This window comes from Sphaeramia orbicularis, chromosome 1, assembly GCF_902148855.1.
Source record: "Sphaeramia orbicularis chromosome 1, fSphaOr1.1, whole genome shotgun sequence".
Lineage (NCBI taxonomy): Eukaryota > Metazoa > Chordata > Actinopteri > Kurtiformes > Apogonidae > Sphaeramia > Sphaeramia orbicularis.
The window spans coordinates 48,090,242-48,198,503 of record NC_043957.1 but is presented as its reverse complement, the minus strand read 5'-3'; the positions used below and the strand labels follow the sequence as shown (position 1 = coordinate 48,198,503).

At 35.3% G+C, this 108,262-nt stretch overlaps 1 protein-coding gene across 5 annotated transcripts; it reads right to left on the bottom strand.

Moving 5' to 3' along the window:
• Positions 1-42,358: 42,358 nt before the first annotated feature.
• sh3gl2a (SH3 domain containing GRB2 like 2a, endophilin A1) lies at positions 42,359-107,228 on the bottom strand. 5 transcript variants are annotated; one of them, XM_030140163.1, is made up of 13 exons: positions 107,003-107,228; positions 62,325-62,393; positions 59,876-59,948; positions 58,619-58,762; positions 55,056-55,189; positions 54,780-54,938; positions 53,008-53,111; positions 52,776-52,891; positions 51,336-51,350; positions 51,173-51,184; positions 50,735-50,746; positions 50,460-50,471; positions 42,359-44,931 (listed from the first exon to the last, which is right to left on the bottom strand). In XM_030140163.1, the coding sequence occupies exons 1-13, from the start codon at positions 107,045-107,047 to the stop codon at positions 44,735-44,737; spliced, it is 1,092 nt and encodes a 363-aa protein (XP_029996023.1). In that variant the 5' UTR covers positions 107,048-107,228; the 3' UTR covers positions 42,359-44,734. The 5 variants fall into 5 exon arrangements, with proteins under 5 accessions (XP_029996023.1, XP_029996030.1, XP_029996039.1 ...); XM_030140170.1 differs by lacking the exon at positions 51,173-51,184 and having other exon boundaries at positions 107,003-107,227; XM_030140179.1 differs by lacking the exons at positions 51,173-51,184; positions 51,336-51,350.
• Positions 107,229-108,262: the final 1,034 nt, after the last annotated feature.

Genomic DNA, 108,262 nt, shown 5'->3' with positions numbered 1-108,262 from the left:
GTTTTGAATTTTTTTTAAATTATTTTTTATTTTATTTTTATTATTTTACTTTATTTTCAGAAGAAATTTTTCAATCGCATTGTTTTTTTCATGCGTAAAGAGGAATAAAAACACTCAGGAAAAAAATTTGATTAAGGTTCTCATAATTCGTGCATGAAAGGGTTAACCACTAATCTCTTTCACTGTAGCTATTAATCCACTTTAGACGGATATTTTTTGGCTCTAGTCCTATGTATCTTTACTAACGCATATAAAGCAAAGGATAACTTACTGCCGGGCAATATTCAAGAAATGTTTTGTGAAAGAGGGGTAGACTATGATTTACGGGAAAAATTTAATTTAACCCTTTCATGCACGAATTATGAGAACCTTAACCAAATTTTTTTCCTGAGTGTTTTTATTCCTCTTTACGCATGAAAAAACAATGCGATTGAAAAATTTCTTCTGAAAAATAAAATAAAATTTTTTTTAAAATTAAATTAAAAATAATTCAAAAAAATTCAAAAATACATAAAAAAAAATAATAATGAAAAACAAAAATTCTTATGAACCTATTTTTCATAAAGTTGCAAAAATGTCCACTCAGCTGGACACCACATGTTTAATTTTTGATGCACAGAAAAATGAATTTAGCGATAAATTGTGTGAAAACTATGGGGAGGGCTTGTGATTCTGGAGGTTTATGCTCAGGAGAGATCTACAAATTGTTACCAATTCATATCAGAAAAAATATGTAGTGTCTTAAAACTTTAATAAAGATATGTGTAAAAAAACAACAACAAAAAGAACAACAAAATCCATGAATATACAAGAGAACAGCTAAAGAATAGCTGTCCACTGTAGTGACCAGTATGTATGAAAGGGTTAAAGATTCATAAAGTATGCACTACATTAAAAAGTTTCTGTATCACCATCTGCGGAGTAAAATTGTGGAACAAATTGTGTGTGGAGATAAAACAAAAATCAACCATAATTTAATTTTAAAAAGATATGAAGAAATGATTCTTGAGAGGTATAGTATTTAATAATGACAACGAGGTCTGTTTGTTTATGGATGATGTTGTATTGGTAAATATGCTGTAATTATTGAAGAAAATGGTTGAATTGTTGAGTCTGTTTGTATGACTGGACTGCCATGAAATTATTGTTGTGTATAATTCAGTTACTGTATTATGTATTTGTTGTGGTTCAATGCTAAAATTAGGAAAATAGTATCGTTTGATTCTTGTATTAAGTTAATGATAAAGGTGTAAAAGCACTGAGGGGTAGGATTAAATAAGTTTATACTTCTTCTTACTCCTTTTCAACCATGCAAAATTCAGACTTGTATGTGTTTGAAGATAGATTCTGTCCATTTGTATGTTTTATTTTGTTTCTTTGCATGTTCAAAATAAATAAATGAATAAATCAAATCAAACGGTAGCTAGTGTTGCACACTGTTGCTGCTGTAGATGAGCTGAAGAGGCACAACGAAGCACTAGTGGACATGAAGAGTGATTCACGCCAAAAACATCATCAGCGTTTTCTACTTAGAATCAGTGAACACGCTGTTATCATAAGATACTGTCAACCAACACAGCTGTTAGCTTGTAAATGTAGGTAGCTAACATCAACAAACGTGTGGCTCAAAGTAGAACAGATGTTTCTTAACACGTAAGTGTGCGTGAATCCTTTAAAACTGCACATTTTATCCATAGATAGACTAAAAAGATACATTGCAACACCTCACTACATCAACATCAGATCATACCAGTATCATTAAAACACCACTATGGATTTATTTCATGTTCTGTGTTGTTTTTCTTGTCTGTGTGAACAAGGCACGCTGCCAAAGCCATAATCCTACATTGATAGTAATAAAGGCCAATCTGTTTTTAATCTTAAGCCCTGATCTTATCATAATTTCTGCTTTAGTTGCAGGTATTGCAATTGTTCAGCGGTACACAACAAGGCTTTTGTGTGTCATTTGTGACAAGCTTTCACCGCTACCTAAATCCTCTGATTCCTAAGCAGGAAGATACAGGTATTCACCCAGCTTCCACCAGTATCCCTGAGCACAGTGTTGTGTTTTCTCAGCTGTCAAACCCCTGACATGTCTTTTTGAGCCTGGCAGATAAAGCACTTGTGGAAAGGGCCTTGGCTCTGCAAATGCATGTTTGTCATTATTTGATGTGGAGACTGTTCACTTTTCTAAAAAATATGAGCAGATGATTGATTTTTATATAGATGTAATGTAAACAGTGACACACATTTGTAAAGGAATACAGAGTAATTGATGTTCTGGCCATTGAGCCAATTTATTAAGTCATGACTATTCAGAGTGATTGATGTTAATAGCATTTTCTAGTGAAGTGATGTTTGACAAAGGTATAATCACAGACAAGGTTAATAAGTGGTTAAATGCTTTATCTGTCAAATAAAACGATGAACATTGCCCCTTTTTAGAACGTTGTAAGGTGAATGACTGCGGCTTTTGGTTTGGGCAAAAAAAATTCAACATATCAGTTTGCAATCCGGTTGTTAAGCCGTCACGACATTTCTTATTTTTCCGCCCACTTTTGTTCACTCCTCTGTTTCTTTGAGTGAATAAAACACATCCAGTTCTCATTCTACCATCAGACATGTGATAAAGAAGAGCAGAGGAATTAACCCTTTCATGCATACTGGTCACTACAGTGGACAGCTATTCTTTAGCTGTTCTCATGTATATTCATGGATTTTGTTATTCTTTTTGTTGTTGTTTTTTTTTGTTGTTTTTTTTACACATATCTTTATTAAAGTTTTAAGACACTACATATCTTTTCTGACATGAATTGGTAACAATTTGTAGATCTCTCCTGAGCATAAACCCCCAGAATCACAAGCCCTCCCCATAGTTTTCACACAATTTATCACTAAATTCATGTTTCTGTGCATCAAAAATTAAACGTGTGGTGTCCAGCTGGGTGGACATTTTTGCAACTTAATGAAAAATAGGTTCATAAGAATTTTTGTTTTTCATTATTTTTTTTTTTTTAATGTATTTTTGAATTTTTTTAAAATTATTTTTAATTTTATTTTTATTATTTTACTTAATTTTCAGAAGAAATTTTTCAATCGCATTGTTTTTTTCATACGTAAAGAGGAATAAAAACACTCAGGAAAATTTTTTTATTAAGGTTCTCATAATTCGTGCATGAAAGGGTTAACTAAGTTGATAAGTTGTTGATAAGTTAAACAATTCTTCAGAACATTAACCTTTAAAGACCCAGAACTAATTTTGTAGCAGTTCCTAAATACACTTTCCTATTATTTGTAACGTTTCTTAAGTGATGTATCACAATTTTTTCTAAAATTATCCTCTGTATTCTCCATTTTTTTTTGTAAAAATTTGCTATTTTCTTGTATTTGAGGGTTGTTGAGGGTTATTACATCAGAAACAGAGAAAACTGTGAGAAGAAAAAGTAACTTTTCAGCAAAATCTATCATTAACTGAACATAAAACAAGTGTCTCCATTCACTGTCATTTATTAAACTCCATGGGTTTTACTGGTGAATCAATGTTGTAGAGGATGACGGTGTTTCCACGGTAACTACAGAGCCTCTGAACATCCAAATGGGTCATATGTGATGACGGTAAAAAGATGACAAACTACATTTTACACAAATTATTTAAATATATTGATAGGATTAATGGATCTACTGTAAGGTTATTAAACATTTTAAATCAGTAGATGCTTTTGGTCACTGGTGTATATTTGGGTCTTTATGGGTTAAATAGATAATGTTCATAGTGGGAGAAATCTTTGCAAATTGCTGAAAAAATGTTGAATTTGCCCATAAAGTTGGAATAAAAGATGACAAACTGCATTTTACACCAATTATTTACATGTATTGATAGGATTAATGGATCAACAGGTATTTAACTTTTTATACTTTTTATATCAGTAAGTGATATTGGTCGCCAGTGGAAGTTTGGGTTTTTATAGGTTAAAATAGAAAACAAAAAAGAAACGGAATGGCATGATAAAACTTTGCAAACATTTTGTTCTGACAACATCTGCCAAACCAGATCTTCATAGATTCCTCTGATATGGAATAAGATATTTATTAGGTGTTTCATGTTTCATTTGTCAGCCATTTATTTGTGCTGTCCAGTTCAGTGGAAGGTGGATATAGTTATAATTTATGTCAGCACACCCGCCCTCACCCCCTCTGAAACCAAACAGGTGTCTCAGTAAATGAGCAGACAGACTCTTCCATTGGTGACACTTTGGACACTGAGTTTTACAGCATCATAATGTTAAACTTACCAACACATATTACACACACTCTGCAACTGTACAATTAATACAGGGTGTCCCAAAAAAATGTATATATACTTTAAATAATTGTAAAGTAGGTGTTTATTAAAATTCATTTTATTTTCAAAATGTAATAAAATTTAAAAATGTCATTTTATTGTTTTGTCACCGCCTGTTTTCAAACTAACATCCATTCTTGTCCAGATGGAATCACACACATCACCAAACAATTCCCTTGGTATTTGCGTGCGTTCACATTTAATGGCTGCTCTCAATTCAGTGACTGTTGCAGGTCTCATAGCGTAGACTTTGTCGTTTAGGTATCCCCATAAAAATGTCCAGAAGTCCAAAGTTCCAGAAAGCCTCAGATCAGCTTATTTTAAGTTTATTTAAATCCAGGTTAAAGACCCACCTGTTCTCAGCTGCATTTGAATAGAGTTTTTATTCAAAAGTTCAGATCTGCACTGTTTCTTTTAAGCTTAAAGTCTTTTATCTGTTTTATCTATTTTTTGATTGATTGATTGATTGATGTATTTATTTCGAACATGAATGTCAAACAGAAGAAAATAAATAAACAAAACACTTAAACATAAGACATATAATACATATTCGAAAAGGAATGAGAAGAAGTATAACTTATAAACTCCCACCCCTTCTCCTTATATAATTAATAATAATAACCTTCCTAGTCTAATCATATCTATACACTATGACATAATTTGACTGATACTTACTAGTAAAAAATTAGGTTTCTGGCTTTATATTATTATGAACAAATATAATATGATTTACATAAACACATAATACAATAACACATATATGTAAATACATATTCATACACAGATCTATACACACATATACACCTACATATATATACACACACACACACCTATACATACATATACATACACATACCAAATACTTGTACATCTTTATATCACTCTTATCTTTATCTGTTTTATCTATTTTATCTGTTGTTTTTTTCTTCTTTTGTTTTTTTCTCTCATGTCTATACTTTTTATTGCTTCCCTGCTGTAATGCTTTTAATGTTTTGTGTAAAGCACTTTGAACATGAAATGTGCTATATAAATTAACCTGCCTTGTCTTGCCTTTTTCCCCATATTTAATTTACTGATCATGTGGATGTTCATTAAAGTTTAGATTAAAGTTGATTTATATTATATCAGAAACAGAGAGAACTGAAGAAAAAGTGACTTTTTCAGCAAAGATATCAATAAGAGAACTTAAAAACAAGTGTCTCCATCCACTGTCATTGATCCAACTCCATGGGTTTTACTGGTGAATCAATGTTGTAGAAGATGACAGTGTTTCCACGGTAACTACGGAGCCTCTGAACGTCCAAACGGATCATAACTGATGACCATGAAAAGATGACAAACTGAATTTTACACCAATTATGTACATGTTTTAAGAGGTTAAGTGGTTTAGAAGTTATTAAACATTTTCTGTAGATGATTTTGGTCGACGGTGGATGTTTAGGTTTTTTTAAATATCTGCTACAACACACACACACACACACACCTCAGTTTGTGTTATATACACTACAAACAAAAAATTAAGGATATTTTTAATTTTTGGGCTATTTTTATTTTAGTTGGGATTCTTGTACATCGCTTTTTGCTTTTTTTGTGTGTGAATTGAATTGAAACACATTTTTTTTTGAATGACCAGACATTTATTCAAATTTATATGACTGTTTTACGTGTATGTGTATGTTTTGCTGCTGACAACACTGTGAATTTCCCCATTGTGGGATCAATAAAGGAATATCTTATCTTATCTTTTATTTACAAATGGCAAAAATGACAAAAAAAAAAAAAAAAAATCCTTAACTTTTTTTTTTTGTAGTGTATCTTTGAGTGGGCATATGTAGGCGCTGGCTGCATGTGGTTATTTGTTGGAAAACATCATATGACTTGGTTTGAGAGAGACTTTAACAGTGACACAACACGTTCAATAACATCTAAACAAAACCACTGTCTTTCCTAACCGTAACCACGTACAGGATGCACACATCAGCCTCCATGTTTGTCACAATTTTTTTCCCCCCAATTTGGTTCTATAAATATAATTTCTAACAGAAGGACTTGGAGCTCATTTTTCTCTTTATATCAGAGTCTTGAATTGCAAAAATACTCAACAGATCATTTGCATACCAATCATAGAAAAACAAATCGGCCCTTATTTGTTTTGGTTTCATTTATTAGAGCTGCTTCACTTGCAAAAATGTGAAACAGCTTCACCTGTATCTTGGTACTTAACCTGACTGGGATCTCAGTATGGCCATGCAAACAGGATGTGGTGCAAATGAGGTCACCTGTGTGAGTGTGTACGTAGAAAAAAAAAAAAAAAAAGAGACAGATGTCGAGTTATCATACTGGGTGTTGCAGATCTATCACATACCAGTATATGGATTGTGCAGAGGGAGGTTGCCTTTCTGACTCAGCCTTACAAGCTAATTGGCTGGTTAAGACACACATACACACACACACACAGAAGGAGAGAAATCTAGACTGGTATGCTGTTTCTTTCCAGTGCCACCTGTGTGTCTGTTACTGTGGGATTTGTACCTCCTCAATCACTGACACATGTGGATTATCTGTACTTAAGGCAAAAAGCCAGTACAAGCCACATCTTGTGTGCCAGCAATCAGGCACTCAAACACAACATATCTTTCTCATTGTGGATTGAATCTTCTAAGGATCTGCTACCAGTATAATTGTGGTAATTATACCCAAAAAAGAGTGTTATTTCAGTGTAGGCTTTTCCAAATGTAAATTTATAACATTTGGGAAAACACACTGAAATGCCCTGAAGTTGTGTGTATTGTCTGAAAACATTTTTAATTGGTTGTTGTATCAGGCATAAATCTGATTTACTCTTCTTGTTCTCAGGGGGGGTGATAACGATACTTTGCGGTTGCTGCATGAGCTGCCCTGGGCTAGTGTTTGGCAGCGATAGCCAATTTCAGGTGCAAGTGCAGGTTAAAGGCGCGTCAACTGCTGAAGAAACATTACAAGAAGCGAATGAGCGAGCCAAGAGAGAGAAAGAAAATACTGTTGAACAATGTTGATAATCTCCCTGATCAGAAAAAAAAAGAAAGAAAAACTGGATTTCTCTATGTGCAGGTGCAGGTGGAAGTGAAGGCACTTTCTTTTTCTTTGTTTAGCTGTTATGGGTGTAGCCGTGAGTTCAAGTCAAGGGGTTTTTATTACAGTTGTGGAAAAAAATATTAGATCACCCCTTGTTTTCTTGTTCATTTTAATGCCTGGTACAATTTAAGGTACATTTGTTTGGACAAATATAATGATAACACTAAAAATAGCTCATAAGAGTTTAATTTCAGAGCTGATATCTATCCATTTTCCATGTTTTCTTGATAATAACCAAAATCACTTCAGTTCTTACATCAATATCTATGGTATTGTACTGACAAAAACAGTGCTTTTAGTCATTCCATGTTTTCTTTTCTGTCTGTTTTAGTCACATGATACACACATGAGTTAGTACTTGATTGCATAACTATTGTTTTTGATGACTTTTGATGGTCTAATAATTTTTTCCACAACTGTATGTCTAATATCTATAACACAGTATGTTAAGAGTCACAAAATAAAATAAATAGCTGAGTCTCAAAAATTCAAGGTGTAGAATATGTATATGAGAAAAAGCAGTGTTTTTATGTCGTCATGGTTTCTGTTGGGTTAGATTTTCTAAGACATGTTTCACACCATGTAGGTACAAAAACATTCTATTCATTTCTATCCACAGGAGGCAGCAAAACAGCATTTAAATATGTCAATAAAATGTAAGACTTCTAATACGTACAGTCGTGGAAAAAAATATTAGACCATCCCTTGTTTTCTTCAATTTCTTGTTCATTTTAATGCCTGGTACAATTAAAAGTACATTTGTTTGGACAAATATAATAATAACAACAAAAATAACTCAGAATAGTTTAATTTCAGAGCTGATATCTACCCATTTTCCATGTTTTTTTGATAATAACCAAAATCACTTCAGTTCTTACATCAATATCTATTGCATTGTACTGCCAAAAACAGTGCTTTTAGGCATTCCATGTTTTCTTTTGTCTGTTTTAGTCACATGATACACACATGAGTTAGTACTTGATTGCATTACCGTTGTTTTTGATTACTTTTGATGGTGTAATCATTTTTTGTTATGTTATCAGTCATGTTATCAGTCACACAGTATCACAGGGGTCAAAAGTATTCCCATTCATTACTCAGGTAGAAGTATAGCTACTAGGGTTAAAAAAGACGTCTGTAGAAGTTGAAGTATCAACTCAAGCTTTTTACTCAAGTAAAAGTATAAAAGTACTGGTTTCAAAACTTCTTAAAGTATAAACGTAAATGTAAGGGGGGAAAAAATGCCATTAGGACAAAAGCTTAGGCTGTGCCACAGGGGCCTATAGTGCACTACCCCACCTCCCCAAAAAACATTTTGCTAAAGGATTCAAGGATTTTTACTGTCATTTTCACTGTGCGTCTACATCAGTGGTTCCCATCCTTTTCTGGCTTGTGACCCCAGACATTCAAAACAAATTTTTTTTTTTTTTGCTAAAATTAAGTTGTTTTTGATCATGTAATAGTTTGCTATACTATGTTGCACATAAATGTTAATTTTAGATGACATTTAGTCTATATAATGTATATTATTATGGACGGAGGCAGAAAAGCCAGGTGTAGATTACTGCACAAAGAGAGAATTTTATTTTCCTTGGTCAGGATATGTACAGTCAGTCCAGCTTGGATTTACAAGGCTGACAATTAATACTGAACAAACAAGAACTCAAATTATGAATTATGAAAGAGCTGCAGCATCTGAAACTGACCACAATGAACATTTGAAAGATAAACAGTACCACAGTGCTTCAGTTTCAGCTTCACAGTTTGTCATGTCTTTTATGGATTGGGATTGTTTCTCTCAACTCACCATATATGTTTTATTAGTAAGTCTTTTTTTTGTTTGTTTCTTCTCAATTACTAGAAATTTCAAGCGACCCCATTTGAATTCCAGGCGACCCCATGTGGGGTCCTGACCCCAAGGTTGAAAAACACTGGTTTACATACACAAGAGAAAGAGATTTTCGTTCCCCAATCTGTGACTACAGTGCAGTAGCAACATCAAATAAATAATAAACATCATAATAAATCAAATGGAACTAGAAAAGCACTTGGGGAGCGCAGCCCTCCACCAAGGCAGATCAGCCGCCCCCCTGATCACCACCAAAATTTTATCATTTGTTCCTGGTTCCTGTATCAACATTTCCTGAAAATTTCATGAAAATCCGTCCATAACTTTTTGAGTTATCTTGCTAACAGACAAACAGACAGACAGACAGACAGACCTCGATGAAAACATAACCTCTGCTGTTTCACTTGGCGGAGGTAATAAAAGCATCGTAAGAAAAAATAAAAAACAGATAAAGGCCATCATGACTATAATATTATATTAAAATGTTAATGTTAAAAATATGGGATGCACTAGTCTACCTGTTTCAGCCGCATATATGCCCATTGAAAATGAATGCATTTTAGTCCAATGCAAATGTATTAAAGAACCATATATGTGTCCTACTGAGCTTTAACATGTGTTTCATGGAGCAGAAGATATGATGACTAGTTGAATAGAAGTATTGGAATGATGCAGAAAGTCAGGTGTGATGGATCACATACAAACCAATAGGGTGTCAGAATGGTATATGTTTATACTTCTCATCAAACCACAATCAAATTCTCTCTATCTGTATGGTGTAATTTACCTGGATATTTTTGTTTTATTTGACAAGCCAGAATGTAAACAAGCCGAAATGAAATAGAAGTAACAAGGCTATTTTTAAAATGTAAGGAGCAGAAAGTACAGATAATTGTGTGAAAATGTAAGGAGTAGAAGTAAAAAGTCAGCTGAAAAATAATTACTCCAGTAAACTATAGATAACAAAAATTTCTACTCAAGTAAGGTAACAAAGTATTTGTACTTCGTTACTCGACACCTCTGCACCGTATAGGGTGAAAGGTCATCAAATGATCACATGTATTGACACAGTAAAAAATTCAGTGTCAGTATTTCAGAGTCAAGCTATTTGGACTTAGAGTATTTATAGCACTATGGAGAGTAAACCAGCTCTAACAGTAGAGTTAAAAGTCCGTGTAAAGTTCTACACAGATGCAGTGTAAAATTCAACTCTACAGAGTGATGAATAGTGCCAGTCTGCCGCAATGCATTGTGGGCACTGGACATTTTACTCATTGTGTTCTATTTTATGTGCAGGGGTTCAAGGGAGGTTTTGTGCTAATGTTTATTTACGTTAATGTGTCTGTTTTCCAATGTTTATTAGCCTTTTTATATTTATTTTTTTAATTAATGTGACACCATTAGTCAAACCTGTAGGCAGAACAATCCCTCACCTGACTGTCAACAGGCAGAAGTGACAGCTTTATAATTACTAGTGTCATTACTCTGTCAAAGTTACATTACTTCCTAGAACATTTTAATTACATAGAACTAATTACCTCACCTGTGAATGTGACATTAAAGCTCTTAATCAATTACAACCGAAGAACCACTTATAGTAAATTCTGAAAGTCGTCTCACAACCCCCCCCCCCCCATTGGGAATCCCTGCATTTCTACATTGTTTCAGTATTAATCAATTAATATTAATATCTACATTTGGAGTAAAAATAACTCTATAAAGTGTAATCATAGTACTTTCAACAGTGTGAAAACACCACAGTGTTCAATTTTTTTTTTTTTACACATTTCATTGTTAATTTTGACACTGAAATGAGTAGAATTAAGTCTGAAAATCTGACACTGGCCATAGAGTAAATTTTACTCTAATTTTGAGTGGGACTACATGTTACCTGAAACAGAGTTAAATTCAACTCTCTAAGAGTTAAATTGACATTCTGTTTTTTTTTTTTTTTTTTTTTTTTTACTGTGGGGGGTTGTATTCAGAGAGGTTAGATTAGAAATCCCAAAATAAACAAATTCAGTAATGTAAAGAAAAGAGTGCACAGATAGAAATAAACAGTTTATGGAGAGAATAACAGACCTAACAGATGTAACAGATACCTTCACCCAAAGGACCAGGAAACCCCAAGATAATCATTTTAACAGTCTTTCTTCTCTTCCAAACATTATATTTATTTATCATCTCAGCAGCTGATAGGGTAAGGGTTATGTGAACCAGAGATCTTCGTGTAAATTGAATAACATGCGAAAGGTTGAAAATATGTCCGTATATCACACCAAAATGCCATAAGAGCTGGTGTGACATACGCCATTTCATGAGATCAGTCTCACATGTGGCTTTGATTTTTTTTTTTCTCCTTGCGGCTCCTCCAGAACTCTTAAAAAAAAAAAAACGTAAGAATGGGGAAACGAATTAGTTCTCATCAGGCTAAATGACAGATGGAGACAGTGACAGAGAAGATCAGCACTGACACAGAAGAACAAACGGGTGAAAACATATTTCATTATCAATCATGCAGAGGTCAGGCTTTAGTCTTAATCTATGCACCAAATCTGTTTTAAACACAGTGATCGTACGACTAGAATAACTTGTTGGGTTGCCCTATTCAGAATTCTATGGGAAATAAAACATTTATGTCTATTTGTGGGTCTTAGTTACACTATAAAAAGGCCAGATCTGACTAAACCACAGCAGAGATATTCAGTTCTGATATGCACCTCTTGCTAAAAACTGCAGAAATACAGTAATAAAATCCAAATGGATGAATCCTCCAGGACTCCGACTGTGTGTTAGTGTCACTGAGTTTACCTGTGTTCATGCATATGTGTGTGTGTGTGTGGGATAAGGGCTGTGCAGGTTAATAAACTCACACTCTGTCATGCATAGAGAAGTTTTGGCTGCACAATAGCAGTGTAATGGGTGTGACTGTCTCTGGGATTAAAGACAGAGAATAGACCCAGAAGCTGACAGGTTCCACTGCTCCGTTCATTCTTGAGGAAATCCTACAACATTCAGACTCACTTATGCCACTTTTTTTTGTTTGTGAATTGATGATAAATTGACTTTGAAGCGTCGTGAGTCTGTTCCTTCCACTGCGAGCTGCTGAGACACCTTTTTCATTTTTATTCGGGTTTCTTTCCTCCTCAGGTTAATTGATTTGTTTGTGTATCAACTTTTTGTTTGGAACACCATTTGAATGGACTGACAGATTTGCACACCAAATGTTGTCCCATTGTACTGTTTTGCATGCTGTGCGGCTGGCCCTTAACCTGGCACTATTTGTCATGAAAGCCCTTGGCCCTGGTCCACTGTTGGCTCACATTTATAAACCTTTTACATTCAACCATTCAAAGATTCTTTATTGTCAGTTCAATAGATGCACAGAACATACAGAGAACTGAGATACTGTTTCTCTCTCGCTTTGTTAAATATCATGCATTAAATTTAAAAAAAAAGAGGTAAAAGTAGAATAAGAATAAATAAGCGCTATAAAGAATAAACTATAGCAGAATATAAAGTGTACATGTCAGTCTATTTACAGTAGCAGCAGTAATGCAATACAGTAATGCTTATGAGGTGAGGAGGTGCGTAATGGAACCAGACAGCAGTAGGTAGAACAATAGTGCAATGTTTGTTTATTTATTTATTTATTTTTATTTAATCTTTTTTCTGATATACTACTCGATTTTACAAGTGTGTGTTTGTATTTGTGCAATAACTGTTTTTACCTGTTTTGTACCTATGTGTTTTATATATGTATATATGTAATTTTAATGTGTTTTATTTATTTTTAACAACTTTGTACGGTGACCTTGAGTGTCCTGAAAGGCGCCTATAAATAAAATGTATTATTATTATTATTATTAGTATTATTATATGTTTTAGCTGTGTTTATGTTTTGTTTCCATTTTTGTTCTTGTCTTTTTTTCCTTTCGATTCCATGACTCAGGGAAACGCACAAGAATTCCAACGTACCTACTGCAATGTATCTGTGCAAATGACAAATAAATTCTATTCTATTCTATTCTATTCTATTCTATTCTATTCTATTCTATTCTATTCTATTCTATTCTATTCAAATGTGTTTATCAATTTTTTTCAAGCTTTACAATTCTTAAGTACATTCACAAAGTCTTTCTTACGGTGGCCCAGAGGTGCAACAGGCCAAAAAATTATCCACTAGACGAAAAAAATTATCTACTACAAGAAAAAAAAGAGAACAGCCTAAAAAAATTATCCACTAGATGAAAAAAATTATCTACTACAAGAAAAAAAAGAGAACAGCCCAAAAAAATTATCCACTATAAGAAAAAAAAGAGAACAGCCTAAAAAAATTATCCACTAGATGAAAAAAATTATCTACTACAAGAAAAAAAAGAGAACAGCCCAAAAAAATTATCCACTATAAGAAAAAAAAGAGAACAGCCTAAAAAAATTATCCACTAGATGAAAAAAATTATCTACTACAAGAAAAAAAAAGAGAACAGCCTAAAAAAAATTATCCACTAGATGAAAAAAATTATCTACTACAAGAAAAAAAAAAGAGAACAGCCCAAAAATATTATCCACTATAAGAAAAAAAAGAGAACAGCCTAAAAAAATGATCCACTACATGAAAAAAATTATCTAATAAAAGAAAAAAAAGCGAACAGCCTAAAAAAAATTATCCACTAGATGAAAAAAATTATCTACTACAAGAAAAAAAAGAGAACAGCCCAAAAAAATTTATCCACTGTAAGAAAAAAAAGAGAACAGCCTAAAAAAATGATCCACTACATGAAAAAAATTATCTAATAAAAGAAAAAAAAGCGAACAGCCTAAAAAAAATTATCCACTAGATGAAAAAAATTATCTACTACAAGAAAAAAAAGAGAACAGCCCCAAAAAATTTATCCACTGTAAGAAAAAAAAGAGAACAGCCTAAAAAAAATGATCCACTAGATGAAAAAAAAATCCCCTATAAGAAAAAAAAGAGACCAGCCAAAAAAATTATCCACTAAAAGAAAAAAAAAAAAGAGACCAGCCAAAAAAATTATCCACTAAAAGAAAAAAAAAAGAGAACAGGCAAAAAAAAATATCTACTAGCCCAAAAAATTATTCACTATAAGAAAAAAAAAAGAACAGGTGAAAAAAATTATGTACTATGAGAAAAAAAAAAGAGAGCAGCCCAAAAAAATATCCACTATAAGAAAAAAAAAACATCATCCACCTTTTCAATTACGGGGGCGCTGTTTACCCGAAAGGTGCCTTGCTTTAAAATTAAGACCACCACAAAAAATAAAAGGATAGGCTGAAAAATTTTAAGGCTTTCGGCTAATGTGGCTAATGCTAAGGAAGTACCCCACCGGAAGTGGAGGTCGTGCGCTAAAAAATAAAGTTATTTTAAAATATAGATATTTCCATTAATATAGATTGCAAAGCAGTTAAATGATTAAATACGGTTCCAGTGTCTGCTCCAGGTTAGGCATGGGCGTTAAATGGTTAAGGTTAGGGTTAGGGTATGGTTGGGGTTAGTTTTCAGTGGTAAATGGCCCTTGTGTGCACTGTGTGAAGGTTCGTTGCTAAGCTAATGCTAACGCGAAAAGTTGACGGCAACTTTGTGTTATTTTATTTTGAGAGGAGGAGAAGAGGAGCTTCCTGTGGAGCTCCACTATCATGGCATCGCCCATTTGTTTGCAGGTAGACCTCTCCTCCTCAACTCAAACGGAGTGTCTTCACTAACACTAGATCAAGAAGGACATTTTGTGGAGATAAAGATGTGTGCCGTGGTACCGCAGTGCCTCGGCACCTGGCAACGAGCTGAGCTGTGGTACCGAGCCATGGTATGCGGTGCCGTGCTGGGGTACCTGGCACCGAGCTGCGGCACCACGGTGCCACAGCAAGTGGTTGGCACCGAGCCGTGGTACCGCGGTATGTCGCGGCACCAGCCGAGGTGCCAGAGCACCTCGCGGCATCAACCGTGGTGCTACGGCAGCGCAATATGCACTCGCTGTCTCTCAACAAATGGGCGATGCCATGACAGTGGAGCTCCACAGGAAGCTCCTCTTCTCCTCCTCTCAAAATAAAATAATTTTAGAACTTCTTGTAGCGAATATTCATCAAAAATGATATTGAATGTTGGGCAGTTGAACAATTCAACACCGTAATCACACAATTGTTTACTCGCACTGGTAGTTCACAAAGTTGCCGTCAACTTTTCGCGTTAGCATTATCTTAGCAACGAACCTTCACACAGTGCACACAAGGGCCATTTACCACTGAAAACTAACCCCAACCATACCCTAACCCTAACCTTAACCATTTAACGCCCATGCCTAACCTGGAGCAGACACTGGAACCGTATTTAATAATTTAACTGCTTTGCAAACTATATTAATGGAAATATCTATATTTTAAAATAACTTTATTTTTTAGCGCACGACCTCCACTTCCGGTGGGGTACTTCCTTAGCATTAGCCACATTAGCCGAAAGCCTTAAAATTTTTCAGCCTATCCTTTTATTTTTTGTGGTGGCCTTAATTTTAAAGCAAGACACCTTTCGGGTAAACAGCGCCCCCGTAATTGAAAAGGTGGATGATGTTTTTTTTTTCTTATAGTGGATATTTTTTTGGGCTGCTCTCTTTTTTTTCTCTCATAGTAGATCATTTTTTTTCACCTGTTCTTTTTTTTTTCTTATAGTGAATAATTTTTTGGGCTAGTAGATAATTTTTTTTTGCCTGTTCTCTTTTTTTTTCTTTTAGTGGATAATTTTTTTGGCTGGTCTCTTTTCTTTCTTATAGGGGATTTTTTTTTTCATCTAGTGGATAATTGTTTTAGGCTGTTCTCTTTTTTTTCTTATAGTGGATAATTTTTTTGGGCTGTTCTCTCTTTTTTTTTATTTCTTGTAGTAGATAATTTTTTTCATCTCGTGGATAATTTTTTTAGGCTGTTCTCTTTTTTTTTTCTTGTAGTAGATAATTTTTTTCATCTTGTGGATAATTTTTTTAGGCTGTTCTCTTTTCTTTCTTGTAGTAGGTAATTTTTTTCATCTAGAGGATAATTTTTTTAGGCTGTTCTCTTTTTTTTTTCTTGTAGTAGATAATTTTTTTCGTCTAGTGGATAATTTTTTGGCCTGTTGCACCTCTGGGCCACCGTACTTTCTTGTTAAAAGTTTTAGATTCTTTTGTTACATGGCAAAACAAGCAACAAAAAAATAAAAATGAACAGACAACCTCTCGGCAAAGTGGTGACAGTGTCAGGGATCAGAAAATAAAGTAAAATAAAAAATAAACAAGTAAAGTGGTGACATGGTGGTGCAGTGGTTAGCACTCGTGCCTCACAGCAAGAAGGTCCTGGGTTCGATTCCAACACCAGTTGACGGGGGGTGGGACCTTTCTGTGTGGAGTTTGCATGTTCTCCCCGTGTCTGCGTGGATTCTCTCCGGGTACTCTGGCTTCCTCCCACCATCCAAAGACATGCACTAATAGGTTAATTGGTTAATCTAAATTGCCCATAGGTGTGAATGTGAGAGTGATTGTTTGTCTCTATATGTCAGCCCTGCGATGAACTGGCGACTTGTCCAGGGTGTACCCCACCTTCGCCCCTATGTAGATGGGATAGGCTCCAAGTGACCCCCGTGACCCTAGTGAGGATAAAGCGGGTTCAGAAAATGAATGAATGAAAGTAAAGTGGTGCCAGGCACAACAAACCCTGCCCCTTGAACACCAGCTGATGTCATCATGTCCACGCGTGTGCTGATGTCAGCATATCAATAGCCTCTATATGTGTGCAAAGTTTGAAGTAAATTGAAACAAAATGGATGTGTTTATAGACATTTGAAATTTTGCCCATCTGCCAGTAAATGGGAGAAAAAAAAAAGATTTGAACTTTGATCTACTTTTCCCAAAATGTAACCACATCTATTCTGGGTCACTGGCAATCTATAAACCTAATTTGGTATGAATTCAGAAAATAGTTTTTCTTTTACAGGCATGTGACATTTCACTCATTATAAGTAAATAATAATAAAAAAAAAAAAAAGATTTTACAAATTCTTAGAAAATTTGAACTTTGACCTGTTATTCCCAAAATGTTATCAGGTCTATTCTGGGTCACTGGCAACCTATAAACCCAATCTGGTATAAATTCAGCAAATAGTTTTTCTTTAACAGACATGTGACACACCTATTATAAGTAAATAAAAAATAAAAAAATAAAAAGATTTTACAAATTCTTAAAAAATTTGAACTTCCCAAAATGTTACCTGGTCTTTTCGGGGTCACTGGCAATCTATAAACCCAATCTGGTATGAATTTCGCAAATAGTTTTTTCTTTTACAGACATGTGACATTTCACCCATTATAAGTAAATAAAAAAAAAAGATTTTACAAATTCTTAAAAAATTTGAACTTTGACTTGTTATTCCCAAAATGTTATCAGATCTATTCTGGGTCACTGGCAACCTATAAACCCAATCTGGTATGAATTGAAGCAATAGTTTTGCTGCTAGAGTGTTAACAAAGAAAGAAAGAAACAAACAAACAAACAAACTGAACCAAAAACAATACCCCTTGCCTCCCCTTTGGGAGTGGGGTAATAAAATTCCAACAGTTTGATTATTGTGCAGAAACACACCCTTTTACCTTCATGAATCCAAACATATAAATGTCTATATGATGCAAAACCATCGTAATGCTCTATAAAGTCAGTCCAAAGTCAGTAACTAGAAAAGCAGCCCCCCCCCCCATCACCACCAAAATGTAATCCTTTGTTCCTTCCATAAGTTTTTGAGTAATTTTGCTCACAGACAGACAAAAAAACCAAAACATCACCACCAAACTGTTATCATTTGTTACTTGTGCCAGTATCAACATTTCCTGAAAGTTTCGCCCAAATCCATCCATAACTTTTTGACTTCTCTTGCTAACAGACAGACAGACAAACCCCTATGAAAACATAACCTCCACCGTTCTTTGGCAGAGGTAATTAATAGGTTCCACCTCTTCTTAAATAAAACCACAGTAAGGTTGAGTTTTACTGTTGTTGTTTCCATTGTATATACTCTGATCAATCGCTCTTTCCACTGACCAACAGTAAGGGGTAACGGCTTCCACCAAGATATAATTATCTTTTTTGTCACCAATATAAGAATTTTGGATACATATTTTTTTCCTTTATGCAAAATGTCTCAAGGAAGCTCTCCAAAAATTAAGATCAGTAGATCCCATCCTATTTTCATTTGTAAAATGTAGTGCAATGTTTATAATCAAGTGACTGAAGTGAATGAATGCAGGAATAAACTGCCAAAAAATCCTGTTTTCCACAAACTGCCTGGTATGGAGGGAAAACACGGGTAATAAAAGGTCGAACACAAACCTTTTATTGAACAAATAACCTGAATTGTTTTCTGTCTCTAGCCTTTGTAACTGAAAATACTCATCATCTGTGAATTTGTGAAACTCATCCTATTTTTTCCGTTTTAACCAAGAACGTTTTTTTGTTTCATAGAGTAGGCTTTCACTGTCGTTGTTACTAAACATTTTTCTTTTCGCATTTTGAAATGTAAGAAAAAATACACACGATAATATTGTCATAAATGATGATAAATCACTTAATAAAGGTTAAATAGAGAGAAAAATTCTGCCAATTCATGTGTAAGCCATACATTTTCTTTTCCTACACTGCTAATTCTTACATCATCTTTGACCTTTCACCAACACAATTTTGGAGATAATCTTTTTTTTTTTTTTTTTTTTTTTAATTTTAACCCATAAAGACCCAAACAGCCACTGTTGACAAAAACCATCTACTGATCTAAGATGTTTAATACCTGTTGTTCCACTAATCCTATCAATCCATGTAAATAATTGGTGTAAAATACAGTTTGTCATCTTTTCATGGTCATCAGATATGACCCATTTGGACGTTCAGAGGCCATGTAGTTACCATGGAAACACCGTCATCTTCTACAACATTGATTCACCAGTAAAACCCATGGAGTTGGATCAATGGCAGTGGATGGACACACTTATTTTGATTTTGATTTAAATATTTAAATCCCTATTAAAAACTCATTTATTTAAGATTGCTTTTAATGTTTAATTTTAATGTTTTTTTTTTAATGTTCTGTATTCGTATACCTGCCTTTTGCACCTGCTTTTATCTGTTTTCAATGTGTTTGGTTCATGTTTTTATCTGCAGTCTGTAAAGTGTCTTTGAGTTCTATGAAAAGCGCTATACAAATACAATGTATTATTATTATTATTATTATTATTATTATTATTATTATTATTATTATTATATTCAGTTAATGATATATTTTGTTGAAAAAGTAACTGTTTCTTCGGTTTTCTCTGTTTTGATACAATAACCTTTGACTTTAATCTGAGCTTTAATGAACATCTATATGATCAGTGAATTAAATATCAGAAAATATATGGTTTATACTGAAAAAAACTCAAAATAAAGAGGATAATATTATAATAAATGGTGATAAATCACTTAAGAAAGTTCACATATAGAGAAAAATTCATTTGGGAACTGACACAAAAGTAGCACCGGGTCTTTATGGGTTAAAGTTGAGGATTATCGTATCAAAAACAGAGAAGACTGCAGAAAATGTGACTTTTTTAGTGAAATATATCATTAACTGAACGTAAACCAAGCATTTCCATCCACTGCCATTGATCCAACTCTCTGGGTTTTACTGGTGAATCAGTGTTGTAGAAGATGATGGTGTTTGCACGGTAACTACAGAACCTCTGAACATCCAAATGGGTCATATCTGATGACCATGAAAAGATGAAGAACTGTATTTTACACCAATTATTTACATGCATTTATAGAATTAGTGGATCAACAGGTATTAGACACTTTAGATCAGTAGATTCTTTTGGTCGGTGATGGATGTTTGGGTCTTTTAGCCCACGGGCCTAAAAAATTATATTAATATTCATCTACTATAAAAATATAATAAATCAGGACAATGGATGTTTTTTTCAACTTTTGCCCAAAGTTTAGACCCTAATGTTAATAAAAGTACATCAAAAGTGTATTTTAGTGCAAACTTTAATGTTCAAACATGATTTTTAATCTTTGTGGGGTGAAATATACGCTATTAAAAATCTCCGACACGAACAATTAATTTATGCATATCATCGTCAATCCAGCTGAAAAAAAAACAAAAAACAGGCGAGGATAAAAAATTCTAATTCCTCTTTTAGTTTGTTACAGTTTACTCAGGCATAGTAATAGATACAATATTTTAGACAATGAGAATAGATTGTTTGAGGTCCAATGTCCATAGACACCAAGAACATCCATATGAACCTTATTATTGTGAAGTAATTCTTCATTTACTTTGGGTATGTCTTTTTAGGCGTTTTTCCCCTGAAAATATGGTCAGGGTTTAACACACAGGTGTCAAACATAAGGCCCAGGGGCCAAAACCGGCCCCTCAGATGAATTTGTGAAATGCAAATATTATAAGGAAGATATTAATAATCAAGGATGTGAAAATCATTTTAGGTCAATTCGATCTAAAGTGGGTCAGACCAGTAAAATACTTTCATGACAACCTGTAAATAATGAAAAATGCTAATTTTTTATCTTTGTTTTAGTGTAAAAAAAAAAAAAGTAAAATTACACAAAAATGTTCATATTTACAGACTATCCGTTTACAAAAAATGTGAATAACCTGAGCAAATATGAACAATATGAAATGTCTTAAGAGACGTTTGCAGAATTTTACCAACATTCTGCCTGTTACCAAATATTTTGTGTATTTGTAGATCCACTGTGATCTGTAAGTTAGGATGCACATGTATAAATGATAAACTGAGGTGTAATGTTGTTAAAATTGCACTTATTTTTCTTAAGAATTTTCAGGTTGTTCATATTTGATCATGTTACGTTCGAGTACAGTTTGTAGATGTAAACATTTTCATTACGGAATTTTTTTTTTTTTTTCACTCAAAAACATAGAGAAAACTTTGGAGTTGGCATTATTTATAAGTTCTTATCCTATTATTTACACTACCAGGCAAAAGTTTGGACTCACCTTCTTATTTAAATGACATGAGATGGACCATAGATGGCCAACAAGTGCTCAGCATCATTTGGAACTCCTTCCAGACTTTTGGAAAACATTTCAGGTGACTACCTCATGAAGCTCATCGAGAGAATGCCAAGAATGCACAAAGCAGTAATAAAAGCAAAATGTGGTTATTTTGAAGAATCTAAAATATAAAACATGCTTTGAGTTTTGTCACATCTTTTTAAACTACATAATTCCATATGTGTTCATTCATAGTTTTGATGCCTTCAGTGAGAATCTACAATGGAAATAGTCATGAAAATAAAGAAAAACCAGGTGAGTCCAAACTTTTGCCTGGTAGTGTATATCATTTTACTGGTCCAGCCCACTTTAGGTCATATTAGGCTGTATGTGGCCCCTGAACTAAAATGAGTTTGACACCCCTGGTTTAACAGGTCAACAGAGCAGCTCATGTCCTCATCATGACCTGAAGACCCCCAACATCCATGAATCATATTGAAGACCCTATTAGGTGAGGTGATTGTCACATTTTTCAGGATTATGTGGGGATAAAAATGAGGGATTTTGTAGCTTTATTTCCACGCTCAGAACCCTCACAGAGGTGGACACAAACTTCGCTCCCCTCTAGACCTGACAGACCAGATCCCCAGAGACCCTCGCAGTATGATTAGCAAATCCTCAAGAACAGGCGCAGTAAAACCCCTCCTCCTCCACCTCCTCCTCCTCCTCCTCCAGACCCCGCCCCGCTGTGTGTGCTGTCGTGGAGCTACCTGACCTGTCTTACTGCTTCGTTTGTCATCTCCAATCACTTGGTCTTTGAGCGGCTCTGACAGACAGGGGTATTAGCTGCCTCTGTCTGGTGTTGAGAGCTGGGCTTTCCTGTTGAATAGAGAAACTATGTGTGAATGCCACAGGAAAACATGTAATGACACACACTGGCACACTCCCACCAACAGCTGCTCCTCACACACTGTAGGTATCTGTGTGTGTGTGTGTGTGTGTCTGCTTTAACCCTTTCATGCACAAATTATGAGAACCTTAATCAAAATTTTTTCCTGAGAGTTTTTATTTCTCTTTAGGCATGAAAAAAACAATGCGATTGAAAATTTTCTTCTGGAAAATAAATTTAAAAAATAAATAAATAAATAAAAATTATTTTTAAAAAATGTATAAATACATAAAAAATAATAATAATAATGAAAAAAAAAAAAAATTCTCATGAACCTATTTTTCATGAAGTTGCAAAAATGTCCACTCAGCTGGACACCACATGTTTAATTTTTGACACACAGAAACATGTATTTACTGATAAATTGTGTGAAAACTATGGGAAGGGCTTGTGATTCTGGGGGTTTATGCTCAGGAGAGATCTACATAATGTTACCAATTCATGTCAGAAAAGATATGCAGTGTCTTAAAACTTTAATAAAGATATGTGTAAAATAAAAAAAACAACAACGAAAAGAACAACAAAATCCATGAATATACAAGGGAACAGCTGTAGAATAGCTGTCCACTGTAGTGACCAGTGTGCATGAAAGGGTTAAGTTCACATCAGCTTTAAGGTCTGTGTTCAGGACAATAAGAGCAGAAAATATTACAGTTTTAACTCAGCTGTCATATGCACCAGGAATAGGATATGTTCCAAAAACAGCATCAGTTTATTTACTGTCCTAAAAAATAGATAAATAAAAAAAAACACATAAAATAGCCTTAATTCATAAATAATGATAAACTGTCTTATTGTGACACAGGTTTATGTTACGCTTCCTGTAATAAATAAGTAATAAATGATTATGTGTCAATGAACCAAACTCCCTAACTTCTGAAAAAATATTAATCAATGACAAATAGTGTTTTAATCCTGTTTGAAGGATGTTTCTGCTAAAAAATAATCTACTTTTGTGTAAAATGAATTAAGAGACTGCATTTCTCATCGTCACCAACACCAAAACAACAGTTACTTCGCCACATGGGTGCTTCTATGACATTTGGTTTATTTTGGTATCTGGCACTTTTCCAGCTTTTTACACCCAATAATAAAAGAGAAATTTCGACATATTTTCCCCCAGGATGTACCTAATGATGACCTTAGATAAATGTAAAAAAAAATTATACTCTTGCTCTGAGCCATCCCAAAATTAATGAATTTTTAATAAAATATTGGAGCCAAAAATAGGACCAAAATTGGGACAGGAAAAGCTACCTAGGTGTCAGTGCATTTGATCTGGAAAACATGTCCTGAAATGGTCTTATATCCCGCTATAAATAAAGACAGTGTGTTAAATTTGATAATCCTAGTGGTTTTTCTAATCCAGACATGCAGGTTTTTCATGAATCTCAGTCTCATTCCACGTTTCGCATGAGACCCATTGTGTCCACTGGTGTTACATGCGGAACCTGCCCATTTGAACGCATAAATTGTGAGTGATTTTACAACAGCGGTCAACAGCGGTCAAAATGTACCTGTGAGAGAATAAAAAGATATTCAAAAAAATAATAGCACGTAGTTTTCGTGTCCTTTTTACCGTGTTACACACAGATTTTTGTATTTAAAAAAGATATAAAAATGTGTTTTATCTGAAAAATAGTTTCACTTTTATCTCAGTAAATATTAATTTTTGAAATAGACCCAAAGTGCTTCCAAACTTGCTTCATAACATTAGTCTACATGTGGTTTGAATTTTTAGCCCCTCTCACCTGTTTTTAGGGACCAGTTTCATAGAAGCACTCACATTTCACTTCAGTAAAGCAACTGAAATTCACAAAGTCGTCACGTTGAAGCTGCAGACACATTTTCAGTGACTCCACAGAAACCATGGAGAGAGAATTTCAGTAGATTTACAACAACTTGCAACTTTCTTGACTTGTACAATTATCTATTAAACTGACAAATATCATATGTGTAAATGACAGGATCAAAAATGGACTTAATGGATCTTTTTTTTTTTTAGGCTTAAAGTATTGCAGACATATTTATCATTAGATTATGAGACATTTTTAACCACGTCAAACTTAGCAAAACTAACAGACTCCAAGATTTTTATTTATTAGTTTATTTGATTGGGATAGTGCACATTAATGATCATATGTGCTGAGACAACAGCGGATGCAAATGTGCTGGATTGTAGCTATAATGCTAATTTGCATCTCTAGTCCTTAGGCAGCTAACAAAAAACAATTAATACAATTAAAACAAAGACAAAAGGACAACACAATAAAAGGTTAAAAGTTAAGAATGATCACATCGCTTTGTTCTCAGCCACTGTTTTTGTTTTGAAGGTGGGAAATATTGAGCATTCCCAAAAGAAAAAATACTTTATTAAATATACACTTAAATATACTTTATTATGTATCAGAATCAGAATAAACTTTATTGTCATTGTACTCATGTTACAATGAAATTATGCCCCCCCCCCCCCAAGTGCAATCCAGCATAAACAAGATAAAAACACAATAGTATATAAATAAGACTTAAAAATATAGTGATAATAAAAATATTAAAATAAATAAATATTAGGCATAACAGTTAAAAACTTAAAAGCTTTAAAAGTTTACCCCAAGTACCACAAGTTTACAACTATGAATGTATTAAAATAGTTTTATATAGTGATTTATTTGACAGTATCCAGATCCATTATCTATCGCTAAATACTATGACTGTTACTGTTATGCAAATTAGAACCTTTTATTAGCCTCCACCAGGGAAGGTTTTCTTTCTGTTACTGTTTACATATTTCTCAGTAGGATTGTAAAAAAGTACTCCAAGGATTTCATGGAAATGCAGCGGTAGAAGATGGGCCTCGATGATGGGCTGGATTTGTCTCTCTCATATTCTAGGGTGTGGGGATTGAAGTAATCTGATATCCAATGAATAATAAATAAATACATGTTAATGTGTTGACATTGTGGTATTTCTACTTCTGCCTCTTAGATGTAACCCAAAGATTGCATATTTCTTAAAACTAAAACATTTAATGCAAAACTGGAAGAACAAAAATCCTCATTATGCAAATCTGACATTATGCAACACTTACATTTGGAGAGGATCTAATTTTCACTAAAAGATAATGTGAAGTTATTTATCCAATTTGGCAGCACTTCACTTACTTTACTTTATTGAGTAAGTAGACAGACCCCCTCACCCTTTTGTGTGTGTGTGTGTGTGTGTGTGTGTGTGTACATGTGAGTGCAGGTGTAGTGTTCTTGTTCTGACACACATATATATTGGATCCTATATATGACTTTTTTGTGTCGTCATTGTTCTAATTTCAATAAAAAGAGTTTAAAAAAAAAACAAAAAACATTTAATGCACATAAATGAAATACACAAATACACAGTGCACATTTAAAGGGTTAACATGACTCAATAACAACCCTCAAACATAAGACTAATGCAATACTCTGGATCAGTTCTGTGGATAAATTCTATTTGAGTAAATGTTGTAATATTCAGGTACGTACATATGAATACAAATGTATACACACATACGTATAAATACAAATGTTTACACACATACGTATAAATACAAATGTTTACACACATACACATGAATACAAATGTTTACGCACATACATATGAATACAAATGTATACACACATACGTATAAATACAAATGTTTACACACATACACATGAATACAAATGTTTACACACATACGTATAAATACAAATGTTTACACACATACGTATAAATACAAATGTTTACACACATACACATGAATACAAATGTTTACACACATACGTATAAATACAAATGTTTACACACATACACATGAATACAAATGTATACACGCATACATATAAATACAAATGTGTACACGCATACATATAAATACAAATGTTTACACTCATACATATAAATACAAATGTATACACGCATACATATAAATACAAATGTGTACACGCATACATATAAAGACAAATGTTTACACTCATACATATAAATACAAATGTATACACACATACATATAAATACAAATGTTTACACACACATAAATATAAATGTTTACACACATACATATGAATACAAATGTTTACACACATACATATAAATATAAATGTTTACACACATACATATGAATACAAATATATACACACATACATGTAAATACAAATGTATACACACACATATAAATACAAATGTATACACACATACGTACAAATACAATTGTTTACACACACATATACATATAAATACAAATGTTTACGCACATACATATAAATACAAATGTTTACACACATACGTATAAATACGAATGTTTACACACATACGTATAAATACAAATGTTTACACACATACATATAAATACAAATGTTTACGCACATACATATAAATACAAATGTATACACACATACATATAAATACAATTGTTCACACACATATACATATAAATACAAATGTTTACACACATACATATAAATACAAATGTTTACACACATACGTATAAATACAAATGTTTACACACATACGTATAAATACAGATGTTTACACACATACATATAAATACAAATGTATACACACATACATATAAATACAATTGTTCACACACATATACATATAAATACAAATGTTTACACACATACATATAAATACAAATGTTTACACACATACATATAAATACAATTGTTCACACACATATACATATAAATACAAATGTTTACACACATACATATAAATACAAATGTTTACACACATACATATAAATACAAATGTTTACACACATACGTATAAATACAAATGTTTACACACATACGTATAAATACAGATGTTTACGCACATACATATAAATACAAATGTATACACACATACATATAAATACAATTGTTCACACACATATACATATAAATACAAATGTTTACACACATACATATAAATACAAATGTTTACACACATACATATAAATACAAATGTTTACACACATACATATAAATACAATTGTTCACACACATACATATAAATACAATTGTTCACACACATATACATATAAATACAAATGTTTACACACATACATATAAATACAAATGTTTACACACATACATATAAATACAAATGTTTACACACATACGTATAAATACAGATGTTTACGCACATACGTATAAATACAGATGTTTACGCACATACGTATAAATACAAATGTTTACACACATACGTATAAATACAGATGTTTACACACATACATATAAATACAAATGTTTACGCACATACATATAAATACAAATGTTTACGCACATACATATAAATACAAATGTTTACACACATACGTATAAATACAGATGTTTACACACATACATATGAATACAAATGTTTACACACATTCCTCACTGGAACTGTTACTGTCACTGTCTTGTAATATGTGCAGAAATGACCAAAAGTAGTCACTTGCCCGATAAAGGGTTACAGTAATGTTTTTTTCGAAGTATCTGAGAATTGCTACAGTAGTGTATTCAACATATGCAGTACTTTTACCATAATATAGTAGGTGATGCGACCAGTTTTCGTGGGAGGTGACTTCCACAGATAGATGCCGCTCAGTGAAATGCCTGCAGCTGCTGTGGGTGTCTTGTGGTCTGCTGTGGTTTGGGGTTTGCCAGAAACACATGCAGACTTCCATTCATGCATTGAGTGCTGCAGCTGATTCAAGTGTCAAATATGATGGAGTGCATTCACTGTGTTGCCAGTTTAAGCTTGCCATGACTGAGCCGCTGGCTGAGTGTGCCACATCATTCCTCCTCACACGCAAATGAAACGAATGGTTGAATCCGAGCCCTGCAGACGGGCCAGTTTGTCCAGGTTTCACTCAGATCAAAATGAGAAATGCAGAATAACTTTTGGATGAAGCAAAACATGTCAGTGTGTCGTTTTACAAGACAGTGAGGGCACACGCAGAAGGCTTAGAGGGATGGGGGTTTTTTTTTTGTTTGTTTTTTTTTTTTGGAAAACAGGACTCTTTCTGGCTGGTGTAGCGTCCAAACAGGCCACCCACCAGGAGAGACAGGGTCTGAGGAATGCTTTTTACTGGATTGCTTGTCTTCTTTCACCTCCTTTTACCTCACCATCCTCCTCAAACCTACGATGTGTGTGTGTGTGTGTGTGTGTGGGGGGGGGGGGGTGGCATATGTCAGAAGGGCCATTACATACTTTTTTTTTTTTTTTCCAACTTTTGTTTATTTGGAGTTTTGTAGAAATTAGGCGATACAAACACTGTATCTTATGCCCTGTAAGCCCAGACTTTGTATTTACTAAAATGCTTTAATCACAATGTACTTAAATGATTTAAGTTTTATCACATTACTATAAAATGTTAAGTACAGGGTGGGGAAGCAGAATTTACAATATTTTGAGGCAGGGATTGAAAGACAGTGTATGACCAATTAGTTTATTGAAAGTCATGAGAATTTATTTGCCACAAGAAAATTGACATAATAGAAAATGTTTTTATTCTATGTGTCCTCCTTCTTTCTCAATAACTGCCTTCACATGCTTCCTGAAACTTGCGCAAGTGTTCCTCAAATATTCGGGTGACAACTTCTCCCATTCTTCTTTAATAGTATCTTTAAGAAAGTTGACATTGCTGTGTGATGTTCTATTGGTAGCATGTTCTAAAACGCCCCAAACAGCAGAATCCAGAGGGTTTAGATCTGGGCTAGAAGGCGGCCATAAACATGATTCCCAAAAATTTCTAAAGTTTCATTTGTTGCTGTTGTCAACAAGTGTTTTGGTGTTCTTGTGTAAGATTTTAACTTCAAATCATATTTTACTGCATTTCTAACGGTTTTGTTGTCTACCTCACGTTCAATTGCCATTTTTCTCATGGATTTGGTTGGATCCTTTAGGATTTTGGATTTGAGAGCTTTAATAAAAGCTTTGGTACATTTTTTGTTGCTTCCTCCACTTCTAGACTTTCTCGTAATAGTTTTGCTCATAGTCATTCTCTTCTTTCCATTATAAACAGTCTTTATGGACACTCCAACTATTTTTGAAATCTCCTTTGGTGTGACGAGTGCATTCAGCAAATCACACACTCTTTGACATTTGCTTTCCTGATTACTCATATGGGCAAAAGTTTCTGAAAAGGTATGGATAATAGTGTTAGGTATGATTATGACATCAATATATGTTTGGTTTCAAAACAATTGACGTAGTGCCTGCTGAGAAAAAACAACTAAATGTTCATTGTAAATTTTGCTTCCCCACCCTGTATATAATTGGTATAAAATGCAGTCGGCCATCCTTCAGGAGTCTGGGTCTGCTCCAGGTTTCTGCTGTTAAAGGGAAGTTTTTCCTCGCCACTGTCACCAATCACAAGTGTTTGCTCCTGGAGGATTCTGTTGGGTCTCTGTAAACTTGATTTGATTCTGATTTGAATTGATAAAGCGCTTTGTGACTCTGTCTGTGAAAAGTGCTCCATAAATAAAATTTACTTACTTACTTACTTACAGTTTGTCATCTTTTCATAGTCATCAGATATGACCCATTTAGACATTCAGAGGCTTCATAGTGAACGTAGAAACACTGTCAGCTTCTACAACAATGGTTCTCTAATGGGGGTACGTGAGATTTTAAAATATATTTAAAAAGTATCATCCATGCAAAAATCTGTTAAAAATAATTATTAAATTAATTAAATATTTCAGGAAAATATAGAAGTTCTTAAAATGAATTTTATATTCAGTAGGCTATTCAGTTTCATCCTCCTAAAAACCCAGAATCTCCCCCATATCAGAATGGTTCAACCCAACCTGTCACATGCCACCTAGCATCACCTGTCAATCACTTTTCTTTCAGATCTTTACTATGATCCCAAAGGAGGACACTTTATGTTGAGAATTATTTTTATGTGCACAAATCTTTATTTATAATTAAGTTAATTCTTTCTTTCTTTTTTTAGTCATATATATTATTATATATTATATGACTGGGTCTAAAGTCAGGAAAAAGACTGTTGGTGAGTGAGCCTTTTCTTTCCGTGCGCCAACACTTTGGAACAGTCTTCCTCTGGACATAAGGCAGGCATGCTCTGTGGATGTTTTTAAAGCAAAGCTCAAGACCCACTTGTTTACTCTGTGTTATATGTCTTGATTTGTTTTACTGTGTTAATGTTTTTAGTTTTTATGTTTTATTGTGATTGATTTTATATCTGTACAGCATTTTTATTGAAAGCGCTTTACAAATAAATTATTATTATTATTATTATTATTATTATTATTATTATTATTATTATTATTATTATTATTATATCTTTTTTATTTCCAAATAGTTCAAGAGAGACCACTACAAATGGAGTTCTAAAGTTTAATAAATCAGACAATGATGGCACAGCACTCTGTTTTAAGTAATTTTTTTCAACCAAAAATGCTTTGCGCTGGTTAGGGGGTACTTGGCTGAAAAAATATTTCACGGGGGGTACATAACTGAAAAAAGGTTGAGAACCACTGATCTACAACATTGATTCACCAGTAAAACCCATGGAGTTGGATAAATAACAGTGGATTGATACACTTGGTAAATGAAATATTTTGCTTAAAAAATCAGTTTTTCATTAGTTTTCTCTGTTTCTGATATTATAGCAATCAACTGTAATCTGAGGTTTTATGAACATGTACACAATCAGTAAATTAAATATAGGAAAATACCTGATTTTCATGGAGAAAAACACAAAATAAAGAGGATAATATTACAATAGATGGTGATAAATAATTTAAGGAAGGTTAAATATAGAGAAAAATTCATTTGGGAACTGCCACAGAAGCAGCGCTGGGTCTGTGTGGGCTATAACCAGCACAAGAGTAGAGGAACACCAGTACCATGGAAGATAAACAGGGGTTGGACAAAATAATGGAAACACCTTCACCTCAAGATGATAATGCCCCAATCCATACAGCTAGAATTGTTAAAGAATGGCATGAGGAACATTCTAATGAAGTTGAGCATCTCGTATGGCCGGCACAGTCCCCAGACCTCAACATTATTGAGCATTTATGGTCAGTTTTAGAGATTCAAGTAAGACGTCGATTTCCACCGCCATCGTCTCTAAAAGAGTTGGAGGGTATTCTAACTGAAGAATGGTTTAAAATTCCTTTGGAAACAATTCACAAGTTGTATGAATCAATACCTCGGAGAATTGAGGCTGTAATTGCCACAAAAGGCGGACCTACACCATATTAAATTATATTTTGTTGATTTTTTAAGGTGTTTCCATTATTTTGTCCAACCCCTGAACATACTGTCTGACTCATATGAGCACTGTGAGTTTGTCACCACTAGAGGATGCTTTCCTTCCAGGTTGAGTTGAACTGGGCATAAAAACAAAGTGAGTGTGTCTCTGGCAAATGACTGGCAGCGTTTCATGAGCAACATTTGACAGGAGACGCCCTTTATCCACAATATCCACCTGTACACATAAGAAAATGCCCGTTAATGTATCTTGTGGTCGGCAAAAGTGTTTGGAGACTCAAGTCATCTGCACCATGTCAAATAAGAAGCAGGCTGTGTCTATATTTGCAGTGATCAGCAGGGTGACAGGACACAGGGTGTGTGACTGTGAGGATGACACGCTCTGATGCTGCTCTAAAGACCTGGGTGACTTAGTGTGATGCAGGATGTTACAGCAGACACCCCTGCGCTGGATCACTACAGCAGGGCAATGTGTTTATGTGTGCGTCTGTGTGTATGTGTGTGTGTGTGTGTGTGTGTGTGTGTGTGTGTGGGTTACACTGTATGCATGAAGGGAGGGTGTAGCCAGATTGACTGGTGGTGACAGATAATGGGTGGAGACCAAATGGTGTCACCTCAGGCGAGATTGTAACTGTCAGGAAAAACATGACCTGCCTATCATGCCATGAACATTAAATTTCCTCATAACTGATACACAGACAGTACAGTATTGATACAGGACTATGGGATTTTACGGCTCACAGCAGAAATTCGTCCATTTTTTAACTCCATAAATCATGTTTGTTGTTGCATTTAACCCAGTGCTATTTTTGTGTCAGTTCCCAAATGATTTTTTGGTAACACTTTACTTGAAGGTCTAGTTTATAATGCATTAAGCGCACATTCATAAGACATTATAATGCGTTTATAATGCATTATAAAAGTCATTACAACAGTTTATGATCATGTAAAACAACTTATACCAAGGTTAAAAAAGTCATTGCAGACAAGACTAAACTCATGTTGTTTTCCAATTCAAGGACACCTCCGCAAACATTACCCTCAGTGACCACTCTGGAAGGAAATGTAATTGAGGCGGTCCACACATATGAATACCTGGGGGTTTTAATTGACAACTCCCTCACTTTCAAGCCACATGTGGAAAACCTTGTAGTGAAACTGAGGCTAAAGTTGGGATTTTATTTTCGTAACAAATTGTGTTTTTCTTTTAAAGTAAAAAAGCGTCTTGTTGCTGCGACTTTTTTTATCAGTATTGGACTATGGAGATGTTTTATACATGAATGCTTCTGCTCAGTGCCTACAGAAGGTTGACAGTGTCTACAATGCTTCCTTGAGGTTTATCACCAACTGTAAAGCATCGACTCACCACTGGGAGCTGTATTCGCGGGTAGGATGGCCTGCTCTGACCACCAGAAGGACCAACCACTGGTACTTGTTTACATACAAGGCCATACTTGGCCTCTTGCCTGGCTACATCTGTTCCTTAATTGACAAGAGAAATTCTGAAAATTATTCTCTTCGAACAAATGAGTGCATTCTGCTGTCTGTTCCATTTGCCCGCACAGAAATGGGTCAAAAGGCTTTTAGTTGTTCTGCACCTCATGTATGGAATCAGTTACAGAAAGACTGGAAACTAACGGAGTTGATTTCTTTGAGCACTTTTAAGTCAAAATTGAGAATTCTTGAGGCCAATTCCATATCTTGCACTTGCTTCTCTTAATCTGCCTGTACATGCAATTTTTGTCATCTGTTTTTGTCGAGTGTGTGTGTATGTTGTATGTATTCTTGTAACTATGTGTTGCGTTGCTGCTGCCTATCTTGGCCAGGACACCCTTGTAAAAGAGGTTCTTAATCTCAATGGGAAATTTCCTGGTTAAATAAAGGTTAAATAAATAAAATAAAATAAAATAAAAATTATAAGTGTAGGCATAAAGTATTATAAATTCAGATTTCATAATGTTTTATACCTCCATACCAAAGTGACAACAGTGTTTGTAGGAAGAATCTCAAGTCCTGGGTTACAGAACACATTATCATTGTATGATATAACACAAGTATGATGACGTATGAGCAGTATCTGCTGGCTCTAAGTAAAGTGTAAGTCAAAAACTATATATCCAAGTGTTCTTAATAACTCCTTATTTTGCAAAAACAAAACATTAAAAGAACAGAGACAGTAAATAGAAGTGTTACATGTTGCTTTATACATGAATAAAAAATAATGTGGCAGCTCTAAATCTTTGTTAATTCAAACACATACTTTTTTTTTTTTTAATAAATATGAAATCCCTAAAATAGATGGGTATAGTACGGTGGCCCAGAGTTGCAACAACCCAAAAAATTATCCACTAGCCCAAAAAATTATCCGCTATAAGGGAAAAAAAAGAGAACAGCCCGAAAAAGTATAAACTATAAGGAAAAACAAAAAGAAAACAGCCCAAAAAATTATCCACTAAAAAAAAAAAAAGAGAACAGCCCAAAAAATTATAAACTATAAGGAAAAACAAAAAGAAAACAGCCCAAAAAATTATCCACTAAAAAAAAGAGAGAACAGCCCAAAAAATTATCCACTATAAGAAAAACAAAAAGAGAACAGCCCAAAAAATGATCCACTATAAAAAGAAAAAAAAGAGAAAGGCCCAAAGAATTATCCACAAGGAAAAAAAAGAGAACAGCCCAAAAAATTATCCACTATATAAAAAAAGAGAGAACGGCCCAAAAAATTATCCACTATAAGAAAAAGAAGAAAATGGCCCAAAAAAATTATCCACAATAAGAAAAAAAAAAGAGAACAGCCCAAAAAATTATCCACTATAAGGAAAAAAAAAAGAGAACGGCCCAAAAAATTATCCACTATATATATTTAAAATAACTTTGTTTTTATTGTTCACCAACTTCCACTTCCGGTGGGCTACTTCCTTAGCATTAGCCACATTAGCTGAAGGCCTTAAAAATTTTCAGCCTTTGCTTTTATTTTTTCTGATGACCTTAATTTTAAAGCAAGAGACCTTTTCAGTAAACAGCGCCCCCTTAATTGAAAAGGTGGATGATGTTTTTTTTCTTGGATAATTTTTTGGGTTGTTCTCTTTTTTTTCCTTATAGTGGATACTTTTTTGGGCTGCTCTTTTTTTTCTTATAGTGGATAAGTTTTTGGGCTGTTGCACCTCTGGGCCACCGCAGTGTAGGGACCAGTGACAAAACCTAACAAAAGTTCCCCACCTAAAAAAATAAATTCCTTCACACTGCTTTGGTATGGATGTATAAAACATTATGGAAGCTGAATTTATAATACATTATGCCTACACTTATAATACTTTATTAACCTTGGTATAAGTTGTTGTACATGATCATAAACTGTTGTAATGACTTTTAAAATGCATTATAAATGCATTATAATGTCTTATGAATGTGCGCTTAATGCATTATAAACTAGACCTTCAAGTAAAGTGTTACCGATTTTTTTTTTTTATTATCACCATTTATTGTAATATTATCTTCTTTATTTTGAGTTTTTTTTCTGTATAATCCACAGGTGTCAAACATGCGGCCCGGGGGCCAAATCCAGCCCGCCAAAGGGTCCAGTCCGACCCTAAGGATGAATTTGTGAAATGCAAAAATTACACTAACAATCCTTTTAGTTCAGGTTCCACATTCAGACCAGTTCAATCTCAAGTGGGTCAAATCGGTAAAATACTATCATAATAACACATAAATAATGATAACTCCAAATGTTTCTTACTTTGAGAGATTAGATTGGGATTCAAACCGCCAACCATTTGGTTACACTGGTCTACAATTTTTTAGAAATGATTTGCTTGAGAGATTAAATGTGCTAAATGTTACATATTTTAATAAGATTAATTGGAAAATAAATGACAAAAGTGCCGGTTTGCTGATGTTTTCAAGGTATATGATTAAGTGTTATTACACATATATATTGGTTTATGTACAGCAGGGGTCTCAAACATGTGGCCCGGGGGCCAAATGCGGCCCGCCAAAGGTTCCAATGCGACCCCTGGGATGGATTTGCAAAGCGTAAAAATTCCACAGTCAAGGCTGTGGAAATCATTTTAGTTCAGGTTCCACATACAGACCAATATGATCTACAGTAAAATAATAACATAATAACCTACAAAAAATAATCACTCCATATTTTCTTCTTGGTTTGATGTGAAAAAAGTATTACACTACACCTATAAATAATGACAACTTCAAATTTTTGTCTTTGTTTTAGTGCAAAAAATAACATTAAATTATGAAAATATTAACATTTACAAACTATCCTGTAACAATAAAATGTGAATAACCTGAACAAATATGAACAACCTGAAATGTCTAAAGAAAATTAAGCACAATTTTAACAATTTTCTGCCTGTTACTAAGTGTTTAGTGTCTTTGTAGATCCAATCCATACTGCACATGTAGAAATGATAAATTGAGGCATAATATTGTTAAAACTGCACTTATTTTTCTCAAGAAATTTCAGCTTTTTCAGGTTATTCATATTTTTTTGGTTTGGACAGTTCATAAAAGTAAGTATTTTCATAATTCAATGGGGGTTTTTTGCACTAAAACAAAGACAAAAATTTGGAGTTGCCATTATTTATAGGTTATTATGTTGTTATTTTACTGATGCGGCCCACTGGAGAACAAATCAGGCTGAATGTGGCCCCTGAAAGAAAATGAGTTTGAGACCCCTGATGTACAGGGTGTCCCATAAGTCTCCATACATAGGAGACATAATACATTCCATACATATATGGTTCTAACATGTATTTCTTTATATTTCTTCTTTATAGTTCTTCAGCAGTGGAGGACACGCATTGAAATGTGTTCCCGACAAAATGGCAGTCATATAGAGCATATTATATAAATAAAAATGGTTTATGTCAAGAAATGTTTATTTTTCCTATGTATGGAGACTTATTGGACACCCTGTATATATATATATATATATATATATATATATATATATATATATATATATATATATATATAATAGTTTTATAAATCTTCCACTAAATAGAACCTGTAAAGTGAATGTATTCTAATGTGCAGACAGTGTTTTGAAGTAGATCTTGTAGCTCTGAGACAAATATTCCTTTTGAGTCAAACCCATTCTCTGGTTAATTCTTGAATTTCACATTTTGACCCAAGGCTGTATCTTGGAAAGTTCAGCCAACCAGCATTTTTGACTTGATTTTTCTTTATCAGTGACTCTCATGTGTTCATTACTTATATTCTGGAAGCATTTTCCTTATAGACCAGTGTTATTAGAAGTCCCACTCTACCTCCCACCGCTGCCCACTGACCGACTACTGGACAGCAACTGATGCTTCTATTCATTTTCAAGTCCATTCACTTCATTTGAGTTTTATTTACATCAACCAGTCATAACACACACCCTCTTTTAAAAAGCAACTCAAGATGTTCTATTTAGGAAAACTTTTGGTTGATGGATTTATTCTTTTTATTTATTTTATGAAATTATTCTCATGTTGTTTTATTGCGCCCATTTTATGTACAGCTCTTTGTGATCTTTGTGAACATGTTTACAAAGATTTCTCCCACTTGAACATTATCTGTTTTTAACCCATAAAGACCCAAATATACTCCAGTGACCAAAAGCATCTACTGATTTAAAATGTTTAACCCTTTCATGCATAGCGGTCACTCCAGTGGACAGTTCTTCTCCAGCCGTTCTTCATTCATATTCATAGGTTTTGTTGTTTTAGTTCCATATGAGCCAACACAGTGGACACTTATGCAACATCCCATAATACACTGCAATTCATACCATTACTATAACTTTGCTGTTCTTGATAAACCTGATCTGCACTAACATGTTTAAGTGTAAATCAGTTATTTGTAAGACAAAAAGAGTTGTTTTTTGCATATTTTATGAGGTAATAACTAGCATTAGAGTATGTTAAAATGTGAGAAAACATCAAATTAGAAGCCTTGAAAATGTCTTTATTTCATTGTTTTCATTTTACTTTCTGATATTGGGTTTTAAACACATATTTCTTTACTTAAAAAATTAAATGCATGGACATTTTTGTAACTCCATGAAAAAAAAAAAAATTGATTGCAATTTTTTTTTTATGCCTAAGGAGGTATAAAAACACTCCAGAAAAAAAAAAAATCTTGACTAAGGTTCTCATAATTCATGCATGAAAGGGTTAATAACCTTAGATCCACTAATCCTATCAACACATGTAAATAATTGGTGTAAAATGTAGTTTGTCGTCTTTTTACCATCATCAGATATGACCCATTTGGACATTCCGAATGTGGAAACAACATTGATTCATCAGTAAAACCCATGGAGTTGGATCCATGACAGTGGGTGGAGACACTTGGTTTATGTTCAGTTAATAATAGATTTGACTGAAAAAGCCACTTATTCTCAAGTTTTCCCTGTTTTTGGTGTAATAACGTTCAAATGTAGTCTCAGCATGATGATTAAAGTACATTATTAGTAAAATAAATATAGGAAAATGTAAAAAATACAAAATGGAGAGGATAATATTATGATAAATGGTGATGTAAATAAGTAGGTAAAGTTACACAATCATCTCAGTTTTTGGCAATTTAGGTCAAAGCCTTAAAAATATGATATGAGACAAAAACATACAAGAAAAAGCCCAAGGCAACAGCAAGGAGAAAAATAATTTTGAAAGATGTGACAAAAACCTCCGACACAACTGTTTCAGCTGCTAAATATAAAAAAAAAAAAGAAAAAATGTCAGAAAATGTCAACAAATAAATAAACTGTCGTGATGTCCCTTTGTCATGTTGATGTCTTTGTTTTACATTATATGTGGTTTATTACAGTAATGGTAACTGCTGATTACAATTACAATGCAGTTTTGATTAACCCATAAAGACCCAGTGCTACTTTTGTGGCACTTCCCAAATTAATTTTCCTCTCTATTTAATCTTAAGGGATTCATCACCATTTATCATAATATTATCCTCTCCATTTTGTATTTTTTACATTTTCCTATATTTATTTTACTAATAATGTACTTTAATCATCATGCTGAGACTACATTTGAACGTTATTACACCAAAAACAGGGAAAACTTGAGAATAAGTGGCTTTTTCAGTCAAATCTATTATTAACTGAACATAAACCAAGTGTCTCCACCCACTGTCATGGATCCAACTCCATGAGTTTTACTGATGAATCAATGTTGTTTCCACATTCGGAATGTCCAAATGGGTCATATCTGATGATGGTAAAAAGACGACAAACTACATTTTACACCAATTATTTACATGTGTTGATAGGATTAGTGGATCTAAGGTTATTAACCCTTTCATGCATGAATTATGAGAACCTTAGTCAAGATTTTTTTTTTTCTGGAGTGTTTTTATACCTCCTTAGGCATAAAAAAAAAAAATTGCAATCAATTTTTTTTTTTTTCATGGAGTTACAAAAATGTCCATGCATTTAATTTTTTAAGTAAAGAAATATGTGTTTAAAACCCAATATCAGAAAGTAAAATGAAAACAATGAAATAAAGACATTTTCAAGGCTTCTAATTTGATGTTTTCTCACATTTTAACATACTCTAATGCTAGTTATTACCTCATATAATATGCAAAAAACAACTCTTTTTGTCTTACAAATAACTGATTTACACTTAAACATGTTAGTGCAGATCAGGTTTATCAAGAACAGCAAAGTTATAGTAATGGTATGAATTGCAGTGTATTATGGGATGTTGCATAAGTGTCCACTGTGTTGGCTCATATGGAACTAAAACAACAAAACCTATGAATATGAATGAAGAACGGCTGGAGAAGAACTGTCCACTGGAGTGACCGCTATGCATGAAAGGGTTAAACATTTTAAATCAGTAGATGCTTTTGGTCACTGGAGTATATTTGGGTCTTTATGGGTTAAAAACAGATAATGTTCAAGTGGGAGAAATCTTTGCAAACATGTTGAATTTGCCCATAAAGTTGGAATATAATATTTTTACTTCTTCTCATGAAATCAGGTACACTGTTCTGCTGAAGTCAGAACAGGTTCTTTCAAGCAGATAAAATCCCTTGAAACACCTCCAGGGTACGACATATCAAAACTGTCAAGAATTTAGTTTTGCTATTTTTTCTTTTTAAAAATGAGCCAAAAATGAATACATTTGTATTTGTTAGTATCTGATGCAGCCACACCATACTTTTTGCAATGTAGTAGGAAAATTTCAGGTATTCCAAATAAATAAAAGGAAAGCTACTGCTTTTAAATGGTTCTTAACCCTATAATGCTGAACGTTTCATATTTGATACATGAGTTTTGAAGCCTTCGACATGATCAGTGTGATATTTTTTGTCTTGAAAATCCTGATCTATACAATTAGATACATGCAATACACGGATAATCCACCAGGGGGGAGGAATTTGTTCACCAGAAGCCTTTCCAGTGACACTACAAGATTGTCATTACACTGGTCTACAAGGAAAATGCTTCCAGAATAAAAATAATGAAATTTTACCACATGAGAGTCACTGATAAAGAAAAATCAAGTCAAAAATGCTGGTTGGCTGAACTTTCCAAGATACAGCCTTGGGTCAAAATGTGAAATTCAAGAATTAACCAGAGAATGGGTTTGACTCAAAAGGAATATTTGTCTCAGAGCTACAAGATCTACTTCAAAACACTGTCTGGACATTAGAATACATTCACTTTACAGGTTCTATTTAGTGGAAGATTTATAAAACTATTATATAAATGTACATAAACCAGTATATATGTGTAATAACACTTAATCATATACCTTGAAAACATCAGCAAACCGGCACTTTTGTCATTTATTTTCCAATTAATCTTATTAAAATACGTAACATTTAGCACATTTAATGTCTGAAGCAAATCATTTCTAAAAAACTGTAGACCAGTGGAATTGAAGAAGGAGACAGAACTTTGCCAATTTTGAAAAGGAATTACCAATTTGTCAGACATGTTTGTGTTATATTATGTTTTTGTTTGTTTAAAATAGTAATATTTGAGCACTGAAACCCAATGTATCAAATACGATACAAAATTGAAAATCATACAAGGAAATTGATATTTGAAAAAACTTTTTTTTTGGTTGTTCAGAAGGACCAATAATGTTAATAATAATTAACATTATAATAAACCAATAATAATGTTTCCCCCTACCTCCCCCCTCTCCCCCAGTCTCTCTATATCTCTATCGCTCTCTCTCTCTTCTCCTCCTTTACTCTCTCTCTTTAACCCCAACTGGTCAAGGCAGATGGCCATCCTTCAGGAGTCTGGGTCTGCTCCAGGTTTCTGCAGTTAAAGGGAAGTTTTTCCTCACCACTGTCACCAGTCACAAGTGTTTGCTCCTGGAGGATTCTGCTGGGTTTCTGTAAGTTTGATTTGATTTGATTTGTTAAAGCACTTTGTGACTCTCTGTGAAAAGTGCTCTATAAATACAGGGTGGGGAAGCAAAATTTACAATATTTTGAGGCAGGGATTGAAAGACAGTGTATGACCAATTAGTTTATTGAAATTCATGAGAATTTATTTGCCACAAGAAAATTGACATAATAGAAAATGTTTTTATTCTATGTGTCCTCCTTCTTTCTCAATAACTGCCTTCACACGCTTCCTGAAACTTGCGCAAGTGTTCCTCAAATATTCGGGTGACAACTTCTCCCATTCTTCTTTAATAGTATCTTCCAGACTTTCTCCTAATAGTTTTGCTCATAGTCATTCTCTTCTTTCCATTATAAACAGTCTTTATGGACACTCCAACTATTTTTGAAATCTCCTTTGGTGTGACGAGTGCATTCAGCAAATCACACACTCTTTGACGTTTGCTTTCCTGATTACTCATATGGGCAAAAGTTTCTGAAAAGGTATGGATAATAGTGTTAGGTATGATTATGACATCAATATATGTTTGGTTTCAAAACAATTGACGTAGTGCCTGCAGAGAAAAAACAACTAAATGTTCATTGTAAATTTTGCTTCCCCACCCTGTAAAATTTACTTACTTACTACTTACTTACTCAATAAAAGCTCCCGTTTCAAAGAACTGGAATTTTCTGTCAATGCTTTAATGATTCAGGCTTTACAGGGTTAAGTTGGGTGTGTAATCAGAACAGAAAATACTAAAACAGATTAGATCAGAAAAATGACTCCTGTCCTCCACTGTTTACATTTATTATCTTTTTTCAGGTACGATTACCAGTATATGTTTTAGTTCATTACATTAACACAGTCATTTTATTTTATCCCACAGTTGTGTGTTTTGTAATATCTTTACCACTCAAATGTACTGGAGTAAAACTATACGTCGTATAATGAATGACATGTAAGTACTGTCGGTCACTGCTGTAAATAATTGATTTTACCATAATTCTTTTGTTTGGGTTCTACATTGTGTACATTATATATCCCTGCTTACACATGTATAAGATGCAGATCTTGTAAAACCTTTATGTTGTGTGAATCTTCAGTGATAATTTTATAATACTGCACTAACAGGATTATTAAGACGTCTCAGTCATCTCGGAGCTGCAAGAGATTTTCCTACCTGACCTATTTTTTCTGTTTAGATTCCTGCAACAGTACATGGAAGAATCCACCAGGAATATGAATAATGCATCCATCCCCTTTTATTTGCTGATCCCAGTTCGTGCTGTGTGTTCTGTATGTTCTATTCTGATACAACAGTCAGAGCAGTTTAATACAACTACACATACATTTTAAGGATGAACTACATGTGTTGAATATATATATATATATATATATATATATATATATGTATGTAGTTTTATTGTGGTTGCTTGTGTTTATGAACAGAAAGTCGTGGCTATAACCATTTCTTGGTATTTATTTGAATAAATTACATTGACTTATCACATTTGTTTCTTTACATCAAGCACACAGTCTTAGAATCCAGTGCAAGAAGAAAATGAAACAGAAAATAAAGAAACAAAACAACCCAAAGACAATCATGTGCAGCACAGAGAATCCCTCCTTTCACATTGCTTCTGGATAATATACTGTATATATACATCTATATGTGTATACTTTTGTCACAGTTACAAAAATAAGATACGTTACTGTAGATGCGCGACTATACACACAAGGTGAAAACAAAACACAGAAAAGCTGTACAGTCCTCATTGAGGGCAAAGATACACACGATTGTTAAAAAAAGTGAAAGAGAAAAAGAAGGAAGGTTATCGCTTTAAAAAAAAACATGACCTCTTCAAACTGTATTATTATTATTATTATTATTATTATTATTATTACTATTATTATTATTATTATTACCAACAAAGAACAATGTCTGTTAAAGTTGTGCTTCCCTTTAAAAGAACAAAACAAAAGACTTGGTATGGGAGACCAGATCAGTGGATTCTGCATCTGTATTTTATTGTAATTAGAGACGACCACGTTTGTTTTAAATGTTGAACACTGTCAGAGACAGTAGATCATATTTACCTCAGCAGTAGAGGTTTTCTGCACCCCCACCCCTGTGCATAAAATGAACATGTATGCAACCCCATACACTACGCACCCCGCCCCAAATACACTCAACATTGTTACAAGATGGGTGGTTATTTTGCAGAAGAAGTTAACACACTGCTCAGCTGACTTTAACACTGTAATACTGTAATAACTGAGGTTGGTTTTGGTTTGATTTCTAGATTATCAGAACATAACGTTAGAGGAGGGACAAAATCCCACACAATACTGCGCACAAGCATATAGCGGGATAGGAAAATGCAACAGAATGTGTAAGTTTTAGTTTGAGGTCTGACATAAAAAGGGGAAAACAGCAGCTTTTAGTCTGTGTTGTTACAGAAAAAAGAGTGTTTAGTTTAAGTTGCATCATTTCAATTAGTAAAACATCTGCACTCTCATTCCAATCAGCCACTCATTTGTCCTCCTGAGAAAGTATTTCAAAGAGAGGACTGTTGGCTACGTCTAATTTCATCTTAATGGCTTATAGACAGCTAAACTACAGACTACTAATCAGACTAGTAGGGAATCTGATGCAGCGTAAAGAGCTACACCCTCCGCTGCAGAAAAAAAAGAGGCGCTCCAACGAGCAGTAAAGTCCTAAAGTTATTTAAATATCACAATACATCAACCATTTTCACACAAGTTGCTGATAAAATACACATCGGAGGATTGAAACTTACTTCATACTGAGCAAATGCACCATAATTTTCTTACACTTCAAACAGTTTAAACTTCACAACTTGTGTTTTTTTGCAAATCATGTTACCACTTCACTAATCACTGGCTCAGATATGTAATGTCACATATTTAAGAATACAAGTTTGCCCCCACCCTGATAAAAATACCAAAGAACTACAGATTGTAAGCTTCACCCTGGTGATAAGCGCAGGTTTGCTGACATCGCTGACGTAGACTTCAGGTTTTTGCAGGTAACTTTGGTATCTAAATCGCATAAGACTGGTCACACGCACACATAAAAAAGAAAAAAAACAAAACAAAAAAAAAACCCAACAAAAAAAACAAAACAAAACAGAAAAACAAAACAAAGAAAAGTCTGTTTATTACTGTGGTTGTAAGTTGTCACGGAGATGGATTTGTCTACTACGACGGACGGAATATTTAAAATGTCCGGGAAACTGCCCGATCTCGCTAAAAGATGTCTTCAGATAAGAAGAGGAATATTTAAACAAAACAGCTCAACATATTTCATAAGATAAACACTTGAAACCATGCTTGACCTACAGAAGAAACTAACAAACATGAAGCACGTGGACCCATTAATTTTTTTTGTATGTGAGAGAAAGTTTCTATCTAGAGGTTTCCACAAAGTACAGTGAATAAGTGTGATTTTGAGAAGCTGTTCTTATAAACTCATGACAGACTGACTTAAACTGAGACAAAAGCTGGGACAGACATGGATAAAATGTCTATGGAGGTTCCTCCTGTGGGAGTGGGGGGACGCAGCAACAACAATACTGATTTTCCTCATTAACTTTGAAATGTTCAATTGGTGCATACGTGTTTTGTCAGTCTTAGTCATATCTTTGTAATTGTGTTGCTGCACTTTTGACTCCTTTAAAGTGGAGTAAAGGAAACTGGTAGGAATGTTTAGGAAAAGGTTACTGGGAGCACTGGGGAGGGGGACTCAGAGGCCAGGAACTGCTTAGCCGCGATTGGCCGACGTAGCTGGTTGCCGTGCAGGATGAACCGCTGCCCTAGTGCGGCAGAGGCACCAGGATGTCCACGTAGTTGATGGGGAAGAAGCCGGAGTTGCCGTGCAACATGCCCTCGTACCAGTTTTCATCAATCTTATTGGTCAGGGTGATGATGTCGCCCTCTTTGAAGCCTAGCTCGCCCTCATTCTCCGGGTCGAAATCGTAAAGGGCGCGACAGCACGGCTGGTCCATCGGAGCTGCAGAAAACAGCGGAGATGAACGGAGAGTTAGAAGAAAAGCAAGAGGAGGCCATATATATATATATATTTATATATAAGGGTTTCCACTAGAGGTTTTCTGTTCTTTTTTTCTTTTATCAGTATCCAGAAAGAGTAGAGTGAAGCAAACATGAGTCTTAACCCACTTTTACACAGAGATCCTGGAAAAAAGGTGAGATGGTGATCCCACCTTTTTGCCATCATTGACCGATTTCCACAGCCAAGCCAAAGGAGTAAACAGAGCTGAGACAGGCTGGACTTTTACTCAGAAGAATTAAAGGGGCAGCGTATAGTGTGACGTATAAGTTGCGCATTGGAAATACCCCGAGTATAGCGGTGTTGGCTCTCAAAACAACAATGGAGGATGAACAGAGTCCAGTGATGTTTATTTTAGCAGTGCAAATTTTAAGTTTAACCCTTTCATGCATAGTGGTCACTACAGTGGACGTCCATTCAAAGCTGTTATCTTATATATTCATGGATTTTTTTGTTTTAGTTCCATATCAGCCAATTCAGTGGATGCACCATTGCTGTAACTTTGCTGTTCTTGATAAACCTGATCTGCACTAACATGTCTGAGTGTAAGTCAGTTCCTTGTTATTGTTATTAAACTGTAATTAACTTTTTTTTTTAAACAAAAAGTTTTTTGTTTGTTTTTTTGCATATTATCTCCATAAAGTGAGTAATAACTAATATTAGAGTATGTTAAAATGTGACAAAACATCAGATTAGCAGCATTTAAAAAATGTATTCATAAATACATGTTTCTTTGGTTCAAAAATTAAACTCATGGCGTCCAGCTGAATGGATATTTTTACAATTCCATGAAAAATAGATTCATAAAAAAAAATTCAATCAGTGTTTTTTTCATGCCTGAAAAAAATAAAAACACTCAGGAAAAAATCTTGATTAAGGTTTCCATAATTCATGCATGAACGGGTTAATTCAAACTCAAATGGCGTCTCCCCACTTTGGCATCTTTCTGGTTGCGTTGATATGTTTGTTTACTGTACATGGCCCACGCAGGGGTCGCGCACACACAGTACATCATCAAAACGTCACACCTTGGTTGCGGAAGGAGAGGTGTTCCTTTTACATAGCGTTTTTGGAATCATGATTCCACCTTTATCACGGCTCTGTTACTACCTCCAGAGCCGTGACAGAGGTGGGACCAAATGATCCACCATTTCCTTTACACAGACGTCATACCGAAATAAAGGTCAAATATTCCCGTAACCGTAGTGCTGTGTAAAAGAGCCTTTAGGCTATGTTCAGACAGCAGGTCTTAATGCACAATTCAAATTTTTTGGTGAAATCCAATTTTTTTGTGTGCTCATTCATATTACACCAGTGGTTCCCAACCTTTTTTAACTCGTGACCCCATTTAAACATCAGAAATTTCTGGCGACCCCAAACATTCAAAACGGAGATATTCTTTTAAAATAAAATTAATTGGTTTATGATCATGTAATAGTTTGCTATACTATGCTTCAGATAAATGTTAATTTTAGATGATATTTAGTCTATATAATGTATATTATTCTGGACGGAGGCAGAAAAGCCAGGTGTAGATTACTGCACAAAGTGAGAACTTGATTTTTCTTGGTCAGGATATGTACAGTCAGTCCAGCTTGGATCTACAAGGCTGACAATAAATACTGAACAAACAAGAAATCAAACTGCGAATTATGAAAGAGCTACAGCATCTGAAACTGACCACAATGAACATTTGAAAGATAAACAGTACCACAGTGCTTCAGGTTCAGCTTCAGACTTTATCATGTCTTTTATAGATTGGGATTGTCTCTCTCAACTCAAGATATTTTTTTGCAATTTTTAAAAATTTTTTTTTATCAATTGCTAGAAATTTCACTTGACCCTGTTTGAATTCTAAGTGACCCCACGTGGGGTCCCGACCCCAAGGTTGAAAAACACTGTATTACGCATTAAATGCGACTTCTATCAGTTTAAGTATGAACTGAATGCGACCCTGAAGTGACCCACATGTGTAAAAGAGATCCTGACGTAATACATGACCACGCAGGCACGCACTGTGTTTGCGGAAGTAATAGTTTTTCTTGCCACTCCTTCTCCTGGGACGCAGAATTGTGACGTTTGTCACATTTCAATGATGTAAAGGTTGGATAAATGCGACCTGGCCGTTTAGACTGAAATCGCATTGCAAAATATCAGATATGTATCGGATTTAGGACCACATATGAAAGTGGCCTGAGTCGGATTTGAAAAAATCGGATTAGTGCTGTTTAAACTGTCTTTAACAGATCGGATACAGGTCACATAAGGGCAAAAACATCGGATTTGGGCCACATTTGCCTGCAGTCTGAACATTGCCTTAGTATCTGGAGGTGAGTTGGCATCTTCACCTCACTGGTTCCCTCGTATTGAAGTCAGTGGGTTTTGGTCAAATAAGATAAGGTCTGTGTAAACACAAGCTCAAGAGATGTCTACTTTTTCTTCCTTAACATAAAATACAAGTAAATATTCCATTTGTAAATTTTGAAGCTTTTATGTGTCTCGGGCCCTATTCCTGGGAACCTCCAGTAATTTGGAAAGTAACCCCCACATGTCTGTGTTTCAGGCAGTGCATTTACACAGAATAAACAAAATCTATTTTTTCTTACTCTAAGCTACTGACATTATTCCATGGCTCTGATGCCACGGGCAGGTTCACCATTTGCACGTAATTACTGAAAGATGGAAAATGTTTCTCAGTGTAGCTGTCATGCATGTCATCCATCTCATTATGTTTTGAGATTTTGCTCTTCTGAATAATTTAAGGATTCTCTTTCAGTGCGTATCCGTGTCAAAATGGAACATGAGCCTCCTGTATGTCCACAAAAACACTTTAATTTATCATCACCAGTGCAGCTTCCATAGCTGTCGACCAGTAAACAGGCAGGATAAAAAAAGGTTGTAAATCACAGAGATGTAGATTTTCACTGGACTAGTATTAGCACAGGACGTTCACTGACATAGGGGAGGTAATTGGCAGTGGAATTTTTACTTTGTGAATTACAGATTTAGCAGATTTATGCAGGTTTAACATCACAGACAGAAGTTAAGGAGACCACAGGTAGTATTATATATAATCTGGCCCATGGGATGAATTTGTGAAATGCAAAAATTACACTTAAGATTTTAACAATCAGTGGTGTCAAAATCATTTTAATTCAGGTTCCACATACAGACACATACAGACCAATTACATTTCAAGTGGGTCAGACCTGTAAAATATTATCATAATAACCTATAAATAATGACAACCCCAAATTTTCTCGTTTTTTTGGCATAAAAAAGTACAATTACATGAAAATGTTTACATTATCAAAATATACTTGTACAAAAAATGTGAATAACCTGAACAAATATGAACAAACGAGGCCGAATATTGTTAAAATTGCACTTGTTTTTCGTAAGACAATTCAAGTTGTTCATATAATTCAGATTTTTAAGGAAACTTTGTAGATGTAAACCTGATCATAATATAATTTTACTTTTTTCACTGTTATTATTTAACTGGTCCGGCCCACTGGAGATCAAATTGGGCTGAATGTGGCCCCTGACACCCCTGCACTAGTCTGTCTTTACACTACGTTGGACTCTTGCAAACCACTGTATTCACTCACTAGATCAGGACATACTATACAGGGTGTATAAAAAAAAAAAAAAAAAAACTATTTATTTTGAAAAATTACCCCCAGCTCCCCTAGTTCTGCATTTGATAATTTTTGGAATTTTCTTTTATGGACGTCGGTAGGTAGGGGATTGGTGGATATTTGTCCAAATTTACAGACCCAGGTTTTCATGCATGAGTAAGCAGGGGCAAATTAAGCAATCCAAGTTAAAACTGGGTTGCACGAAGTAGAGGTGGGATTTAAATCCAATCAAAGGTCATGGGAGGGTTAACCCTAACCCTAACTTGGTCTGTCCTCAGTGACATTTTCAGGCCTAAACAAGTTGACTTAACCCTTTCATGCACAGAGGTCACTCCAGTGGACAGCTATTCTACAACTGTTCTCTTGTATATTCATGGGTTTTATTGTTTTAGTTCCATATCAGCCAACACAGTGGACACTTATGCATCATCCCATACAGTGCATTTCATACCGTTACTGTAACTATGCTGTTCTTGATAAACCTGATCTGCAGTGACATGTTTTAGTGTAAATCAACAAACAAAACAGGTTTTTTTTTTTTGCAAATTATCTCCATGAAATGAATAATAACTGGTATTAGAGTATGTTAAAATGTGGGAAAACATCAGATTAGCAGCATTAAAAATGTTTTTATTGCATACTTTTCCATATCATTCTCTGATATTAGATTTTAAATACATGTTTCTTTGCTTGAAAAATTAAATGCATTGGGTCCAGCTGAGTGGACAGTTTTGTAACTCCTTATAAAAAAACAAAACAAAACTAAATCGTATGTTTTTTTCATGCCGAAAGAACAATAAAAGCACACAAATATTGTGACCAAGGTTCTCATAATTGCATGAAAGGGATAACTATGAAAGGCAGGAACAGCTGCTATGGGTAAAGAAATGGAATTGACACGGTGGCCAAAGTGTTAATGCTGTAACCTGGCAGTTTTGTGGAAAACAAGATGGATGCCCATTGTCCCCTCCCACGACCTTCGATTGGATTTAAATCCCACCGCTACTTCACGCAAACCAGTTTTAACTTGGATTGCTTAATTTACCCCTGCTCACTCATGCATGAAAACCTGGGTCTGTAAATTTGGACAAATATCCACCAATCCCCTACCTACCGACATCCATAAAAGAAAATTCCAAAAATTATCAAATGCGGAACTGGGGGTAATTTTTCTAAATTTATGTATTTTTTTGATACACCCTGCAGAGAAAGGTTTCTGTAGGAGTGGAAAGTGCATGAATCAAAGTTTGAGGTGACGCTGAAGTCATCAACACTGATGTACGTAGTTACTTCACAGCTTTACTTTAGTGGTTTACTTAAGGAATTTATGCTTTAAAACTCACAATTTGTAAATGTGTAAATGTCCTAACTTTTATCTACCACAGAGCTTCATTCCTGCAGTATTGCAAGATAATGCTGATTGAGGGAACCAAGGTGATGCTAAATTGCGGCCGTGGTTATGTTACAAATGCAAATGTACTGGATACCTCAGCTGATGAAAAAAATCTGAATCTGTTTATTTGCTGAATGATCAAGTAAAACCTAAACATTAACCATTAAAATGTTAACTATTAGAAAATATCTGTAATATCCAGGTTGGAATGGCATAAAAACAGGCTATAAGTATCATTTATTTTCTCTCTACACACTAAAGTACACTGTGTTATTTCTGAATTTGTATTAGTATTACTGCCAGACATTGTGACAGGGAGGTTTTTAATTGATCTTACTTTCTTAAATGCATTTTCCAGCTACTAACTAATGGAAACCCTGATATAAAACTCTATTTACAGTTGAATAGAGGTACAATAAAGTTTGTGAAAGGCTCACCTGGAGACCTGGCTGAAAGTGGGAAAGAGAAGAAAACCATGCAAAAAGAGAAAGAGAAAACACGACTGTGAGTGGAAAACGATCACGGTTTAGTAAAAGCAGGATTTTGACAAAAAAAAGAGAGGGACGAAAGAGAAACCGGCGGTTAGACAAAGAAAAAAAAAAACTTCACTGTAAATAACAAAGAATGCTTTCACAACAGTCCATTTAAAGAAGAATAAAAATAAGAGTGATACAGAGATTTGGCATCTCTTCCCATATTCACTCTTGCTCACCTGGAGATCTTGCTGCAAAGGGAAAAGGAGAAAACAAAGGTGAAATAAGAGCATCAAGAGCAATTTTTGGCAGATAAGTTGGGAAATGGATCAATGATAAACTGTACAAACTGATGAATAAATACATGAGGCGCAGAAATGAAAAGGTCAAACAACAAAAGCGGGAAGTTGAACAAGTTAAAAAGAGAAACGGATCAGAAGACTGACAGGAGAATAAAACAGAAACAGCAAATGCTTATCCGCCGCGTGTCTGTCTCTGCGTTGTTGTTATTCTTTGCACAGTGAGCGGGCAGCACTTGCTTTTTCTGCTGTTTGTTTGTTAACCCAGGTGCAACAGCTTTCACAGTACAGAAAGAGAGATGGCCAAAACAAACCAAAATGAGAAGTGATGGAGGAGATATTGTATTTGTATCTCTCCAGGATTCAGTTTTGTCTCACCTGGAGACCTTGCTGCAAAGAGGGAAACAACATGAGGGAAGAAGGAGGAGGAAGAGGAGGGGGAGGGAAGTTTTTAGTGGAAATGAAAATATGTTTATTGAAAAAATGAATTCATGGGTGCACAAATGGCAAAACATGGCAGACATTTGTGACCTAGGCTCACCTGGAGACCTCGCTCCTAAAATACAAAATCATAAGGGGAAAGAAAAGAGTGAAGAGGTGTGTTTATTTACTCTGGATTGATGGATATTCTGTTCAGTAATAAGTGAAATGACGTGAAAAAGAGCTGGGGAAAAGACAGGTAATATTAGAAAACAGTTAACGAACCGTAAATTCTCAAAAAGATGCCCAAATTTGTCTCAAATGCAGAGAAAATAGAAGAGAATATCTATTTCCGATGCTAATTTGCTTAACCCTTTCATGCATAGCGGTCACTCCAGTGGACAGTTATTCTACAGCTGTTCTCTTGTATATTCATGGATTTTGTTGTTTTAGTTTCATATCAGCCAACACATTGGACGCTTATGCACCATCCCATTCACTGACATTGAAAACATTACTGTAACTTTACTGTTCTTGATAAACCCGATCTAACATATTCGAGTGTAAATCAATTCCTTGTTATTGTTATTAGACTGTAATGAACAACAAAAGTTTTTTTTTTTGGGGGGGCCATATTATGTCCATGAAGTGAGTAATGACTAGTATTAGAGTACACTACAAACAAAAAGTTAAGAATATTTTTGTTTTTTGTCTTTTTTTGTGTGTCATTTTTGCCATTTGTAAATAAAACTGTCTGGTCATTAAAAAAAAAAAGTGTTTCAATTCACACACAAAAAAGTAAAAAGCGTTGTGGAAGAATCCCAAATGAAAAAAAATAGCCCAAAAATTTCAAATATCCATAACTTTTTGTTTGTAGTGTATGTTAAAATGTGAGAAAACATCAAATTAGCAGCATTTAATGTTTTTATTTCATAGTTTTCTCACTGTATATCAGTAAATACATGTTTCTTTCCTTCAAAAATTAAACACATGGTGTCCAGCTTGGTGGACATTTTTGCAACTCCATGAAAAATAGCTTCATAAAAAAAAAAAAAAAAATTAATCGCATTGTTTTTTTAATGGCCAAAGAGGAATGAAGGAAAAAAATCTTGATTAATGTTCTCATAATTCATGCATGAAAGGGTTTCCTTCTTAATTCAGTCTCACGGCTGTTTTTTTTTTGTTAGAAGAGCGATCACATTTCGTGTTTTAGTAGGTTGTGATATTAATGATGACAAAAATGATCCAAAATGACTCAAATTTGGCTGTGTGAAATCAATTTTCCTGTGTTTGTTTTTTTCATATGTTAAAATCTGTTATAATTTCAGTACTGGCATTTATTTGACAATTTACGACGCAAATCAAACCAAAGAGGGTTAAAGGAAACAAAATCATGGATTAAGTGAAACTCAAAGTCCAAAAACTAGACTGTACGTGTCAACAGTGCTGTAAATTTTGACTTTTGTAAATGTTGGTAAATGAAGTGTTTGAGTTTCTCCAATGAGACACAGACTAGTTTTTGGACAGACGTCAACAAGAAGGTTTGCATGTGGAGGCTCACCTGGAGAACGAGCACCGTGGATGCCTCCATTGTGGTTCTCGCTGATGGAGAAGTCCAGAGATGTACGTGGTTTAGGAAGGTACTCTTTCCTTGGTTTGGTGGATGTATCTCTTATCCTGTAAAAAAAAAAAAAAAAAAAAGGAAACAGGGAATCAGAGAAGTCAAAACAATAAAAACAAACAGGCTCTTATTTTTGATTCCTGAGGATCATCAGTGAGGTGAGAACACTGACCGTTCGTCGATCTTACTGGACAGCTGTGTGAGGATCTCAGCGGCCCGGCTGTGATACTCCACCTGAGCGTGGACCAGCGCTGCCAGCTGGCTCACCTGTTCAATCTGTGTGCACAAACAAGAAATACACGAGTTTCTTACTTTACATTACTGACTGTGACTGAAGGATTCATTCAAACTTCAGGTCAGTTTTGTAGTATTTTCCCCTCATCTGTGACACGGAAAAAAAAAAAACATTGGAAACTCATCTCAGTGGTAATTCTACAGATGGATACAAAATATGAAGTTAGTGTGGCTAAATAAGCATCATGTGAATAGAATAGAATAGAATAGAATGCAACAGAGTAGAATAGAATAGAATAGAATGCAACAGAGTAGAATAGAATAGAGAACTCTACACTGTTGCATTCTATTCTACTCTGTTCTATTCTATTCTATTCGGTCTACCTATTCTACTCTATTCTATTCTGTTCTATCTATTCTATTCTATTTTCTTCTACATGTTGCATTCTATTCTATTCTATTCTATTCTATTCTATTCTATTCTATTCTATTCTATTCTATCTATTCTACTCTATTCTATTCTCTATTCTATTCTACTCTGTTGCATTCTATTCTATTCTATTCTATTCTATTCACATGATGCTTATTTAGCCACACTAACTTCATATTTTGTAGAATAGAATAGAATAGAATAGAATAGAGTAGACTAGAATGCAACATGTAGAAGAAAATAGAATAGAATAGATAGATAGAACAGAATAGAATAGAGTAGAATAGGTAGACCGAATAGAATAGAATAGAACAGAGTAGAATAGAATGCAACAGAGTAGATAAAATAGAATAAAACAGAACAGAATAGAATACAGTAGATAGAATAGAGTAGAATAGAACAGAATAGATAGAATGCAACAGAGTAGAATAGAATAGATTAAATAGAATAGAATGCAACAGAGCAGATAGAATAGAATTAATAGAATAGAATAGAATCCAACAGAGTAGAATCAAATAGAATAATAGAACAGAATAGAATAGAACAGAGTAGAATAGAATAGAATAGAATAGGCTTTATTGTCATTACACCAGTTGTGCAACAAAACTACAGCGACTGCACTTACATCTAAATAACAACACAAAACATACAGACATGTATCAAAAAATATAAAGTATAAAATAGTGTGCAATCAAAAATATGTGCAAATAAGAGATATACTGTATGAAAAGGGTACAATTAAAAAAATAGAAAAGTAGTATAAAAATGTGCAAATGTATGTGAACAATGGGACAATATGTGTGAATCTGCTACTTCAATCTCCTCTTCAGCCTACTGGAGAAAATTTTGTTGGAAAAATTTAGTAGATTCGTAGATTTTTTTTGCTTAATTCAAGATTTTTTTTTTGCTTAATTCAAGTAAAAAAAAAATCTGCCTATGGAAACAAGTGAAAATGATCTTGATAAGATTTCTTGAAATAAGATTTTTCAAGATCTATTGTCTAAAAATAAGTTCTTATATCTCACTGAAAAGTTACTTTGTAGGTGATTATGTCTTATTTTAAGTGTGATGAGATATTTTGACTAGAAATGAGAGAAATACACTTGGCAAGATTTCGATTTTTTCCAGTGTGCATGGTACTTTCTCTGCATCCAATGGAAGGGGCCAGTGGAAAGAACGGGTCAAGTACTGTGTGACAGACATAAATCCTTCATGAGAAAACAGATCCGGGTATTAAAAACCAAACACGAGGACTAACGTGTAATTAAAATAACACTTACATCGCTTTCCAACAGGTTGAACATGCTCTGCTCTGCGATCTCCTTGGAGTCGTCAAATTTCTCTAACGCTTGTTTGATCTCGTCGTCCGTCACCTTTCCCTGACGTTTCTTCTTATAATCAAAGTCCAGGCGACGGCCCTCCATTTTCTTCAGGTGGTGCTGCAAAAGAGGAGCAGATAGTAAACTAGTGCTGAGAGGTTGAGTCATCTGTTTTTCCCTAAACTCGATGATTGTTTAGGTTGGGAGTCTATTTGGCGGCACTTAAAATCTTCATACCTGAATTTCCTTGAGGTCTTTTTCATGAAGGTTCTGCAGTGGATCAATGAAATTCTGCTTCACCTCCATGTCCAAAGCATCCTTAACCTCCCCGAGCTCACGCATGGCCTCTCCAGCATCGATCAGTGCAAGGCCTAAAAACAAAAAAAAGAACACAGATCATTGATGCTCGCTTTGATCCAAGTATGCAGTGTATACAGCATTGATCCCATTTGTGAAATATTATTTTAATTTAGATTGATTGATTTAGATTGATTTAGATTAGTTGAATTCTTAAGTTTAACCCATAAAGACCCAGCACTACTGTTGTGGCAGTTCCCAAATGAAATTTTCTCTACATCTAACCTTTCTTAAGTGATTTATCACCATTTTATTAGTTATTATCCTCTGTATTTTGTATTTAATCAGTATAAATCATGTATTTTTCTGTATATAATTTACGGATCATGAAGATGTTCATTAAAGCTCAGATTAAAGTTGAGGGTTATTATATCAAAAACAGAGAAAACTACAGAAAAAATGACTTTTTCAGTAAAATATATCATTAACTGAACATAAACCTAGTGTGTCCATCCACTGTCATTGATCCAACTCCATGGGTTTTACTGGTAAATCGATGTTGTAGAAGATGACGGTGTTTCCACGTTCACTACGGAGCCTTCAAACATCCAAATGGGTCATATCTGATGACCATGAAAAGATGAAAAACTCTACTTTACACCAATTATTTACATGTATTGATAGGATTAGTGGATCAACAGGTATTAAATATTTTAGATCGGTAGATGGTTTTGGTTGATGATGGGTATTTGGGTCTTTATGGGTTAATCACATATTCGTCAGTATTAGTTAGGATTCCTTTGTTTCACTAGATTTCTTTGTTTCACTGGTTAGTGGTAAAGTTCTTAGGATAGGCCACATCTTGGTCAACATACTAAACTGACAGATTTATGAACACAGGACTTAGGTTTTACCTTAGGCACACTGTTAACCCTTTCATGCATAGTGGTCACTACAGTGGACCAAGGTTATTATCGTTAACGAAAACTAACGAAATGACGAAAACTAGAATTGAAAAAATATTTTTGTTAACTGAAATAAATAACTATAATTAAACAACAAAAACGATAACTAACTGAAACTGTATTGTGTGCTTACAAAACTAACTAAAACACATAAAAATTAAGCAAAAAATCCCCTGCGTTTTTGTCTTTGTCAATGTCGGATTGATACAAAAGCAATTTATTTCACAGTCCGTCACTTGTGGTTTCCAGTCGTCTCCTGGTCCCCACTCTACCTGGAAATATGGAGATTAAAGTTGGGAGAAAGCAGCAGAGTCCTGTCTGGGATTTTTTTGAATACGACGGAGAAGAAGAGAAAAGACACGACAAAACTAAAATTAATACTAAAACTAAACTAAAACTAAGCATTTAGAAAAAAAATGAGAACTACTAAAAACTAGCAAACCTGCTCTAAAAAACGAATTAAAACTAACTGAATTAGAGAGAAAAAAAAAAAGTCAAAACTAAATAAAACTAAAGTAGAATGAAAAATCCAAAACTATTAGAACCTTGCAGTGGACAGCTGTTCAAAGGCGTTCTCTTGTATATTCATGGATTTGGTTGTTTTAGTTCCATATACAGTGGACACTTACGCATTATCCTGTACACCGCAATTCATACCATTACTGTAACTTTGCTGTTCTAGATAAACCTAATCTGCAGTAACATGTTTGGGTGTAAAAAAAAAAAAGCTAATTGTTATTAGACTGTAATTAAGAGGATTTTTTTTTTTTTTTCCTTTTTTAAACAAAAAGTTTTTTTTTTGTTTTTGCATATTATCTCCATGAAGTGAGTAATAACTAGTATTAGAGTATGACAAAATGTGAGAAAACATCAGATTAGCAGCATTAACCCTTTCATGCACAGAGGTCACTACAGTGGACAGCTATTCTACAGCTGTTCTCTTGTATATTCATGGGTTTTATTGTTTTAGTTCCATATCAGCCAACACAGTGGACACTTATGCATCATCCCATACAGTGCATTTCATACCGTTACTGTAACTTTGCTGTTCTTGATAAACCTGATCTGCAGTGACATGTTTTAGTGTAAATCAACAAACAAAACAGGTTTTTTTTGGCATATTATCTCCATGAAATGAATAATAACTGGTATTAGAGTATGTTAAAATGTGGGAAAACATCTGATTAGCGGCATTAAAAAATTGTAAAAATTTTTATTGCATACTTTTCCATATCATTCTCTGACATTAGGTTATAAATACATTTTTCTTTGCTTGAAAAATTAAATGCATTGGGTCCAGCTGAGTGGACAGTTTTGTAACTCCTTAAAAAAAACCCAAAAAACTAAATCGTATGTTTTTTTCATGCCTAAAGAACAATAAAAACACACAAATACTGTGACCAAGGTTCTCATAATCGCATGAAAGGGTTAAACATGTTTTTATTTCATAGTTTTCAAACAGTGTATCAGTAAATACATGTTTCTTTGCTTCTAAAATTAAACGCATGGTGTCCAGCTGAGAGAACATTTTTGTAACTCCATGAAAAACAGGTTCAATCGCTTTTTTTTTTGTTTTGTTTTTTTTGTTTATTTCATGCCCAAAGAGGAATAAAAATCACTCGGGAAAAACATCTTGATTAAGGTATGAGGTATCACATCTGTTTGACTTTAGAGTCAGATGACACCAGTCCATTTTCTGTGACCCAACCCACCTAGCACAAGGGGGTCAGCCCATAGTTTGAAGATCACTTTACAAGGATTATAAAAGTGATGTGCATTGGAATGTCTGGATCCATTTCCTGCTTGGTGTGGATCCTCAGCGCCGAGTCATACTTTGTACTTTGTTTGTGGCCAGATATTTATTTATTTATTTATTTATTTATTTATTAGGATCCCTATTAGCTGAAGCAGTACATCAACTACTCTTCCTGGGGTCCTCCCATTCCAAACAGACATACAGTATCCATTTTCAAACATAAAACAATGTGATTCACCCTTATATTTCCTTCTTCAGAACACTCAACAGTCAAACAAAACAACATTAACAATAATAACAATACTACAAGATCAAATTAAAAACAACACAAACAAACAAACAAACAAACAAAAACTAAGTAATAATATTGAATAAATAAACTAGATAAAATAATACTAATAAAATAGATAAGCTAAATTAAATTGATAAAAATGAGACCTAAAAGAATCCGGACTTATTCTTGGAGCTTCCAAAAAAAGAACACGTTAACGTTTGATAATAAGGTTTTTCTCTTTTTCAATCAAACTCTTCAAATGTACACTGTGGTTTGGAGACAAGTGTTTGTGTTTCTGTTTAAATGACATTTTAATGCCTTCCACAGTGAATTAAACAACTGCACACATCTTGTCTGGAAAACAGGCTCATACATTTTTCATGACATTGTCTCTGTGTCCTTGAGGGAATAAATAAACTGCGCCACTTTGTTCCTGTGAAGCTGTTAACACTGTTTATGCTTTTCAGATTTTTTTTATGTGAAAAGCTTTATGTGTGCTGCATCTCACCAAAGTTTGATTCCTCTCCCAGCTCCCTGCCGAACCTCGTCATGGACTCTCCCAGGATGGCTTCGGTCTGCGTGTAACCCGGACCCTTTTCCTGACCCCGGATGCGTGACATGGAGTTCATCATGCTCATCTTGGCTCTGGTGGCTGTAACGGAGGCAGATTAAAAACAAAAACTAGCATCTCCAGGCTAAATGCTAACCTATGTTTTTAAGTTGCGGCCAGATGATGAGAGCTAATAAACATACCTGGGTCCGATCAAGCGAAAGTGAACATCAACATGAAAAGTAAATTTGCACACATTATTTATCAAGTGGGTTCATTTTTTAGCTGCAGATCTCTATTTTATGGAACTGTTATCCTTTTTAAAACATCACCTGTAGAAAAAAAGTTACAAACAATTTTATTGATTGTACTTTTTACAAAACAACATGAATATGACGCTAAAAATTATATCTAAAAAATAAGAAAATTTATTCAATCTGTCACATTCATTCAAAAAGACTATCTGTGAACTGTTATCAAGAAATTACTACTTATTTGTAATTTACCTAAATCAGTACGGACCACCACAAGTTGTAAATAACTCTGTGTTAGTGTTAAATATATTAAATAAAGCATTGTGATTATATCTGGCTTGTTGTTGCATAGGTGATGCATACAATGGTAAAGAGTCGTCCACTTGTTACTATGGCAACCTGTCCACATGTTACCACATTCTCATGTCAATAAAACTTTTCAATATTTTACTCCAAAATTTATTTTCAGCATAGTTGAACATGATATCTAAAAGGTTTTGTCCTACTTGATATCAATTTCTGTTGAGAACCACATGTTTTGAATGTTTGCATAAAGCTTAAAAACTGTACGTCTGTTTCAAGTCCACATGCTACCGAGCAGTAATTTGACATTTTTCATCTACAAGTTTTATCTCCCCAAATTTTGTTAGACATAATATTAAAGTGCTTACAAATACCTACTCAAATATGTAGAATACATGCATATGAGTTATTCTGATTACATGACAGAGACTGTTGAACACCAAATGTGTCCACGTGTTACCGCTTGATCGGACCCACCTGTAAAAACTGAAGACTAAAATGTGCAGATGAACCATATTTTACAGGAAAATGTAATAATGGAACTCACAATAATACATGTAAATGACAAACTGATGCAGGTAATGTTTTCATAATGTTTTGTTGCTTTAATTTCCTAATATGGACTCTCATCTTATATAAATATTATTTTCATGCAGACCTGGGTTTGGCTGCAGATACTCAGTGGTCTTGGTCATGATGTCCAACACCGCCCTAGCGGTGGTGTCCACCTTCTGCAAGTGACAAAACAAAGAGAAACAAAAAACATGAACCGGAGGAAGCTAGAAAAAGAAGGAGCAGCAGCTGAGAGTGAATGAATATCAAAGGGCTTAGTGCAGTGGTTTCCAACCTTTTTTGCCTCCTGACCCCATTTTGACATCACAAATTTCTGGCGACCCCAGACATTCAAAACAGAGACTTTTTTTTTTTTAGTAAAATTTATTTGTTTTTGATCATGTAATAGTTTGCTATACTATGTTTCAAATAAAGGTTAATTTTAGATAACATTTAGTCTATATAATGTGTATTATTATGGACGGAGGCAGAAAAGCCAGGTGTAGATTACTGCACAAAGTGAGAATTTGATTTTCCTTGGTCCGGATATGTACAGTCAGTCCAGCTTGGATTTACAAGGCTGACAATTAATACTGAACAAACAAGAACTCAAACTATTAATTAGAAAAGAGCTGCAGCATCTGAAACTGACCACAATGAACATTTGAAAGATAAACAATACCACAGTGCTTCAGTTTCAGCTTCACAGTTTATTTTTTATGGATTTGGATTGTCTCTGTCAACTCAACATGTATTTTTTATTAAGTTTTTTTTATTTTGATCAATTACTAGAAATTTCAGGCGACCCCATTTGAATTCCAGGCGACCCCACATGGGGTCCCGACCCCAAGGTTGAAAAACGCTGGCTTAGTGTCGATAAACCTGCAGTCTAGAGGAGCAAAACTAGGCTGCTGTGTTTGTGTTCCCATTTCAGGGCAAGTCCCTCGTTCACACTGAAACCACTAATGTAGAAACATGTGATCAAACACACATGCACATGATTACCGCTCCATGATGCCTCCAACACATCAGAACTGACTTGGACACCCAGTACATGTATTTATTTTTGGTCACATGCTGAAAAATAAACTATATTCAGAATGCGGATGAATTCAGGCATCTGCGCTCTAACCCTAACCCTAGGGACGAGAGAGAAAATCAGATTAGTATAAATACTGTTTAATGTTAAAAAAAACCCCTCCAAATATGTAACAACACTTAATCTAGAGTAGTCAGATGAATAGAATTATGATTTAAATTTGTCTTTCTTTAGAGTTAGCATCAGTAGTAGTAGTAGTAGCTGTCTTAATGACATGAAACATATATTTGTTTGTCCGAGGATTAGTTTTTAAGTGAATAATATTGCTTCTCTTGACAAACCCCTAACTTTAATGCCATAACACTCTCCATAGCAGGAGCTCCCAAATTTTTCTGCCTGTGACCCAAAGAAGACTTTTGGTATCTTTGGTGTGAAAAAAACTTGTGGTGACATCTACACGTTCACAGACCTTTCCACTGTCAAAACAATGCTGAATAAATGCACTTTCAGATAAAGTGATCTGAGGGAAACCCATGAGCTAGGGATGAATGTTGAAATGTCAGTCAAAGTCAGAAAAATAACATCAACAATCACTTCTAACACGGACAAGTTCAGCACCAAACTACTAACAGGTATTGATATTTCACATAACCGACTAACTTTTGTACTGTCTCGACTCTAATAACACTGTATTCCCACCGTGTAATTTTTATTCATGTTTTCAATCAGTGCATAAAAAAATGTAAAATCTGAAAAAAAGTATAGCATTTTGCACATGGGAGAGATAGAAAAGTTGGTGTGTGAATAAAATGTAAATGTGAATCAGAGCACTAGAAAAGGATAGAAAATTATAGTTCAACCTGTTCTGTTCATTTTGGGAAAATGAATTGATACAGTCACGAAAAAAATGATTAGACCATCAAAAGTCATCAAAAACAATCAAGTACTAACTCCTGTGTGTATCATGTGACTAAAACAGACAGAAAAGAAAACATGGAATGACTAAAAGCACTGTTTTTGTCAATACAATGCCATAGATATTGATGTAAGTACTGAAGTGATTTTGGTTATTAACAAGAAAACATGGAAAATGTCCATATATCAGCTTTGAAATTAAACTCTTATGAGCTATCTTTGTTGTTATCATTATATCTGTCCAAACAAATGTACCTTTAGTTGTACCAGGCATTAAAATGACCAAGACATTGAAGAAACCAAGGGGTGGTCTAATAATTTTTCCCCAACTGTACATCAGAACATTGGGATGTATTTAACTCCAATAAAAACTGATCCATGATGCATTTTGGGAACTGATGCAATGTTTGTGAAACACTGTTTAAACAGGTTTAATACACCAGGACTACACATGTAGGCTTCTGTAATGTTTGGTTCTTCAACAGTTGCACACATACCAGCAGAAATTGTTAGTTTACTGAGCAAATACAGCATTTCAATACCATGTAGGAATCTATCCTCAGCTAATGTGAGCGTGAAAAAGTATTAAGCTGAAATGTACCTTTTCCATTTCAGTAAAGTCCTCATCGAGCTTCGTTCCCTCTGCACCGCCGACTTTCTCACTCACTTTCTGCAAGACAAACACAAATAACCGTGTTACAAAAATGAAAACGCAGAAGAGGTGAAAATTGATACAGAAAATCATGTCTAGTGCAGTGAAAGTGAAGTGACAAAACGGATCAATCAGGAAGAATAAATACTGCAATTATCTGTCATGTAAAATCTAGGTCATCTCAACTGCTCTACAAAACTACAAGGAATATCAGGAAAGTTAAATAATCTAAGTCATTTATTAGATTCGATTCGATTTGATAAAATACTATCAGCTTTCTGAAGGTTGTGGCTATTTCCTGGTTAGAAACTGAAGGTTAAAAGAGAAAATTGTTGCTTTCACCTTCATAGTTATATAAAGGCATTGGTGTATCGCATCTTATCTAATGCTAACCATGCACACATGACAATCAGGTGTTTTTTTCCTGTCAAGATGCAGAGGTAGTACCACTATGTGTTGATCACAACCCCTCCATTCCCACTGAGATAATGTCAGTTTATCAGCCTGACCTTGTGCGTAACAAAATGGCCAGCTTTATAACTATACTTTATTCTAAACAGAGCGTCATCCCACGGTTAAACATGGTGCTCACAGATAAAAAAGATCAGCTGTGGTTCCGTGATTACACTTCTCATCCTCTGGTAAATAATGCATGTCATGTCATGTCTCTAACAGCAGCAGTTTCACACCTTTTAGACTTGTGACTGCATTTGTTACAGCAGTAGATTGTATATTTGTGAATGCAAGTTATAGATTTTCAGATTAATTGATGATGTCACCAAGGTTATAAAAGCAGGAATTAGGGGAGCACTTCCTCCCTTTATCCCTGGAACAAATGGTGGGTATGGTTAAGTATGAAGTTAACATAATTAAACTTAACCCTGTAAAGCCTGAACCATTAAACCACTGACAGGAAATTCTAGTTCATCGAAACTGGAGCCTTTATTGGTCCTTCCGAACAACCACATTTGTTTTTTTTTTTAATATCAATTTCCATGTATGAGTTTCAATTTTGTATCATATTTGATACATCGGGTCTCAATGCTCAACTATTATTATTATTTTTTTTAAACTTAATTTTTATTTAGTTTTGCTCATATAAATACACAAGACATTTTACATACATGAACATATCCAGTCAAACATCCCCATGCGACACACATGAAATAAAAGGACATCTGCAGTAGATATTGATTACAATTAATCACAAATGAAATACGAAGGACAAAAAACACACGTGTACAGTATACGACCACTTCTGAATTCTTACCGCATTAAAAACTTAATCATGGGACTCCATCTCTTTGTAAATAGCTCTCCCTGAATTCTAAGTACATATGTAGTTTGCTCCATCTGATAGATTTCCCTCACTTTCTAAATCCAAATGTTATATGTGGGAGGTTCAGGTTTCAACCACTTGATAATGATACATTTAATGGCTGCCGTTAGTAAAATTAAGTTATTTCCCGCGAAACTTTCTGGGGTTGCGCCTAAAATACCAAACTTTAATTAATTTTGAACAAAAACATAATATAACACAAACATGTCTAACAAATTGGTAATTCCTTTTCAAAATTAGCAAAGTTCTGCCTCTTTCCTCATTAGTGTAATGTCACTGGAAAGGCCTCTGCTAAACAAATTCCTCCCCCCTGGTGGATTATCTGTGTATTGCATGTATCTAATTGTATACATCAGGTTTTTCAAGACAAAAAATATCACACTGATCATCTAGAGGGCTTCAAAACTCATGTATCAAATACGATACATTTGGCGTTATAGGGTTAAAGAATACATAATTGAACCAATAAACCAATGTAACTTTAACTATGCTAGTCCATGTATGATTTTAACTAGAAATGATGTAGATGACCTGTAACCAAGCAAAATGCAAACTCAAACAAACCCAGGATAGCCTGTATCTGCACGTTACAGAATAAAGGTGGAATAATGGTTCAAACAAATATCTAACAAGCATGGTTAAATTAAAAGGTAAAATTATGGCAAAGGGACAAATGGTGTGGTTCTCACGCACACTGAAAAAAAAAAAAATCTCTATTCATATCATCTACACATCCTCAAAATCCTTAATGTTTACTAACCCACTCAGGACTGCAACATATCTGCACAAAATCAAAACGCATTCCGCCTGTCATTCGGAAGCAAATAAGCTGTTTTAATTGAGCCCAGACCAGAGGCAGTCACTCAGCTCCTGCCTTTAAAATGACAATGTCAGTATCACTGTTCAGCAATACAGACTGTCCATCATTGTTACAGGCAGACGCAGCACTAGAGACGAACGATAAATAAGACGATACAAAGAGGAAGTGATGAAGTATGTCGGCAACAAACTGGGATGATGGGCTCTGTGGCTTCAGGCATGCTAGAGATCCACGTGCACAGACATAAATACAGAAAGAACTCCACTGGGCTCCTCTCTCTGTCTGCTGATTATATTTCCAGCTCTGTCCTGCTCGGTCTGTGATGTAACTGGATGCCTGGAGGGGGCAGGAATCTGACACAACGAGGCCAGACATGCCCCTAAGAGACGGACTGAGGGAGGGAAACGGCTTTTCAAGGAATGTCACAGTGACTGACGAAGGAAACCGTCAAAGCTAAGGTCAGTGGATTCTAACTGCAAATGAAGGAAAAGACCAAAGAGGTTTTTCAGAAAGGCAATATGGATTTTGACAAATAAAAATGTTTTCCAGGGGAATGATCTGTGATGGACGGAGCTGTGGGGTTTATAAGACTAAGCCTGTGACAGCAGTTTATGCAATATAAGACTTCCTTGGTGTTCTATGAGTCATCTCAGCAAAGTCTCCCCTGATCCTACTTGTGAAGAAACTCAATATTCTGATGGCAATGCAGAACACACACATGCACACACATACTAGGATTTTCACGCTTTTAACCCCTTGTAGACTCGTCACAAATCCGCCTCGGTACTCCGCTGTTTTTTAATGAGATGCTGTTGAACACTCTTTCTGAATGTGTACGTCACCTGGTTATTTATGACCAATGACGTTCATGGATCAGTTTCAAAGCAGTGTTGTTAATTTCATGACATTTTACTGTTTTCTGGGTCATTTTTGTTTTGTTTGGATTGTTGAACTGATTAATAGCAACATCAGTAAAATAACCTACATGCCTTAGACTTGAACTTTTGTTTAATTACCCCACCCCCGAAGGGGAGGCAAGGGGTATTGTTTTTGGTTCGGTTAGTTTGTTTGTTGACACTCTAGCAGCAAAACTATTGGTTGAATTTATACCAGATTGGGTTTATAGATTGCTAGTGACCCAGAATAGATCTGATTACATTTTGGGAACAGTAGGTCAAAGTTCAAATTTTTTATGAATTTTTAAAATCTTTTTTTTTCCCCATTTACTTATAATGGGCAAAATTTCAAACGTCGGTAGCAGCAAAACTTTTAGTTAAATTCATACCAAATTGGGTTTATAGATTACCAGTGACCCAGAATAGATCTGATTACATTTTGGGAACAATAGGTCAAAGTTCAAATTTTTTATGAATTTTTAAAATCTTGTTTTTTCCCCACTTACTTATAATGGGCAACATTTCAAATGTCTGTAGCAGTAAAATTATCAGTTGAATTCATACAAAATTGGGTTTATAGATTGCCAGTGACACAGATTACATGTGGTTACATTTTAGGAAAAGTAGGTCAAACCTCAAATATTTAATGCATTTTTTTCTTGTCCCATTTACTTAGAATGGGCAAGATTTCAAATGTCTATAAAAACATCAATTTTCTTTCAATTTACTTCAAACTTGGCACATATATAAAAGCAGTTGATATGCTGACATCACCACATGCATAGACATGATGACATCAGCTGGATCGATGCCAAAATAGGCTACAATACATGCAAGGGGCGGGGTTTGTTGTGCCTGGCACCACTTGTTACTATTATACTAATGACGTCTAATGTCAATAATTTGTATCTTAGCTATTGTATGTTTAATATTCAAACTAACAATTTCTTTTTAATTTAGCATCTGCTTGACAGCAACAACATAAGTCATTAAAAAACAAAAAGATAATTCTGAATAATTTCTGCAGTGAGGGGTTAAATGGTATTTTACATTGAGCTACATTAATTCTGTGGATACTTAGCATTAACCACAACATGCCTGAACCAAACATACACTATCTTTATTCTAAACCCTAAAACATGTCTTAACCTCAAACTTTTATCACTGAAAATGTGGGGAGAACCTTCCTATCACCAAAATATCGTCTAATAATGCAAGGAAATCATACACGCACATACGTATAGAATGAGTCATATTTCCTGTCACTAGTTTCACTCTCACATCCCTACGTCAAATCCTCCTCGAGGTGGTTGCCATAGAGACAGGTACCTGCCAGCATCTGACTTATCAGGTGTGGTGTGTTCGTCTCATCGTCTGTAACTTCCTGTTCTCTCACCACTCTTGCCTCTATCGTTTTTTTTTTTTTTTTTTTCTGTCAGAGCTGATGATCAAAGAGCAAACAGGCGCACGTGTCTCACAAAGACATCATGAACTCTTTGAAGACTGTGACAAACTGAGCTGCTGTGCTTTGAAACACCACAATCTAATAAGTAGGTTTGACTAGGTCTGTGCACATACACAGCATCAGATACGGTGAAGACAGGCATAAAGTGGATAAAAAAAGAGGAAGGAGCCAACGTCACACAGGGTTAAGAGACGACTGTACATTCATAGAAGAAAAACAAAAACAAAACAAACATCTCTGACTGGTAACGAGAAAATGTACTAACAATAAGTCTTAATTCAGACTCGATTCGGACACTACCCTGACTGTTCATTTGAATAGATGCTCAGCAATTTTACACTTGATGTCTACTGTGCATTAACTTATACATGGTACCAGGCAAATAAATATACATAAAAAAACAAACAAACCCAAAAACATATATTTCATTGTTCAGCCTTCAGTTTTGATCTAGGCATGTATGTGCTGCGGTATCATTGCAATAAGCCTATGCAAAGTCACAACATTTAGCTATTTCCCTCCAGAGTTGCATTAAAGGAGTGATATTTAGCTTTTTTAAATGGAATTATGCATTTTAAAACACTTCCATGTGATCGACATAAACTGTAAATGCTATGCTTGGGTCTGAATTCTTCATTAATTCGACTGCACAGGTCCATCTTCAACCCTATTTCTGAGTAGTGACACCAGAAAGGTTGTTTTGAGTGCTGGCCCATTAACCCCATAATGCCAAACGTATCATATTTGATACATGAGTTTTGAAGCCCTCTACATTTTTATTTTATTTATTTTATCTTTATTTAACCAGGAAGTCCCACTGAGATTAGGAATCTCTTTTGCAAGGGAGACCTGGCCAAGGTGGCAGCCATACAAAGTCCAAACAACACAAAACACATATATGATACACAATTAACAATAAAACACAATAACAACTATTCAACCATCATGGCATCGAGAAAAACAGTGACATTCTTCCTTCACTGCATTCATACATGATCAGTGTGATATTTTTTTCTTGAAAAACCTGATGTATACAATTAGATACATGCAATACAAAGATAATCCACCAGGTGGGAGGAATTCTTTCACCAGAGGCCTTTCCAGTGACACTACAAGATTAAATTAATGAGGAAGTAGGCAGAACTTTGCCAATTTTGTAAAGGAATTACCAATTTGTTAGACATTTTTGTGTTATATTATGTTTTTGTTTGTTCAAAAATAATAATTTCTGAGCATTGAGACCCACTGTATCAATAATGAAACAAAATTAAAAGTCATACATGGAAATTGATATTTGAAAAAAAAATTTTGGGGGGGCTGTTCAGAGAGACCAATGAAGGCTCCAGTTTCAACGAACTGGAATTTTCTGTCAGTGATTTAATGGTTCAGGTTTTACAGGGTTAAATGCACTAACAACTAAAAGCAACTACTGATCTAAAATGTTTAATACCTGTTTATCCACTAATCCTATCAATACATGTAAATAATTAGTGTAAAATACAGTTTGTCATCTTTTCATGGTCATCAGATATGACCCATTTGGACAATCAGAGACTCCGTAGTTACCGTGGAAACACCGTCATCTTCTACAACATTGATTCACCAGTAAAACCCATAGAGTTGGATCAATGACAGTGGATGGAGACACTTGTTTTATGCTCAGTTAATGATATATTTGTTGAAAAAGTCACTTTTTCTTCAGTTTTGATATAACAACCTTTGAATTTACTGAGTTTTCATGAACACCTTAATTAAATACAGGAAAATAAATATAGGAAAATACATGATTTGCTAATAATATTATAATAGATGGTAATAAATCACTTATGAGATGTTAAATAGAGAAAAAAAAATCATTAGTGAATTGCCAGAAAAGTAGTACTGGGTTAATAATGCACTGAAATTGTTTTTACCACAATTTTATTCTTGTGACATGGTTTTTAAGAAATGAGAAGCTACTCACTGCATCAGTTAGCGTTAAACAACATGTAGCTGAGACATATCAATCACTGTGATAATTATCCCACTATCCTATTTGTTTAGTCAAATCCTACTGGGGACTTTTTGGGCCCGGCTGTGCATATTTGGATGCACATAAACAATTGGCATGCTACTGTGTCAAACTGAGACTTGTATTTATAAAATAAATAACACTCCTTCCACGTTTAACGCCGAGCGCCCACACATTTTAATGAGCCTTCTGAGCTGATTTCAAGCTGACAAAAAAAGCAGGACATCAAAGAGGGGATGTGAGTGACATTTTATTTGCAGCTTTAATCTTTTCAGCGCGTTGGCTCATAATAGATGGTGGTTGTAATGGCTGTAATGACACCGTCGCTGTGTTTTTGATGCTTTCATAGAAAGGCTGCAAAAAAGAATAAGTAATGCTCTAAAACAAGATTATGATTAGTGTTCATGTCCTAACGGAGAGAAGAGGCTCATGATGGGCGTGATTTATACAAGGTAATGAGAAGGTTTTGGTTTGTGTCTAAAAATCCTACATTTGTCTGTGTCTGAAATCATTCCATGCTGCAGTTTATTTACTCACTGCGTCCTAAATAATACACACTCAATATGTGGTTCTATAATGAGCAGGAAACGCACATTATGAAATTCAGTGTCATATACTGTAAATGATTTCTGCCTCCATTACATGGAAACCATTAAGCTCAACTACTAAAATTAGCAAATAATATAAACAAAGTGTATTAGATCTGCAAATGACTGATATGGATGTTACAGCTTCACAGTTATGACTCATTTCACAGCTTGTTTGAGCAGGAAATAGACCACCACTGTGATTATAATATGTAATTTCTGCTGCTAGGGGTCTCTCAGTCAAAACTGTAATAAGAGATGTAGTTTGATGAAGTGAAGTAGCGTAGCATCATGAAATTCTGATGTGACATAATGTATGTTAACAGACAAGTAATGGACACCTAGTGTTGTCATTTCATTCTAATGAAGTGATGTTAGCTAATGTACTTTCAAATGCTATTTTAACATTACATGAGTCATCCTCCCTAATGGTAAGGTAGCTATTGACATTACAGTCACGGAAAACATTATTAGACCATCAAAAGTCATCAAAAACAATGGTTATGCAATCAAGTACTAACTCCTGTGTGTATCGTGTGACTAAAACAGACAGAAAAGAAAACATGGAATGACTTAAAGCACTGTTTTTGTCAGTACAATGCCATAGATATTGATGTAAGAACTGAAGTGATTTTGGTTATTATCAAGAAAACCACGGAAAATGGCTAGATATGAGCTCTAAAATTAAACTACTATGAGCTATTTTTGTTGTTATCATTATATTTGTCCAAACAAATATACCTTTAATTGTACCAGGCATTAAAATGAACAAGAAATTGGTCTAATATTTTTTTTCCGCGACTGTATATTACCATGCACATTAGCTTTACATCCGTATGACACTAAATGCAAAATGTGGCAAACTTCTTTAATATTCTATCCATTAATTACTGTGTTTCTCTGTAAAAGGGGATATGACTCTGCTAACAAATGACACAATGAAATGTGGTGTTACGCTGAAAACTCCCCCCCCAAAAAATCAGAATTTCTCTGATTCTGTAATGCATTGTACAAATGTAAGTCAACAAATATATGACACAGATGTAGTTCACTGAAACAGTTTCAGTAGCATGCAGCTCAGATCATGCGTTCATCTATGTACTGCAATTAAAAGGAAAAAGACTGTCATTATCTATAAGACAGAGCAATATCTGGAATATCCCTTAACCATGTAAGACCTAAACAGCCACTGGTGACCAACACCATCTACTAATCTAAAATTTTATTAACGTTTCAACCACTAATCCTATCGATTCATGTAAATAATTCAGATAAAATGCAATGTCTCATCTTTTCATGGTCATCAGATAAGATCCATTTGGACGTTCAGAGGCTCTGTAGTTACCGTGGAAACACAGTCATATCCTGAAACACTGATTCACCATTAAAACCCATGGAGTCGGATATAATGACAGTGGTTTGTTTTTATGTTCAGTTAATTATATATTTTGCTGAAAAAGTCATTTTTCCTTAATTTTTCACTGTTTTGATATAATAACCCTGGAATTTGCTCTGAGCTTTTATGAACATCTGCATAATCAGTGAATTAAATATGGGAAAATACCAGATTTTTACTTAAAAATAGAAAATGCAGATAAACCATCTAAGAAAGGTTAGATGTAGTCACCACAAAAATAGTTCTAGATCTTTCAGGGTTACGAAAACAACACTGTGACCAGGCTAAAACAACAACAACATATGCTTGTATTGAAGAATTAAGGTGCAAAAATGGATATGGATGTCTTTTTGTGAATTTGTGTTAAGCAATATTACTATTATTATTGTATTATTTTAATACAGAAACGCTAAATATTATACCATTAACCAGTCAACAACAAACTACAGTCATTAGAGAATTTATCTGTTGAATACTTTTCAATGGGATGGTGCTCAGGTTGACAAACAGGCCTGAATGAAGCCCTGATGCCAGGTGGACCAAGATTTGTTTTCTTTTGGTTTAGCAGATAAAGAGACACATAGGCTACATTCAGACAGCAGGTCTTAACATATAAGGACCCAGTGTTACTTTTGTGTCAGTTCCCAAATGATTTTTTCTCTATATTTAATCTTCCTCAAGTGATTTATCACCATTTATTGTAATATTAACTTGTGTATTTTGTGATTTTTCAGTGAAAATTAGGTATGTTCCTACATTTAATTTACTGATTTACATAAACGCTCAGATAAAAGTTGAGGAATATTATATCAAAAACAGATGAAACTGAAGAAAAAGTCACTTTTTCAACAAATCATTAACTGAACATAAACTGTCTCCATTCACTGTCATTTATCAAAGTCCATGGGTTTTACTGGAGAATCAATGTTGTAGAAGGTCCATTCCAATCCAACTTTATTTGTAAAGGACTTTAAAACAACCACAGTGGACCAAAGTGCTGTACGGAAAAATAAATAAAAATCAAAATAACAGAGTAAAATACAAGAATAGATTAAAAGACATAGAACAAATGTAAAAATAAAATAAAAAAATAAAATAAATAAATAAATAAATAAATAAATAAATAAACAAAATACAGAAGAATAGTCAAAACCTAAATAAAAGAATAGAATACAAGAATAGATTAAAACATAAAAAGCTGTACAATTAAAAACAACAACAAATAAGAACAATGAGATGACAGTGACGGTAAGATGACTGTGTTTCCATGGTAACTACAAAGCCTCTGAGCATCTATATCTGATGACCATGGAAAGATGACAAACTGCATTTTACACCAATTATTTAAATGTATTGATAGGATAAGTGGATCAACGGGTATTAAACATTTATATCAGTAGATGCTTTTGGTAGACGGTGGATGTTTAGGTCTTTATGGGTTAACGCACAATTCTGTTTTTTTTGGTGAAATCTGTTTTTTTTTGTGTGCTCGTTCACATTACACATTAAATGTGACTTCTATCAGTTTTGAGTATGAACTGAACGTAACCCTGAAGTGACCCACATGTGTAAAAGAGGTCCTGACGTAATACATGACCACGTAGGCATGCACTGTGTTTATGGAAGTAAGTATGTTTTTCACACTGCTCCTCCTCCTCCTGGGACGCAGAATTGTGATGTTTGTCGCATTTCAATGATGTAACAGTCGGATAAAAGCGACCTGGCTGTTCAGACTGAAGCTGCATTGCAAAATATCAGATTAGTATTGGATTTAGGACCACATATGAATGTGGCCTGGGTCGGATTTGAAAAATTAAAAAAAAAGGATTTGTGCTGTTCAAACTGTCTGTAACAGATCACATTTGGGCCACATTTACCTGCAGTCTGAACGTAGCCATATGGAAGGATGATAGAGTCAGCAGGAGTTAGTTATTTCTCGAGTTAAATGGATGAAAAACAACTCAGTCAAGCAGGGCCTATGGGGAGCAGCTAAATGAATAGAAATAAGCTGTTGGTGCCTGTTTTGAGAAAGTGGAGCAGTGCTGTTGTGAACGCTGCTGCTCATGGCTGCTGTCAAGGCACGTCCGGTCTCCAGATACTTGCAGAGTGGAGAGCAAAGACAGAGCGGCTGTTGTGCTTTGAAGGCTGCGAGCTTAAGAGACAGCCATTCAGCACAGATGGAAGAGAGACGCACTAGAGTCTTCACATGCATGAGTGTTTATCCACACAGGGAACCGCTGAATATAAAGCGTTACATCCACTATCCATGCCACTGAAGACTCATGCTCTTCTCCCACTGACTCTACACACAACATGTGACCCACCACCTACCCCACCTAAAAAAACCCTAAGTCAGACATATTAACCCTATAACATCAAACTCATCAAATTTAACACGAGTTTTGAAGTCCTCTACATGATCAGTGGGATATTTTTTGTCTTAAAAAACCTGATATATAGAATTAGATACATGCAATACACAGATAATCCACCAGGGGGGAGGAATTCATTCACCAGACTTTCCAGTGACACTACAAAGATTGTCATTAATGAGGAAGGAGGCAGAGGGAGCAGAAGGAGGCAGAACTTTGCCAATTTTGAAAAGGAATTACCACTTTGTTAGACATGTTTGTGTTATATTATGTTTTTGTTTGTCCAAAAATAATAATATTTGAGCATTAAGACCTGATGTATCAAATATGAAACAAAATTGAAACTCATACATGGAAATTGATATTTGAAAAAATTTTTTTGGATTTTCAGAAGGACCAATAAAGGCTCCAGTTTCAAAGAACTGGAATTTTCTGTCAGTGATTTAATGGTTCAGACTTTACAGGGTTAAACCCTGAGGAACTGGCAATGTGTCCATGCATTCACACACAAACGATCCCTCCTCTGCCTCAGTCTCTGAAACAACAACCTCCAACACACTCCTCTTCCGCCTTTCTCTACCTATCACTCTCTCTAAACACTCCCAGTTTCCTGTTCCTGTTCTCCCTGCAGCAAGAAAGGACACGACAAGGTGAACTGAGCGGTGGCAACAGTGGGAAGTGAACCTTACAGAGATGAGTAAAATGCACAATTGGATTCTGGGGAAAAAAAAAAAAAAAACTGCAGTGGTGTAGAGGATATGTAACTGATGATGTCACAAGTTACTACGTCACTATGACGATGATGATGATGATGATGCACTAAGCACATGTAAGTGGGGGGCTCTGATACTAACTGGGGGATTATCACCGATACACATGCTTTCTACTGATACAGGACACATACACTTTATATTACATAATGTAAAGATATCATTAATATGCTATGGTAGAACACACTTCTATCAAAATCACATCCCTTCACAGGATCTTTTAAATAAGATTTAATTAATGGTAATACAGTAAGTAATTATAATACATATGTAATGATGATATGAGTTTAATACGTTGCCTTGTGTTTTTAATTAGGATTTTAGAGTTTTATTTATTTGCTATGTTTTCATCAAAGTGAAGGTTATTTAGTAAATGTATACTTGTTAAATGTAAGACATGGCTGATGTCTTTACACACATTTTTAGGTTCTACTTAGTCTGCAACATAAACCTTTATTAAGTTTTATACTACTTTATTACACTCTTACTTCATTATTCTATTATTTGATTATTATTATCTATTATTATTCTACTAGCAGGTAGCTATGCACTCATTTAAAGTTAGTTATTATAGATTAGCTGCATTAAGTGTGTTTTTGAGGACACATATACATACAGTATACAGTATACATATACATACACATACCTATATATATATATATATATATATATATATATATATATATATATATATATATGTCTTTCATTCTTATTTGATCAACCTTTAAAATATGCAGTGCCCATTTCAAATACAGGAATTATGTAACATATTCATAAATTCTTAATGAGTTGCTGTTGGTCCAGCTTTAAAACTGATGGCTCCAAAAGCATAGTTAAATGTTAATCTGAAACACGTAAACAGCCACTGACAACCAAAAACATCTACTGATCTGTGGAGTACCTATTGATCCACTAATCCTATCAATACAGTTACATAATTGTGGTAAAATGCCGTTTCTAAGCTTTTCAGCAGCATCAGATGTGACCTACTTACAGGTTCAGAAGCTCTGTGAACATGGAAATGGGGAGTTTGACAAATGACAGCAGTTGTAAACACTTGTTTTTATGTTCAGTTAATAATATATTTTGCTGAAAAAGTCAGTTTTTTCTCTTTTGATATAATATCCTTTGAATTTACTCTGATCTTTCATGAACATACACATGATCAGTAAGTTAAATACAGAAAAACACCTGATTTTCACAAAAAAGCAAAATGCAGAGGATAATGTCAATATAAAAAGCAGGAAAAAACCACAAGAAAATAAAAGTAGAGAAAAATACATTTTGAAGTTGCCACAACAATAGTTCCAGGTCTTCAAGGGTTAAATAGTGCATAGTTACCAGCTAGTAAATGAAGTATATATTAATATTAATTTAGTAAAGGTTTTAATGATTACACAACAGTTACATTAGTTAAACTAGTGCCCCTCACATGTATTGTAGCTTATCTTGACATTGATCCAGCTGATGTCATCATGTCTATGCATGTGCTGATATCAGCATGCCAATTGCCTCTATATATGTGCCAAGGTTGAAGGAAATTGAAACAAAATTTTTGTTTTTATAGACATTTGAAATTTTGCCTCTTATAAGTAAATGCAAAAAAAAAAAAAAAAAAAAGAAATACAATTTTTAAAAATTCATAAAAAATTGGAATGTTGACCTACTTTTTCCAAAATGTCATCAGATCTATTCTGGGTCACTGGTAATCTATAAACTCAATTTGGTATGAATTCAACCAATAGTTTTGCTGCTAAAGTGTTAACAAACAAAGAAACAAACAAACAAACCGAACCAAAAACAATAACCCTTGCCTCCCCTAAATGTATTTGTAATTATATTAGGCTGTAGAAAAATACAAGAAACTCACAAAGCTTATATTATTCATTTTGATTATTAGAAAAATTCCATAAAATAATTTCATGATAATTAATTATGATTAAAGGCTATTAATTATGTTAATAAGCATCTTAACTTATTATGACTTGAAATATTAATATTAACACTTATTCCAAAGTCCTTAATATCAATTTGCCAAACAAACTATAAATACTTTCATTATTTACATGTGACATAATGATTAACTGCAAGTACAGGAAGTAATTGCTTGGGTTCATTTGAGGTTTTACATCTCATCTCCCTCCGTTTCATTCCAAATGGCACCGACGCGAACTAATTCAGACCAGATTAAACTAAAGAGGAGGACGAAAACAGCCAGGAGGCCCTGCCAAAAGCCCCAGGGCAGCCCCAACATGTCTTGCATCACCCCGTCTCAGACAGCATCGTATGAGCAGCAGAGCCTTTAACAAGACATCATTGTCCAGAAGTAATACACACGATGCAGTAAAGAGCCTCGAAAGTCATCCATGAGGAATAAAAGGAATTTATGCAGCATTTTTATGCAAAATGTAAACTGATGCAAGTGAAACCCTGCAACCACCAGGCCTGTTGTCTTATGGTGTTTTTTTTTTTTCCTTGATCATATTTGTTTTGGTTTTATTGATGCTGCCACATATTTTTGTGATATCCTCTTCAGTTTAACATATCAAAGTGTAATTTTAGTTAAAAAGACAATAAAATAAAAGAATGAGGTAGTAGACTGTGGTAAAAAGGGGGATTTGATGACGTAGTAGGCAAGAAATATGAACTATAGATTCACTAAAGGTGATTTCATATGAAGATAAGCTTTTCAGTAAACACTTGAAGAACTCTGAGGTTTGATCAAACACAGACAAAGGTTATAACTGATCTTACTGTTCCTAAAGTTTACAAAAAAAACCTCTCACCCACCTCATCACATATTTTCTTTACTATAATGAGACTTGTCCGTATCAATTAATGAAACAGGGAACAGTAGGGTTTTATACCTGTGTACGACTCTGTGAGATAATACTTTTAAATACCCGAGGAAGAAAACGACCTGAGACTCATGCCGACATAAAGCCGCTGCTGCTACTGCTTCTAAACGGAAGTCAAGGATTAGATTACGTTGCTCACCGTAAAACACAATAGGATCAATGCTACGACATCATTTCTACACATGCACTCATAGTTCTAACATGGTGCATCATCTTATACAGTATGTTTAACAGAATGAGAAATAGCATGGATTTAACCATCTGTACGAGGAGACAAACTCTACTTTTTTTTAAAATTATATTTTACATCTTTCATATTCAATCATATTTTACATCTCTGTTATACATTATACTTTAACAATGATTGAATTATTCTGTATTAAAATGTATCTTCTCTCATGTATTTACTGCTTTATTGAATTGTTTTACAAGGCAGAGATGTCTCCCCTTTTAGTCGACTATTAACCCTTTCATGCACTAATTATGTGAAATGTAGTCAAGGTATTTTTCTGCAGTGTTTTTATTCCTCTTTAGACATTAAAAAAACAAAAAAAAACAATGTGATCGATTTAAAAAAAAAAAAAAAGTTACAAAAAATTTCCACTCAGCTGGACACCATGTATTTAATTTTTGAAGCAAAGAAACATGTATTTAAAATCTAATATCAGAAAATGATATGGAAAACTATGCAATAAAAACATTTTTAATGCTGCTAATCAGATGTTTTCTCACATTTGAACATACTCTAATAATATTATTCACTGTGTGGAGATAATATTCAAAAAAAAAAAAAAAAAGTTTAAAAAATACCTGTCAGTTACAGTCTAATAACAATTAGCAAGTGATTTACAGTAAAACATGTCACTGCAGATCAAGTTTATCAAGAACAGCAAAGTTACAGTAATGGTCTGAATGTCAGTGTATTATGGGATGGTGCATTAGTGTCCACTGTGTTGGCTGATATGGAACTAAAACAACCAAAACCCTGAATATACAAGAGAACGGCTGGAGAAGAACTGTCCACTGGAGTGACCACTATGCATGAAAGGGTTAATTAACAATAATTAATATTTATTACTGTAATAGTTAAAACAGTAATGCACATAAATTAATGTATATTAGTGTGTTAACTAATGTTACAATTGATCTACCTTTATTTATAATTATTAGCAGTAAAGGTTTCTTAAACAACCTAAATATATTCGATGCTTGTTTTTAGTCATCTTTGCACTCATTCACATCTTTGTGCTAGCCAATAGGATCAGCAACCACAACTGTACTATTAGCATTAGCTTTGATCACATGGCACCCAATGTGAGACACACAGAGTGAGCTGCTGCTGCTCTCCTCCCTCCTGCCTCCCTCTTACCTCCCACGCCTCCCCCCCTCTCCCCCTGCTCACTGGTCTAATCCCGGACGGGCACACAGAGGCCTCTGCTTTAAATACGCCCTGCAGTGGAGGAGGGAGATTAAAAATGACACGAGTGATTAGTGAGGCTATTAGGAGGACAGCCCCTGCTGTCGGACAATAACAGCAGGATGTGACTCCTCCTGACAGCACTAACCCCCCCCCCCCCCCCCCCCCCCCAACACCAAACTAACCCTTGCCCCCTTTTTCCCTCAGTGGGGAACGAACATGTTTTAGAGGAAAAGATATTCTCAAAACAATCCCATTTGACAAGACTTACAAGGTATGTCTCCTCAGCTCATACATGGAAATATGACAGTCAGCTGCCAAATGTTGAGAAATAAATAATAATAAAAAAACAAAACAAAACAAAACAATTGCATAATAAAGGACTCATGTCTCTCCTCCTTCCACTCCTTTGTCCTTGTTGTTGTCATTGCCACACTGCCCTCCACTCACTGCCGGACCATGACTCAACCACTCCAGTTGCCTCACCCAAAATCTACCGGTTGAACCTTGACTCCAGGTGATAAGAATTCTAAGGACACGGCACCGAAGGAACCACAGCAGACACGAAAAACTTTCTTAAGAGGAAACCTATAACTGTCCAGGCCATCCTGAAAATAGACCTGTGCTCTTGTGGAATGAAGGGAAATCCATTTATTATTCTTAAATCCTGGTGCTGAGCTCAGAGCCGGTGCGGGGGTGGGAGGCTTCTGCTTCCAGTTACAGCTGTTTCCAAGATGATTATAACCCTGCAGAACATCAAGGCCTTGGGTGGCATTAGTGGGGACGGTCTTTACAGGTAGGCCTCGGTGTTGTCAGACAAGGCCTGCAAAGACGTGCTTTATGTGCATGTTTTTACTTTTACACTAATATTGGAGGAGGAGGTTGCACTTTAACCATTAGATCTTCAGTAGAGTGCTGGAAAATTAACTAGAAAATTACAAAAAAATATTTAAAAGGCAGGACATCTCAAAAAGTTAATTTTTGCCCCTATTTTGGATCATAATACTCAAAGAAAACTTATAAAAACAGATTGTCTTGATTTTTATTGCACAAATCAAGTTATTTTACGTAAAATATAAAAATTACTGTTTAAGATCAATGCATCAAGAAAAGGATGGACCCAAAAGGTTTCATCTTGCTGTTTTTTAAATTTAATAATCATTGTAATTCAGGAATCATTTTAACCCTTAAATGTGTAGAGCGACTTTCAAATGCATTTTTGAAGTGATTTACCAACATTTATTACAGTATGTTCCTCTGTATTTTGCATTTTTCATTTTATTTAGTTCACTAACCATGTAGATGTTCATAAAAGCTCAAAGTAAATAAAGGATAACATATCAAAACAGGGAAAACTGAAGCAGAGGTGACCTTTTCAGCAAAATATATCATTAGCATAAAAACAACCGCTGTCATTTGTCAAACTACATGGGTTTTACTGGTGAATCGATGTTGCAGAACTGTGTTTCCATGTTCGCTACGGAGCCTCTGAACGCCCAAATAAGACACATCTGATGCTGTGTTAAAGCTGAAAAACACTATTTTGCATGAATTATATATTAAAAGGGTTCATGCTTTAAAAGTTATACACATGCTGTTGGTCACCAGTGGCTGTTTAAGTCTTTGATTGTTAATAATTCTCCAATTTTTTTGAAGAATGTTCTATTTTCTGTTTGCATCGGTCTTTTTGTAACGGTCCAAAGTATGAATAAAGCATCCCTACATGGCGTACGTCACTCAGTCGGTTCAGTCCTGTAATGAAGGTGGATAGTCGTGTACAGACTGATTGGAAAAGCACTCAGACAGGAAGAGTTGCCAGTGTTTTTTCTCTCTCCAGACTCCAGCATCAGTCCTCTGCTTGGCCATGTTGCTTCACTGACCTCTATCCTCTCGGAGTGTGTGGCCTGTGGCTATTATAATCTGATTTGTAAGCCTTTGCATGGCTCTTATGTAACAGTAGGGATGAGTCTGTAGCTGGGAAGATAACTGCACACTCGGATCTATTCGCGGGTAAATGTGAGACGTGGAGTGGGGGTGGGGGTAGGGGGTAGGGGAACCAGCTGGTACTGTGTGTGTGCGTGCGGAAACTGTGCCAGAGTTTGTGAACATTGGGATGCGTGAGCGTGATAATGAGAAGACAAAAATGGAGGATGAGTAAATGCACACATGACGTGGATGGTGGAGAGCTTTTGCTGAGCTGTATGAAGGGATTTTGTGTTGGTGACAAATATTACAGCATCTGGTGGGAGGAAATCCACATCCACATCTACATCTATATCCACATCTACATCTATATCCACATCTACATCCACATCCACACCCATACCCACACCCACATCTATGTACATCCACATCTACATCCACGTCTACATCAACATCCACATCTACATTCACATCTACATCTACATCCACATCTACATTCACACCCACACGTTCACCTACACCTACATCTATATCTACATCTACATCCACACGTTCACCTACACCTACATCCACATCTGCGTCCACATCCATATCTACATCTACACGTTCACCTACATCTACATCCACATCTACATCCATATCTACATCTACAGCCACATCCACATCTACAACCACACCTACATCCACACCTACGTCTACATCTACATCCACACCCACACATTCACCTACACCTACATCCACATCTGCATCCACATCCATATCTACATTCACACCCACACCCACATCTATGTACATCCACATCCATATCTACATCCACACCCACACGTTCACCTACATCTACATTCACATCTACATCCACATCTACATCAACATCCATATCTACATCCACACCCACACGTTCACCTACATCTACACCCACACCTACATCCACATCCACATCTACATTTAGTAGTAATATGACTAGTTTATTTGGTCGTTACTTACTTTAAACATCAAACAGAAACAACATATCCATTGTTCCATATACAATGCAGCTGAAAAGGTTTAGCTGAAGTACAGACTCATTTTGCCAGTAAAACCCATGGAGTTTGATAAATGACAGTGGATGGAGACGCTTATTTTATGTTCAGTTAATGATATGTTTTACTCAAAAAGTCATTTTTTCCTCAGTTTTGATATAACAACCCTTGAATTTACTGAGTTTTCATGAACACATGAACAATTAAATATAGGAAAATATATGATTTACAGTGGAAAATGCAACATACAGACGATAATATTATAATAAATTGTGATAAATCACTTTTTCTGTTTTGATACAATAGCCTTTGACTTTACTCTGAGCTTTTATGAACATCTACATGACCTGTGAATTAAGCATAGGAAAATAGATGATTTTCACTGTGGTAAATGCAAAATTCTGAGGATAATATTATAATAAATGGTGATAAATCACTTAGGAAAGGTTAAATAGAGAGAAAAAATTCATTTGGGGGACTGCCACAAAAGTCACACTGGGTCCTTATGGGTTAATTTTATATTTGTGTTATAGAAATGTCAATGAGATGTTGAATAAGCTCATGATTCTTCTTCTATTTCTGCTGCTCAGTGCTGCTGACAGACCACCTATAGTTCTAACAGAAGCCAATGACAAGGTGAGAAAATACTCAGCGCCTTCATTCCAGTCTTTTAATTGGTTATTACAGCTATCTGGTCATGAATTTTTTTTAAAATTTCATCCATTTCCAAGACACTATTTTTGGCATTCACTTTGGTCCATATGTTCATGCAGTGCTTTGTCCTTCTCTGATCACTATGGATTTAACCATTAGTCACTTCAACAACAGACTCATATTGTAGCACACTGAGATGATATATATATATATATATATATATATATATATATATATATATATATATATATATATATATAGTTTTTTCTTTTTTTTCTTGTATTTTACTCTTTTATTTGGGTTTTATCTATTCTTCTGTACTTTTATTTATTTATTTTTAATCTATTCTTGTATTTTACTCTGTTATTTTGGTTTTTATTTATTTTTCTGTACAGCACTTTGGTCCGCTGTGGTTGTTTTAAAGTGCTTTACAAATAAAGTTGGATTGGATTAGATTGGAGATTTTTTTAACTTTTCCCTTTTAAAATAAAAAATGACTAAAATATTATCACAGTTATTGCTGTTTAGTAATTATTGAAGTGGTCATTGTAGTTATGCTCTGAATCAATGGAAATATTTGCTGATTTATCCATAGAAAAGCTTGAAAAAAGAACCTTTAGGAGAGACTGAATATTTGACATGCTTTAAAAGCACTTACAAATAACAATTTACTGAATGCATCACTTCTTTGCAACCTCTGGGCAAACATATGTATAAATCTGTGTTATTAGTGGCTGAAGTGGAAGTCTTTTCACAGAAACACAGAGAGACGGTCTTGGCCTCGACGATTATTTTAACAGTGATTCACCGCCCAATCATAAAACACACTCTAAACACACAAACACAGACGCAGCTGAGGTTTAAGCTTCAAAAATAACATCTTTTCTCTGATTACGACGCTACAATTTCCATCTTAAACCTGAGTATCTCTCACGGGAGATAATGACAGAGCACTGATGACTTGACTTTATTGAACACAGAACTGAGAAAAAAACAAAACAAAACAAAACAAAACAAAACACATATTATCTTTACACAGTAGGTTTCCAGAAGCACTATGCTGATGTTGTTGACTGGTGTTTTGTGAAATGATGAACAACAGTAGCAATGTCTGATATTAAAACTCATTTTCAGACCACTGCACTCGCTGTACCACATCATTTATATTTAAGATTAACATCAAGCTGCCTGTCAGAGTAGAGTCCTGAGCTGCACATTTCACTGTCACTTTATCATGCTGATGTGCATTGAAATTGACATTGATGTATGTAATATATTCACATTTCTACATAGATGATGGACTCTGCAGAAGGGATCCCTGTTCAGCAGCTCTTGAGTTTTTTTTTTTTTCTCCAATTTTAAGGTTTTTGTGTGTGTGCTTTTTTAGGTCAGAGGAGGTGTCTTTTTCTGTATTTAAAGGATTAATATTTTCCTTTTATTTATTTATTTTTTTAAAGGAATTATGCATTTTAAAACATTTCCCTGTGGTCTACATAAACTGTAAATCCTATCAATACATGTAAATAATTGGTGTAAAATGCAGTTTGTCATCTTTTCATGGTCATTAGATACGACCCATTTGGTTTTTCAGAGGCTCTGTAGTGAATGTAGAAACACCGTTATCTTTTACAACATTGATTCACCAGTAAAACCCATAATTTGACAAATGACAGTGGATGGAGACACTCATTTTTTCATTCAGTTATTGATATCTTTGCTGAAAAATTCACTTTTTCATCAGTTTTCTTTGTTTCTGACATAATAACCCTCAACTTCAGTCTGAGATTTTATGAGCATCTACATGATCAGTGAATTAAATACAGGAAAATACCTGATTTTCACTGAAAAAAGCTAAATACAGAGAATAATCTCATAATAAATAATGATAAATCACTTAAAAGAGTGATATTTAGATTTTTTTTAAATGGAATTATGCATTTTAAAACATTTCCCTGTGGTCTACATACACTGTAAATGCTCTGCTTGGGTCTGAATTCTTCATTAATTCAACTCCACAGGTCCATCTTCAACCCTATTTCTGAGTAATGACAACAGAAAGGTCGTTTTGAGCGCTGGCCCTTTAAATGCACATGAGCCACTTCACGCCCCGACCCCTCCAGGTTGTTGGCTGTGCTGCTCTGTCCCGTTCAACCAACAACTGAACATTTTAGGTAATCGTCTCAAAGTTTGGACATATTTTCAGTGTGGACTACAACCGCTGCTGCTGACAAACAATTATGTTGTACTCGGAGAAACGTTCGTCTGAAGTCTTGACCTTATATGTGCAAATGTCGTGACGTAACTAGTTATAGATGTAACAAATTAAGAAGGAATTAAAATGAGTTGTAGAAATCCACTTGATTTTTGCCTAAATGACCATAAAGATTTTTTAGATTAGCTAACTTTTTGAACTATTAGGGTCCAAATACACAAATGTACCAAAGACTAATAAAAGTGGGTTTAGCAAAATATGACCCCTTTAAAGCAGAATCCTTCAGACAAATTTTGTAATCTGTGTTAGTTGCGCTGTATAAATAAACCTTAGTAATGTTCAGATTTAAGGAGAATAATAAATGATGCTTGATCTAAATAGCAGCAAGATTTCTTGTAGAATTGAAAAGATTTGAGATCCTGCTTGGTGATTTTATTCAGTAATAGGCAGTAGTTAATTTATTTCATTTATTTTTTCTGGTACTGGTAAAACTGGTTTACTATGGGTTTACAATACTGAACTGTTAGCTGTTTAGGGGAAAATGTTTTAGGTGGTTCTTGGTAAATATACATTATATGGACAACGATTGGGACACGTCACACCTACAGGTTATAGGACTTCCCGTTCCATATATTATTATGGTTATTATTATTAAAATTTTATTTAATCTCTGAATATATTGAAGTGAAGGCCTCATTTGGAATGAAAAGAAAACAGTTAGTGGCAGTGAAAATAACTCTAGACGCACTAAACAAAAATCCATGTCAGAGTAATTATCATGAGAAATCAGATGGTTACTTTTTGCTTAAAATGATCATTGATTAAATGGTTATTTACAATCAGACCATTGGACATTTCCAATCTAATCCATTTTTATTTATAAAGCACAAATTTAAATTAACACAAAGGTTTCCAAAGTGCTGTATAGGTAAAATAAACACAATAAAAACATAATAAGAAGATAAAATACGAAGATAAAAACATAATGAATAAATAAATAGACTGTCCACCCCAGATAAAATATCCCTGCACATAGAATCCACAACCTACGTGGTGTGAAAAGCCGAAGAAAAGAGGTGGGTTTTGAGAAAAGTTTTAAAATTAGACAGTGAGGAGGCCTGTGTAATGTACAGCAGCAGTTCATTCCACAGTTTTGGAGATGAAATAGAAAACACTCGGTCCCCTCAGAGCATCTGAGCATTTACAAAACAACAATTACAATTTTCAACACTGAATGATACTAACAAAATCTGAATCATTTTGCACAAATAGATGACAAGGTGAACAAAATTAACCCTATGGATGAATAAAAACATGTATAGGAATAATATTTACAGCAGTTGTTACTCTTGTTTTCTATCCCAAACCCTGTGTAAGCAATGAAACATGCATTCTGTTGGGGTTGGGTTTTATTTAGGAATACACCGATACCACTTTTTTCCAGACCGAGTACAAATACAAGTACTTACATTTGAGTACTTGCCGATACTGAGTACCGATATGAGTACTTAATAATACCATTACAGTTCTTAGTAGGGGTGTTAGAAAATATCGGTTCTGCAATATATTGCGATATTTAATTTCACAATACTGTATTGACTGTATCGATATTTTTTGTTATTTATTCAAATGCAGATATTAAGGAGGTTCATTTTTCTTTTTTGTTTCTATCTTATTTATTATTATTTAATACTGTTTTATTACATAATGGTTATTTGAAGCATCCTAAAAGCAATTTTTACTGCAATTTTTACGCTGCCGTAATTGGTATCGGTGCAGTGTATCGGAGTACTTTCACGAGTATGAGTACAAATGCATGCGCTGAGTATCGGACCCGACACCCGATATTAGTATTGGTATCGGTGCATTATTATTATTTAGTGAAAAGACTAACTAAACCAGTGGTTCTCAACCTTTTTTGGCTCATGACCCCATTTTAACATCACAGATTTCTGACAACCCCAGACATTCAAAACAGAGACATTTTTTCTCTTGGAGATGTCTTAGCGGGGCCAGGTGGGTGAAGGAATCTTTCCATTCTCTGTTTGGTCTGGTTTCGACTGTGTCCGGGCAGTTTGAAGCATAGTAACGCTGTATGCCCTCTCAGATGTTATATCCTGCATTTATTTGAACTAGATTTTTATTAGGAAAAATGTGTGGTGTTTTAATTATAATGAAATATATACTGAATCATTAAAAAAAAGTTATTTACTATTAATTTACTTTTTTTTTTTTTTTTTATCAATTACAAGAAATTTCAGGCGACCCCATATGAATTCCAGGTGACCCCATGTGGGGTCCCGACACCAAGGTTGAAAAACACTGAACTAAGCCCTTGGTATGGCATGTTCTTTACTACACTGTAAGCCTGGAATTTGTATTTACTAAAATGCTTTAATTACAATGTACTTGAATGATTTAAGTTTTATTCCATTACTATAAAATGTTAAGTATATTCTACTAATTTGTAGACATAGTCGAAAGTACGAAAAAGCTTAAGTTGAATGGATTTAAATCACTAAGTTTTAGTCATGACAACACCTTTTTATCTCCACATTGCATTGTGAGTATTGGGCGTGTTGTTGAAAATGTGTTCTTTTTCTGTGCAGGGGTTCAGAGGGGTTGTGGTGTTAGTGTTAATTTGGACTTAATGTGTGTATGTCAGTGTTTATTGGCCTTTTTGTGTTTGTTTTTGTATTTTTGTAGAGCTGCACCATGAGTCAGAGCCATAGGAAGAACAATGGCTTTCCTGTTCATGTAAGATAGATCTTGTTGATTGAAAATCTTTATGCTTCGCCAAAATAAAATCATTTCCTGTACTGGCAAATTACACTGAGCTATCTTCCTGCTTAACTTCCATCCACGCTGCAATATATTAAGTTGAATAATTTCATAAAGCAGTTTATACTGCAAAAGATTTTAATTTAAGTCAACTCAGAATGAGTCCAATGCACTGATTATCCGAAGCAATTGACATTGCAACAAATTTTAAGTTAAATTAACTTGGCATTTAGTGTGTTGTACTTAAAATAGCATTTCCATTCAAATCAAGCATTTAAGTTTAATATACTCAAGTTTTCATTACTCATTACTTAAATTTTTTAAGGTAACCGGTTTACTCAGATTTTTTTTAGTAAACAACTTATCTGGTATTACAGTGTATAATTATTAAACAATAAAACATAATAGCAATGAAAATCCTTATAACTAATTTTATGTGTTAAATTGCTTCATAATATCTGTACAAAGGGTGACTTATGCATAAAATGACACTGAAACACACACACACACACACACACACTGACTAGGCACTTAGTCATGCATTAGAAGTGACTCAGTGGGATCACAGTGCGTCACGAAGCCGTCAGGATTTCAGAAACAGAAAAAGATTATGACATTAAGTTTAGAATTCACGGTCAGATCCTACACCAATAAACATGGGAAAAGTCGCACGGCAGCCATTTTAGAAAACTGCTTTGACTTGTGGGAAGTTCAGTTGCATCAGGCGGATTCAGGAAACAGGCTGGTATGTGTTAACTTTTACTACTTATTGTCTCAGAAACATTTACACAAATAACTGGGACAACAATGTGACAAAATGTACCTGCGCTCCATCAGCCAGTGTCCAAATCTGTCCTCCTACAGATCACATGACCTTGGGCTAAAAACAAAAATAACAGTCTCAAAAATCCACAGGGAGTCATTAAAATCCTCATCAACTCCCTTTAACCTTTTACCAAAGATGACAAATTAAGTCAGATGACAAACACGTTGTCCAAATGTTTCGCTGAGATTAGAGGAAGGCTGTCACATGACACTGAAATGGAGAACGTTATCAAACTAAAGTATCTATTGTCAAGGTGGAATATTTGACACCTAAAACTGCAGATTGACAGCATTGTCTGTGTTGGAGTTTTCTGTGTTGGCACTTTGAACACCAAATTGGATAAAATAATGCACTGCTGCAGGGATCATTTAAAATGTCAAACCTCTGAAAGGATTACTACAAATCTAGATTATGTTTGAGGGAATATGAGGATAGTGATATGTGTATGAGGAAAGAAAGGGGGAGAAACATACAAGAAAACACACAACTGAGTACGAGATTTCAGTATTTTTTATGATTTATCAAATAATATGGGGAAGTAATTGGAAGATAGATTGAGAACGGAAAGATTCCACATTATTAGAAACCACTAATGCTAATTTTTATGAACATGAACTAAACTCAAAAATAATACATCTGAAATATAAAAAGGGGTTTTGTCTTCAGTTTAACACAGAAGAAAGATGAAAAAGAAGAGAAAAGAGAAGGAAAGGAAAAGAAAGGAAAGGAAAGGAAGGGGAAGGGAAGGAAAGGAAAGGAAAGGAAAGGAAAGGAAGGGAAAAGGAAAGGAAAGGAAAGGAAAAAGGAAAGGGAAGGAAAGGGAAGGAAAGGGAAGGAAAGGAAAGGAAAGGAAAGGAAAGGAAAGGAAAGGAAAGGAAAGGAAAGGAAAGGAAAGGAAAGGAAAGGAAAGGAAGGGAAAAGGAAAGGAAAAAGAAAACAAAGATGTGAGTGATAAAGGCTGTTTTCATGTCATGTATATTAGGATCATATATGCGGTGACGACGCTCCTGCACAGACACAGTGTGAGCCCCAGTAAGAAAAACAACATGTGAAAATCCAGCAGGACTGAACACACTCAGCCTGTGGTTGGTGAAACAAAGTTGACTCCAACAGACAGACTACAAACACAGCTCACCGTACACCGTTTCAGCCAACGCAGCTGGATCCAAACCGCAGCTGTCTAACATGAATGAAGATTCATTATCAACGCTGATGAAGATTAATGTCTTGAACTTCTACCTTCAACGGACCAAGAGCTGCAGCGACAGCAGAATAATGGATCCTCCAAGAAAAAAGCAGCGGTGCGTTTACACAAAAATCGATAAAGAAACAAAAACAGATTCCTCAACATCCAAACACCAATGCACACTCTCAGTCACTCGCCTTCGAACCCTCCCAAAATAAACAATTATAGAAACTCATCCAGTGGGCCTGCATGACCCATTAACAAATGATCAAAGTGCAGAGGCCTGAGCAGACTGACATCCTACATATATCACATATTGACTCTCTGTTATTTAAGACATGTCTGGTTTGATTAGATTTCCTGACTGTAAAGAAGGTCACAACATGGAAACAGATGTGTGAAAACAACCAAAATACTGATGGTTTCAACTCAACATTAACATCTGTTAAATGAAACACTGAGGAATATGTATTTCAACTTAAAAATAATCATTAATATTAAAAAGTCAAACATTTACATCAGAAATTTTAACCCATAAACACCCAGTGCGACTTTTGTGGCAATTCCCAAATATTTTTTTGTCTATATATTTAACATTTCCTAAGTGATTTAACACCATTTATTAGAAAATAATCCTCAGTATTTTGCATTTTTTCAGTGAAAATCAGGTATTTTCCAAAATGTAATGTACTGATCATGTACTGTTCAACATTAACATGACATCTCAGAGAAGTGACTACGAAGTAGAATTTGTGGATGGATCTCCATATTGCAGTTTGAAGATTTGTCCCAGTAATCTTGATTCATGTGATTGTAACAGCTATAGATCAATGATTTTGGTAAGTTTTCAGTGTGAACATAGACCCTTATGCATTGAAGGACATCCAGATCCATAAGATAAGATAAGATAAGATAAGATATCTTAACCCATAAAGACCCAGTGCTACTTTTGTGTCAGTTTCCAAAGGATTTTTTCTCTCTATTTAACCTTTCCTAAGTGATTTATCACCATTTATTACAATATTATCCTCTGTATTTTGCAATTTTCCAGTGAAAATCTGGTATTTTCCGATATTTAATTCACTGATCATGTAGATGTTCATAAAAGCTCAGATTAAAGTTGAAAGTTATTATATTAAAAACAGAGAAAACTGGAGAAGAAGTGGGACTTTTTCAGTAAAATCTATCATTAACTGAACATAAACCCAGTGTGTCCATCCACTGTCATTGATCCAACTCCATGGGTTTTACTGGTGAATCAGTGTTGTAGAAGTTGATGGTGTTTCCACGGTAACTACAGAGCCTCTGAACATCCAAATGGCTTATATTGAAAAATTCTGTCTTTTACAGGGCCTCCAGTCTATGGAATAAGTTACCTTCATACATCAAACACACAAAAAGCTTACATTCATTTACACCCCCCCCCCCAAAAAAAAAACAAAACAAAACAAAAAACAGGAACTACTCAAGAACATACAGTAATGCAAATGACTGTTTTGACTCTCAATCCAAGTTGCTCTAAAGATAAAAGTTTAAATGTTTTAAAGTTTATGTGTTGAGATTAAATTTTCAGCTTGCTGATGATAACAATGAATTGTAAACTTGTTTTTATTTATGAATGTATTTCGTAACTTTGTATTTTAACGGACCCCAGAAAGACTTGCAACCACTATGGTGGAAGCTAATGGGGATCTGTATAAACAAAAAACAATAAACAAACAATAGTAAATGGTCGTAAGTTACCTAAGAGATATTACATTTAGAAAAAAAATCATTTGGCAGTCACCACAAAAATACTTCTAGGCCTTTAAGGGTTATAATAAAGCTATTTCTAAGTAAAATACCAAAGTGTGTATGTACAGAGTTTCTAATATGAGCCTACATATTTTGGTTTTGGATCGCTGGTTGTTGAAGACAAGTAATATGAGACATTAATTTTTTTGATGGCCAATTATTAAGAAAACAATGAAAAAATAAGGAAAGATAATGAAACTAAAATTATGTTGCACTTTAAAACTATTAAGCGTTATCAAAAAACAGATCAAATGACACATAACAGCAGGAAAACTAGTAATAACCCTAAAACAGAAACAAGATGATGTTTCATAGATTATCTATGTTCTAATAATAACCATGCAGAGGTCAGTACATGGTAAACTTAAGAACTGTGAATCAATACAAGCATCTATTTCTGTCAATAAGAGAACGTAAGATTGTAAATAAGAAGCAAAGGCCGACAAATAACTGTATGCCTGTCTCTGTTTAAGAAAAGCAGAGATTAAGATGTTACAGTTGAACCCTGTAAATCCTGAACCATTAAATCACTGACAGAAAACTCCAGTTCTTTGAAACTGGAGCCTTTATTGGTCAACCCAAAAACATTTTTTTCAAAAATCAATTTCCATGTATGACTTTCAATTTTGTATCGTATTTGATACATCGGGACTCAATGACCAAATATTATTATTTTTGAATAAACAAAAACATAATATATCACAAACATATCTTACAAATTGGTAATTCCTTTTCAAAACTGGCAAAGTTCTGCCTCCTTCCTCATTAATTTAATCTATTAGTGTCACTGGAAAGAGCTCTGGTGAATGAATTCCTCCCCCCTGGTGGATTATCCGTGTATTGCATGTATCTAATTGTATACATCAGGTTTTACAAGAAAAAAAAACATCACACTGATAATGTAGAGGGCTTCAAAACTCATGTATCAAATACAATACATTTGGCATAACAGGGTTAAAAGATTGACAGTGAACCCATCATTTACATCCAAAAACTAATACAGGAGGTCCTCGGGTTACGCGGTACTCGACCTACGCTGTTTCGACTTTACGACGCCTGAGTCTCGTCCGCCAGTTTGTCTCCAGCCCCATAGTGTAGAGTGTCTGTGTTTGTGCTCCATAATTTTCTCGGTATCCTCGCCTTTTTCACATCATGGCCCCAAAAAAGAAAGCAGGATCTTCTAGCGATGCTGGTCCAGCCAAGAGGAAAACCATTACGATGGAAACGTAGCTGGATATCATCAAAAGGTCGGAAAAAGGCGAGACGCCGACGAACATCGGTAAAGCCTTAGGCTTCAGTCGGTCGACCGTGGCTACCATTATTAAGGACAAAGCCCGTAGTACGTGTATTTGGATATTTATTTAGAGATTTAGGGGGTATTTAGGGGGTATTAAAGGGTTAATTCCGATTTACGCGGAAATTCGGGGTTACGTCGCCAGCGTAGGAACGGAATTCGTTCGTAACCCAAGGACCTCCTGTACTGAAACAATCTTCATTAGGTTCAAGCTGAAGTATTTATATGTACTTTTTTCATCTTAAATCCTTTGTTAAACTGTGAATTCCAATAAAAATAATAAATTTTTCTTTGTATTGGAGAAGATATGTTTTATGTACACACACACAACCCTTATAGACAGAAATAAACGCACCTATGTTGTCTTTTCCAAGATTTTCATACTTAATTATATCAGTTCAGTCCCTGCTGATTATACAAAACTCCTTACAAACCAAAACAAAAACAAAGTCAGTCTTAGCTGCAAATGAACACACCTACATGCAGACACACTGAAGGCTATACCGTCACCTTCTAATTAAAAAGATATCTCTCATTTGCATTTAATTGTAGTTGTCTAAACCACAACTCAGTCTGGGGGCTGGTGCTGTCATATTAGACAGAAACAGCAGAAAAATAACTTTGTTTACCAGAACGCTCGTGGCTCTTCCTCAACGAGTCTCGAGGATGATGGGGAATCTTGTTTACATTTAAAGCAGCAATGGTGTTAAACGGTTCATTACTCAACTGTCCAGTAAACAACAACATTAGGGCAATTAGATGTAATAATAGCAAGACTTAAGTTATAATAATCACTGTATTTATGAACATTTGAGGCATGTTTTGGAGTGTTTTCAAACTGAAGTAAAAAAGCAGTAGATGATGCATAAAGTATTAACCCATAGAGACCCAGTGCTACTTTTGTGGTGGTTTCCATATTACATTTTTTATTCTTTATTCAACATTTCTTAAAGGGATCATATTTTGCTAAACCCTCTTTTATTAGTCTTTTGTACATTTATTTGTGTATTTGGACCCTAATAGTTAAAAAAAGTTTGAATTTGAACCCTCCAGGTGCTGCAAAGCTATCTTTACTTTCATTTTGGCAAAAATCAAGTGGATTTCTACAACCTGTTGTAATTTGTTACATCTATAACTAATTACGTCACGATATTTGCACATATAAGGTCAAGACTTCAGACGAACATTTCTCTGAGTACGCCATAATTGTTTGTCAGCAGCAGCGGTCGTAGTCCATACTGAAAATATGTCCAAACTTCAAGACGATTACCTAAAATGTTCAGTTTTTGGTTGAACAGGACAGAGCAGCACAGTCAACAACCTGGAGGGGCGGGGCATGAAGTGGCTCATGTGCATTTAAAGGGCCAGCGCTCAAAACGACCTTTCTGGTGTCATTCCTCAGAAATAGGGTTGAAGATGGACCTGTGGAGTTGAATCAATGAAGAATTCAGACCTAAGTATAGCATTTACAGTTTATATAGACCACAGGGAAATGTTTTAAAAAGCATAACTCCATTTAAAAAGCAAAATATCACTCCTTTAAGCGATTTATCACTATTTATTATGAGATTATCCTCTGTATTTAGCTTTTTTTTTTTCAGTGAAAACCAGGTTTTTTCTGTATTTAATTCACTGATCATGTAGATGCTCATAAAATCTCAGACTGAAGTTGATGGTTATTACATCAGAAACAAAGAAAACTGGAGAAAAAGTGAATTTTTCAGCAAAAATACCTATAATTGAACGTAAAAATGAGTGTCTCCAACCGCGGTCATTTGTCAAATTATTTGTTTTACTGGTGAATCAGTGTTGAGCCTCTGAACGTCCAAATGAGTCACATGTGATGACCATGAAAAGGTGACAAACTGCATTTTACATCAATCATTTACATGGATTGTTAGGATTAGTGGATCAACAGGTATTAATAGATAATTAATAGATGGCTCAATAGATGGTTTTGGTCGGTGGTGGATGTTTGGGTCTTTATGGGTTAAACTAACCTAAGAAATCAAATAGAAATGATGATTTGCCTACACGAGGATGGAGGTTTGTGAATCCCTGACCTGTCACATGTTACATTACATGCAGCACGTTTCACAGATTACCGCTGCAGGGCTCTGATTCAGCCCCAATATGATGCAAAGTCACTGTGCTCTGATTAATCTGAGTATAATCCTCGACAAGCCATTCAGCCTCCGCTCTGCAGTCGGTGGGAGGACGCGTTGTGTGATTTTACCGCGTGTCCTCTGCGAAATCAAATAACACAGCTTTTATGCACACAAAAGCAGGTTAATATGCACACAAAACAGGATGTACTGTCCCTGCGAAGCGTCTTATCTATGAGTGCAATAAAGCATGGACTGTATGTGCATTACTGTTCCTTTAGGAACCAAGTTAGGCAACAGACTGAGGATGTGATACCCTTTACATCCCCCACTTGTCTTTACTGCTTTACTGAAAGGACAAAAATACTTAGAAATCATGATTTTTCAGAGCTATCTATGTTTGATCTATACAGTTTGGGATGCCCCTCTTAACCAGTAACATGTTAATTGATCAGAGTCTGATTGCTGTCATTCACTTCATCACCCACTGGGTCAATATATAACTGAGGGTCTTTTTGAGTTCCCTTTACAGGGTAACATAGCTGACAGGTATTGTTGACATTTTTGCTGTTTTCAGGCCTAAAAAATAAACAGAATCATAACACTGCATGACAGTTTTACAGAAAGATTCTTCTAAATATCATATATACAATTGAGTCAAGTTGAAATTGAAAGTTATTTATAAAGATACTGTAGTAACACTGTTGACATAAGAGTGTGATAAATACACACTTGACACACACTACTTTATATTAAATAACTATGAAAGAGGAGAAAGAACATATCTTGGAGTCTTGCCAGTGTTTTCTTCAGGAGGAAATGACATCATGTGGAGCAGGTCATGTGATTTGAAATTAACACACTTTCTTTAGAGGTGTTTTTGGGAACTTAGTTGAAAGTGATTTCTCAGACACATATACAATTTGTTATTTTCCATACAAAATTTGCTATATTGCCAAAAAAAGAAATATCTGTCATGATTATCTAAGAACACAATGAAAACAATAATGGAATAAGCTAATTTTATTATTGTTTAGCTAATTAGCAGGTGGTTATTATTACATTTGGACGGTTATTTAGTTGACATTTTAGTATATTTAGTCATTTATTAATAAGTGCTTTTTTCCATACTTAACATGATTATAATAAACATAAAAAAACATTTTTATTTTATTTTTTTTTACTTTTAATAAAGATGTATGCAAGATATATCCCATGGACTTCAAAAGTCCGTCACTTATATACTGACCTCACTGATTATTGCCTATTAATAAATGCAGAGTGTGGGATCATTTTGACAGCAAAACAAACCTCATTTATCATTTGTCAACCCCAAATTAGGTGAAAGATGGACATGTTAGCCACCTAATGACCTCTCACTCTGATGTTAGCTAGCCCAAATGAATATGTGTGTCTTATACCCCTTTCCACCAAACTGGTTCCAGGGCTGGTTCAGAGCTGGTACCTGACTTAGCACCAGTTCTTTGTGTTTCCACTGCCCAAGTACCAGCCAAACCGGTTCCAAAGTGGTTCCAAACAGGTTCCAGGCAAGCACCAACTTTGAGCTGGGCTAAACCGGGGCTAAGTGTTTATGGGCAGGAAACAAAAAAGTCTCAGTTCATCTTAAAACAACAGGAGCTGAAATCATGGGGGAAAAAAAAACTGTAGAATTTGAGAAAGCCAACTTTAGTTCTGCAGCTCTCTCTTCTCAGTCCAAATCAAAAGACTAAACATAAATGTATAGATCAGCCTTTTACTGAAGAGCGAGGCCACTTTTCCTTCTCTGATGGAATCTTAACATTGAAATGACAGCAGTCAGTCAACAATTTAACCTCTTTACCGGTCAAGAAACACTGGTTATTAGCTAAAATCTGCCTCATTGGGTAGATTTTCTACAGCCTGAAAAAACAGGTTTAGGCAAGGAGTAGATGCAGGAGTCTTGTGTTCTCTCAGACCAACTGAACGTGCTGAAGGTACGTATAGATTTTTTGCCCAATGAAATAATCATACGTGTTCAAGTGCTTGCATGAGCTGCCGTGCTGGAGGTGGTTACTGATGTTAGCTAAGTCCATTTCTAGCTAATGGCTGCCTCAGTTGGCTGGATCCATGATACCAGATTCTACACCAGGGACCTCAAACATCCGGCCTGGGGACCAAATGCAGCCCGCCAAAGGTTCCAATCCGGCCTGTGGAATGAATTTACAAAGTGCAAAAATTCCACAGTCAAGGCTATGGAACTCATTTTAGTTCAGGTTCCACATACAGATCAATTTGATCTAAAGTAAAATAATAGCATAATAACCTACAAAAAATAATGACTGTATTTTCTTCTTGGTTTGATGTGAAAAAAATAATACTACACTATGCCTATAAATAATGACAACTTCAACTTTTTGTCTTTGTTTTACTGCAGAAAATATTTACATTTACAAACTATCCTGTAACAATAAAATGTGAATAACCTGAGCAAATATGAACAACCTGAAATGTCTAAAGAAAATGAAGCACAATTTTAACAATTTTCTGCCTGTTACTAAGTGTTTAGTGTCTTTGTAGATCTGATCCATAATGCACATGTATAAATGAGATGTTGAGGCATAATGTTGTTAAAATTGCACTTATTTTTCTTAAGAAATTTCATTTTTTTCAGGTTATTCACATCTTTTTTGTTTGGGTAGTTTATAAAAGTAAGTATTTTCATAAATTAATGGGGGTTTTTTGCACTACAACAAAGGCAAATATTTGGAGTTGTCATTATCTATAGGTTATTATGTTATTATTTTACTGGTCCGGCCCACTGGAGATCAAATTGGACTGAATGTGGCCCCTGAAAGAAAATGAGTTTGAGACCCCTGTTCTACACTGATATGTATACAGGGGAACTGGGTAAATTTCCCACTATTTTTCAATGCCTTATTATTATTATTATTATTATTATTATTATTATTATTATTATTATTATTATTATTATTATTATTATTTTGTTTGTTTTTTGTTTTAGCTGGAACACATTGAACCTTTAATGTAAATATCTCTACACTGATGGATGTAAAACTGTTTTGAAATAAATTAGCAAAATGTTCAGAAAACCTCCTTTGTGGCCATTGTGGGACATTCAGAATCACTACCACTTTTATTTTCATTGACCAGCACTTTCACTTTAAACTGACTGTCCTGACTGGGGTAACCACTATCCGGAAAGTGACCTTTAACCCTGAGCAAACCTATTACCGAATATATTTTTTGCAAGGTCTCTGAGGCTATAAACACCTCTGTATTATCAGATCGTTAAATGGCACCATTTTTCATTATATCCATAACATGTCAGCTGCACAACAAAAGCCAATAACCAACCTGGTGAATGGTTTTATAGAGAGCATATACTGCAGGCTTGTGTTATATAAATTTGGGTAATAATGATATGACCTGAATGTCCCTGCAGCAGGAGTGTGCGTGGTTTAATTTACTCTTATCAATGTTTGTGGCTATTTTCATATGTAAAATAAATTGCTTCACTAAATTGCCACATAAATGGCATCACATTCACTGTGGAATCAGCACCCAAACAAAAACCTAATGGCTTTATTTTGTTTTGTGGTATGACTGATATTAACTCAGAACATCTCAAAGGGAAAATTAAAACTAAACAACCTACTCTAATTGTTTCTTCTTTAATTACAGGTGATTAAGTAAGCCTAACTCCTTAGCTTGAAAAAAAAAGTCCTGAGAATTTCCCTTCTCGAGCCCAGAGTCAGTCTCTCCCGCAGTGGATGACGCTCAGAATTTAGAATACAGCAGGCCTGAATAAAACATCAACGATGGCCTGAATATTGATGCAGAGAAAGAGGGAGGATGAAGAAGAAGGGGAGGAGAGGAATGGGCAGAAACCACAGGCAGCAGCTCATTTTCTTTAGACAAACTGAAAACCTCCAGCGACTGTCACCGTCAGAAAATAAAGAATGCATCAATCTGCAGAAGCGGCAGCGTTTAGCTCATCTTTCTTTTACAAATTTTGCTCAACACTCATTCATTTCTTTTGGACGAGGACATTTAATGGGTTTACCTCACTGCTGCTCTGACTGAAAATGTGCCCAGAGCATCAAACCACGGGACGAGCTAAGAATAGGTCTGCTACAGGCAGCGTCCGTCTGTCATTAACCTCCAGAACAAACTGTCCACTATTCAGCCCCCTGGCTGTGCACAGAAGTTGGACCAACGAAAGTTTATTTAAAGCTCTTACTCAAATGTAATAGTGTTTGTCAGTGAATTTAAGGGATTAGTTGTCCAGTATATTTTGGTATCTGAGTCTTGGTTTATGAACACATCAGAGGGAATCAGTCAGCGGCTGAAAAAAGTCGTTGCAGTGGTCTCTTGAGGATTAATGTGGTGTCATGGAGTGACGGCAGAGAGGTGATGAAGGTGACATTTCACACACACCAGTCAGAAAACCATCACTGCTGTTATAAAATATAGAAAACCTGCCTGAACCCAGTGAAATATTTGACTGCTGGAAATGTCAGGAGGCAGTTGGGATCAAATATCTCAAAAAGAGCTACTGTTTGTTCCTGAAAACAAAGGAGGACAGAGCAGAGAGGGAAAGAGTCGCCTGAACAATGCCTTTCAGAAAAGGGACCTGTTTTTGCACTAAGTACATTCTTCTTTTAAGGCAGAGGGCCAATGGCAAACAGAGGGTAAGACTAATAGAGTCTGTGTGATGGGAGGATATAATCACAGATAGACTGATGGTAGATTGCTGCAGGTTTTGTACTATTGGACTTCATCCAGTGCAGCATCACTTTTGCTGCATTGCTGAACTACACAACGCCAAAATTGGGTGCACTGGGTTTGTCTGGAAGAACCAACCTTTTGGTTTCTGTCGTCTGACAACGTGACAGACATGAAACACCAAACCTGCAGTGATTAAATGAATACATTCACTGCTGTCAAATATGAGGATTATGTTATTTTTGGATTTGGGACTGTTGTTTGTACTCAGATACTGCATACTGCATTCCTGTTTCTGGTATTATGTACCACTTTTGTCTGTACTTATAATTTCCAATGTCATAACTATCCACCTGGTGTCCCCTTTCCCCACTCCCCTCTGGGGGAGTGGCCACTGTTTCAGATGTAGACCTGAGATGACTCATCTGTGTCCTGTCCTGACCTGTGACCCTGGACCTCCTCCCTCACTCTTACCTGTCTGGACAGACCTCCTCACCCTTATCTGACTACATGGACCCCCTCATGTGCCCCGCCCCCCCCCCCACTGCATCTTTACCGACTGGAACTACATCCGCAAATGGACGTCCATCAGTCCTAGTTTCATCTACAGCCTGTCTGTTCACGGAAGTGGATCTCTCCTTCTATTTTCCCACTGGGTTTTTGGAGTTTTTCCTTTGCCGAGAAGGAGGGTCTAAGGATGGGGGATGCCCGGGACATTAATCCATTTCCTTCATCGACTGTTTATTTGACTGTTGTTTATTTTCATGCTCAACTAATTCTGTAAAGCCCTGTGAGGTGACCTTGTTGTGATATTGGGCTCTACAAATACAATTGAATTGAATTGAGTTCTATAGGCTCAGGATAAATGCTGGCATATTGATTGATGATGATAATAACCAGCCAATGTTGAAAGTCAGTTCAGAAAACAAAAGTCTTGAGTGGGTGTGGATGTTGGGAAGTGGTAGAGTGTGCAGAGAAAGTAAAGTTGGCAAAACTACCAGGCCCGCTAGAGATCGCTATTCCATTGACCCTCAAATTGCGTGAATATTACTTGCGCATAAAAATTTACCTAATGGAAAAATGACAATTTTGCCAAAACTCTTGTTTTTGCGCTGGGAAGAGGTGGTTTTTCAGGCATAGTGCAATTGGCATATCACACAAAACTACAATGGAAAGACCTTTTTCCACAACTAGGATCACGTGAATAAAATTAAAAAAAAACAAACAGATGTTGACAGATGATACAACAAGCGAAGAAGAAGAGTTTTAAAAGAAACATGTATATATGTGTGTGTAGACACACCAGGAAAGCAAGTCATTTTTGAATTTAGTACGGAATAAAGGGGTAATATATAATAATAATGAATATATCTGTAAATCAACTCGATATTTATGTTTGTCGCCGTGTTTATGGAATGATTTCTTGTGTCATCTCAGGATGATAAATAAACAAATCATCGCATTTGTGATTTTATGGAAAAACCAACAATACGCACGTCTGTTTCTTTGACACATAGTAAATTTTGGTAAAGTTTTGCACATAAGTCCAAAGGATAGTGAATATTGTTGACTTCAACTATTTACAACAATGTCCAAATTGAAAAAGAAAAAAATCATTAACTTCAGTCAAAGAAACAGTTAAATTTTGTTACCTATCAATAACATCATATCCCTTTGACTAAGATCACTTGTAGCCACTTAATCCTAGCGGAAATAACTGAATACACATGAATATACGTCAGTAAACATAATGTGAATAAAATTTTAAATGCTGCATTGTTACTTCAGATAGATTTTCATCAGCTGTGGTGATGAAAACAGCAGCTCCCATAATCATACTTCACACTACTACACAACAGCGCTTATTATGTTGTATTGTGTTATGGTTTTGATTGACAGGCCCATAGTGGCAGAAATTATATACAATATGCGCATTAAATACAAAGAATTTGATTTTTATGTGATCAAAAAAGGTTTGAATCATTTTTTAACAAAACGTAACCATTAGTACTGTTGAGAGCATGAATATAATCTAGCTGATTGTATATTGTCCAGTATTTACCTTTATCTGATGATTGCTTTGTATTATTAAAACCAACGCTACTGTGTACATTATTGGAAGTGGTCCATGTAAGGACCCACTTGGCACTGCATGATCCAGTTTTACTCTGCTGCACAAGACACCATTCATTCTTTGAAATGACATAGTATTATCAGCTGTATAAATTCAGTTTGAAGTGATATTTCTGCTAAGGCCTGCAGGAGCGTAAATCCCTTCAAATCAGCTGCTCCCCTCTCACTCCTGTTTGACTTGGCTCAGCTCCTCCTCCCGTTCGTTCTCTCCTTCAGAATCACTTTGGCTGAATTCTCTCATTCTCCTTCTGCCACTCCCTACCTGCTCCAGGCAGCTCTCTATCTCCCTCTCTTTCCACCCCTTCCTGTCTCCTCTTATCGCTCTTTTCTTTGCTCTGTTATCTTCTCCCCTCCAGCCCCCTCCCCCCCCATCTGTTATCTCCCAGCTGGATCTGTTTTTACGCTGCACTGCAGTGAGCCTTGTGAGGATCCAGGCCTGATGACTCACCCACACAATCTGCTGCCCTTAAAGCCCTGCAGGTGTCGACCACAGCCACGGACCCCTCTTCTGTCCACGGGCATGTATGGATGTACGTTTATATGTGCATGCTTGAACACTCAATGTGTTTATATCAGTACGGATGCTGCAAGTGGCTGTTTTTGTACACGCAAATATATTTAAATACATCTCAACGAGCAAAAAAATGTATGACTATGAGGCCTAAAATAAGATGGTTTCCAGTTGACGAGGGTGAGCCTTGTCTGGTATCAATATCAGTATTCAGCACACACGCGGGAAACCTCTAGTCAGACCACGGCTGAATACTAAACGATTACCGTTCTGTTACCTACTGTAAGAAATATACCCTGTCTAAATCTGAATAGCTGCTTTTTAATTCGACTACACCTCAAATGCAGACCCACTAATAATGTGGATTATAACAATCAGACACGGACATGTGGAGCTGCCCCCTACACACACATACACACACCTGCTGGACAGCTGATCCCAAAATGCACCTTGGCTGTCCTCAATAACATATAAACAAGGAGCTCAATTCTGTAGCACTTCACACTAACATTCCGTTAGAAATTAATTTATGAGCCTATTGGATATAAAGTAATAACTCTGGCTTCTTCCTTTTCTACTGTTTCCCTCAATGCATGCTCAGAATCACTTCCCATAAATGTGCAATAATACCTCAAATGTGACTTATGTGCAATAAGTATAACCGTGCAATAATCTTATGTCCTGCAATAACAATGCAATATTTATCAAAAATAAATGCACTATTTCTATATAGACCTGATTCATAGATATTCACACTGTTTTTATTGGAAATACATACTGTCAAAACTGTTAATAGAAATATATACTATTATTCATGGTAATACACACTGTTAATACTGTCAATACTGTTATTTGCACCTGTTCATATTTTATCCAGTTTTTTTTTTCTACTGAGCTCTATGCTTATGTTACTTTGTTAAATTCTATTTTTTTCCTTTTATTATATTTTCTTATCTTATTTTTTAGTTTTTGTAATTTTATATTCACTCTATTCTTATTCTTATACACAATGACAATAAATTCTATTCTATTCTATTCTATTCTATTCTATTCTCTGACTAATAGGTACTATTTTAACATATCACAAATGTGCTGTAAATCATGTATCGTCATCAAAAAGATATTGGTAATGATTACTATGGTAAGTGTAAAAATTGCAGTCCATTTGTAACAAGTAGCCACACTAGAACAATAATATGGGTCAATTTGGAAAAGTGATGTTTACAGTTAATGTTTATGTATGATTCCTTTCATGGTTGAGGTGAATATGTGGATGTGAAAACCTGCAATGCCACCAAATAGGGTCAGACCTTAGAAGGTGGTGGTTAGTGATGGATATGGTGGATTAACAAGCTCAGGAGACATGTATTTGTGAATGATGGGTAGGTTGTTCTTACAACTCTCTTATTTTAGCCCTAACCACAGTGTTTTACTATTCACAATATGAATGCAAGGGGTGTGTCTTATTTTTAGCATTATCCGTAATGTATGTTTGCAGATTTTATGTCTGTATATTATCTTGGCTGTGATCAGCAGCTGATCTATCTTATTGTTTCATGCTGAACACAGTGAACAGTTTGCAGGTTTGTAAATAACATGCATGCATGCATAATTTGTAACAGCTAAGGAAAATCTACAAATGATGTGAAACATGTTTATGGGGGATGAATCATTCTGGCTTTAGTGATGACAGACAGGGATGTCTTTTCTCAGCTGCACCCTGTTATGATAATCATTGTTGTGAAACCCTGTCCTGTAGCTGTTGTGTGTTATATAATCCATATGGTACTGGTGTGAAGCCAGAAATGTAGCATCATGTTAACTCAGTCTTAACGCTGACCGTGTTGAGATTCACAAGGACAAATAAGTACTTGAATGTGTTTAATTTTCCACTCTTACATTTCCAAACCAAACATAAAAGCACAATAAAGAAACACAAAAAATAAAAACAAATGACTAATTAAATTAATTCCTCACAGTGCACATACAGACACATCCTAACTTGTAAGAAAATTGGTCATCATCTTTCTGACAGTGACAATAAAGGAAAAGAAACTATTTTTTATGAAAAAGCTGTAAAAAACAAAGTCCCCAAAGACTCTTTCCTTTTTGTTTTTTTCTCTCTCACTCATCCTGGCACACTTTCTCAAGCTTTTTGCCACCCTCTTCATCTCCTCTCTCCCTCCTGCAGCACTATTTAATGAACACATTTCTGGCTTCCTGCTGGAAGCACATGGCCGTTTATCGAGATAAAAAATGCTTTCTGCATTCTCCAGATAAATCGAAAAAGCGGTATTTAAAGTGATGCGTGATTAACATCTGGACAAGTGGGTCTGTGGGTTGAGTTATGGCATGAGCTGACATGACAGGCCTGAATTAAAAGCCTCCGTGTGCTGCTACGTTCACATACATGGATCCAGAAATGATACATGCCTCTCCATGGAGAAGTGAACCATCATGGAAGCGATATTTATGTGACTTATTACTTGATTGATTTGACTTGGGACATAATAACACTCCTCATCTTTAAACATATACCGGGATAATGCAAAGAGAATATAAGATGTGGTTTCACAGTACAGTAATATAATTTCCCTCTGATACAAATTGCCAATGTAAATCTGTTATAATTTATTGGACTTATGCATCTATATGGTCCTTTAAAATCATCCACAGGGAAATGAGTGATGGATCAATCGGCAAATAGATACATAAAAAAAGAAAAAAAAAAAAAAACGATGTTGAATAGACGTGCAGGGGTTACCCTTCACACCCTGCTTCCTTCCTTTTTAAAATGGCCCCTGTTATTAATACAGCGCCCTGAGACACAATGTCCTTGGGTGAGAAAAAGCAAGAGGGATGTCTTTAATCAGAGAAAAGTGTGATGGTGTTTGTGTGAAACAAATTACTCCGTGATGTATGGTGGAGACGGTGAAATAGAGGTGGTGTGAATATGTGTGAAACTCATATAATCCCAGTGATGCCATGGAGTTCTGTTTTTATGAGCCCCCTCCAGCAGAATCCATAAAGTCCACAGTGAAGAAAACACCGAACACATATGAGAGAAGATCTTACTTCCTCACTCAAGGCAGCTGCTATGCATTATATCAGACAAAGCTGCACTGCTAATTAGCAATTACGGATGCGTAAGTCTAATGCAGCATTTTAGGATCAGCAATCTGTTCCTGTCTGCATACAAACAAGTTCAATGTTATCGGGTGTGTGTGTGTGTGTGTGTGTAGATTATTTTAGTTTCAATCTGTTTGACCAAATCACGACACTAAAAAACAGCCACTACCAGCACATTTTATATAGAATAAAAACTATAAATGCATGTATAGTCTCTGCAAAAGTCTTATCTGGTGCTTTTAAATCTCTCATCCCCACCCTTAATCTCCTGACCCCCTCTCCTTATGTCATGGTGGGGGTCCTACTTAACTGTAGACCATGCATGTGTGTGTGTACATGAGTAGCCAGATTGCTGTCTGTATGAGTCTGGGTTTGGATTACAGAGATGTAGCACGGGAACAGCAGAGGGTTGAGGGGTGCCTTCTGCCGTGGGAGTCTGGGGAAGAAGGCAGTGTGTATGTGTGTGTGTGTGTATGTGTAAGACTGTGTGTTGGGGGTGTAACGCTGATGAACAGACGGCAGCAGCCCACAGAGGCTGCTAATGCTGAGCCTTGAGCTGACAATCGCAAAGGGAACATAACAAATGTGCAGTGTGAAAGCTGCAAATTCCAAAGCATTCATTTCGGTTTTTTACACACTCAACCACACCTCTTCGTCTTTATGCATGCATACAACCACCCACATAACCAAGTGCATATTTACACTCACACAAAGCCCCCACCCCACATGCACAGATGCATTTGAAGCCACAGAGGAACATCTGCAGGAAGAGAGCGCTCTGTTAATGGGTGCCAATAGACTCATCTCACATATTTAACACAGTCTGTGCAGCTGCATTGGCCCATGTGGACTGCTGTCTGCTTCAAGTCTGACCAAATGAGCTCCTGATTAAAACTGAGACGAGCAAACCGTTGTGTGTGCCGTGTTCTTGGGAGGGTGAATTTTGATGAGCGGGTGCAGTTTTTTAAGAGTGTGTTATAGAAAATGACAAGATTCTCAGGAATTTCAGGAATGATATCCATCAACTGGTCTGCTGTAGATCCATATTGGATCCCAGTGGTAAACTGCATAAATGAACTCCTGTCCTCACAAACTGCTACTTTATTCTCAGTCACTGTGGTTCAACATACAATGAAGAGAGTTTAATATCTACAGAGACTGACCTTCAGCAGACAAGCCATTATTAGTGTCACAATTAAGTCATTACTCCCCCCCCTTATCTTACTGACAATTGTTCATAAAGATGAAGAATGAAGCAAACTGGGAGCTGTAACTAGAGCCATTTGGAGTCTGGGTGAACATTAGAACATGGAGGTGGGAAGTGGCATGAGGAGGAAGAGGAGGAGGAGGAGGAGGTGGTTGGGTGTTTGTGACTCAGCCAGGCTCTGGGTGTCCTACTGTGTGGAGCCTGAAGCTGAGTGTCACCGAGTGTCACTGTGACTCACCCCAGCAATGCCCAAGAGCCCCCGTGACCCCCTGAGCTAAAGCCGGAAATAAAAGTCAGTGGAAAAAGTCCTGAAGACTGAGGGGACCTGCAGGGGACAGATCTGCCCGTGCGTCTCACCATCAAGGTCCCGTTAAAGAACATTCTCGGTGGCCTCCAAAGATGATGGAGGTTACACTGTGAAGCTGAGCTCTTCTAAATAAACAACCATAGATGTTAATTACAGACTGACAGCTCGCAGTAAGAGAATAAATGCGTTTAGAGGGCGCGGAGGTCATGGCGTGTTACTGCTGCTGTTGGTATAGGAGCGGATTTCCGTCAAGGCGCACTTTACGATTGCATAACACCGTGCGCGTCGGAGTTCCCACAGTAGCTGGCAGCAAGGAACCGGTGATTTAACGCCGTCCTTCAATGAGGCTTTAACTTGCGCAGTACATCCTCAACAGCACCGGTTGCCATGAGCTGCAGCAGCCCTTGATGGTTTACTTGCTGTGTGCGACGCGGAATGTCATCTGAAGGGTACCGAGAGGAACTGACGTGCCCGACATCACGATCATCACATTGTGCGTGTCATCTGTCTCCAAGACGGTAACCCCCCCACCCCCACCCTCAGTCAAATGCACCGAATATCTTTCACATGATGCATCAGATTTGCATGACTAATTTGACGCTGAGGCTGCAGCGTAAAAACATGACTCGTACAATTCTGTATTGGCGCAATGCTGCACCAACGCACGCAGGAACCAGGAGAGCAATAAACAACTGATGGTACTGTGGTAGAGGACAAAAGACCTGGTGCAGGAGGGAACTGGATTTATAGGCTATTAAAAAAAACAGATTACAGTTACACGTTACATCTAGTGACCAAACGCTGCTCTGCAAAATAAATAAATAAATAAATAAATAAAACAAAAGTGGCTTGTGCGGTGTATGGAGCTATGGAACCTGGTGTGATCTTACCTGAGTGGCTTTGTGGAATTGCTTCTTGAGCCCCGCTACAGACATGGTCGCTACCCGGTGGTTCTCGCTGCTGGATGCGGACTGGTGCTGATGCAGGTGGAGGAGGAAATCGCGGTCCTACAGAACAGTGATGGGTGATGTTACGGCCGTGTCTAACCCCTGTCTACGCTGGTGTGAGGCGGAGGGATGTCCTGTGTAGAAAGAGGATGACTGAAGCTCTGATCACGCTATTGGATGTCAAAACCACATGTCTAAACCGTGATGACGTAGCAGCCAGGTCCCTTTAAAGCAGCCGCCTCCTCACTATATACACTACTGCACTCTGGGAAAGGAGGCACAGGGATTTCTCACTCTAACGTCGTGTAGCATCACGACAACGTGAGTAAAAATAGCAGGAGCTGACCTTCCAATAAAGCTGGCGGTTATAACAGTACTAGACTTCTAGTAGTACCTCTAGTGAAAGGAGGTAATGAGTACTTAACCTCTTAATGTTACTTAAGTCAGACAGTTTTAGTTGCTTCAGGACCATGGACAGCGACATTAACTGGGAGACACAAGTCCTACTGTTTTTGACCCTTCATGTGAATTGAACTTTAAACCTGTTTTATTTGGCCTTTCACAAATTGATAAAATAAATCCAGAAAAAAATATATATTACACTGGTCAACAATAAATTTATTGTTTAAGTTTTTTGAGCTGATTTAGGATAATTTTGGTGTGCTGAATCCAAAAATCACATTAATTTTTCTCAATTAGGTCAACTTTCTGAACTATGCTACATATTGGCTTTTTAACATTTTTGCTTACATTTATGGGCATTTTCACATCATACGATACAAAATTCTTTCATATTTCTTGCAATAAACGAGTTCTGAAGATTTTACTTTTGCCAATTTATGATTGTTTTTTTTAATATTACAGGTGAATGAAATGGCTTCGACTAGAAGATCTTGCAAAAATAAGCCTGACATATTCTGCTACATCTGCGGTGAATACACCATTGTACCTAACAGGAATCAAGTCACAAGTTTCATAAAGTGTGCTTACCAGTCTTATTTTGGTATTAAACTTGGTGACCAAGATAAAGTTTACAAAAATGTAATCAATTTTATGAGAAGATCAAATTTTTCAAAATCAAATTAGCAAAAAAACCTGACCTGATTGAGAAAAACAGATGTTATTTTGGATTTAGCAGTGCAAAATGGTCCTAATTCAGTTGAAAAAACCTAGACAACTTACAAAAAATATTTTTTTGTAACC

Coding starts and splice junctions, on each gene's coding strand:
- sh3gl2a (XM_030140163.1), bottom strand. CDS start 107,047: ATGTCTGTAGCGGGGCTCAAGAAGCAATTCCACAAAGCCACTCAG. Junction 58,763..59,875: donor GTATCTGCAGCCAAACCCAG/GTCTGCATGAAA, acceptor CCTCCGTTACAG/CCACCAGAGCCAAGATGAGC. Junction 53,112..54,779: donor TCAACCTGTTGGAAAGCGAT/GTAAGTGTTATT, acceptor TTGTGCACACAG/ATTGAACAGGTGAGCCAGCT.